Source organism: Telmatherina bonti (assembly GCF_933228915.1).
Source record: "Telmatherina bonti genome assembly, chromosome: 8".
Classification (NCBI taxonomy): domain Eukaryota; kingdom Metazoa; phylum Chordata; class Actinopteri; order Atheriniformes; family Telmatherinidae; genus Telmatherina; species Telmatherina bonti.
The window spans coordinates 13,335,856-13,440,457 of record NC_136626.1 but is presented as its reverse complement, the minus strand read 5'-3'; the positions used below and the strand labels follow the sequence as shown (position 1 = coordinate 13,440,457).

General features: G+C 40.1%; 4 protein-coding genes across 5 annotated transcripts; 3 read left to right on the top strand and 1 right to left on the bottom strand.

The window, feature by feature from the left end:
* Window positions 1-4,805: 4,805 nt before the first annotated feature.
* On the bottom strand, window positions 4,806-61,038 carry adamts10 (ADAM metallopeptidase with thrombospondin type 1 motif, 10). 2 transcript variants are annotated; one of them, XM_079244577.1, is made up of 26 exons: window positions 60,989-61,038; window positions 54,174-54,603; window positions 46,698-46,837; window positions 46,400-46,609; window positions 44,661-44,829; window positions 44,039-44,241; window positions 43,151-43,234; window positions 40,228-40,373; window positions 39,312-39,355; window positions 38,320-38,425; window positions 34,708-34,854; window positions 34,351-34,492; window positions 33,282-33,389; window positions 32,060-32,205; window positions 30,153-30,216; window positions 29,689-29,791; window positions 25,783-25,916; window positions 22,077-22,200; window positions 11,585-11,665; window positions 11,315-11,478; window positions 11,073-11,199; window positions 8,782-8,911; window positions 7,890-8,094; window positions 7,069-7,245; window positions 5,307-5,472; window positions 4,806-5,138 (listed from the first exon to the last, which is right to left on the bottom strand). In XM_079244577.1, exons 2-26 carry the CDS (start codon window positions 54,274-54,276, stop codon window positions 5,029-5,031), a joined length of 3,333 nt encoding a protein of 1,110 aa, XP_079100703.1. In that variant the 5' UTR covers window positions 54,277-54,603; window positions 60,989-61,038; the 3' UTR covers window positions 4,806-5,028. The 2 variants fall into 2 exon arrangements, with proteins under 2 accessions (XP_079100703.1, XP_079100704.1); XM_079244578.1 differs by having other exon boundaries at window positions 29,689-29,788.
* Window positions 61,039-70,896: 9,858 nt separating this feature from the next.
* zap70 (zeta chain of T cell receptor associated protein kinase 70) lies at window positions 70,897-78,071 on the top strand (the record flags this gene model as incomplete). The annotated part of the gene is made up of 12 exons (XM_079245034.1): window positions 70,897-71,301; window positions 73,002-73,162; window positions 73,258-73,396; window positions 73,491-73,572; window positions 73,695-73,717; window positions 73,800-73,839; window positions 74,469-74,643; window positions 74,742-74,948; window positions 76,561-76,753; window positions 77,337-77,477; window positions 77,735-77,847; window positions 77,954-78,071. 12 exons carry the CDS (start codon window positions 70,897-70,899, stop codon window positions 78,069-78,071), a joined length of 1,797 nt encoding a protein of 598 aa, XP_079101160.1.
* Window positions 78,072-80,326: 2,255 nt separating this feature from the next.
* mob3a (MOB kinase activator 3A) lies at window positions 80,327-86,919 on the top strand. The gene is made up of 4 exons (XM_079244673.1): window positions 80,327-80,522; window positions 81,652-82,124; window positions 83,580-83,782; window positions 86,517-86,919. The coding sequence occupies exons 2-4, from the start codon at window positions 81,707-81,709 to the stop codon at window positions 86,544-86,546; spliced, it is 651 nt and encodes a 216-aa protein (XP_079100799.1). The 5' UTR covers window positions 80,327-80,522; window positions 81,652-81,706; the 3' UTR covers window positions 86,547-86,919.
* Window positions 86,920-92,795: 5,876 nt separating this feature from the next.
* mknk2b (MAPK interacting serine/threonine kinase 2b) lies at window positions 92,796-103,317 on the top strand. Its single transcript, XM_079245508.1, has 14 exons — window positions 92,796-92,899; window positions 93,463-93,662; window positions 94,076-94,166; window positions 94,392-94,493; window positions 94,610-94,707; window positions 96,770-96,849; window positions 97,188-97,261; window positions 97,428-97,532; window positions 98,019-98,074; window positions 98,249-98,344; window positions 101,229-101,423; window positions 101,514-101,678; window positions 101,784-101,824; window positions 101,933-103,317. The coding sequence occupies exons 2-14, from the start codon at window positions 93,612-93,614 to the stop codon at window positions 102,204-102,206; spliced, it is 1,428 nt and encodes a 475-aa protein (XP_079101634.1). The 5' UTR covers window positions 92,796-92,899; window positions 93,463-93,611; the 3' UTR covers window positions 102,207-103,317.
* Window positions 103,318-104,602: the final 1,285 nt, after the last annotated feature.

Here is a 104,602-nt window from a genome sequence, read left to right as displayed (position 1 = left end):
CGGTTGTTGATGACACCCCACTTCATCTTTCAGTTGATGGACTCACTGTCGAAGCATCTTCAGCTACAAACTCCTGGGAGCCGACGTCACAGAACGCCTCACCTTGAACAAGAACAATCCCTGTTGGGAGGAACTAGCGCCTCTTCCTTCCTGGAGGGGCTGAACATGTCTGTCCTTATGCAGCTTTTTGTTGGAAAGTGTCCTCACCTCACTCCTGGTGAGAGTACCGAGACTGCTCATAAGATCACCAGCAGCAGCTTATACACATTGTGCAACATCCAGGAGCAGGAAACAAACCTCCTGCATCATCTGTGTGTCCACCTCCATAACAGGCAGGAGGCTGGACAGCATCAGAGCCTGAACCACCAGCTTCAATAGGAGCTGCTACCCTCATGCTGTTATGCTGTTTAACTCAGGTCCCAACTTGGACAACCGCCGGAGTTGTGCACGCTTCATGTGTAACAATGCTTAAATCGTACCATTATGTGCAAGATGTTGGAATACGTGCAACAAACTGAATTATCATTTGTGCAAGTTCTCTCTTTACCACCCGAATGTGCAATAATCTGATTAAATAACAGATTGCTCACAACTATCTATATTAATTTCCCTTCTAATGCTACATTGTATAAATTGTTACCTTGTGTCTGCTTCTTTTCTTTTTTAAACAGCCTGTGCCTCAATACCAAATCTGTGGGCCGTAACTTAACTTAATCTTTTTAAATCTTTTTACGTGAATCACAGAACTGATTTGGATTTTTTTCTAATGTTTGACTAAATGTTGAATTGGAAAGTAAAATTCCCAGCATCCTGGCATGTGTGTGTTTAATGCCATAAAACCCTTTTTAGATTGCATAAGGAAGAAAATACCTATTGGATTGTCAAGGAAATCTCCTCTGAGTCATCTGAATCTTTAGTTTATTTATGACTTTATTTATGACAAGTGATTTAAGTCTCATGCAGAAAAAGGAAGAAGTCTACACTTCACTTTTTCCATGAAAGCAGTCAGATCCAGACAAATAAAGGCCCCAATTGAACCAGGAACCTGTTTGCTATGAGGCAACAGTGCTAAACACAGCCAAGTTATGCAGCCTGCATATCTGTTCTTAACCATTAAAACTGTTTTTTAATGGATAAAAACCTTTTTGTGGACCAATACTTACTGGAGTACTTTAACAACAACGTTGCTAATGTAACAGAACCAGTTTTGTTGCTACTGGATAACAGTATGGCTTCAAAGTGGACTGGAGACTTGTTAGAAACAAGTGTTTACTGAATCTACAGCAATGATTATAGCCTGGAAAGATATACATCATTTAAATCTCAAGAGTCTTAGCTTTCCAATGGTGTTTAACACGTGTAGGTTGGAAGGGACACTGAGTACAATACATATTTATGTTCCATGACCTGACTTTTAAATGATGGATGTAATGGACAAATGATCGATAGTACTGAACAATATACTCAACATTTAATTAGTGTGTGACAAACAGAACATTAAATAATAATACTCATCTTCCTTTTTTCCTAAAGTAAAGTAAATTCACTACTTTGCCCGAAGAGTTGTTATAAGCCCAGATGGAAATAAATAAAAAACAAACAAACAAATAAACAAATTCTATCAAGTAGCTGAAATCTAATTTACAGCTGACAGTAGCGGAACCAAATATATGAAGTGAAAAAAGACAATGGACACAGATTGGGTTGGAATCACAGCATCAGATCTATTTGAAGCTGATTTCGTTATTGGAGATCTTGGTACTTTAAATGTGTGTGTGTGTGTGTGTGTGAGGGGCGGTCAGCAGATAGAAAAAAAAGGCGATAAGCAAAGGAAGTTCTTGAGCCTTGAATTTCCCCCTCAAGGATGAATAAAGTATTCTTGTATCTTGTAGTAAATAGTGCCACATCACAGCTGCAGCATTGGAAGTGGTCCCTCTTTATTTACACTCATATGAACTGTGATGCTTGTAGATACATGTGATTAACAACCAATACATTTCACTTTCCCACATTTTCATTATTCAAATGAACTCATTTATTACTCATCTTGTGTTTTTACATTGCTGGACCACACATATGTACGTTGACACCACATTTAAACAGAATAATCCTCACTGAAAGCTGAAAGGTCACCTAACTCCAGCAAGCTCATGTACAGCTCACCACATCGTAGTACCGTCTATAAAATAGAGGCTTTTAAATTGTCTGAAGCAGTTTGAGTTTTTACTCTTACTCTAGTATTTGTACTGCGTCACTTCACAGACTCGCAGTCATGAGTTGGCTGTGATATAGAACTGAATTTATCTACTTCAGTGTTTCTTCACAAGGATTATTTGATTTCTGAGAATTCATTCACAATGTGGTTACCCCAGATGTAATTAAATGTATCCAGAAGTCATTTGTAAATATCCTAATTATTTTTCCATACCAGATTGTTGACTTAAAAGTGTGAAAATACAGCCCCAACATAAAGTTTGGACATGTCTTCCCATTAGTTTTCCCATTGGAAAGCTTTTTAGTGATACTGTAGGTTATTTTTCTAATGATCTTATCTTCTCAGAAACCATATTTGTGTTGTGTTTCTGTTGAAATAGTTTTATTTTTTAAACAATCCAAAGATGTCCATAGTGAGCAATATTTTGGGATTCAGAGGTACACTATTTGATTAAAATATGAACTTATGAGCTTAGAAATGGCCCCCTGGTGGGTGAAGGGGCCCTTAGCAGCTGCAGTTGTACACCTCAGGTCAACTCTGCAGATTTGTACAATTAAAGGTTCAACATACACTAACAACTGTTGAACTGATTACTCAAACTCAACAATGATCTAATAGCACCATTCATAACCACAGCACCACATTAAAAAAAAGGAATAAATCATTTTCTTCATAACGACATTAAGTGACATTTAGTGTTACAGAGAGTTGTGTTTGCTGGTGATGAAGCCGGAGATGTCTTCAGAGCACAGTGGGCATTGCAGTGATGCCATAAGACTTCATGACACGCTTAGGCAACACTTCTAAAATTATTCCAGGAAGGAAGAACCGCTGAAACAGTGTCTCCTAAAATGCATCCATGAAACTACTCAGATGAATCAGTACGACTCTGATGTCATGCTGAATAAACAAGTTATTTTTGGCCATATATAGACACATCAGTCCTTAAAAAAAAAAGAAGCTGACGTTCACACAGGAAGCAACTTGTGTATCATTCGTGCTGCTGAAATTTTTTTTTATCTTGTCTTGAGGTGTTTTATAAATACTGCATGCATTAAAATAAAAGCTTAAATGTCAAACAATGTTATAAGGATTGTTTGTAGTGAAACTGCTTCTATCAGATTGGGTTTTATAGTTGAGTTTGGGCTCATTTTAATAGTTCAACTGTTCTGCTTCAGTCACTGATTTCTGAGATGTTGGAGACAAAAAGCTGAGTGGACTTTGGAGTGAATACTCCCATCATTTTATCAGCTGCCTGTTCTCAGACAACCGATCAACTTCGGTGATGCTTAGGGGACAAAATAGGAAAATATGCACAATTTATAAGCGATCATTACCTTCTGCTGCAGACGTGAGCAGCATTTGAGTTCAAGACAATCTTCCAGATAGAAATAATAAAGTATTATATTAACCTAAAAGTAAACCAGCGCAGATTTGGATGTTTCACAATAGGATATATTTATCCTCAGGTTGGACTGCTGTTTGCTTGAACACATTCTCATTAGGTCTCTTCCTGCGGCCTGAACGGACTCACTGGCTCACTGTGCTCTGAATTTCCACTCAAACATCATGCACACCTTTAAACATAGTGTAGAAAAAACAAAACAAAAACAACAGCAAGGCTGCACTGAGTGACTTTTGGACATCACCTTGTTCCTCTCTGAAGAAGTTTTGCAGAAGCTGCCACAGTCTGCAGCGATAACACAAAAATATATCCTGTTAACTGAAAATATACTGCTGCTCGCGACACTGTAGTTCTGAGCAGCATGAAGTAGTGTTACACTGCAGAGCAGGGGTGCTCAAATCTGGTCCTTAAGATCTACCATCCTGCAGCTTTTAGGTACATCCTTTCTCCAACACATCTGAATGAAATGCATGGCTTGTTACCAGGCCTCTGCAGAGCTGAATCACATCTATCTGAGGGAAATCAGCCATTCCATTCAGGTGTGTTGGACAAGGATTGTAGATCTTAAAGGACTGGACTTGGGCATCCCTGCTATACAGACACTAACCTGTTAGCAAATGATCCAAAATGGCAAGACTATGGCATATTCACTGCAATGACACATTTATAGCTTCCACAGAGACGTCAACTTGAATCACATGACAACAAACACAACAGACATAAGTCTTGTGACTGCAGACTCTTTGTGCAAATCAAACTCTGCTCATACGACGGCATAACAGCATGGACTTGGTGAATAGACTCACACGCAACCAAGCAACAACATGAAACAATGTGGTCAAGTAACTACTAGCTCATGTTATTTCTTTTCGTGGGCAAATGTATCCAGAAAATAAAAAGTTTTTTCTTTATTAAGTGGGTTTTAAAAATTCAGAACATATAAAATACCACCTGCCAACTTACAGATTTAACAGATCAGGCTAAACTTTTAGGCCACAGAAGTAAAGACAAGTGGAACTTTGTGGCCAAAACGAGAAAGTAGCACCAAAATATGACAACAAAGGGAAAGTTCAGGGACAGAAAGAGGATTAATCTTCCCTCCCTCCCTCTGCCTCTCCAGGTCTCAGCAGCTCCCCCCCCCCCCCCCCCCCCCCTCCAGTGGAATGTTTAAACTCAGCTCAGGCTGTTTTGGCCCAGAAATATCCGATTCTGAAATTGCGGTGAAGAAAACACGTCCCTCTGGCTAATTAAGAGGACCGGGCGTCCGTGTGTCAGCGTCCCAGTCAGATCCCTCCATCCTCTGACAGAGGCATCGTGAAGGCTGCTGTTTTGAGCCTCAGTGGGAAGGTTTCAGGTTTAGGTGTGAGTGTACAGGAGCCGAAAGGTGGCTGCTGAGAGTTTCGTAGTGTCAGTGTCCCTGGCAGGTCTTGCAGCACATTTGTCTAAAATATGGCCGGCTGCAGAACTGGAACCTGAGCACCAGGGGGCAGTAGGCCACAGTGTTCACATCTTTACACTCTGCAGGGGAGATGAACACAAAGAATAACAGCTTCAGCTTTGCAATCATAAACATACTGGGATCTTTTTTATCTAACAGCCATTTCAACTTTTGAAAAATTATATTTTACATAAAACATGAGTTTGTAAAACAGTGAAGATTACCAGGACTGAAATTTGGCCTCTGACCTTCAGGGTTGTCTGTACTGATGGGCAGACTGAAGTCACATTTGCTCTTGCACTGCTGCATGGCTGCAGGCCGGTGATGTTCCAGGCACTCATTGGATGGCTGGCCGGTGTGCGTCAGACACTGCACTGAACGCATCTCCTGACCCAGGCCACACTTGGCAGAACACTGAATCACAAACACACATTTTGCAAACAGATACGATTAAACCTTTACTAACAGTGATGAGACAATATGAAAGAAATCATTTGATTTGAGGACGTTATTCTCAATAAGAGTAAAAAAAAACAAAACATTATAATACCATTGTCTCTCTTCAAACATGTACAAGTTAGCACATCTAGTGAGACATGTTACAGGCGTTTTCTAAACTAATAAAATCTTCATAGTATCTCCTCTAAAAAATAATCTATCAGCACTTCACATTTCCAGTTTGTTTCTTCCAAAACCAAACTTCTGTTGTAATATCATACAACATGTTGATTTATGGCTTTTTATCCTCCACTGGGACAGCAGCTTCTTTAAGTGTCTGCAGAGTTCCTTTGAAACCAGCCTTTTACTGTCAGTAAATACCTTGCAGCTATAAAGAAATCCAACTTCCAACCTTTCAGTTTTACAGCAGGGACATGATTTACACTAGTCCTAAAAAATACTATGCGATTAGAGTAAAATTCACCAATTAATAGATCAGAGCCTCAGATTCTCTACAAGTAAAGCCAGCTGGTCAGTTAAGGAGTTTATTGGTACTCATACAAAGTAATTACAGTACAGTCTTGAGTCAGTCCATGATTTCTTTGTATATTGGCAGGGAAAAAGGAAATAAAAGCAACAATTAATAGAAATGTGCAAACAGATTTAAATTCAGCTTGGAAATCAAAATGACCACCTTTATTCTTCAACACAGCTTGAATCTTCTTAAAGCAACATTGCCAAACAGTCTTGCATCCTGTCAAGCTCTCTCCAGCCTGTAACAGCTGGTCCAATGTTGACTCTGATTTTATCTCTTGCGCCGCCACTTTCTCTTTTTCTTTTGCTCTTTTCCTCCAGTTATGTTTTCTTGTTATATATTTGTTGAATCAGTCCCAATTGCATACTTAGCAGAACACACGATGCTGCGGTTTCTCAGCTACAAGATGCTACAGAGCAATGTCAGCCCAAAGAATGTGCATATTAACATCAATGTGCAATTTAATGAGTCAGACGTACAGAGTTTTCAGGTTGGAAACCTATGCAATGCTCCTTTACTAAAGGTTTCTTGCATTCTCTTTAAAGGTACTATTTGGAGAAAGAAATGATACTGTGTAAAACCCAGCTGAGGTTTACAACAGAAACAAAAACTGAATGTGGACCGGACACTCCTGTAAAACTGCTTTTTACCACGATGTGGGATGTGAGTCAGGGTTGTGTCTTGTCTGATGAAAGCCAACAAGCCAGACTGGTAAACAGACAAACTAAAGACTAAAAGAGCTAACATAGACCAGAAATTAGTGAAAACACAGTTAGTTAGACTTTGAAAGAGCTTCAGAGAAACTGGACATCTACCGCTCAAAACCACTTTAAAAGTTGACCAGAAAGTTTGGCTCCTTTGAAGCAAAATGTAAAGAAATAAAAGGTGGCTTAAGACAGCAAACAAACAAGCGTTTATGCACATATTAATATAAATGTATATGTACAGTATAAAATGTGCATCTGACAGGATTTCATACTTGTTTCTAAAAAAAAAAAAAAAAAACCATGTTAAAAATACAGTGTTAGCTGTCTTACCTCTCCCCAGGGACCCGTCACCCACTGCGGGGGCGGGCAGCGCTTCAGGTTACAGCGCACTCTGGAGGTGGGCCGGCCATATTTGGGACATCTTGATTCGGGCAATGTGTCCCCGCTCTCCCCGCTCTTACACAGTACTACACGGTGCCTGTAGCCAGGACCACAGCTGGGCGTACACTGCGGACCAAAGGAGGAATGAGGAGAAATGGAAAACATCAAGCAAGAAGGTAGGGAGATGGATGAATTAGAAGGGTGCAGGAGGGGTTCGCTGCGGTCAAGAGCGTGCAAAAAGGAAGCGTGTCAATCCACTCAGCAGAGGGCAGCAGTTGTAAAGAGAAGACCACGCTGAGTTCCTGTAGATCAACTGGACTTCATTCTGCAGAAGATGTGATTAAAAATAAAAGCCGTTTTTAACTCCTGGAACAAAGTAGCAAACAAGGAGGACTGCTGCAGTTAAGCAACGACGCTAATTACATTTTTCTCCAGATGGTTCAAATGAGAGGTCAAATTAAAAATGGGGGAGGAATTCCCACATGACAAATGCAACAATATGTATTCCTGAGTGAAACAACATGCTCAGTGTGTTGGTCTGCTCTATAACTGTTGTGTATGTCATGTCACAGTTTAGGTGCTCTTACTTTCTGCTGGCAGATGTTAGGGTTTTTTGGGTTCAACTGGAAAAGAAACTATTGTTTCATCTGGGTGGAATTTTGTTAAAAAAAAAAAAAAAAAAAGTGATGGTTTAAAAATCAGAAATGAATTGACTAAAACATTGTAGAAGTCAATGCAGAACACATGTATGATGGCAAACGTCTGTGTACCTCGGACCAATCCAGAGCCAGCCATTCGGGGGGGCAGCTGTGGTTGCTGCAGGGCTCTGTGATTGAAGGGCGAGGGAGGGTACAGGCTGAGTCATCCAGGACCTTCTCCTCCATTGCAGAAATCCTCCTTTTGCATAACACCTCCCGAGTCCGCAGTCCACCGTTACAGCTGCGGCTGCACTCCGACCACTCTCCAGTCCACCAGCTACAAAAAATAATAAATGTACGTGTGCATGAAAATATGTATGACTTGATAAGTGTATCATGACAAATGTGCAGTACAAAGAGGAAAATCTGATACTACGGGTCATTAAAATGATCCGAAGATCAACTAATAAAACATCTAACATGTTATTTAGGGGTGGGAAAATCAAATCAAATAGAAAAATAAAAAAAATCTGTATTTTTTTGCTTCACAATTTTAAAATGGATTTTTAAAAATGGAAAATAATCCATTATAAAATTTTTGTCTTTTTTTAAAAAAAATTGTTTTATTGATATTTTTACTTGTCTTCTTGGGCATTATAGCAGCAGAATGATGATCTGGCTACTGTGTTGTTTTTTCTGAACTGAAATCAAGAAAAATTACATGCAAAAAGTTTTTTAAGACATTTATTTTGTTTTTAATCTGCAAAAATGAGCAATATCAAAGAATTGTGAGAATTGCAATTTTAATAAAATTGGCTGCCAAAAAATTGGAATCAAATCAAATTGAATCGGGACAAAAGCATATCGTCACAGCCCTAATGTTTTTACTATCAAACTGTTATAGAAATCAACAAAATCATCACTAGAAGTAACTCTTCAAAACAAGTACGACAAATATCAAAGCTTATGACAAGAAAAACAAAAGGAAAAGCCACCTGACGCGAAGATACGACAGTGCACTCACGTTGGGGAGCATGGCTCAGTGTTGCAGGATCTTCTTTTCTCTTTAGGTTTGCTCTTTTTGTCACAGAAATGATTGTAGACCACCGAATGATCTGCCTGCCTCTTACACACCACCTGCTGGATCTGAACACCTGAGCAGATAAAATTACAAGCATTAATGACAAATGATGACTCTCTTCTTTTTTCTGTGCCCCCGTCAAGTGTGGAGTGCAAAACAATGCTAGCAGGAATTAGCATGGTTTCAAAGCGGCACCTAAAGGACAATTTAAAGCATGGAGTCCAAAGTCAGTCCCCGAGGGTTACTGTCCTGCAGGTTTTCCATGTCTCTTTGTTCCAACACACCTTGCTTCCATTAAATGGATCCAACAGCCAATGAAATTCTGCACAATGAGCGATTAGTTTGAGCCAGGTGTGTTGGAGCAGGGATACATGGAAAACCTGCAGGACTGTGGTCAAGTGATCAGACTTAATGATGACATTAAATGTGAGAAAACAGAGACAGGTTGGTGGAAATAAAACTGTGGGAATGCTCAACCAATCAGAAATTTTCTGTGTTGTGAGCCCCAACCTGAAGGTACCATATAAACACAGCAGGAACTCTGTTTGGCTCCTGACTCCTGGGCAGGAAATGGAAAGGGATAAGGAAAGAACCCCATAAAAGATCATACTTCCCAGAAAGTTCCTTATCTAAATGTAGCTTCTATAAGATAAGAATTTACAAGTGTACTTTGGCTTTAACCTCCTCTTGCAGCAATGCCACATGTTGTATGCAGATTGTACAAGCGATAGGGTTGCACTGTGGGAAACTAGAGCTTCTCACTGTATCTAGAGATTGTTGCTACTTTGAGCCATGGTGGAACATTTATTGAAAAATAAGTTGTCAGAAAAAAAGAAAGAAAAGATTTTCTAAAGAAAAATAAAAAACAGATCAGTCAAAACAAGTCTGAAAAAACTGTAACCACACAAACTACCACGGGATGTTCAGTAATTTTTTTCTCATCCTCTCCTTGGCACAGAAAGTGCAGCGAGGATGCAAAAAGCAGGAATCTACCAGAGGGAAAATGAGCTCTTATCAGGTAAAGCTGCACAGATCATTAACTCACAAAGGCCATAGATTGCTCATGTGTGGTATCTCCAAAGCTTCAAAGTCTGTGAACTGCTCAGCTGCCTCTGGCTTCTACAAGGCCTCCCAGAAAAGCCCCAGTTCCAATCTACAGAGATTAAAGCCATGTTTTCAGAAGCCAGAGTGGGTCTGTGTGTGTTTCAGTGTGTATCAATGGGTACAAAGAGCAAAAATAGCAAGGCAGTGAAAAAAGAGAAGAATGAAAATCTGAATCAAATAATCACATTTAACATGATTTAATTCCGTAAAAAATGTCTAAAACACTAAATGGCTCATGACCAAAATATGATTTGTGACTGCTGGATGAGACGATCTTCAACATACACACACACGTCTGAAAAACATTGTACACTGCAGCTGGTTAACTTGTAGGGAAACTGGTTTAGAGCGAAGTACAAAAGAAAATCATATGTGCTGCAAAAATGACAAAGATTGAAGTGACTTTATGAATTTTCGTTGTCAAGAGCAACAGCTATTTATGTAATTAAACCTAAAGTGCCATAAAGTTTTAACAAACTCTATGTACCCGACTTCTGCTTCACCACACAGACATTTTATAGTTTGAGGAAGCTGGAGCCTATCCCACAATCATTGGGTGAGAGGCAGGAAAACACCCTGGACAGATCGCCAGTCCATCGCACACACACACACACACACACACACACACACACACACACACACACACACACACACACACACATATATATGTATATATATATATATATATATATATATATATATATATATATATATATATATATATATATGTGTGTAAAATCTTATTTTTCATCAAGCAGATGTTACCCATGTGTTTGGTTTGTTTTTTTCTTTATTTTACTTCTTCCAGCAATAAATAGATTTCATTTCTCTACTTCTCTTGACATAAAACTCTCACAAGAGCAAATCTGCATTGTCTCTGCTATTTGTACGAATCCAAAAATCAATCTGTTTTTACAGCTTTAAATCTAATTCTTAGGACTTCATGTTTTCTCCACGTTACGGTTTGTGTTTAAACAGTTAGTGGTTGTTTCGTTCCCCGAGGACTTGAATAGAAGGAAACTGGACTTCTTCACTTGTCCAGATGCCTTCAATTCAAGTTTTGAAAATTACCATGACCTTGATGAATGAAAATCTGCACAAAAAGATTGTTTTGCTATAGTTTCAGTCACCTCCAGCACACAGAGCCGAGCAACGTGACCAGGAGGTGTAGTGCCAGGCAAAGCCGTTCTGGAGATCTCTGCTGAGCGGTGGGTTGAAGCGATAGTGGATCCCTGGGTTCTCCTCTCTCACCAGCACCTTCAAACACACACAATCCAACATTTAACACAACCTCAGCTTACCAAAACAAAACTCTATCTGTTATCCCCATTTATCAAAGCTGCTTGTAGAAATCTGCTGTGTTAAGTCTCACCATGACAATGAGGCTGATATTTGTTGGACCCAGAGCTTCAAGGGTTTCCGGTCCATCGCTGGGCCGCCTGTAGTGGAAGGTGGTGCCGGCAATGTTGAACCTCCGAGGAGTGTCGATGGTCAGCTTTCCATTGATAAAATACTGGTCACTTTTACTCTTCAGCACTAGAAAACAGAGGGAAGGGAGGGAAGGGAGATTCAAGGATACATAATTATATCACTATTTACATTTAGAGTTAATTAGTTTAAATGAGCTTTAATGTCATCTTACCAAGATAGTTGAGGGAAATGTTGAGCTCTTGTATGTGGATGAACACGGATCCCTTAGGAATTCTGACCACTTCTTCATATCCTGGGACACACAAACACACAGATTTGGAAAAAAAAAAAAGGAGGTGAAGGAGGTTTAGGCTCTGTGGATCAGGAAAGCGATGCACAAGTAGTGTTTAGCTCTGTGGGACACCGATGGACTAAGCAGAGGCTTCAGATTCCAGCTGCATTCCTGGGCAGCTGTCCTCTGCTCTCTGCTCAAGAGTGAGAACTTTGCCAAAAGCCGGCTTCTTCTCTCCTCTTAGCTCCATTCCCTCCATCTGTCTTGGTCTCCTGCCTTGTTTCTTTTTTATGCGCATCTCACCTCCACCCCGGCTCGCTCTGCTTTTTTCAGCTTTGCTCTGCTGCACAGCCAGCAGACCAGGCGGTGCAGCCCTGAAAATAACTTAAGTTCACTAGAGGAAGACAGAATAATAAAAAAAAACAAAAAACAAAGAGGTAAAATCTAATTTCATCTGCTGAATTTGGACTGTAAACCTCTGGCTTGACACCTCAGTGACCCCCTTACTGCCTACCAGAGCCCCAGGCTGGACAGATGGAACGAGACTTGTAAGGCCATTAATATAGAACTGATCAGACCAAAAATTAAATGATGCTGCTGCTTTAAGAAAGAAAATCTTTCTAATTTTCCGGAATGGGATGCATTCAACTCTCTTTCCTAAAACATATTTTACAGTGCAGACTAAGTGGTTTGGCTTCGTTTTGGGGTCATAAAACACTCACTAGAGGATAATGTTATCACTCAGTGTGCTAACAGACCAGAAGTGCTGAATAACTTACTCTATAAGCTTTCACTCTAATCTGTAAAGATTTTTCATACTAATTTGCTTCAGGTTCACGCTATATGTTCCATAAAGTCTAAGAAGTGTGATCGCTGCATTTCTTAAAAGATTTGTCTCTCGCAAGCTTGATACCTGCCCTTAAACAGACATTTTTACTACGCTGCTACTTTGCCAACACATTGCTGCATACGCTGGCTCTTTGCACTGAAGATCAGCAAATTTGAATGATAATCCAGCAATACGTACCGTGTGTGGGTCATCGTGTGCACATATATAAAGCAAACAAAATGCTGAGCAAACACATATTAAAACTGCTACAAAGCACTGCTGGAGGTCAAATACTCTACGGGGACCCCTTAAATCACCGAAGCAGACAGGAGAGGAGAAGTGTTGGCCAAAGTCTTTTAGGAGTTTAGAGAAATCAAAAGCTGGCTGTAGACATGGCTGAGTAATTCTGGTAGTCATAAATCTGACCAGAATAAGTCTCAGCCCTGTGCCTGGAGTTTGAGTTGGGTCAGAAACGAGAACATGTTGTGCTGTAGCTGCAACCAAGTCAATGGCGTTTAGGCTCAAACAGCGTGGAGAAGAGTGTGAACCGATGTGAACTTGGTTCAGTTAGGTTTTATTGGCAATAAATAAATATGAACATATTATTTTCTGTGTGGCCCAAAGAATGTAGATATTTTTTTATAGCTTAAACCCTTTTAAACACCAATGAAACACGTTGATCTAGCAGAGGCCCTTATCGGCACTCCATCCATCCATTTTCCTAACTGCTTAGGCAAATTCAGGGTCATTGGAAGCTCAAGCCTTGTACCCTGCCTACCCAGGCAGGGTACACCCTGGACTGGTTGCCAGTTCATCACAGAGAGACAAACAACCTTTCACGCTCACACTCACTACTAGGGACAATTTAGAGTAACCAATTCACCCAACATGCATGTCTTTGGAGGGTGGGAGGAAGCTGGAATACCCAGAGAGAACCCAGACATGTGTCTCTCCCAGCCGAAGCTCAAACCAGCGACCTTCTTGCTGTGAGGTCACTGTGCTAACCACTACGCCACCGTGCAGCCTGGCAACAAAGGAATCTCTGATTCCACAGAAATGTAGAAAAACCGTCGTTAAGTTACAGGAAAACATTTAAAGTGCACGTTGTGGTAGCAAAATCAGAAGCACATTGTAAGTTGAGGTCTTTATATTATGTTCAGACAGCGAAGGCGGTTACATAAGATTGATACAACTGTTGATTTTTTTTATTGTGTTGATTAATTACAGCAAAACATGTAAGAACATAGAGAGCAGCTTGATATCAGTTCATCCGTCATAGAGATTACTATTGTGGCCTGTAAGAATAGAGCTGTGACCCTGCGGGTCCTGCAGGGTTCTTATATGAGAAACAAGTGAGATAATGGTTGCTTTGGAGTCAAACACATTTTTTAACTGGTGGGTGTGAAGTGATGGGTGTGAAATGATAAAAGCTTTTTACCAATTAGTGACACTGGTTTCATGATGGAGATTTGTGATTTTTTGTATTTAATTTGAAGCACGACTCAATTTAGTTTTGATGTCAGTTTTTTTTTTTAATGTTACGTGACGATCTGCTTATTTAGAAGCGAGTGCAAAAATATTCACACATCAATTATGGCAGGTGCGCCTAAGTTCGATCCTCAAGATCTACTATTCTGCAACTTTTAGGTTATGTCCACAATATTCCCTATAAAGTGCCCTATATGGTGGTCATGCCATTTTCTAAAGGGTGTGCAAACATCTAGAAAGAAAAAAAGTAGTGTACTCAAAATCCCCCACAATGCATCTTGAAAAGTAGCAAGCACTGGTCGATGGTCACTGGATAGGTCGATAAGGACCACAATGCTTTGTGGGCAGGAGCTCAAAATGACACAAACATCGAAGCAGGTTAAAAAAAAAAAACAAGTAAAGAGCCCTTATTTTATTCTGATTGATTGAATAAAGAAAGAATAAAATAAAATATTTTGACATGAGTTTGGATTGGATTTGGAAGATGCACGGTGGTTGCCGTGGTGACAGTTGGCAAGGAGAAAACAGCCAGCTTCATGTCCAAATTGCAAACAGAACAAGTAAACAATATACTGTGTTATATAGTCTAACCCTGTATAGTAAAGGAGGGAATAGTGTGGACATTCGGACACACTTGTCCAACACACCTGTATTAAATGAACGGTCCGTTACCGGGTCTCTGCAGAGCTGGATGACATGTAGAGGAAACTCAGCCCCTTGATTCAGGTGTGTTACAGAAGGGTTGCATCTATAAGTTGCAGGATGGTAGATCTCATGGACTGAACTTTGGCTTCCCTAAATTATGGTAACATAAAAGTAAGGATGTAAAACTGGTTACACAACAAAACCTACACTCCAATTCTTTTTTTAAGGACAGCCATAATGTCAGATATTTAGAGGGCTGTTGAGACATCAGCTGGAGTTGACAGACTGGCCTGGTCTCTGTGGTTCAGAGCACCGCTGCCTGCTCAGGGTGTGTCCGCTTTGGGGATCATGGGAGGGGGTGAGTGGCGTTGACAGTTGGGTGAAAGACTCTGGAGTTGGTGTTGTGGGTAGAAAGTAATCCAAAATAAATTTGGGCAGCAGAAGGACCTCAAGCCACACTGGTTGGACCTCACCTAAATCTGCCACACATCCGGTTCCTGGGTGGCTGGAGAATAAAAATATCTATGCATGCAGAATACATTATCTGTTCATTTATGTTTAATTCCTTATATGTTAAACAGCTTCTGCTGAGTTATCATTGTTATTTTAGGTTATTTTTAGGCTCATTGTTTTATTCAAAGAACTGAGTTGACTCAAACTGTGAAGTTAAATATATGAGTTGTACTCTGATGATCTTTAGTGGATCTTTACATAAACATCCAGTGTCAAGAAACACCCAAAGTCCAGGCCTCTGCACTGTCTTCTTTTCTATATACATGTGATCACTAGGAAATCTAACCAGAAATATATATATATATATATATATATACATATATATATATATATATATATATATATATATATATATATATATATATATATATATATATATATATATATATATATATACATATATATATATATATATATATATATATACATATATATATATATATATATATATATATATATATATATATATATATATATATATATATATATATATATATATATATATATATATGTATATATATGTATATTTTATTATTTTATTTTTTTTTACAGATACAACTTTTTGTTTTTACTTTTCTAACAACAAATTCATCTCATTTTCGCTTTTCAGATCAAATCAAACATTATTCATGAAGCACTTTTCATACAATAAAATGTAGCACACAGATGTTACAAATTTTAAAAGCACTAAAAAGAATAACCCTCCCCCTTCCAACACACTCAAACTTACACACATGCATGCAAACACACACCTATATCCGACACTCCGTCTTGATCATCACACATCCACCTGGAGTGAGATGCTTCTGAGCACAGAGGAGACCCGTAAGGAAACACTAGTGAACAACTGTCTTCTAATAATAAGTAACTCTGAGTAACTCAGACACTACATGTTGCCATATTCTTCAGAGCTCAGTTCCTCCACTAACGTTACTGATAACTGCAGAAATGTTTGTGTTTCTCAAAATAATTAGCAAATTTTAATCAGCATGTTAAAACATTTATCAGTTCAGAAGAATCTCCACAACACAGTTGTTCTGTCTTCTAAAAACTCAGAAAAGGACTGCGATCCATGCCTTTTTTTTTTTTTTTTTTTTTTTTTTACACCGAGGCTTGACTACTGACCGGCTTCCTCCCCCACCATCTGAGCCAACTCACCACCAGGTGGTGATCAGTTGACAGCTCCGCCCCCCTCTTCACCCAAGTGTCCAAGGCATGTGGCCGCAGGTCCGACGATACGACTACAAAGTCGATCATCGAACTGCGGCCCAGGGAATCCTGATGCCAGGTGTACACATGGACACTCTTATGCTGGAACATGGTGTTCGTTATAGACAATCCATGACGAGCACAGAAGTCCAATAACAAAACACCATTTGGGTTCAGAGGGGGGGGACCATGCCTCCCAATCACTCCCCTCCAGGTCTCACTGTCATTGCCCACGTGAGCATTGAAGTCCCCCAGCAGAACAATGGAGTCCCCAGAAGGAGCACCCTCCAGCACTCCCTCCAAGGGCCCCAGAAAGGGTGGGTACTCTGAACTGCTGTTCGGTCAGAGCTTGCAGGCCCAAACGTGTTGTGAGGGTCTGCTGGGAACGTCTGGCTGAGTCCCCTGTCAGAGTGAGCTTCAACTCCCACCTTCAGCAGAGCTTCGAACATGTCCCGAGTGAGGCGGGGGACATTGAGTCCGAATGGGCTGTGTTCCGTGCCTCTATTGCTGAGGCGGCCAGCCGGAGCTGTGGCTGTAAGGTCGTTGGTGCCTGTCGTGGCGGTAATCCCAGGACTTGTTGGTGGACACCAGCAGTGAGGGATGCCGTCAAGCTGAAGAAGGAGTCCTATCGGGCCTTCTTGGCCTGTGGGAGGCAGCTGATGGGTACCGACGGGCTAAGCGGCATGCGGCTTCGGCTATTGCCGAGGCAAAAACTCGGGCATGCGAGGAGTTCGGCGAGGCCATGGAGAAAGACTTCCGGACGGCTTCGAGGAGATTCTGGTCCACCATCCGGCGGCTCAGGAGGGGGAAGCAGTGCTCCATCAATACTGTGTACAGTGGAGGTGGGGAGCTGCTGACCTCAACTCGGGACGTTGTGGGTCGGTGGAGGGAATACTTCGAAGACCTCCTAAATCCTACCAACACGTCTTCCCATGAGGGAGCAGAGCTGGTGGACTCAGGGGTGGACTCTCCTATCTCTGGGGCTGAAGTCGCTGAGGTGGTCAAAAAGCTCCTTGGCGGCAAGGCCCCGGGGGTGGATGAGATCCGCCCGGAGTTCCTTAAGGCTCTGGATGCTGTGGGGCTGTCCTGGCTGACACGCCTCTGCAGCATCGCGTGGACATCGGGGGCAGTACCGCTGGATTGGCAGACTGGGGTGGTGGTCCCCCTTTTTAAGAAGGGGGACCGGAGGGTGTGTTCCAATTACAGGGGAATCACACTCCTCAGCCTCCCTGGTAAGGTCTATTCAGGGGTCCTGGAGAGGAGGGTCCGCCGGAGAGTCGAATCCCGGATTGAGGAGGAGCAGTGTGGTTTTCGTCCTGGTCGCGGAACAGTGGACCAGCTCTATACCCTCTCTGGGGTCCTGGAGGGGGCATGGGAGTTTGCCCAACCAGTCTACATGTGCTTTGTGGACCTGGAGAAGGCATTCGACCGTGTCCCCCGGGGACTCCTGTGGGGGGTACTCCGGGAGTATGGGGTACCGGACCCCCTTGTACGAGCTGTCCGGTCCCTGTACGACAGGTGTCAGAGCTTGGTCCGCATTGCCGGTAGTAAGTCAGATTCGTTTCCGGTGAGGGTTGGACTCCGCCAAGGCTGCCCTTTATCACCGATTCTGTTCATAACTTATATGGACAGAATTTCTAGGCGCAGCCGAGGTGTTGAGGGGATCCGACTTGGTGGCCTCAGGTCCCTGCTTTTTGCGGATGACGTGGTCCTGTTGGCTTCATCTGGTCGTGGTCTCCAGCTCTCGCTTGAGCGATTCACGGCCGAGTGTGAAGTAGCTGGGATGAGAATCAGCACCTCAAAATCTGAGACCATGGTCCTCAGCTGGAATAGGGTGGATTGCCCTCTCCGGGTCGGGAGTGAGGTCCTGCCTCAAGTGGAGGAGTTTAAATATCTCGGGGTCTTGTTCACGAGTGAGGGAAGGATGGAGCGCGAGATCGACAGACGGATCGGTGCGGCGTCTGCAGTAATGCGGGCTCTGCGCCGATCTGTCGTGGTGAAGAAGGAGCTGAGCCAGAAGGTGAAGCTCTCGATTTATCAGTCGATCTACGTTCCTACCCTCACCTATGGTCATGAGCTGTGGGTCGTGACCGAAAGAACGAGATCTCGTATACAGACGGCTGAAATGAGTTTCCTCCGCAGGGTGGCCGGGCTCTCCCTTAGAGATAGGGTGAGGAGCTCAGTCATCCGGGAGGGGCTCAGAGTAGAGCCGCTGCTCCTCCGCATCGAGAGGAACCAGTTGAGGTGGCTCGGGCATCTGGTCAGGATGCCTCCTGGACGCCTCCCTGGTGAGGTGTTCCAGGCACGTCCCTCTGGGAGGAGACCCTGGGGAAGACCCAGGACACGCTGGAGGGATTATATCTCTCGGCTGGGCTGGGAACGCCTCGGGATCCCCCCCGCAGAGTTGGCAAATGTGGCTGGGGAGAGGGAAGTCTGGGCTTCCCTGCTTAGGCTGCTGCCCCCGCGACCCGACCCCAGATAAGCGGCAGAAGATGGATGGATGGATGGATGGATGGCTTGACTACTGTAAATGACTCTCTTGAGCAAATACAACCTTTCCAGACTTCCATTCTATCAAAAGAGAACACAATATTCCAATTCTGGCCTGAATTCACAAGTTATGTGTATTTTACGAATGGATTTTAGGAATCTAATTATTACTTTTAGGACATGTCTGGTACATGCTCCAGAATGTATCAATGAGTATCTAACCTCAGATGAGCCTGGGATTAGACTGAGATCCTCTGGTGGCTCCCTACTAGAGATTCCAAGATCCGAATCAAAAAGTCAGAGTGTCTGAGCTTTTCTTGTCAGGTCTGGGTCACCGTGGATCGATTTGCCAGAGGAGGTCAGGTCCTCCACGGCTTTATTTAAATCACTTGATAACTCACTTCTTTGATTGCCTTTGTACTCCTGATGCTTTTTGGATTAAATTCTTATATTCTGTGATTTATTTTTACTAGATGTGGCGAGTGAAGAGAGGACGACATGACAACGCCAGCTAGGGGTGACTCCCTAGCAATTGGCCAACATGGCCACAAGTTTGATAAAAGCCCAGACAGGGATTGTGGGTTTCACAATAAAAAACAAAGTTTATTTAATACAACAAATGGTCAAAAGCAAAATAAAAACCATCTATAAAACACTGTGAAGCCACAGCCTGGGGATGAGCACAGGGGTGGGCCTGCAGAAGAGAGCAACCTGCCAACTGAAATAAACATGCAGAACAGCAAACAAAATAAAATCAAAATCAAATATGAAAACTTAAACCATACAAAATGTTGAAGGCAGGTTGCCTCTGTACTGATGAGTCCCAGCCGTGCCCAACAACACCCAGATGTGGGAGGGCAGAAATGGTTCATCTTCAGGAACCACAGCCGCTAGGAGAGGTCTCTCCCCAGGGTGAAGCGGGTCCACACCAATGGTTGTTGTGAGCCAGACAAGACAGCAGTGTCCAAGGGACCTGGAGCAATGGCATGTGGTGCACACCCTCCCAGTACGCCCACAAACAGATTTATGGCCAACTGATGTTGGAGAATTAAATGGTTCAGCTCACTCGGCAGCCACAGCTGGCAAACTCCCACAAATTTGTCAATGGGTAGAACTGACCACGCCTGCTGCTGCAGCAGGGTAGAACCAGGAGAGGGGCTGAAGAGCTGCACGCCTGCCCATCTGTAAGGCCCCTTGATTGGCCTCAATGGCTTACACCTGGTCCGTGCAGATTAGTGTGGGAAGGGGATGCCTTCCTCACCACATAGAGGAGAGATGGACACACACGCACGCACGCATATACACTCACACAAACATCACGGGCTGGAAGTGAGAATTTTGATTTATTGCTTTTTAATCAGACTTTTATTATTTGAGTTTAAAATGGTTTTATTTGTATTTTTTGCAAGTTTTATTCAGGTTTGATTTGGTTTTATTGCATGGTCTTATTTAGTTTTGAACTGGTTTAAACTGGCATACAGGACTGTTCATTTCTAGCCAACAGACTATAAAAGAAAATAGAATGAATAGAATAAGAATAAAGAAAATAGAATAAGTGACACAGTGAGGACCTGTTCGGCCAGGCAGGGTGACTGGCTGGCTGGACCGAACATTGAAAGAGGTGCTGCGACAGGAACAAGATGGATGGACACCACCGAGGCTTAGAGTGCAAACGGTTCAGAGTGGCCTTACAGTCGAGGGAGCAGAACGAGGCGCAGACAGGGCTTGATTTTTGTTTTGATCTCATTGATGTTAATAGAAAACATACGTTTTTAGAGTGTATTGGATTTAGGTTATAATTTTTTATTGCAGAATTAAATCCTCATCTTCACTTGCTGTTTGCCCACATTATTCTCCACCCATAGCACACACACCCACACCCACACACAACTGTACACAGGAGAAATGCTGGTCATACATCATACTGTTAAATACTTTATACTCAACCCAGTTTCTGAATAAGTGTTGGATGCTGGGAACTGAGGAGATCAGCTGCTGGACTTTGGCAGACGAACGTTGTCCCTTTCTGATACAGGATTCAAGCTTCTCAAAAATCCTGATTTTTTTTTCTCATTTTGTGATGCTCAAAATGCTTTCAGATGGTGAAGGTTTTGGACTGCAGACAGGCCAGTCCAGCACCTGCCAGCCATGCTGTAGTAATGGATGCAGGATGTGGTTTACCACTGTCTAGCTGAAGTATGCAGGTCTTCCCTGAAAAGTTGGAGGAAGTTACATGGAAGCATCGTATGTTGGTTTAAAACCTATACTAAAAGCATTGTTTACAAGCTGGACGGTACCTTTGGTCTTTAGTCAGAAGGATGCAGCTTCCATTGTTTTAAGAAACAAAGTAAACATTCAAATTTTGATTATTCTCATCAAAGAGCAGTTTTCCACTTTGTCTCAGTCAATTTTTAATGCTTTGGCTTTGAAAAGACGATAATTTCTGCATCATGTTCACATATGGCTGCTTCTTTTCCATAACAGTTTTAATCTGGGTTTATTGATAGCAACTGTGTTTATAAGAATCATTTCTGGAAGTTTGTGCAGTGATTTCCAAAACAAAAATATTTTTGACCCGATCCCTTGCACGCAGATGTCACAGGATTACGTGTCTTTTGATGGTATTATGTTTTGTAAATCAATATTTCCCGTTTTTATTTTAGAACTCCACTTTGTCCGTGTTGATAATGAGAGACTTGCTGGATCTAGACATGTGACTATTTATGTCTATGAAGCCAAGTTTAAGTTTAGACTGTGAAAGCTTTTACTCATCTATTTCCAAGACATTTCTCTCTGAGCATTCATCAGAAGATTGGGAAGCAAAATATTTGCAAGGATTAAGGATTGTTCTGAAGAGTTGTGCTGGTTTGTTGACTTTATAACGCAAAATGCTTCTGTGAGCAGAAAAATATGATTTTTAAACATCTGGTGCATCCTAATTTGGATACCAAGCTGTAGTTTCTCAAGTGCACTCACAATCCAGAATGTCAAAGTTCACATGTGCATTTTTTTGCGACAACAGGCTACATTGCATAACCTCATGGTGAATGCCTCTTGCTGACTTTGTGTAATTCTCGGATAAGTGGGCACTTTTACAAAGCTGAAAACAAAATGTAAGCCTCTTTCCTCTTCTGTTTATAATTTCAGCATAGATTAAAGTCTTCAGCTACAGAAAACTCTGCAGCAACTGCTCACTTAGGAAAAGAGGTGAAATAATTGGAAAAGTACAAGAGGTTCTCGAGTATTTTAGATCTCTACCTCCTTCAGGCAGCGAATCGTTGAAGACTCCCTCTACAGAGACACAGCTGCTCCCGTCACCCCCACAGATTCGGCAGCGGTCCTCGCGTACGTCCGAGCCGAGCACACGATCACAACCTACGTGCTGGGGGAAGGGAGAAATAAGTGAGCTGCAAGGACACTCAGGGTCATGGGGAAAAGGGCACAGTCAGTGAGTTGAGAGGTGTCAGAGGCCATGCTGACAAATTACCGCCTAATGTCTTCCAGACCACTTTTTCAAAACACAGAAATATCAGATGGCAACTCCAGATGTGTTTTCTGATCCTCTGCAGACATAACGCTCTTTGGTTGCTAAACTCATAGCTGTCGACATAAATAAATTTCATGATGAGCGAAGCAGGTGGTTTTACTCAAATTCTCAAACAGCGACCAAACTTAAACAAAAGCGCAGAAAATAAATGGCAACTGATCTTATTCTCATATATTCATATGGCAGCTGCTTATTGTAGTGAGGGATAATGAGGCCTGAGTTTATTATTACTTTTACACTGACTGGATTGCAGCTCAACGCTGAATCAAGAGATGAAAATGGTGGTTTTATCATGTAAGAATTGTGAGTTGTTGAAGTTTGAAATGATCTACAATAGCAGGAGGCCTTGCGTTCCTAGACGCAAACAGTGTTTCCAAGAGCTCATGAGGTCAATTGGCCAACCAGTACCCTGCTTAAGGTGCATGTTTTGTATTCCCAGTATCAAAAACTGGCTATTGAGATGTGGAATTTAACCTTGCTGAGAGAAAAAGAGCTGGTATGTGAGGCTGAGCAGTGCTGACTAGATATACAGTATAGTAGGGCTCACCTCTACACACAGTATGGGAAGTGGGACCAAACTCCCTGGAGTTTGGTCCCACTCCCCAGGGAGGGGCTGGACTCTGTCATACTCCAGAGTTGCCCAGGGGAGAGCCTCCAGGCAGGTGTGGAGAGACCCACAAGTATGTCTCAATGTACATGTGGGTAATGTTGGAGTAACCTGTTGGGATTGGGAAGAACAGCGACCTGGATCTGAACCTGATTGGTGAGTCTACTGGTGAATTTTTGTTTTTGTCATGAATTGTTCATAACAAGCACCATATTTGAGCAAAAGGAATTCATAAATCCACTTGATACAAGACCACCATAGGGCAAATATCAATGACCGGTTTTGTTTTTGCATCAACAGGTCTGCAGCTTTATGTCTCAGACACTCAGGTGAAGAAAGGGTTGGAGCTACCAACTAATAACTTAAGTTAGATCTGGTAGAGAGTAGTAAACAGGGAGTGTGAATTGGGAATGTCTGGAGGAGAACCCTCTGCAATGTCTTCAACGCATACCTTTGGGTGAGGTTTTTTTTTTTTTTTTTTTTAAATGGGTCATGTTCAAAGCCTCAGTGGTGGGTTTAGCTGTTGCCAAAACACCCTGACTGCCAGTCTTTGCAGAAACTGACAGATCTGGACACCAGTGATGGGGTAAGCAGGCAGGACCAAATGGCCAAACAGGCTGCAGCAGCTGCGGTTGCTGAAGCTAAACCTTGAGTATGAAAGGAATTTCAACTTTTGGTTGGTCTTAAAGAAGTTCTTACAAACCATTTGAGGGATCAGGGGGGGAAAAAAGCAGCATTTATCACAACTGGCTCTTGGCCTTAGTGGAGAACTGCTGATCCAAACTGGTGATTTCATCAAGCATGGAAGAACAACTTTGAGGATCTCCTTAATCCAACTATGTCCTCCACTAGGTGGTCTGAAGACTTGAGCAAACTTGAGAACACATGTCCTTCACCTTGCCAGTGGTTATCCAGGTAATTAAAAAGCTCCCAGGCATCAGAGTACCAAGGGTAGACAAGATTAGTCCCCAGATGCTTGCGACCATAATCCTCTGGGGCAGGGATCCCCAAAGTCAATCTTCCAGGTCCGCTGTCCTGCAGGTATTAGACATATCCCTGTTCCAAGACACCTGGCTTCCATTAAATGGATCCAACAGTTCATGAAGTTCTGCACAAATAGTGATTAGTTTGAGTCAGGTGTGTTGGAGCAGGGATACATGGAAAACCTGCAGGATTGTGGCCCTCGAGACTCGGAGCTGGCCCCCCCTGCTCTGGGGGTTCTGAGGGTTGTTGTTGCAGACTACGAGCTCCCTGTATGTCTAACACATTTGTGATCTGTGTCCACATTCTCAGAAATTCCCAGTCCTTTTTGAGGAATTCATTGAAAGGATCTCAAGGTGGAGAGGAGGGTACCTGGTCTCATGGTAACCTCATGTTTGCATTGCTGGTTTTTGCAGATGATCTGGTTCAGTTGGCTTCCTTGGACCAAGATATTCAGCATGCACTGGGGCGGTTTGACCACCTGGTCACCTGTCCTTGAAAGTTTTCTGAACTTTTTCTACTGTAAAAAGAACTTAGGGCAGATTTAAGACTCGCTGGAGTGATTACATATCTTTTCTGGTTTAGGAATACCTTGTGATCCTCAGGAGGAGTTTGAGAGTATCACCTGGGTAAAGAGGGTCTGAGTCTTCCCCCTCAAGCTGTTGCTTTGCTGACCTGACCTTGTATATGCGTTGGATGGAAGGAAAGATGGATGAATGGATGGATGGATGGTATGTTCCAATTTTACAGACTTGCTATTTGATTCAAACACTTCCCTACATTTCTGTTTTTCTTTTTAGGTGTATTAAAATGGGTCTGCTGTTGGATAAGATTGGGGGAAGCCGCTGCATTACTTCTTTTGTCCCTCCAATAAATGACCATCCACCTCACCGTCTCTACCTTTCAAGACTGTAAGACTTTTACACTGAAACTAGGAAGAGGGTGTGGTGTGCTTGGAGTTGAATGTGTGCACATAATATAGTACAAAGGATTAAATAATTAGGAAGAGAGGAGAAGTTGGACTGAAGGCAGAACAATTGTAAGGGAACAGTAAAGTACTTCAGAGTCAGAAAGGAAAAACAGACAATAGAAAGCAGTGAATGAAAGCCAGCCTGTGGTGCAGACAGACCAACAGCTGAGCTGCAGGGTCACTGAGTTCCTACAGAGCAGAACAGAGAATAACACAGAGAAAAAGAGGGGAGGAGGAGAAATGAAAAAAAGAGGGGTGTTGGTAAACAAATACTTTCCAATGAGTAGAAATAAAGGAGCGCAGTGAGGGGTAATAAGAGGCAATGTTACATTTCAAGCTGGAAGTCCTTATGTTAAATTTATTTTTGCCCTCAGATCTTTTCCTTATTGTTTATAGCAGAACTACCAGAGAAGGATTTATCAAGAACCACATAACTTATGCATAATTATCAATAAGTTGTCTTTTGTCTAAACTGTCGCACAAATTGGCCATGTGAGTGTCAAATGGGTTTCGGTTTCCAGATGGTCTGCAAATTAAAAATGAACAGCAGTTCAATGTTGCATTTTCATTAACTTTTAGAAAGATCATCATGAAAGAGAAACCCAGACTGCTGTCAAAATAACGACAGTTTCTCAACTGCGCAGCTTGCTGTGATGAGCTGCAGTGGTTCGTGTGTAAACGAGACAGTGGCCGCTTCCCAGAGTCTTCAAACAGTGTAAGCAATTTTAAAAGTGATTAAGATTAAGCTCCTATGAGTGGTAAAACTTGTGTTCTTACAGCTAATGGCTTTCATATTAATCGAGAACTAGAGGCATACATGCATAAATAATGGTGCAGGCAGTTCTTTCATTTAACTTACCTTACACTCTCCATTCACACACACATCCAGAGAGTCGTCTCGACATGGAGTGCCGTCCACCACAGCAGGAGCACGTTCTGTGTAAAAGTTGTAACCTTCTGCTAGACAGTTGAGAGAGCAGGACTTCACCCCCCCTGGACACACAAACACAAGGAGCAGAACACACCGCATCAAAATACAAGAACTTATTTTTCATTTTAGAAACTCGATACAGTTATTTTCTGGGGTTTTTTTATTTCACTCTACTAATGGCTAAATAACACTAAAGGAAAACCTGAATCTTAGATCTCAATGGAGGAAACAAGTACATCGATCCATTTTCCATTTTCTGCCGCTTACCCGGGGTGTCATTACAGGAGCAACAGTCTAAACAGGAAAGCCCTGACTTCCATCTCCCCAGACACATTTGCCAGCTCTTCAGAAGGGATCCCAAGGGGTTCCCAGGCTACCCAAGAGATATAATCCCTCCAGCATATACTGGGTCTTCCCCGGGCTCTAATCATACAAGGACTCGCCCGGACCACCTCACCAGGGAGAGGTCCAGGAGGCATCCTAACCAGATGCCCGAGCCACCTCAACTGGCTCCTCTCGATGCGGAGGAGCAGTGGCTCTAGTCTACTTATCTATGCCAGCTAAATAATAGGTCAAAGTTTAGATAGACGTCTACAGTTTCACAAATGTCTGCATGCTTAGGATTTAGCATCTCCCTTAGTATGACGAAGTAACTGAGTGGCCAATAAATGTACCAAAAAATGTGAAAACCTACACACATCCACAAACATTGTATTGCCACAAATCTTTATTCATCTGTGAAACCTGCCAACATCTCCACTATTTGAGTGGGTGTTGACATCAGTCTGGGCTGCATTTGTTTGTGTTGGCAGCTTCTGAGCAGGTACCGTGTGTGCTGGGAAATAGAGAAAAAGTGGATATATATTGGTAGGACTAGCAGTCAAGCCGCCGCTCCATGGAAAACTACAATTCCCTCAGAGCTGGGCTTTGGCAGGGCATGCATAGCTTTCAGGAGAGTGTGCTTGTTCGGCCTTGCAGCATATGTTGTCTGGAGTTTGAAGGCTGAATGTGAAGGCAGCTGGACTGAGAACAGCAATATGTAGCTTCGTTAAAAAAAAAAAAAGAGGTAAGAAAGAGTTTTCTTAATTAACTGTCCTTGGCTGTCTGAACTGAGAAAAACGTTGTCTCTGTTCTTCAATGTCAGGACAGAAACAAGAAGGAGTGATTGCATAATAACTCCTTTTGGTGAACTAAATAAAGTTAGAAATGGAAAGATGTTAAGAGTGGGAGGGGAATAGAAAAGGAGAGGAATAAGAAAAGGGAATTTCCACTGAGTAAGAAGGTAAAATTATAAGAAGAATAGCTGAATTGAAGATTTGAACAGTGAGAGGGCTGGGGAGGACAGATGGTGTGATTTGACCTTAAAACGGGGTGAAGATTACGGCACTGTTCCCATTTTAACAGCTGCAAGGGATTTCCATTGTAAAATCAGCTGACCTGATGAAAGGAACACTTGTTGCCTGAAGTTGGAACTGGATGGGCGACCGATTAAAAGCAGTTACACTGCTGAAACTATTTATCTGTCACGTCCAGTTTCAGCATCTAGTGCTCACAAGAAACAATGAATTCCTGCAAGAAATTCCGGGATTTGTGGCTCTCTGTAGCCAGCATCTGTAGCCCAGACACGAGAGACTCTGCAGCTTTGATTCGCTCATTATATTCTCCACACATACACAGGCAGTCCTTTCTATGACTTCTGTTTGCTTCTAGGAGTCAGTCTATAGTTTCCTGTCATCAGCTCAGCTCATCTTTTCCTGCTGACCTTTAGCTGGACGCTAATTTGACTAATCTACTATTTTGGGATAAACATGTTAGTCTGGATTCTTTTACAAGAAAAGGATTTATTTTTTTGTGTTTTACATTTTTACTTGAAATTTTTCTTGCATTTCATAGAATAACTTGCAGGTTTAGTTTCCGCCTACTTTTCTTTAATTAGTCACAGGTTATTCACTTAACCAGAACTGGGTACGGCACAGGTGTCAAATTCCCAGTCCTCGAGGTTTATCCTGCAGGTTTTTGTTGTCTCCATGCTCCAACACACTTGACTGAAATTCATAAATAGGTTGACAAGAAGCTGCTGGATGCATTTTATTTGAATCAGCTGTGTTGATAAAGGGAAACAACAAAAACCTGCTGGTTTCCACCCTTGAGGACTGAAGTTTGACACCCCTAGAGTAAGGGATCAGCAGCTTCGGCCAAGATCCCTAAACATAAAACCTGTTCCACCAACCGGTAAGGCCAGGCCCATCCTACTTTTTTGTTACCATTCTGTTGGGGTACCAGTCTAACCAATCTGCCCTGAAAGAGTGGAGCTTGATCCACTGCAGTTTGTTGATTAGTTAAAGCAACTTCCTATGCGACCTGGCAAAAAACACAAAGCTGGAGGAAAACAAAAGAACAAAAAACTTTTGAATGATCTTTGTACTGCTTTTTTGTTTCTGGTTGTGTTTTGGTAATACTTCAAAGAAGGTGTTGCGCTCCAATGGCGTTGGACTAACCAGCTGATACTCCAGGTAAGGACTCTCTCTCTCAGGTAAGGTTACGGTTGGCTGTGGGAACACACAGACAGACCATATCTACACCTATCCTATGTTGGAGGTGAGGTTATAGAAACATTCCTAAACCATTTGAGACATATACTGGGAGGTGTTGGGAAGGCATCCTGACCAGATGTATTCACAAGTGGTTATTTTCCCGAAAGTGGCTATGGAAAACAAAGATGACAATTCAACTTCATTCCTTAGATAACTCCACTGTGAGATGCATCTTGTTATTAACTTCAATATTTCATGATTTTTCCAGGTTACATTAAGGGGACAACCAAGTAATTATCCAATATCATTATCAAGGTTGAAATGAAACTGAAAATAAACTACAAGTCATACAGAGGCTCATAATCAACCCCCTGTCCACTCATATTTTTCACTATGAATCCAAAGAGCTTGACTGTGTAGATGTAACTATGTTATTAATAATTTATGAAAAATAAAACATATCAGGAAAGACTTGGTAAATAGACTTGTACTTGTAAAATGCTTTTCCAGTCATGCTGACCTCTCAAAGTGCTTTACACTACATGTTACAGTCACCCATTTACACTAACACACACTCATACCCCGATAGGCACTTTGGGGTCAATGCAGGGTTCAGTGTCTTGCCCAAGGACACTTAGGCATGTCGTCAGGTGAAGCCTGGAATCGATCCTCCAACTTTCTCGTTGAAAGATGCTACAGACTAATTATAGTTATAGTGCAGGGATCACCAATCCGGACCTCTTGGGTCAGTGTCCTGCAGGTTTTATATGTTTTCCTGCTGCATCACACCTGACTCAAATGAAAATGTCTTAAGGTTGGTGCAGAATTTGACAACAAGCTGTTGGAGACTACTTTATCTGAATCTGTGGTTGTGACACCCTGTAGTTACATTGTTTTAATAGCTGCTGCCACATTGAACTATGAAAAGTATTTTTCCTCTCAAAGGAATCTCTGCTACAGCACAAAGATAAACTGATGAAAACTAATTTATTTTCTTTGTATTTGGAGAAATGAACTAGCTCATGACTTCCAATGATCATTTCATAGAGTCAGTATTTATATGTAGTGGACTATTCAAAACAATCACGATATGTAGTACTTATACTCCCAACACTGTTTCCAGATTGCTTCTGTCCTCATTCAGGTAAAGCTTTCAAGTCTTTTAAATACTTTGCACACTTTCCTGCACTTCTCCTCATAAGAAAGCAACTCCATTTTTGTGGAGTGAGTGGCCAGTGAGAAAGCAAAGCTCACACTACACCTCAACACACACTATGAAGCAGACAGAACAGGGTCTCACCTCCTCTGTAAGGTTTCCAGGTATAAAACTTCCCTCGGAACGGACTGTTGTCGAAGTTGGAACACTGAATCTCACGGAAATCCCGAGAGCCTGCGGGGCACTCCTGTCACACACATACACGCACGCGCACACACACACACACACACGCGCAAACTTAATTTTTCACACATCGCTTTTAGTTTTTTTGGCGTGGTTGTTGTAAGACAGCGACAGTTTAATATGTCATGTGTTGCTCATTTCAGGTTGTACTTCGCTCTTTTTAAGATATTGTAAGGACCAGAAGACTTTCTGTTTTAGGTTCTGGTATAAAAATCTTCCCAATTAAAGGATGGCACACTTTCTTTTTCACATGACTGTCTGTGTTTTACCACTGTCTCACACGTCAGGAGCAGAACAGCATTAATATCATTATTCTGGCTGATAAACTGAAAGTGATGCGGATGGTGGAGCACGGTCATACTCACATCTATGTTGCAGGACCTGAAGCGCTTTCTCTCCCCCAGACAATACTTTCCGCCGATGGTTGGCCTGAAGTGAAACCCAAACAACCAGGTGAGTCAGTCACAACTTGACTATCACTTATCCACACAATGTCGTTTCCTCAGTTTTCTTGTTATTTTTTCATGTTTTGTTGCAGGTGTACTGCCTAGCATCAACAAAGAAGGCAACATCACTGATTTTGAAGGCATAAGTGAAAAGAAACTATAGTTTGATTCTGAAAATGAAGGACTCAGCTGAGCGATCAGCAAATTTCAGCAGATTTAGGGTTAAATTAAATGTAGGCAGAGATACTCAGAAATGAAACAGGAGAACACACCTGGCCTCAGATTTGGGTCAATCCATTCCCAGTTTAATCAGTTCAAGACGAGGCATCTGCTAACTGGGATTCACAAGGCCTGTTAATCTGCGGTGATTCAGACTCCACTGCTGCTTGCACTATCATTTTGTGATAGTTTTTGCAGCCTAAAGAATGAGGAAGACTTAAAGGCTCAACATGATCCTACTTATTTAAAATATCCTACATGTGTAAGGACTCTTATTTGACAGTAGTTTGTGTTCTGTTTGCACGATCACTCTGCTGCACTTTATGTTAACTTTTATATGGATGAGATTTACTAGATCAGAGCAGTGACCATTTTCTCTTACTACCCTGAAATTAATAAAATTTTATAGCTAAGCAGGTTCTATTATAATTTTAAATTGTCTGCACTGTATGAAAAAGTCCATTTAAACAAAGTCAGTAGGTAAAATTAGGCTATTTCCAAATATTATTTGATATTAAAAATTACACATGAAGGCAAGTATTTCCAGTCTGAGATGGCCCTATAGGAAGACGCTGAGTAGAGATGTCACCAAACTGTGGTAAAGAGGAGACCCGTCTGAACTGTCAGTACTAAAACCTTTCTAATTTTGTTCTGCCTTACTTTTAACCTTTGCAGAGATAATATTCACATAATGTAGTATGATTTAATAGAGGTTCATGATACAGCTGCATCCTTCTGCAAAGACACTAATATTCATCCTAAAAGTGTTTTTTTCTGAAACCTTTTCCATTTGTGCTGTGTGCCATTTTAAGTTATACTTAATTAGTAGCACATATACTGATATTTACACACCTTAACAAACCTCAAAAGTGTCTCCTTGACAACAACTCCCAACGTTTTTAGATAGATTTGTTCGCAGAGATATAATCATTTCATTATGGGTAAAAATTTTAAGCAGAGACCTGAAAGTACATTACAGGTAGATTTGGGAATAAAAATCTGCTTGCTAATTAACAGATCTTAAACGCAGTCAGCAAAAGCATTTGGTTAGACTCTTTGGACTTTAAGCACATAGATTTAATCCCAAACTGTTGTTTGTAATGACTATGAACACGTGAGAAGGCAGAAATTAATTTCTGCCAAAAAGGTCAACTTTTCTTTTTGCTCTCTCCATACTGAACCATTCTGATCAACTTTCAGACCAGAGACGCCCAAAGTCGGACCTCAAGGGCTGCTGGAACTTTGTTCCAAAACACCTGGCTTACATTAAATGGATCCAGCAGCCTATGAAATTCTGCACGGTGACTGATTCATTTGAGTCAGGTGTGTTGGAACATGGAAAACCTTGCAGGATTTTGGCCCTCAAGGACCAGAGCTAGATTCTTCTGCTTTAGACCAAATTCAACTAAAGCTAAGCAGACAGTAGCAGTAGCAGGTTTCTTACAAGGTGGTGCTCCCATCTCAGCGTCCAACCTGCTGTTATATGCCGTAAATATATCTGGTTTCTCACTGATGTCCAGAAGTAACATCAGATTTATTATGAATGCAAAACTTCAAATAGCTGCACTATGTTCTGTAGTGAGAGGATTGTCATGAGTACGGTGTACCTGGGACTGTCGCAGTGTCTAACAGAAGAGGAGACTCCACCTCCACAGGTCCTGCTGCACTCCCCCCAGGGTGACCACAAACCCCAGCCTCCATCTACACCTTCTGGACGAGTCCCATACGCAACACATAGCCTCTTGTAGCACCACTGCAGTGTATGATATAAACAACAACACAGCTTTAGGAACAATGAAGGAAGTTTGTGTTTATTATTTCTAATTATTTATAATTATTTCTCCTCTTTCATATTACCCCTGGTCTTGCATTATCCAGGAAGCCTGATTAGTCCATTTTGCATTGTGGTATAACTTGTAGGGAACTTCTGTGGAATGAGCAACACAGCTGAATGTGGGGATCGTGCCCCCCTAAAATGGACTTTAAGGTCTGGATTCACAGTAGACCGTTTCATTCTCTCTACCAGGGATCCTCAATCTTCTTCGAGGGCCGGTGTCCTGCAGGTTTTCGCTGCTGCAAAACACCTGATTTAAATTGTGTATTTAGCAGACATGTGTAGAGCTTTTCTGAGTCAGAGTCAGGTGTGTTCTAGCAGGGACATTTGGAAAACCTACAGGACACTGGAACCTCAAAGACCAGGATTGAGGATCCCTGTTCTTCAGCCTTAAATTGTAGAGGTGCTCTGTGATGACCCTGGTTCTGTGGAGGAGTGCGTTGCCATCCTGAAGGATATAGTTAGGTCACAGATGCTGGAGATGTGGGACTCACATGCTCCAGAGTCTCATTCTAAAACACCTGTCTATCAGTAAGGAGCCAGTTATACATCGGCTTCTGGCAACACAAACAGGGGAATATTGTGTGGGATTCTGTCACATCGTTGGGGGTACTATCCACACATTTAGCTGTGTTGCCCTAATTTAAAGTGAAGAAGGTTCCCTATAAATCATACCTTGAGGACTAATCAGGCTTCCCAGCAGTGCATGATACAACACCAGTTAGTATTATTAAAAGGAAAAAATAATCAACCAAACCTTTCGTGATAATCATTTATATTTACACAACAGCTACTATGACAATATTAAGTAAATATACTATAAATAATCATTTTAAGATTAAAAAAAACAAAACAAAAATCAGGTATTCAGGTATAATTCAGGTAACAACAAAGACTCTTATCAGAAATCACGTGATCCAAACAAAACCAAAACTAGTTGCATGAACTCGTCGCCCTTTTCAACCCTGAAAAAGGAAGACACTTTCAGCGCTTACCCCTTTTTCTATCGTGTTGGTCTGACAGATGGTTCCCTCTGCAGCAGGAATGCTGCTGGTGATGCAGCGATTACTTTTACTCATGCACCAAAGTTCACTGCAGACTTCCTGTGTGTGAGTGGGAAGAGAATAAAACATTGATGCAAGGTACAGAGAGACTAAGACATACTTCTTTTTTCTGTAAACGATGGTTGGTGAGACAGAAGATTAAAAACCCTCATTCAGCTCTTTCCCATCTACAGCAATGCCTTCAGCACATGGGATTATGTTTTATTGTGTACATATGCTGTGACTACATAGTATCGATAATAATGAGTCTATAAAGCAGCTTGCTGTTCCAGATGTCCATTCACTCTGAAGCTGGCCTTGTAAAACTTGACCATGCAATAAAAAGAAAGTTATTCTGACAAAGTATTGCAAGATGTGTTGCATCACATATGTAAAGACAAGAGATGAAGGAGCCTGAATCTGCAGTGTGCAGTGAAAAAAACCACTGATGAAGAGATGAAGACAGTCTGAGACCTAACAGTTCAACCAGTTCTGGTGCTGAGTGATCATATCATGGTCAGTAAGAATACTGTTCGGCAAGTTAAATCACTGAGATATCGCTCGGTTACAGGCATCACCATAGCAACGCATTAATAAACCGATTCAGATCAGCTGCTTTTGGCAGGTGAATGTAAGAAATGCACTGTAGCTTGACACAGTTGTTTAACGTAAAAAAGTACATCAAGGCCAACATGAAATAGTTCCTATACTTTAGCATATTTAGCAAGTTATGTGAAAAAGAAACTTTTTTTTTTAATAAAATGTTTACTATGTGGGACCATAGTATAAGCAGATTAAACAACTCAGATCCGTGCATTACACTCTGCTGCGTGTCATTGTGTTGTAGACTCCCCATCGTGCATTAAAACTCTGTAATGCACAGCCTCATTGTTTATTCCTCACTTAAAGTCTCCATTATTGGTAAAATTAACTGTTTTCATTTGATAAAATTTCACCCAAAAGTTGACTACAAGAAGTAAAGAAGGAAAATGTTTCAGGCATATTTTGTACATGTGCTCACCGCATATTTACACTGCCGAGATCTGACGCCGTACTGGAATCGGCACTGTTCATCTGCGTCGTAGGCCTGACCTGGTGCAGTGGTGGGATAGACAAACTCCTGCTTTGGAGGTACGTTGTTCAGACAGGAGCCCATGCCTGAGCTAAAGTAGATTAAACAGGAGAGAAAAACAAGGAAAACTCTTTAAAAAAAAACAACAATTGTTTTGAGAATATAACATGGCTTATTTTAACGCTGAACAGGTTTGTTGTACAGATTAGTTTGTAAACTGGTTTAAAAAATCTTATTATGTTGTTTTTCCCTAAATCTTTGTCATTTTTCTGTCTTGCTGCAGATATATGTGATTGTCTGACTTACTCCAGAAAGCTGGTGATGTAATCTCGGCTGCAGGCGGACCAGATGAATGGGTTTGTCTTCATGGTGATGTGGTCGGCCATCAGCTTGGCGGTCTCCTGGCTGCGGGGCCCACAGGCATTCCCCATACCGTCATGGTTCATCCCAAACCTAAAGCCCATGATGATACAGTGACAACACTTTGAGGCCATGTGGGTGGGTAATAATCCCTGTGGCAGCAATGGGGACAGTGGAAAAAAAGATCACTGTGGACAACCAAGAGGGATCGAAAGAACAGACAAATAAAATTACAATCCACAACTTTCACAAATGTTTACCTGCTGCCTGTCAAAAATATACAACCAGAGGCTTTTTCAACTCCTTTTGCTAAAAACAAACTATTTCCAAAGCAGATGAGATAATATGCAAACAAATACAGATCACAAATATTTATAAGTCTCATAAATCAACGTTTAATCTAAAAAAATAACATAAGAAAATATAAGAAATGTTCAAATGAAACATTTTACTGTTTTATATCAAAATATTTGCGCATCTTAGATTTAATGGCAGCAACAGAGCTCATAAATGTTGCAACAGATCTATGTTTACGGGTTTTTAGTTTCCTCTCTTCTTTTATCAACAGTCTGTTAACATCTGGGAACTGAGGATACCAGTTCTGATCTGTAAGAAATGAATTTGTCATAAAGACAACGTCTGGATATCTGGAGCCTGTGTATACTCTATATTTGTCTAAAACTGTTTGCAACTTTCAGCTTTGAGGTTTCTTTCCAGATAGAAAAGCTGCCAGTTCAATAGAAAATGTTTTCCTTTAAGCTTGTTCCTCTGAAGCGGTCGCCACAGCAAATCATCGCACAGTTGAACTTTTGGCAAATGTTTTACGCTGTATTCACTTCCTGATGCAACTATCTGCATTCATACAGGCCTAGGAACCGGACCCCATAGACCGGACCCTCAGAGAACAACCATGTCCCCCTTGAGGCTGCTGCAGCTTAGGGGAGCAGGGCTTGAACTGCAGAATGTCAGATCACAAGACAAGCAGCACTACCACCAGAACCACTGCCCAATTAATTCCAAATAAAAACCAAAATAAAACAAAACCAAATAAACAAAATCTCACTTTTTGAAATTTCCTTGTTTTTACCACAAAGTTCTGCAAAATGTCTCAGACATTTTGGTGTATCATATGTTACACCTGCTTTTCAGTGGATCAAGCTTTGAAGCATGAGTTTACCCTTCATCTTACACACCAAACTTAAACCAAAGCTTGTAAGAAATAATCTGCATTACTAAATGGGGATCTTTGCTAGTTCCAGTCTCTTGTGCCAGAGTTAAAATTTTGGCTCTTAGGACCACTTTGTTGTATCAGACCCAAACATCCCAACATATTCTTTTTATCAGCAGGCAAAACACAAGAAATGCTCAGCTATTCTCTAGAAACCAAACAAGTCTCATCCTAAAGATTACTTCTGGTCCAACTTTAACATCGCATGGTCCAGAATACACTAATTATGGCTACCATCCATGTCTTTGTTATATCAAATACCAGGGGTGGGAAAATCAAATAAAAAAAATCAAAAATTGGGATTTTTTTGCTTCACAATTTTAAAATCCATTTCTTTTTTTTTTTGGGTTAAAATTAAAAAATTTTTCAAATACATAAAAATAATCCATTTTGAAATTTTTGTCATTTTTATTGATCCTTTTACTTGTCTTCTTGGGCATTATAACAGCTGAATGCTGGTCTGGCTACTGGGTTGTTTTTTCCTGATTGAAATCAAGAAAAATGACGAGCAAAGAAAAGTTTTATACAGTTCTTCTGTTTTTAATCTAAAAAAATTAGCAGTATCAAAGAATTGTGAAAATACCTATATAAATTAAATCGGCACCCAAAAAAATCAGAATAAAATCAAAACGGGACAAAAGCATATCGTCACAGCCCTACTAAATACATGAACTGTTCTGGTCAGTGAGCACACAGCAGACAGGTTGATGTGTTTGTGTTTCTGAAATAAAAATGCTCTGAAAGCTTTTTTTTTTTACATTTATTTATCTTCCAACAGACTAATTTCTGTCTAGTCTTTTCATGTGGGTACCCTTTGCCACAAACAGGCCTGCACTTAATCTAACACTGCTCTGTTATGTCAGAACCATTTCTCTCACAATTAAAAACAAGTGCTGATTGCACTGAAGCCAAGAAAACCGACTGTATTTATCCATGCATTAATTACAGTAACAAACACAGTTCAGTCATGTTGATGAGATGGCCTCCGGGTTCGAGCACTTGAAAACCTGTGTAAACCATTAGAGGAGCTGATGGGTCCAACATCTGCTCAAATCTTTCTCAACACAGTTTTGCAAATGCAAGTGAAGGGAACACTAAAAGACTGAGCAAGTAGGTTAAAACAACAGTAACTTCTCTTCATTTTCTCTATGTGTGAGCAAAGTTGAGGATGTAGGCCATGAGAATAACCATTAACAACAGATATTGATCATAAATGAATAAAAAGAGCAATCTGTGTAATCTGCAGAAGCCAGATATGAAAAAAAAACAGCTGTTTCACAAGCAGCACGTCCAACTGAGCCATGATATACAACTATTCACACAACCTTTACTGATGGAACAGACTGATGATATCCTCCTGACTACCAGGAAAAAAAATGTGTAACTACAAATGTCCACTACGGAGGACATTGCTTAAACTTTTAAATATTGTGGTAAAATATAGTGATATTTATCTAAGAAACGATTTAATGTGTTTATAAGATATTAAAAGAAAATATAACTACAAAATTTCAAGTAAAAATTGGCACAAAGAAAAGTATTATGCACTTTTGCTCTTCCCATAAAACATGCTTGTTGCAATGGAGGCCATTTTTCTTGAAGAGAGAAAGAAAGTTCACAAAGCCCCCCCCAAATGAGGTACCATTTAAAAGCACTAAATGTCCTCTTTAAAGATCAAAAGATGTTAGCATTCAGGGAGATGAAAATATTTAGGTTTACAAAGGTCCTACACAGAGGACAAATTTGAACTACTGGTAGTCAGGAGGATATGCAAGATAAAAAAAATCTCCTGAGACATGGAGGTGAGAATCTACGGATCACCTCTCTGGCGAAGGAGCAAAGACGCGTGGATCAGACTACAACAGAGGTCGCACAACATCTCATGTTTTAGAAATAGCAGAAGAAATCATAGATCTGTTTCATGGATCAACGATTGGCTCTTTTTTTAGCTGAACAGTTATCTACTCATCATCTTTCTGCCTTAATGATCTCTATCAAACAGTTTATTGTTATCCAAAAGTATTTCAATTTATTAATATGTAAGTATCAACAATTAAATTAGTTTATGCCAGACTCAAATTTAACCTTAATTAACCTTTTGGTAAGCTGTTTAATGTCTATAGAGGTGGATTACACTGGGCCAGATCACTTGCGCGAAGCCTGGTGACGTACTGGAGCAAACACACAGTAGCTCACCTGTGAAGATTTAAACTATCCCCTCCCCTCATAATGGTTTGCAGCAGTCTTCATGTTCACGAATTTCTATACAAGAATTCTTCACATTTTACAAATCTTAGAGAAAAATCTTCATGTGCGTGTGTTTTACTCACGTATGTCCAATCTCGTGAGCGATAGTGAAAGCTGTTCCCAAACCAATATCCTCATTGATGCTGCAGCTCCTCTCAGGTTCACACATCCCTCCTACTGGAGCAAGACCTGTTGAACAGACACAGACACACTTACAAATACAGTAAGTACAGTTGGTACATATTAATATAAAAAAACATCTAAATAATACAAATGACTTTGGATGAACCTAACAATCTTAACTCCTGGGAAACTAAGTTGTTAAAGTTTCCCCACTAAAAAGCAGTCACTCATTGATAATGTTACAACTGTTAATACAGTAAAACATCCACACTGTATCCTTCTGTTAAATACATGATGCATATCGCAGTTTTGGGGGTAAAAAATAAAACTGAGGGTCATTAAGACAGGTGTGCTGTTTGATGGTCAATGTTACAGCTGGAGGGGAGGTATTCATCCATTAAAGACACACTACAGAACTTTGCCATTTTCCCGTCATGCTTCCCCAATCTTGGTCAATTCAGCATCTTTTCTATTCTATTCTATTTTACAGTCAGGCAGATGCTTTTATCCAAAGTAACGTACATATTCACCCATATAGGCACATTGGGGGGCAACTTGGGGTTCAGTGTCTTGCCCAAGGACACTTCGGCACATCCTTGCATCCTTCCTGACCTGTTAGCACTCTCCAGCTACCAAAAGACAATCTTACGATGACTCTTGTTTTGTCCCTTTCTCTCCTTTAATCTTCTCGCATCCATTTGCTAAATCAATGAGAGTGTGCGTTCAAAACAGCCTGTGTGTTTTTTAGCGTGAAGCAAAACTCTGCTGGAACGTTCCGGATGTAAAAGTTGTATAGTGTCGGTTTTTTGGCTTCGGTACGCCGCTGTGGAGCAGCTTCAGAAATACACACGATAGCAGTCACTGTGTCATCGAACAAGTCTAAAACACATAATTTTAGATTCAGAAAGTTATGTAATGCGTCTTTAAGTGCAGAATAACAATCATAAGTTACCTAAGGTTTCACAGGGCTTGTTCTTTTGAATGCAGATGTCGTACCTATGGATGAAGGGGGAAAAAGTGTTTAAAAGTTAAATTACTAACACACCTGCTGTGGACACGCAGCATATTCACAGATGGCGGTGACAGACACACACACTCTTAAAGCATGTTATGGATAAACAGTGGAGAGTGGTGAGAACAGGCAGATACAGCTTTTAAAAAAACAATAGGCGGAAATCATGGCTGGTCACTGAGGTGTCATCTGTCTGCACAGCTTCCATCCTTTGCTTGATAAATCCGGTTGCAGGACCAAGCTGTTCCCACAAAGTCACCACCAAAACAACATCTCGAAAGGTTTTGACATCCACTTGTTTCCTCTGTTTCTCAGTTAACCTCATGCAACATGACTTTATAGCACATTCTTTCAGACAGAGCAGCGTTTGTGGCAGCTCTGCCCCAGCTCCATTGCATTCAGATGACTCTCACCAAAACCGTGTTCCTCTGTTGCACATCCCCCAGTCAATGGCATGAGTGTTTTATCTGTTTAATATGCATCAGCCACTGCTGTCTGTTTTCCTCCAAAAGCATCGGTAATAGGGAGAATAGCTGGAGAGATGAAGACAAAGCCAACTGAAGCGTGTGTTTGATCACCTTATGTTGCTTACTTTATGAAAATAAATCTGAACCCATTGCTTAAAACTCCTCTCATATTTTTGTTTTACACCTTCTGTCTGTGCAGAGAGGCCCAGCTCTGCCGGACTTGGCTTCGTGACAACCTGCGAGGAGAAAAGCTGTCTTTGTAGGAGAAGATTTGTTTTGGCTTTAATGGTGTTCAAAAGAAAGTTAATGTGTATTACTTTTATTTCTGTAAAAGAGAAGCTTTGCAACAGTCTTAATTGCTTGTTCCTCTGCCGTCTCTTGTTTCTGACCTGGTGATGAGCACGGCCGTGTCATGGTGAGCAATGCCGTTGTCGGGTATGGCGTTCCCGTAGCTGCTCCGGTGCTGGATGGTTTTCTGCCACTTACAGAAGCTGTCTAAAGACTTCCCCGCGTGATGGTTGATCTCCAGTGTTGGCTGGTAGACAAGAAGGAAAATATATACTCAAAGCTAAGTTCAGGAAAATAATCTATATGTCCTCCCATTTTAGGCAACTCTTTCATTTACAAGGATAATTTAATAACAAAGTCCACAAATAGGTTCGTCCAACAATCAGCTGATAGCTCAACCATGCTTTGATAACACAGTATTGGGTTTCCGGTACTGCTCTGATTGAGGCTTCTTTTCTGACAGCGTTTGTTGGTCTTTCCTATCTGTAAAAACTTTGCACCTTCACAGCACAGCGAGGGCGCACAGAGGAGAAGGAGAGGAGGAAGTGCTCTGCTGGCCACAGCTGGCGAGAACTCGTAACCCAGGAATGCATGTGGTGACATAACTAGTAATTGTCTCATCCCACATTCCCTCATCTCTGGGCCCACTCCTGGCCTCATTTTCCTTTCCAGGCCCAGTTTGCCTTTTTAGACCTGGAAACCAGCAACAGAACCACTTACAGAGACTACTTTCAATACTGTCCCAACCTCAACCTCAGCAGTATACGGCATAAGAATAACAACACTAATCCTGTCCTCTGCTAATGATCCTAACATTTACCGCTTTATTTGTTCAGATAACGAACACATCTGGGCGGAAAATTCCGGTGCTTAATTCGAGGTAGTATGAATCATAAATTTTCCCTAATAAGAAAGCTGCGGAGGAAACCTCAAAGCCACCCGATGGAGCCAGCTGTGCTGTCTCACCACATGCTGTTAATGGCAAGCTAATAAGCGCATTTACTGGGCATTCAGGAGGCTCAGCCATCTCCCGAGCAAAGCTGGTAAGGTCATGCACTTTTTATGAGCTGAACTCTTGCCTCGTGGTCAGGTGTGGATTCTCGCTCTGTGTCGTTTCTGAACTCCAGTCGCTGACTTACATCACAAAACGAGCCTGAGGCTAAGCTGCTTTTAGGCATGGTGGTTTTTTAAGTTAAATGCTGACATAAATACATGACATGAATAATAATATCAATAATAATAATAATACCAATCATAACAATAATAATAATGCCAATAATAATAATAATAAACATTTCAATAACAATAGGGCCCTTCCATACTTCGTATGGCTCGGACCCTAATAATGATAATAATAATAATAATAATAATAATAAGAAGAAGAAGATTAATCAAAGAATGATAAGAAGAAATTATGCTTACATTGCACCTAAAACACTTAAATTTGATCTATTATTTATCCACTCCTCATTCATACTATGTGATGGTACATGTGTAGCTACAGCAGCCAATGCGTGTCAATGGCTTCTCTGACCACCACCGAAACATTCGTACTCATTCATACACCAGTGATGCCGACACTGTATTTATTTTTTACATAACTGTATACATTTAGGGGTAAATCCATATTTTGGACAACTAAAATTTTGATCCAATGATCTGCATATAAAAAAAGTTTTCCCATTTTAATTTGAACATAATTCATCTTGAGGTGAGCATAAATGTGTGCATTAAAAACTAATTAAACATATCAATATAAGAGCATTTACTCATCAGCATAGTGAGAAACCCCGGTGAAAACTCTGCAGGTTTTTAATGCATCCCTGCTCCAACACACTTGACTCAAATGAAATGAATCCAGCAGCCAATGGCGTTCTGCACAATGACTCAGTAATTTGAGTCAGGTGTGTTGAAGCAGGGGTGTATTGAAAACCTGCAGGACCGTGGCTCTCGAGGACTGGAGCTGGACACCAGTGCTTTAGGAGAGGAGGATCAACCTCATTGATCCACAATGAGAAGAGTATGGAATCAGATTTGTTTCAGCATCTCCAAGCAAAACTTTTTAAAACTCAAGCAAAAAAACAACAATTAAAACCAAAACTTTCTAAAATTTCGGTAAAATAAATGATCTCAAAATAAAAAATGATTCACAATTGCTTGGTTTCATTTCTGACACAAACCTTTCATGGGCGGGCTCTTTCAGGGTCGCATTTTGATTGGCTGGTGAGTTTTGGAGTCATGATGATTGATCTTTTTTTTCATTTTGAGATCATTTATTTTACTTAAAGGGGTGCTATGATGGTATTTGGAGTTTTCTGAGCTTTCTACAATGTTACAGTGTTGAATCCTCATCAGACATGTGAACGGCACTGTTTTTTATCACCTAAACGCATGTTTGAGTTTGAGTTTGAGTTCCAGCATCTCTCCGTTCGGTTTCCATGACGACAAAAAACTCATCGTTTTTTCTACTTGGAAATCCTTGTGACGTCCCGGGGGATAAGGTTCGGTGATTGGTTACCTTCTACTGGTTAACAAGGGCATGTACAAATACATCAGGCGGGTGGAAAACGTGGGATAAAGTTATTTCCAACGATGGCTGGTGAGATGGCTGGGTTGCTGTTTTCCTCTTTGTTTTCAGGGTCTGATTCAGGTTCCAACATGTAGGGCTGTATGCTATGTGTAGAAGTCACTGTTCATCCTAGTATAAAGCAACAACAGTCACAGAGGTACAGCGCTCCCCTCACTGCCTGAGCCTTCTGCCTCTCCTGAATCATTTCTCTCTTCTCTGCTTCCTTACATCCTCTCATTCCTGTCATTACAGTCACCATTCACAAGAGCCACTCACACCCAGAGCCAACTGGGGAAACACACTTAAGCCAATAATTTGACACAAATAAGGAGCTCATGCATACTGGTCAGTGTTGTATTTGGATGGAGAGGTAATCAGGGCAAATACAGAGAAACTTAAGAGAAAGAAGAGGAGGTCTGTGCCGCTTATTGCAGCACTTGACAAACTTTACTTACCTGGTCTTCCATGAGCAGGATGAGCCGTGTCACCACAATGTTGACTGCATTCCCCAGACTAGAATCCTGGAACAGTTTGGCAACCTGACCTCCAGAGAAACAAGAAAAGACCAGTCTTAAAAAAGGGCTGATACACAAGTTTGGCATTTTACAGAAGAGATGAGGCAACACTGGAACCAAAACTAGAAATGAAGATTAATCTGTTGTAAATACAATGTTGTAAGAGAAGAACACCCAAATAAACCAAAGTCCTCTATAATTTAAAAAAACACACCAACATTGATTGCAAAATTTGTAAACCAATGTGCAGCACCAATGCACCATCCATGTGTAACTTAAATGTAAGTATTGGACCTTCAGACATGCAGTGAGGGTCTCTTAACACTGACTTTACAGCATGAGCAGCAAATGTCAGGAAGATTCAGCGTAGTTTCACCAAAGCTGCTCTCAGAGACACCATTAGTATATTTGTTTCTGTTTTCCTGCTGACCACCCTTTCATTAAATACATTCCTGACATCTGGTCTGAAAATCTAGCGTGTGCAAACAGAAATAGTGCAGGCAATGACAAAAACCTGAGCATGTTCTCCAGAGAGAAAGCAGGCAAAGTTTCACATTCTGCTTTTTTTTTTTATCTACATAAGCTTAAATTTAACTAATTTCAATCTATTTCATGACATATTTCTAAATGAATAAGTTTATATCCAACTGAAGACAATTACGTCCCTTCCAGCTCTTTAAAGTCCTAAAAACTGTTTTTGCTTCACTCCAAGCTTAAATTTTCATTTTCTGCTTTTACTCATCAGGCATAATTCTGGGTAAGCTCATCAAGACAGCGGCACCTCTTCAATGTAAAGTACATGTGACTCTTTTGTGTTGTGAAACTTACAATATTCATGACAGCCAGGATGTACTGCTCAATGTCCCTGCGTCCATGGTAACCCACCATCATCTTGTCAGCTACCACCAGTGTCTCCACGTAGCGCTCCTGGCTGACTGAGCGCTTCAGAGGCAGCTGACCGCGGCCGACATGATGAGGAGGCGTCTTTAGCGTCCGCTGCCACCATGACGAACCTTTCATTGGCTTCTCATCTGAGGTGGATCACAAACACTCATGTTTTAAAAGCACTAAGCAAAAAGAAGCCTATTTTTTTTCTCCTTTGGCTGCACTTGATTTATGATAATCAGCTGAAAGACTGCCAAGCGGCCAGAGAGATGCCAGACCACGCTTTGCATAACTGGAGAGGAGAACTGAAGCATAGCAGTGCAGAACAGTCTATTTGTTTTACTTTTATTTGTACTTTTCTGTGCATAGTTTTGCTTTTTAAGTGATGCCCTAAAACCCAAACCCAGTCATGCCTAATCACAACTGGGAACTCAAACCCAACCACAGTCTTGAGCTGCTGGCTGGTCTACAGATCAGCCGGAGGCTGTTTACGTCTCCTGTCTAGACCTGACTGCTCAGACCAAAATATCCCCCCAGAATAAGACCAAAATATCTCTCCTCTCACCAATGACCCCACAGGACCGGCCCTTATACTGATGGCGGAGCGATGAGCGCTTGTAAACCACATGGGGGCGCCCCTCTGTTCTCTCCCCTCTCTCCGTCCTCGTTTGGTTATCTGGTGAGACAAGGGGTTCAATCAGGTACTCCTCTCCCCCTGCAACAATCACCCCCTGCTGCAGAAAGACAGATTTGAGGAACAAAGTAGAACAGAATAACAGGAAAAAATTGCCATCATGACACAAATATTGCAAACTATTGGAAACAAAATAATGTACACATTGCAAAGATCTTCATTCAAATAGCAAGGCCAAATTCAGCAATGCAGAACAAGTTCACAAATAAAAAAAAATTAACAATTAACTTAACATGTAGTGAATAAGAAAAGCTTGAAGATGTTCTTTAAAGAGCCAAAACTGAGGTAGGAAGCAGTGGAGCTTGAGTTGATGATGGAGCTAAAGTAATGCTGGGACTATTTTCTAGCATGATTCCAGCTGATCTGTCCTCCTAACAGGGTCCCTTGTTGGGGCACTCTGGACCCATTTGAGCAGCGGATCTGGACCCCACAGAGCCAACACACACACAGATACGGAAAAACACACGAGAAAGCATGAAAGGGTGAGTGAGAGCGAGAGAAATGAGAGAGTGAGACAGAGAACGATACACTAAAACTTCCTTTGATTCTGCTCAGATGTGTCGGCCCCGGTCAGAGCAAGTGCAGCCCCCTCGACTCACAGCGGCAGCTTTCAAAGAGCTTTTAATCCCATAACAAAGTTAGTGATGCTCCTCTGGACACGGAGCGTGCTCACTGGTGAGTGCGCTCATGCTGGTCTGACCAACAGTAATTACGTGTGCAGCTTATTAACGCTTTGTGAACACATCTAAAAAGCTATGATGAGGCCTGCTGTTTGTAGTGAGAGGATACACAGATACACAACGCAATGAATACAGCAAAGTGAGTTCAGCCAACAAAATGATGCATCACAATTGAGAATACCCAATCAAAGGATTCACACAAGGACTCACTTTGAAGTATCGGCATGCAGATGCCAGCCCTCTGTTGCTATTTGCTAAGATGACCTCATGAGAAAAATGTGAATGAAAGGGAACTGATGCTTTTTTACAGTAAGCACTATACAAGTTTGAACAATATCCTATAATTTCCAGAGTGCCTTTGAAGATCACAAAGAGTGCACGCTGCTACTTGATGCTTTCTGGGCTTTGAGTTTTGGGATCTTAAACTATAACCAATACAAACTGTGAACCCAATTATCTCAACATTAAAGGAGGAATTTGTATAAATCTCATGATCTATTCCAAAGTATATACAAGCTCAACCACCCAGGCTGTCTTAAAAATGAAAAAACATCCTTTTAAGATACAATTAGTGTTGTTACTGAAACTATATCGACGCTATCAATACATCCTTAACGTTTTGTTTTGGAAAGCTGCACATCTGCAGCAGCAGGACTGGATCTTTGTTGTCATACAGTATCTTCCTCTATATTTGGCCTTATAGTTGCATAAGTAATATTTAAAGAATTCCTTCTTTGAGGATCATATTTAGAAAGCTCAGGCCAAAAGGACCACAGCAGGCAGTTTGACTTAAGATTAACTCCGGCTGGAGGATTTAAGGTTTGTAAAAACGTCGTGCTTTGATGTTGGTATCGGTTGTTTGCTGAAGCGGCACTGTTTCTAATACTGACCTCACTCTAGCTGTGGATTAGTGTGAAGTTTCAGTCTTACCAAGCCGTTACAGTTGCTCAGGGCCACTTTGCTGGAGTGAGGTTGGTCTTGGAGGTATCCGGTGTAGTGGCACTGGGGAGAGTAAGGGTGACTCCAGGCTAATCGACCTCTTTTCCAGTACTCTACCCTAAACTGCTGGGACAGCAGGCCTCCCTGCAGCGTTAGGTTGAGCAGGAAGTTGTTTCGTGATGTGGAAAGCTGGTAGAAGAGCTAAGAGAAAGGGAAAATGAAATATATGTAAAAGAACTGTCTAATATGATCATCACTGTATTGGGAATTCACTAAGACGGCATCATACAGAGTCAGGCAGCCTATCTTCAGTGCTGCGTCGTCTTCTTCGGTGGTATTGTGTCTTTTCTGTATCTAGCATTTCTCCAGCAGGTCCTACTCGTACAGGGATGGCGATGTCATACTGGTCTAGGCTGGACAGGAAAGCAGCTAGAATGGCAGAAATAAAAAAATAAAAAAAACAAACAAACATGAAATCATCATTACAGTTAAAGCAAATAAAGGCAAAATATATTAAACTCGAATTAAAACCTTTGAGAGCTTCGTTGTTCTTGTTGGTGTCTTTACAGTGAGACTAACCCAGCTGGCAACAAGCAGGAGACTTTTCTGCTTCTACTGTAAGTCCCCTTGCCTCATGGGGCCAAAATGAGGTTGCTGTGGTTACCTTGCAACTATATACTTCCTGTCTTTCTGAGGCCTGTTGAAGTTGTTGTCCAAACACACACAACTACAAACAGCCAAGGCCAGCTGATTAAAAGGGAAAAATAACCAACAAATGAGTCCAGTTTTTATTAAATCTTTGGTTTCGGTCGGAGCAGCAGATCCGTTCCACACAGAGTAAATACGCAGAGATCAGAGTTCCTGGGTACAAACTTAGAAAGCTATGCAACTTTTTAAAAAAAAACTACTGTATTCAGTGTGGCTTCAGTAAACAGCAATCACAATTACAAGATTTGAATGGAAGTTATTTGCCTGTCAGACATTTTCTCTCCTCCTCATCCCAGAAGAGCAGTGTGCAGCCAATGTTTCTCGTCATCTCACCTCCACACCTGCACCACATCTGAAATCCTGCTTCTAACTACCTGATCAGAATACCCCCTTCATCTATCTGTCAGAGCTGTTCCCACTGCAGGGTCCAAACTCAAGCTGTTTGTCTTTTCCATCTTGTTTTATGACCTTATACTGATCTGTTAAAAAGTTTTATTCTCATTCAGTTATCTAGGACACTTCTATCAGCTGACAATTGTCGGGATGTGATCTATTTTGGCACAAGTTAACTCTTCACCCTATTAACAGTGGTGCAAAATAAACCCTGGCGCGGTCATGCTGTGAGAGATGTAAAATAATGTTATGATTATATTTCCCACCTTTTTGCTGGGGCAAAACTTCTGGAGGCAGGTAAGGGGGGAAAAGTTGAAAACAGTGAATACAAAATACAGAGATGAAACAAAAACCATTCTCAGCAGGGATTTAACTTAATGAGAGAAAAAGTGCAGCTGAAATAGCTAACAAAAACTACAGAATGTACAAGTAGACAATGCCAAACAAAAATCAGGAAGTACCAATAAGGCAGAAGGAGAAAACTGGTTTCATGACTCACAAATAGTCAAAAACTCACAGATCATGGTTAAAAAGCCATGATCCTCTTTAAATCAACTACAAGGAACAATAAATTTACCAAAACTTCAAGGGTTCTTGTCCTCAGAGTCTTATTCTCACAAACCACCCAAGTGATCAGGCAGGTGGTACCAACATTACATTTCCAGCACAGGAAAGACTCATAGGGAGAAAATGAAAGGGAGGATAGTGATAAAGTAAATAAAAGTGAGACATTAACAAGACCTCACACAGAATAATGAAAAGCAGCAAAACAATTAGTCCCCAGGTTGATGAAAATATGCCAGAGCCTCTAACAAGTTCATTTTGTTCCCACATCGTATGTCCGCATTACAAGGTGAATTATTCTAAACAATGATTCAGTTGTTCTGTATGCCAAATTAAAATATTACAAAATCAAAACCACTTTTCATCATTTCTACCTTTAGTAAGAAGAAAAAACATATCAAGTGTTCCTGTGCATGTTGCTTGATATAACAGTACATACTTACACATATCTGACCTCTTGCTCAGTAACAAAAACATCATAGTAGCCAATAATGCAACAGAAAAAAAAATAAATTCAGAGAGAGAACATTTTAAGTCGACATTACAACAAAGAGATGTGGAAACATGCTTGCTAAATTTAACAGGAGAAACACTCCGATCACCCGGCTCGCATACAGAAATGTCTGTGCTGATAAACACACCCCTGCTTCTGTTATCGCCAAATGAAAATACTGGAAGGAAATTCTTGGGATGGAAAAGTGCACCTCCCTCCATGCCAGACACACCTCCACGGCCCCTCAGGCCAAACACGGCTGCCCTTCCTCTTTGAAAGCAAATTCTGCGACAGCAGGAAGACTCTAATTATTCAGTATAAAACATCAGAGTCATAAAAGATGGAGGGACCTCTGTAAGACACCATCAGAAAGCTTTTAAAGAACAGTGTATGTCAAGAGCTCCTTCCTGTTTATATGTGCCTCTCTTGCCTTTCTCCTGTGTGCAGTCTGGGTGGCCCACGTAAGGAAGTGATAAATTCAAACACAGCTAAAAGTATGTGGACACTCCATCTAAATAATCTCCCTGTTGTTAGAGCTAGCTCTCATGAGTAGATCCAGTCCATTTTGTTTCACATAACTAAGAAATTCCAGGTGGAATGACTACAACCTTCTTCTAGGCTTCTACTTCCACATTTTCATGAAAGTTTCACTTATATGTCACTAAACGGTTGCAGTGCACAAGATCAGCTCTGGTTGAAATGCAGCTTTCATGAAGAGCATTGCATTTAATTGTGAAAGAATTACCTTCAGAGGAAAAATAACCAGTCTGGTCTGATCCAAAGTACAAATTAGTGGCAGAAAATCTTCAGAGGACCAATCTTAACCGGAGCCCTGACCTCATTTTCACCTTTTGAAAGAATTAAAATATTAGCTTTGAGCCAGTTCTTATCCTGAAACATCAGTGCACGACTCCATTAATACATCCAGATTCCAAAAGTGAGTTTCTTCAAGGCAAGGCAATTTATTTGTATAGCACCTTTCATGTACAACACAATTCAATGTTTCATGCTTAACATGAAACATTAAAAGTATTACAGATGGTGTAAAAAAGCAGAGAAATTTAGACTTTTGGAGGAATTTTTACATAATAAAGATCACTTTTACATTTAATGTTTGCACCTACATTTACTTATGGGTAGAACATACAAGAGCATAAGCATAAGACAAGTAAAAAATAAAAAAAGAGAATGACTACATTTGTATTTTTTTTAAAAAAAAAAAACCTATTACAAATAAATAAACAAACAAATAATAACCATAAAACTGAATAAAAAATAATCCTGGTACTTTCTCATTTGGAAACATCCCATTCAGTCAGCCAATGAAATTTGCAGCAGATTGCTACATAAAACTTTCAGCTTGGCTTAAAAATACCCAGCCAATATATATTTATCTACATCCGACTTGGATTTTAAACCATACTGCATTTGTCGTAGCGCAGAAGTGGAAAGTTAAACTCTTTTTCACTTCCTTTCAGCTTTCCAACTAACATCATAATTTAACTTTCAAAAGAAAGTAAATAATAATACTCTACCAGGTCATTTTTCAATGTTTTATAACCTGACAAAGAAATCTGACTTCTAATGTCTAATATTTCTTTTTTTTTTTGTCAAAGTAGAAAATTCCTATTTGTCATCTGCCTTTAAACACACCACCAGCAACTCCATCAGTAGTTTAATTGTGGAAGGTTGCCAGTCAAAGTAAGAGTTCTTAAAAATAAGACTTAAAAACTTAAACCACACAAATGAATGGGTTGACACGGACGCTCAGGGTCTGTAAAACTGATTTGTGATAAAGAATCAATATGTTAGCTTTAACTGGCGTATAAACCTGCCAGCTGGTTGTTACAGCCTGTGATTCAGTTTTTTAACCATCCAGACTAATTCAACACTAGACTTACAATGAGACTGTGCCTCAAAGAGAAATCAGTACAAACAGGACATGACTAAACAACAGATCAGCAAAATATATTGACAATCAACTCCTTATCTATCAGTTTGGAGCAGGTTTGGTTGACTCAAGTCCTCAAGGGACTCTGCAAATGTTTCCCTGCTGCGACATACCTGACCTGCAGCAGACTTAATTAGCAGAATTATGCAGAACATCAAGATCTGCACAAGTCAGGTGTGTTGCAACGGGAAAAAACTCCCAACACTTGCAGGACTGTGGCCCTCGAGGACCGGAGTTGACGACCCCCGCCTTAGAGAGTGTAGTCTAAGCTTGCAGCATATGATAGTGTAAGATCTCAGGATATTTACTTCATGATCGGCTTGGTCATTTTAATGTGCCTCAAAGGTAATCAAAAACTAACCATCTAAAAACAAGGCAGGTGGAGGAGTCACTGTTTCCTGTCTTTCTGCGGTGCTTTGACCAAAGTCAAATGCATTTCATTAAGACTTACAGAAGATGCAACACCTTGAGGAAGACAAAAGGATATAACAAGAGGCATAATTTTCTGTAACAGACAAAAAAATCTTTACATGGAAGAATGCCATGTGACCCAGAAAACGCTGGAGATGTTGGCAATTAAATAATGCAAGTTTACTCCAGAATGAAAACAAAGAGATTAAATATATTGTAATGACCATAAAGTAATGAAGAACAAACTGAAAATATGTATATATTAAACGTTTCTCAGTTAAAGAAATGCCTTTTTATAAACTGATTGCATGAAATACAAAGTAAACTTGTGTCTACCACAGTGTCTCAGGTTCTTACTCTTTTTTTTTTTTTTACTGTTTATGGTGCAAAACTGACTGATAGTCCTCTGTGGATTTATCACCACAAGAAACTTTTCATAACTATTGAAGTCACTCAGTCCATGTTAATAAGTTAAATACTAGTTTAAGCTTAAAGGCTTTCCTTCCTATACCTGTGGAGTGAATAAGCCGGGCTGAAGAGTGGGTTTTTCAGAGGAAGTAGCGCAGCGGCCTATTTCAGCCAGATGGCTGTGAGGGGTCAGAGGTCAAATTTAGGAAATGCACAATCACAGTCTTGTTCTGGGTGATGAGACACAGACAGTGAAAGAATTTACGTTTTTGCCTTCAGGGTGATTTCTGTCACAGCAGCTTCACCTTGAAAGAGAAAGAGAAACTGTGTGGTGGGAGATGCAGGGTATTGGGGGGGTGGACACACATGGCTCTGCTCGAGAAATATGATTTGTGGAAGAAAGGTTCAAATTCAGATAGCCCAGACCTGCAGGTCTGGAGTATGCATTAACAGATGAGTCCAAAAACATGTTCTCCTCCTCAATTCAGCCAGTTTTTTTTTTTTAAAGTCTCATATTGTATTTAAGATTATTATTATTACACCTGTTATTATAGCTGTTCTTTATTTAGATTCCAAACTTGCATTAACCCATACAAACTCAAAGTGACATGTGTGAAACATCCATCCATCCATCTTTCTTCTGCCGCTATTCCGGGGTCGGGTCGCGGGGGCAGCAGCCTAAGCAGGGAAGCCCAGACTTCCCTCTCCCCAGCCACATTTGCCAACTCTGCGGGGGGGATCCCGAGGCGTTCCCAGGCCAGCCGAGAGATATAATCCCTCCAGCGTGTCCTGGGTCTTCCCCGGGGTCTCCTCCCAGAGGGACGTGCCTGGAACACCTCACCAGGGAGGCGTCCAGGAGGCATCCTGACCAGATGGCCGAGCCACCTCAACTGGTTCCTCTCGATGCGGAGGAGCAGCGGCTCTACTCTGAGCCCCTCCCGGATGACTGAGCTCCTCACCCTATCTCTAAGGGAGAGCCCGGCCACCCTGCGGAGGAAACTCATTTCAGCCGCCTGTATACGAGATCTCGTTCTTTTGGTCACGACCCACAGCCCATGACCATAGGTGAGGGTAGGAACGTAGATCGACTGGTAAATCGAGAGCTTCACCTTCTGGCTCAGCTCCTTCTTCACCACGACAGACCGGCGCAGAGCCCACATTACTGCAGACGCCGCACCGATCCGTCTGTCGATCTCACGCTCCATCCTTCCCTCACTCGTGAACAAGACCCCGAGATATTTAAACTCCTCCACTTGAGGCAGGACCTGACCCCCGACCCGGAGAGGGCAATCCACCCTATTCTGGCTGAGGACCATGGTCTCAGATTTGGAGGTGCTGATTCTCATCCCTGCCGCTTCACACTCGGCAGCGAATCGCTCAAGTGAGAGCTGGAGATCACGACCAGATGAAGCCAACAGGACCACGTCATCCGCAAAAAGCAGGGACCCAATCCTGAGGCCACCAAGTCGGATCCCCTCAACACCTCGGCTGCGCCTAGAAATTCTGTCCATATAAGTTATGAACAGAATCGGTGATAAAGGGCAGCCTTGGCGGAGTCCAACCCTCACCGGAAACGGATCCGACTTACTACCGGCAATGCGTGAAACATTCAGTTTTTAAGACATTTGTCAACACTTTATGGTACAAACTTTGCTCAAACACCAGAAGGCAGAAGGTTACACTATAAAAAAAATAATAGTAAAAATAGTAAAAATCCCTAAAAATTGTTGGCACTTTTTATTTTACATGTCAGTAAAGGGAGAAAGTAAGTTCTCATATTCAAAGAAATATCTTACCATTTTTTTACGGGTTGGACCTTTGTTTACGTGTTGGACCATTTATGGATTAAATTAGTCTTTTTCTTTAAGACCCACTCCGTAACTTTCCGACTTTTAAAATATGTGTTTGTGACGCATTTTGATAGCGCAACAAAATTCATTAAGCGCATTTCCTGAACTTTCCCTGGCGAGCAGCATCCTGCTGCTGAGAAACCGCACTATGCAACTTTCTGGATTGTGACGTTTTGCTTGCCGTATAACAAGGAACTGGCTGTTTTGAACGCGCAACGTCACTGATTCAGCAAAGAAATGCAAGAACATTAAAAGAGAGGAAGAGACAAAATAAGAGTCATCGTAAGATCGCCTTTTGCTGGCTGGAGAGCGCTAACAGTTCAGGTAAGATGCAAGATGGATGCTGAATTAGCCATCTATAGGGGGCACGTGATGGGAAAAATGGCAAATTATCTGTAGTGTGTCTCTAAAGACATAGTAAAATAATTAAAGGAACAGTAATGAATAGTTTCCCTTGTTGAAAATGCTGCTGATCAGCAACCTGGAAAAAATCCCAGTGGAACACCAGTCTGATGCTGCACTGATCGTAGGCAGTAAAGGTGAATATGTGGGCCTTGGCATTTAGTAAACAGGGTGTTTGTGTGAAGGCTTTAATCAGTATTTCTTAGCCTGAGAAACAACATGACTGATTAGACACTGCAGCTAAAAGAGTGTTGTCACAGTAACACTTTAGTTTAAACACGGCAGCTGCAAAATGCTAATAACTGTGTAACTTTAGAGTTATGGTCAGGAATGTTTGACAAGGAATCCCCAGCACATCATTACTTTTTGCTACCAGGTAAAATAAACATCTGTATGAAAAAGTGGATGAAAATTGCAAGTTTATCAGCTCAATCAAATATAAAATACGAAAAAACCAAATATAACATTTTTTTCCTTTTCTTACTAATTTTTTTTAATAACTTTGATATGCATCCATTTATCCTGATTAAAACAAACACATAACAAATATTTCATCCATGATGGGTTTAAGTTTTCTTGTCTTACCTTGTGACTGAATAAACTCATGTCTGTGGCCTCTTGCGACCTCGATGGCAACCATGGCAACAATGACCATGCAGACCAGACCAGTCCTCCATAGCGTTTCCATGGTTACTACAGTATTTGCTATAGTAACAGATTTCAGTGCAGTGGTCCCCGGGCCTCTGTCCCAACATGTCTCCTGCCCTCTCGGATGCCCCGTTGCCTAGCAGTGGGACAGCTCAGCGCTCTGTTGGGCCATGGCTGCGGAAATATCTGGGAGTCGGCTGCACCTGCTTTGTGTCAGTCAACAAGGTCTGATGGATGTTGTGGAAGTCCTCATAGAAGAAGAAGAAAACACCTGGGCGGACTTTTCCAGGGGCTCAGCAGTAGTAGAAGTCAGGCCTCTCTTTTGCCTTGTGGAAGAGAAACCACGCAGTAACTACAGGAGAAAGGCCTGGGAAGCAGAAGACAGGGAGGGGAGAGACATATTTAGGCTTGAGAGGAGGGAGTAACTAAGGAGACTAAACATATACAGAAAGAGCATGAGATCCCATTGACCCGAGCAGCTCCAAGACAAACCAACCTAGTTCGTATTGAATGACTGCCCAGTTCTGCATTTTTCCTTAAAATAATCTATTTTAAAACAAACAGCAAGCACCCCATTGTCCACCTCTGATGGGCAGATATAACAGCGAGTCCCAAACAGGAGCCCCTAAGGACCCACCTGCCCACCAGAAAGAGTTCAAACACTAAACAAGCAAGTGATCCGGTAAAAAACAAAGTTTAAAGCTGAGCTTGATACCCAAACAGGGTTTGAAGTGGGTATTATGTCAGAGGGTCTCAAGAGTAAAATGAGCCAATTTGAGAGGAGCAGCAGGTTGCCATCACCGCCAGGCTGCCTGACTCTGACGTTTGGTTGTATGGCTGAGTGACTTGCTGGCAGACTGCCTGCTTCTGCTAATTGGCCGGCACATTACAAACTGATGATATGTGTTCCTATATGAAGCTGGTTTTTATACCTATGTAAGATAATAAAAGCTGGAACAATTTTATCATAACTGATTCACAGGAGACATCTGACATTGTGGCAATTATGGAAAAAAAAAATATTTCACATATCAAGATAATGTAAGTAACTTTTTAAACTGATTACATAAACAAGCAAACTTGATGTCTGTTTAAATACTGTATTACACTTATTTACATTTTTCCTCAGTCATTCAGTAGACAAACTGTAAGATTACAAAGAAAGCCAAATCCATTTTTTATTTTGTTTATAGAGAAACATTGTCCCAATAAATAAAATATATCTTTTATAAAGTGTCTTGGCCAAGAGGTTTTATTTCTGAGCAACCTGCCCCTTACACAGTAGCAGAGGCTTAAAACAAGAGATGCTCATTTTTGGCAGGTGAGAAAATGCTATTTCATTAGAAAGAGTTTTAATATATAAAAATATAAAATATATATAAATTTTAAGTGTTAAAACAGAATCTTCATATGTAAAACTCATCTTCTACCAAAACTTACTCAGGTAACAAAAACATTTATACCACTTTTTCACATTAATAGTCATTCTGATATATACCTGTGAAAATCAAACAACAAGAAAAAAACACCACAGAATGTCTACACAATATATAGAAACATGTTTGTCTGATTAAAATCACGTTACACTGAATAAATAAGTCATACATAAACACCCAGGTAATGTGGAAAAACAATGCAGTAGCCAGACCATCATTCTGCTGCTAGAATGAAGACAGGTAAAAAGATCAATAAAAACAATTTTATAAAAAAAAAATTTTTTATAGTGGATCATTTTTATTTATTTGAAAAAAATCTTTTTTTTTTTTTTTAAAAATTTAAATTTTTTTTTTTTTTTTTTTAAATTGTGAAGCAAAAAAAATCAATTTTTGATTTTTTTTTTAAATCGATTTCCCACCCCTAGTACATATACTGATGGACTTTTCAGGTAAACTGAACAGAGTAGTCTTACATGCCACTTTTACTGAAACATTGTTTTTCTAGGCTACCTTTCCCCCTGTTTTCTTAAAGAAGGGCAAAAAAAACCTGCATATAGTCACTTTTTGAAGAATCACTACACCACTGTGTACAAGTCACCATTCAGCACCGATTTCCAAACTCCTAAAATTGTTTGCCAGTTCTTTCATCTGTGATTTTACAGGTCAACCAGGAAAAGACAGATAGTAGCAAGTCGAAAGTGGATGTATCACCACCTATCATAGCAGAGATGGACCAATTACCCTTATATACTGATGATACTCCAATCAAATGGCCAAATAAAGTGATATGAGCTCAATTTAAATGTGCATGCATTAATTCCACATGAATTAGCAATACCATAATCATCCACCTATCCATCCATCTTCTACCACTACTTGGGGTCAGGTCACAGGAGCACGTTCAGGGTGCGCCCTGCTAAAATATATTCCCGTCCTATGTTAGTGCATGGGGAGCCCATTTGTACAGGCTTCTGTCAGTGCATAATAAATATTTTTGTGCCATTCCAAGCACATTTTCATTAGCACATTTGCCTGTCTGAGATTTTTTGTAGGTATTTGCTTTAAGTGCTGTGAGTTAATCATGTAAAGTTTCTTTTAGATGTCTTTTAGGCATCTAGCATATAAAAACTGCTAAGTGAGAAAAGATATCAGAATAACGCACAGCTGTGTATCATCTTCACAGTACATTACAATGTAGTTTTTTTTCCCCAATAAATCATTCATGACTCCAATTTAACAATGGCAGAACTTGATTTAAAGTGTTCAGTACAAAGACTGGACAATCAGTTCACAGCTACAGCTCAGCTAGCATGAGATCATATATTTAAGCCCTGGCAAGAGGAATTTTGTTCACTTTCCACACTACTAATTTGGCCGCCCTCTGCTAAAAATAAACCCAGTCTTCCTTTTTAATCATGCACTATTACTCTTTAAGCTTGTTCTTTATTTTGGGACCAACATGGATCAAATCCTTTTTACAATAACAAAGGAAAATGACTTCCTCAGACCCAAAATGCCTCTTCGGAAACCAAAGCAGTGCCAAGATCAGTAGTCTCGTTTTCATGGGTGCCCCTCTCCTTGACTTGAATTTCCTGGCTATAGATTGCACTGTCAGCTAAAACCCTGCCTTTGCTATCCTCTAGTAAAGTCTGCCCACCCAGTTTACTCTTGTCCCAGCCTTCTCTCCCTCCCCCCCGATCCCCTTAAAGTCGTCTGGGGAGACAAGAGTGAGTGGAGACGCCACACTGGCCCAGATGGCTGGCGGGTAACCAACTGCAGCCAAAGGTAATCAGAGGCAGATGGGAAACCTTTTGGTGACGAGAGAAGGGGGAACAAGTTGCCTCCTGAAAGGAGGAGGGGAAAAAAAACACAAGTGCAAAACCCAAGGGGAGCGAAAGAGACACAAGCAGAGTGTATGGTATTTGAACCAGGCAAGAGAGCCGTTTTTGAGTGTTAATATCTTCAAGTGAGTGTGAAGGAATGAGTTTAAAGGAGCCTCAATGTGCCTCTTGCTTCATTTCAGAAGCAATGTTCAGGTATCGTAAAAGGAGAGTTTACTTAAAAAAACACATCGAGGGGTCTCTGTACTGTTGCAGCTTCTCTCATATGTGGAACAACTAAAAGTCCTTCCCTCTTCCCCTCCCTCTGGCTTTCTCCCAGTCATTTCCTGCGCAAGCTAAACTCCTCTCCATTTTCATTACTTGTCCTCCTCCCATTGACGATTTATTGTGGGGATATTAAACTTGCTGCTTGATATCAAGTGCTTTTCATTGCCGCTAACTCTCCTTTTTTGTTTGTTTAAACCCAAGAAAGAAGGGAAAATAGGATACCCCCCCCCGGTGGTGTACCTTGGAGGTTTTTAAGCAACGCACCTTAAAAAGATTTGCAGACAGCCTTCACAAAATCCCTGCAGCAACAACATGCATGCACTGCCTTGCACAGCTCCACCAGTAAGTTATTACTCCGTTACAAACCACACAGAAACACAGCTAAATTAAGAGCGAGCTGTCTTGTGGAGGTGATGGTGCTGTACATCTTCTGTGGTCTGTTGTGCAAAACTTTCCCTCTGGGCTGTATCACTTTTGCAAAATAAAAACATATGTTTGTCAGCTGGCCAAGGGAGCACACACACACACACACACACACACACCGACTCTCTGCTCTGTGCTTTGCTTGGATGAGCCACGAATAAGGAGCACATATAGCTGCAGCCGTGGCCAAGAGGGAAAGGGGGTCCGAGCTGCACACTGGCCACACAACCTTCCAATGCTATCACAATTTGCAGAAGAGAAAAGAAAAAAGGGGAGAAGAAAGGAGTCGTTGTTAACAAGAGAGAAAAGTTGGGACCGCTCTGGATAATTAGGTGGGAATTTAAGGGTGGGCCAAATTTGCAAAGCAATCAAGCCAGTAGACCCTGGAGCATTCTGACACAACACTTTTTTTTTTTTTTTTCATCTTGTCGTCTGCTGGAGTGAGCTGTCTGATGCTTTTCATGTGGCGTAAGAGATGTACCATTAATGTTTTTTTTTTTTTTTTTTTCCCCTTTAAATACTGGCGCTAACTATGCTGTCCTTGTCTTTAACTACTGCCAGAGAGAGTGGAGCTATCCGAAAACCAGCACTCTAATCAAAGCCATATGACCGGCTCAAAGTAAAGTCTGTGTAGTGAACAGATGCTAAGTGTCCCTCAGCTTAGCTTCGGGTCTTGCACTCCCCCATACTGTCTCCACTTTGATCAGGGAGTAGCTCATGAATCAGCTTTAGGTTCAGTTTATTATTTCATTAAACTGGCGGTCTTTTCTAATAAGACTGCGAGGCTGCAGGATCAAATGGCTCATAAGACTAATGTCATAAGTCAGACACAGCGTTTCAGTCAGGCTCAGCAGCAATTGCTCCCTCATTTAGAGCAAAATCAAGTTTAGATTCTCCGCACAAAAGTCTGAACAGGTGATAAAAAGCAATGGAGGTATAGCTCAGACTAGACGCTGTCTGGTTCAAAGACAGAAAGACAAAGAGGGCAAACATTCCTTCCTCAATTTCCCCAAATAAACAGAGTGTAGATGAAAAGTGGGAACATAAACAGGCCACAGAACCTCGGATGTGCTCCCCTCTCTGAAAATGTGCCTCTCGAGTCTGAAACAATATTTAGTGAGAGAGAGAGCTGACTTGACATGAAGCGAGTGAGCCGGCAGCACTGAAAACAGAGCCCAGATGGCAGCGGAGAGTTTTCTTACTCTGTCTTTTATCTGCTATAAGGCCACATGCCAACAGTCAAAAACACTATACTAAGTTCATGGTCACATAGCACAAAAAAAAGAAAACAGTGCTGAATCTTAAATGTTTGGCTTTATCACAGTTAATGTTCTCTCAGCTAACATGTCAGCTTAATGAAGCAATGATGCAGTTAGGCTGGAAGAGTGTGTAAGTGGAGGAAAACAAACCCACATGGATGAGTTCGCTGTCCTAGCAGAGGTAGCTGCCATAGTTAAGTTTAACTACACCTTCACTTGTCTATGTCACTAGTAAATATAGTTGTTGTTGTTTTTTTTATCTCACTACTCATCATTATCATTTATGTAAAGAAATCCCAATCAGTCACACAAATATTTATCAATTTCAAACTGAGGAAAAAGAAAAAAAGAATGATGTGCTATATTGAGGTATCAAAATAGAAATTGTTGGATCATTGCATCTTCAGCATACCAGCAAGTGGACTGACCCCAAAAAAAACCCCAAAGAAAATACACTCATGATATCGCTGCCTCTTTCATGTGCAAACTACAAATCCATGTCTCAAACTGTAGCCTCTGGGATCTTAATCTGCCAAAAACAGAATAAATTCAACTAGAAACACTCAGAGAACGCAGACCTCCGTCAGGCTATCATCATTTTACCTATAATTGTTGGTATTACATGTGAGTTAGAAGCTCTAATTGCAAAATTATCCCCATCTCTCCACATAGTGAAGAATCCTGTAAAAAAAAAAAAAAAAAAGAAAAAAAAAAAATCCTGGATCCTGGCAGTGATACGGATAGCCCCCAAAATATATTATTCCATATCTGAGATTTTCTGAAAAAATCATCATAATCTGCCCAACTAACGGCCAGACTGACAAACTAAGGCCTAGATGAAGGTAATTGTGGTGCATTTAGGCTCAAACCTGCAAATTTCAGCCAAGGCAGCACTGGAAATAGCACATCCGTCAAATCTGTTGTCCACTGAGGGACCAAAGACTGGCAAACAAGCCTTTGTGGGAAACACATAGCCTTCTCACTGCACATTTTTCAGTCTTAAACTATTGAGTTTTTGTGCAAATGCTATAAATGTCAAATATAACGCAGGATCGTGCAAAAATTTGTTGTAATTTTCTTTGCAAAACTGTTGCTTTTGCAGCAAGGATACAGTGTGAGTTGCTCCCCCAGCCGGCGAAAGACACAATGCAAGCCTTTACTTTCACACCTGGTGGCAGCTGACAGCCACATCATCCATTCACCGGCAAACACACACACACACACACACACACACACACACACACTGACTGCCCAGTAATGCTCCTGCAGAAAAGAATGACACTTTATTAACAATACTTTATCATATAACACCTTTAAGTCCACAGAGATACATCTTATGAAACCATAATGTCAGAAAAATGGGAGTAAAGGAGCAACTCTGAGCGACATTCAACACCTCTGCAGGAATATCCCTGAAAGAAAAAAAGCGGGCAGGAGTTGGGAACTGTCTCATTTCAGCATCATGCCGTTTTCCTCCAGAGACGCGCATGAAAGCGCAGAGAGCGTGCCCGAGCAGGAGGACCTACCTTCCCGCGTCCCCTTGCAGAAGTTTCCGCTGTGAGTCGGTCCTCTGTCCTCAGCAGCGGAGCGGAGAGGACGCGGCGCCGGCGGTGGACGTCTGAGGAAGCTCAACTTCTCCACCAGAACCAGGGACCTTCAGGGCTGTCAAGTTTCTCAGCTGTAAAGCCGGAAACAGTCCGAGATTCTTTCAAATTAAAGGTTGCATTTGATGTCGTGCAGAGGTGAACGATATGGTCAGGTGAGTGATCTGAATTACTAATACTTGCCTTAGTCCACTTTAAATGCACATGTGTGGGGGTTTGTACAACTGCAAATTTATCTGTAGTTGTATGATGTGGATATGTACATAAATATATGTGCACATATGCAGATTTCTGAGAGAGTATAAATATACGGAGAGGTATATGACCACTTATAAAGGTAAATATGCCATTGCTTTGTGCCTGAGAGTATGTGCATATGTATATGTGTATGTATGTATGTATGTATATGCAGATGTGTACAAGTATGTATGTGTACATGTCTATATTTATTTATTTATTTATTGCATTTAGTTATTTCTTTTCCATAAAAAAAGAGAAAAAAAAAAGAAAACTGACGATTTAAGGGATTATTAAAACAACTGCAATGAAGAAAAGATTATAATTGTAAAGGGAGGCAGACCATTGCTTCATCCCGCTCCTTTTTGGACGCTATAATAATTGCTTTTTTAACCTGTTGATTAAATTGTGTTATTTTGTCTGAAATAAAGAAATATCTATCTATCTATCTATCTATCTATCTATCTATCTATCTATCTATCTATCTATCTAAATGTTTAAGAACTTTGGGTCTTAATAATGGTGGCATGTTGGCTTCAAGGTCTTATAATAAAAAGGGAATAATTGAATTGTAACATAATTTACAGTAGCCTAAATCAAGATTCAAAATATAGCCTTCTGAATAAAACTTTGTTTGATTCAATCTGATTCTGATACGGTTAATGAATCATAGTTACGTATGAAACATAAAACCCCATCAGTTTTAGTTGCATCATTGCAATAGGTTTTTCAAATCCAGTCGTCTTTCCACCTTACAAATATTTTAGCCTGGAATTAAAGTTTGCTCTACATGAAAGCGATTTTGATGAGTAATTATCTGATAGTATTTTCAGCTAAAATCCTTATGACTAGAGAAATATCACGGAAAGGCTTTTATTTTGTAGCAATGTATTATCCGCTCAAGTTTTGTTGTGTCTGACTTGATTCGGCGAAATCCTGCTGACTGCCAAACCTGAGACTCAAGGAAGCAGCTGCAAGCCGGCGAGAAAAGGGTGGTGTGTGTGTGTGTGTGTGTGTGTGTGTGTGTGTGTGTGTGTGTGTGTGTGTGTGTGTGTGTGTGTGTGTGTGTGTGTGTGTGTGTGTGTGAAATGTGGAGTTGAGGAGATTACCATGTCATTAGGTTAGTGGTGTGGAGGTTGCTCAGGTACAGGAGGAGGTTTAGGCTGGGGGCCCCATAATACACAGAGCACTTACCTCCAATTGTGTCTCTTTACTCTGTTTTCTCCATGTATAAATATATGGCATAATTATTGTCATTAATTTCTGTATTTCTTTTTCTTTCTCTTTTTTTTCAGCAGGTAGAATAATGGTGCTTGTCGACTCCTCTGTACTCGCAGGTCAAGGCGGACAGCTGCTCTTCCTCAATCTGACTTTTACTTGAGTTTCAAGAGTCAAATATGAATACAGTTATTATATACTGGACTAATGCGGATCCCATAATGAATTTGCTTTAACTGGATTATAATTGGACTACAATGTGTCAGTAAAAATGTCTTGAGATAACTTTGATTGGCGTTGTAAGCGATGCACTGATACCAATATCAGTATCGGCTCAATACCATGTGTGTGTACTTGTACTGGTATTAATAAAAGTGTTCCGATACCACACATGATACCTGATACCACACTAGTCAAGCTAGTGCAGATGTGTTTGATGACATGCTTCGGTCGTGTTTTAAAAGAAATAAATGCCTTGAATGTTAAAATGTGACATTTTTTGTTACACTAAAAGTGAGATCTTTGTTTCAAAACCAAAAATGTATATTTGTATTTAGATAAAATGTGCCAAATCCAAAAAAAATTGTTGAAATTATTAGATCTGTAATGTTATTATATTTGTATTGTTGAGGTAACTTCAGAAAGGATGGGTCATTTATTACAACCTAATGAAATCTTACACAGTTATAACAGCAATAATAACCACATAGTCACAATAATGTTCACATAAACAGATTTGGTATCGGCAAATATCGGTGTCTGCAGATATTCAAAATTTAAATATCAATATCAGAAAAAGTGGATTGATGCATTCCTGGTTATTACCATAAAATTGAATGAAATGAAGATGAGTAATAAGTATGAGGTCAGAAGGATTTTCTTAAAAATTTATGACATTTTTAAAGTGTTTAGGTAGCTGGTAGTGTTAAGTAGTAGCTGGGTGAACATCAGTGCCAGACAGTTCAGTTTCCCAATGTAGCCAGGTAAAGTCCCAACCTGGTGGCCTTTGGTGGATGCATTTCCCATCTCTGACCCATTTCATGCCACTAAAGCACCCAAAACATGTTTTTAAGTAGTTATAATTTAGTTTTATTTACATGTTTTTCATGTGTTTCAAAAGTTCTCTTTCACATCCCATATCACATTATTTTAGCACAAGAAAAACGTGGTGATCTTTGCCAGAAAAAAAGGGAAATACTGAATTAAACCTTGAGCCATATGAAGCATGTCTGAATTTGTTTTTAAAGTGAATAATTACCATTTTGGAGTGGCACTTTGTTGAAACTATGAATTTGACTCCAACAGGTGCTGCTGATGGCGTGAATAAGTGTGGAATCAACACTTTTGGAGGATTTCCATTCAAAGACATAAAAAAAAAAGGTTTCATTTAACAGGTTAACATTCAGGTTGTACCAAAATGAGTTAAGATATAAATTAATCAAATTGTTGTAATTAATTGCAACTGCAATACAAATACATGCAACAAATCTTCAGATTTAAATGACCACAGTTTTAAAAAAGTACTTAACATCATTTCATTTCATGTAGTGTGGACAAAACAAGAAGGGTTGTCTGTTTAAACAATGGAAAGACTAGAAAACCCCTTCATAAAGGCAATTAACCAAAGAAGTTGGCTGTTCCTAGTCAGCTGTTTCTAATATTTGGAACAAGGAGAAACAAAATGGGAAGGTTGGGAAATGGAAACCTACAGGTCAATCGATGTTGGAACAGAAATATAAAAAATGAAGTGCAAATGGAAAAATGAGCAGGAGCAGAAGTCAAAGTTTGTGACCTAAATGTAAAGCAAAACCAAAACAGTTTGAGTAAATGGAAGTTACATCCAGAAAAGGCAAAAGTAAACCATCAATAACTCCCATATGGAGGAAAACCGATTCACAGTAAACAAGGCAGTCATGCTGGAACTTATGCAATCATTAATGACAGGGGTTGTAAAAAGGTAAAGAAGCAGGGAAGATGACAGTCCTTACTGCTGCAGTACGTACACAGGTGTGATTTTAGACTTTTTTCATTCAATCCATATTTTGTAATTGTAATTTGTAATTTTGTAATTTTGCTGAATTGAAACTTTTCTTTAGGGCAAACATGTCAACTAAAACTGAAGACAAAAGCTGACGTTCTTAACTAGAAATAAGGTTTATTTAGTCATAATCTGAATGTTTTCTTCTTTTTCCTGCAAAGTGAAACAGCTAAAATAAAGTTCCTTGAAAAGTGGTAACCCCACTGTTTTTGTTTGCTTTGCTTTTTGCAAGATTTTATATTTATTTGTAGCAGAAGCTGACATCTCCACAAAAGCAGCAACTATTCAGAAACACCAGGTTTTCCTGTGTGACAGTGGCTCAGATGCTAACTCAAGTCATCTGATAACTATAATGGTTCAAATCCTGCTTTATCTAAGTCAATCTATTGCTTTGTCCTTGAGCAAGGCACCTCACCCACCTTGCCTCTAAGATAACACAGACATAAATGAATGTTTGTTGGAGGGGCCGTTGCCGTGGTTTGGCTGCCATGTTTCCATTAGTTTTCCCTACAGCAGCTGTGGCTACATATGTAGGTTACCACCACCAGTGTGTGAATGTGGAGTTAGTGACTGATGGATTCAGTGTGAAGTGCTTTGTGTGCCTTGAATAGCACTTATAAATCTAATCCATTGTGATGAATTAATGTTTTTACAAAACAGCCTCATACATATGAATTTTAAATAAAACCTGTTTGAATGTTTATTTTCTAGTGTTGAACAGAGACTCTATTAAACTCAGGAGAAAGTACAGTAACATGTCAGAAAACAGATCTATATAAACACTATTTGCTTTTTTTGTTACTGTTGAATGTTTTGATGTGTGATATACCTGTGTGTGTGTGTGTGTGTGTGTGTGTGTGTGTGTGTGTGTGTGTGTGTATTAGATTTATTAATGTAATGTATTCATGTTCTATCCAAACATCGTGCTAAGCTATCTGCGCTCTGAAAAGACAAAGAAAACAAGAAAAATAACCAAATGTCTGTTTACTATATTCAACAGACTAACAGACATTAAACAGGACGAGATTTAATGAGAACTTCACAGGTCACACCGCACAAAGCTACATTTGTAGTTGTGCATCTGTGTGAGTGTGGTTTGCAGTGTGTGTGTGTGTGTGTGTGTGTGTGTGTGTGTGTGTGTGTGTGTGTGTGTGTGTGTGTGTTTAACTGTCTCTAAACCCCCCACATTCACATTTCTTCACGGCACCTTACATTACTCTCAGATCGACAGATGCACCGTTGCCTCAGAAGCGACAACATCACAGCTGTTAAGCAGTGAAATGTGAGTATGTTTTGTTGTTTGTTTATTTTTATTGTTTTGTTTTGTTTTTCTTTCGCAACAATACCATTTGTATTGTATGGGTGTGCATTTTTTATTGGTGGAAAAACAGAAAAATGTGACCCAAAGGGCTTGATAAATTCACGTTAAGGTGCAGTATTATACTTATCTTTCTAATCTTTTAACAGAATCTACTAGTTGTTTAACAATCTTTATCTTTCTCAAATGTCTAACCACCATATTTCACAAAGTTGTTGTATGTCTGCAAACGACTCTGAGGCATTTAATTATCTGTCTTAATAGTTTTAGTCATTTCTTTTTTTCCCTGTGTAGCTTGAACTGAATATCTTAATATCTTGCATTCTTGGATACGCTTATCTTTTACATTTGAGACAAAAATCCTTAGTTAAATTGTTGCAAAAGTCATACAATTGTGTGAGCCACATAACTCAGTTAAGGCATTGTTACTCTGGTCAAGACAGGCAGCCATTATATGTACAAAATATAAATAGCTGCTTTCATTGTGCCTTGGAAAAGAAAACCAAAAGCAGGGAAGTTTAACACACCCCAGAAGTCCACGTGTGTGTGTGTCTTTTATTGCTTGTAACTTTTCCTAAAATCATTGGCTGCATTTTTGCTCCTCGACTGAGTCATTTTTGCAAGACAAGCCTGCAAAAGTCAAAAGAGATTGGCTTGACTTGTAAAAACCTTTTTTTAATGTAAAAAAATGTGCTCAATAATTTGCATTTGCAAGGCACAAATGACACAAAAACTCTTCAAATTAACAGATGTAGAACTAAAGGGTTTGCTTATTATGCTATCAAAAGTCTGCAAGGTGTTCCAGATACTAAAAAGCTGCTGATAGTAACATTTAATGTCAAATTTTCAATGTAGATATGAATGTCTGAAGCTGAGTTGTAGTCTAGAATAGCACACACTAATTCAACGCTCTATTTTAACGTCAATTTTTTTCTCCTAAATAAGGAAATCGTGGTTCAGAGTAAGCAACTGAGGCCTCTGATATGATAAGATCAACTTCAGGTCAAAATCCACCTGAATTAAGATGTCTATAAACCACTTTTAAGATAAAATAAAGATATTTTTCTGTACTGATGAGAGCTAAATAACATTATCTTCTGTTGGAAGCGTGTCCAAAGTCACAATGTTTTGAGTTACTTAACTACGAGCTAACTTCCTGATAGTGCAACAAAAATAATTATGATCTAAAAGCTCTAAAGCATGCGTAGTTATTACTGCTGTGTTCACGATGGATTTTAATCACGTAATCTTAAGCTTGCTTTAGTTCAAAAGTCTAATTAAATCGGAGACTTCAGGGTGGTATTAATGTACCGACTCGTGTTCAGAGTAGTGAAAGTGCCGTTGGGATGACTGTTCTATGTTTTTAATGTCTGCTCTAAGTCATTTCACCTGCAGTAATTCAGACCAAATCTTGGTTCGCTGACATTGACAAAGTCCTTCTTTCATGATGTCATACACAAATAGGAATATGTCTGGGCTATATATGATCTGAAACAGAGCTACTTTGGTTACAAAAGCATTACACATGTAGGTGCCATTAGGCTACTTCTGCTAAATGTTCTGACTCGAGTTTGGTGGCACAATGCAACACAAAGAATATTCCCATTCCAAATATTAAATACCAAACATTTAGTACAAAATGTAAACACAAACAAAAAACAATGTGTAAACTGTTAGTCTGTTTTCTGTCAGTCAGTCTGTTAGTTTAAAGTTAGCTTAAAGCTAACCAAGCAGTTTTTTTTCTGGCTTAACACCAGCAAAAGAATATAAACGTTAACCAAGAAGTTGTGTAACCCGTTGTGTAATCACAGATTTGCTTGCCTTAAGCTAACCAAATGTCTGTTTTATTGAAAGTTTTCGCCAGTCAGTAATGCTGGGTGATAAGTTATGTTGGCTAAAGCAAACAAAGACTTTTTGTTACCCAAACCTAATCATATTGTTGCCGACATGGAACTGTGGCATTGACGTTCCCACACGAGACTTTGTCTCCCAGCTGCTAGTTTTCTGAGTTTTACACATGTTGGGTGGAACAAGAAAAAGAATGGATTACTAGGAAAATCATCCTGTAACTTTAGTAATCAGTTTAATAAAACCTGGATATTTCCATCAGTCGCATCACATGAGACTTTTTTTTATTATAAGCCAAGAAATTAACCTAAGTTAACTAGTTAGCTAATGTAATAAATTTTCTGTATACCTAATGTGAAATTTTTTGTTGAATGATTTGTAGACACATTACAACAAGATTTTACTTGTTAAACATCTAGGATTTGACACTGTGAGACAACATCTCTCATCAACTCTCTACTGGCAGCAGTTTGTTAAGTTTGACTTGCTAATATGAGTTTTTCATGCATGTCCAATAAATGCTTTACAGCCTTTTTGTCCAAGTGCTCTTTTTTTTTTTTTTATCATGACTGTTTTTGTTGCGAATTTGACCTGATTGAGAGCAGTCAGGAACAATATCTCCTCTGGTTTTACATTGCTCTTTGGGCTTTACAAAGCCTCCCTGTCGCTGTAAACAAGACTGTTACCCAGGAACAGTTGTTCCCTAATGATGGGTACCAAATGTTTCAGCTTTGTTTTTGATAACATTTGGTTAATGAAAGAAAAAAGAGCCAAGTCTGTGGATGACGTGTTGCTTACATACACCTCCGCTTGTTGAAAAGTGACTCACAGAACTTTTTCCACCTTTGCTCTTCAACACCCCATTATGAAAGCATTATGATATGCATTTATACATTAAATGCAAACAAGTTTCCACCTCTAAAGTATAGTCAGTCCCAGACACATTTCGCTAGATAACTTTTTGGGTTCAACGCTGTCTCAGGAACTGTGTCATATGTTACCCAGCTCTCTTCCCTTGCTGTTTTTGTGGTTTATGATATACCCTACAAGCATAAAAAGCTACATTTACAATCATGATAAGCTGAGCTTCTTTTGCTTTGTTTAGCAATTAAAAAATGAAAATTATCTTGATTGTGTCGGCACTATTAAAGGGAGGTTGCTTGTCTGTTATTAAATGCACTTCCTCTTTCCGCTTAAGTCATACCACAGAAGTTAATAACAAATCATAAAACAAAAACATTGTGTCATCCTGCCATTAACATCAGTGGTTCAGAGTTGATGCATTTATTTAGATCTATTTGTTTGTTCTTCAAGAAAGATATCCACAGAATTGGAGTTCATTGCTTTAATTTAAAGATTGCCACACACATTAAACATTGTCAAAAATCATGATAAAAGCAAAATGAGTGCATTATAAGATAATGTTTATCAAGTGTTGCTGAAATTTAAATGGCAATTTAATTTAGAATTGCATGAGTGCAACAAAGATCCCTAAAGACTTATTTTAAAAGTGAATCTTTTTCTGAAGGTATATTGTTGGATATCAGCAGAAATAAAATAGTTCTGCACTCTTCTCTGAACAATTATGAAGCAGAAATGTAAGAAAACTAGACATTAGTATGACGTGTTTACATGTAAAGCAATTTTTCTGTAAACTATGCCAGAAGTACCCAAGCCAAGTCAAACCTTTAATCTTATAAGCTTTTTTGGATGAATTGATCTGAACTGTGCAGATTATAAACAGACATTTGCATACACTGCATTGATGTGATTTTATGATTCAGCCTCACAGACTGAATTTAGACAGGTAGGGGATGTAAGTCCGCAGTGAAGTGTCTGGCTGTCTTTGTTGTGGTGAACTTGGGGGTCAAGCCACATCGGAGTCTTGCTTCTTGTGGCAGATGAGCATTTCAGCATGGTTGTCCATTGTGGATGTGAGTAGAAAGTCATTTAGCCAGGAAACTGAGGTTTGACATTATTCACACTTTTTTCTTTTTCTTTCTTTCTTTCTTTCTTTCTTTCTTTCTTTCTTTCTTTCTTTCTTTCTTTCTTTCTTTCTTTCTAATGTTGTGCTGTTTGCATTCATAGGAAACATGACACACTTTAAAAACAACTGCAGAAAGTTTTTCCATTGATGAAACTGATAAGTTAATGAAAGTTTCCAAAACAAAAAGCCAGAAGGGGGGAAAAATGCCAGCTGAAAAGCTGAAACCTAAAAGGAAAAATCTGGCTTTTTGCCTAAAATATATTTATTTTCAATAGTTTTATGTGAATACTATTTAATGTATATGTTTCATCAACTTGTGAACCTTTATACGATTCCCTTTCTGTGTTTGTTTTCTTTCTGTGTGACGTGTTGCGAACACTGGAAATTTCCCTTTTTAACTGAAATTTTCATGCTGTGTCTGCTATCACATCATCTTCAGTTTCTTTTGTTGTCGCAGCAGACTCTGAAGTCACATCACATTCCCAACATGCACGTTTCACAACACAGTACCTGTTGTATTAGTTATTCTGGAAAAGCTCATTTCTTTATGTTTTTGTTGCATAACTTTTTTCCCATGAAGGAAAAATGTATAAACCTGAGCTTTCGTAGCAGAGGGAATGCTCTAGAACCAAAAAGCACCTGCTCAACGGAAGCGCGACATGCTGGAGAAATGAGGCTGTGAGGGCGGACTGCAACTTCCTGTTGTGGCTTTTGTCACCAGTTTGTTAATCTGCAAGCTTACTGCAATCTTAAAGTGTGGGCGCTTAATGCTGAATATCTCATCCACATACATAAGGTGACAGTCCTGAAACACACGCTTCTGTAGACTGCAGTGCTGTTGAGTGGTGAGGGTCTGATGTGTTGTGTTGTTTGGTATTTTGAAAAGATTTAAAGCATGAATGTGTTTTTCCATTTTTAGGTTATTTGCTCAGAACTGTTTAAAGGTTTGGTAAATGACGGTGAATGATGGTGAATGGTGGTAAATGGTGCGTTTTAATTTGGCAGGTAGTGGATGAAGGTTTTGAATTAGAAGATAAAAAGTCAGAGGTCACTGCAGGAACTTGAACTATTGACCCCGGCATATTCCTGAAAACTTTTTATATTTTCTCTCTCTCTTTAGTTTCCATTCATCACCTCCACCCAGGACTTCGAGACCAGGACCGACTTAACTCTCAGGTCTCAACATGTCCACCGACCCTGCAGCTGAGTTGCCTTTCTACTATGGCTGCATCAGTCGATCAGAGGCTGAACAGCACCTGAAGCTGGCTGGTATGTCTGATGGCCTCTTCTTGCTGCGGCAGTGTCTCCGCAGTCTGGGAGGCTACGTCTTATCCATTGTGTGGAACCTGGATTTTCACCATTATGGCATAGAGAAACAGCTAAATGGAACTTACAGCATCACAGGAGGGAAAACTCACTGTGGCCCCGCAGAGCTTTGTGAGTATTACAGCAAAGATCCTGATGGGCTGGTTTGTGTGCTGAAGAAACCTTGTCTGCGACCTCAGGACACACCGATACGGACTGGTGTGTTTGACAAAATGAGAGACAACATGCTGAGGGAATACGTGAAGCAGACCTGGAACCTGGAGGTGAGGCTCTGGGCACTGTTAAAGATCTAATATTTATTATCGAGACCCTTTTAAAACACACAAAACTCCTTCTTTTCAGCATTGTTACAAGAAAACTTATTCAACTCCAACATAATTATGATCTACTTTAAGATTAGGATATGCATAAAAACAACCTTTATCACTATGTTTATGAGTACCCAATGCAACACAGTTTGTATTTAAATTACTTTCCTCTGAACTATCTGCAACATTAACTTACAAACAACAACTATAAAGAAAACAACAACAATAGGACCCGATCTACTTCGGATAGCTCGGACTTTCATTACCTAAATAATTTGAACAGTCTTAAATAGTTTAAGTCCTTTTTCCATCAGTTTGAATGCAGGAGATTTGCTACTGATTATTTTTCAATGTAGAACTGATTCCTTAAATCAGGAACATATCTGAATTGGTTTGCAGGTTTCGCTATAATCTCATGATATAAAGGAATTAAAGCCGTTATAAAGACATGACACTTGCCTCTCCTGCACACAGAGTCCTAACAGACAGATAACATTTTAGATTTTCATTTAACAAAAATATTTCTTGCTTGAAGAGACACTGATGAAACTTTGCAAAAATAAAATAAAAATAAAATAATAACTTAGATGTGTTCTGATATTGTGGTGAAATCTGGACATAATTAGACATTTGAATGAACTGAATTTCTGACTTGCAAATGATTTTAACTTAAATATACGTCTTCTTTTTGTACATTGTTACTATTTAACCACCACTGAAAATCATATTTTCAAGCCTTTAGCTGAACTCTGAGCATAACGTGCAGTCATCAAGTCTCACCTCAGAAACGTGGCTGCATATTTTAAAGCACTCTTTCGGAAAAGGAATTTAAATTCATGCTTAAAAGGATACTTAGTGTGTGCAAACCTTGTCTGTCACCCACCTGAAGTGGATGGCATTTGGATTCTAACCTGCATCAGAGAAACAAAATGGCATGTTCTTGTGTCATATCATCACCCTGCAGACGTCCATGATTCCTCTTAGGTTACTGCAAGCCACTTTCTCTTCAAACAGACTCCTTTAATACAGAGCTTTTCTACTTTATTGAACTCAGCAGTTGCTGGTCTACTGCCGGCTGGTTAAGTGAGCTTGCTTGTGTTTTTGTGAGACTTTGATGTTTGAACATGTTCATGTAGAATGTGCACAAACCCATTAAGAACTGGTGTTTGACTAGCCCCTCCACTGGTCTACATGTTAATACTGAAATACATCTGGTAGTTTTGGACAAATTCGACGTTTTTTTTATTAGTTTAACATGGCTGTGGGTAGCCCAAAAACAAACTACAGTAGCTTTTTTACTCAGTTTGAGGTCTGGCCCACTGTAGTTTCTTCAAGTTTTAGCATCTGTCTCCTGCTGCGACCAGTCACACGCAGAGACCAGTATCCTTTTGTGGGCTCCAGTTAAACAGCAAAAGTAGCTCCAGGTGTATCTAGACTGAACCTGCCTCCTTTTCTGTCTGTCTTTGCACCAACTTTCCACCACAGTTCACACTATATGTGGGTGAGAGACATCCAAATATGAGCAAAGGTCACAAATTAAAATGTGTTTCACTCTCATCCTGCTTTTAAGTGCATTTGTAGGAATGCAGGTTAATCACCAGAAGCATCAATCCTGTAGAAATGTGTGTATTCTGAATTACTCTGTATCTATGCAGGGAGAAGCCATGGAACAGGCCATCATAAGTCAAGCTCCCCAGCTGGAGAAGCTGATTGCTACTACGGCCCATGAGAGGATGGCGTGGTATCACGGTAAAATCAACCGCCAAGAAGGAGAGAGGCGACTTTACTCTGGAGCACAACCAGACGGCAAGTTTCTGTAAGTCTTCACAGTGTCGCTTCAGAACTTTAGTGCCTGCTTGTTGCGCCGCTTCTGAAGGCATCCAAAGTTTTAGTGCAACTTTTGCTTCTCAGAGTCAGAGACAAAGAGGAGGCTGGTACGTTTGCGCTCTCCCTGGTGTACGGGAAAACCGTTTACCACTATCAGGTCATTCAAGACAAATCAGGGAAGTTGTCTATGCCAGAGGGAACAAAATTTGACACAATCTGGCAGGTAAGCAAGCAATTGTTCTTTACTTTTATGCCTCCTCGGCATAGCAACTTATGGTTAATGTATCAAAAAAGTACAACTTCCTGTCTCTGTTCAGCTTGTGGAGTATCTGAAGATGAAACCTGATGGCCTGGTAACTATTCTTGGAGAGGCGTGCGTCAATGGGAAAGTTACTGAAAGTAAAGCTCCCTTTATTTTTAAAATCACATCAACTTTAAGAGTTTCTGGTTTGTGTCTGTAAATAATCTGCAGTTGTTCTTAAATCCTCCATTTAACACTGATCTGTTCTGTAACATTTCAGAGACACCCAGTCTTCCCTCAAATGTAAGTATTCACTACATCCTGCTTTGTTTAAAGTCAGGATCCTTGTCATTCTCTGAGATTTATTTCAATGTCGGCTTTTCAGAGGCGGGCTGGTGCAAATGGATACACACCACCACCTCGAGGTCAGTTGCTTACATTACAGCATAAAGAAACACCTGGTATACACAAGACAGCTGGTAGCATGAGCTACATGACACATTATTTTCAGCCAGAGTTTGTTTGTGATGCCTGTCCACAGGCAGGTCTTAAAATGCAAAGAAATACAAACAAATCAACCCTAAACACTAACAACAACAGTGTAGTCTGTAACGGAAGAAAGACACTGAAATTAATGGAAAGATGTAAAGCTCATCTTAACAGCATTTTGTGTTCTTGGTAACTTCATTTATAACAATTTGACATGTTTTACACACAGATTGTTTTATCTGTAAAACATAACTTCAAGTCAGGCTTCAGCCATCTTTGCACGACAAAATGCTTGATAAAGATTTCATTTATTAACTCAAATGGCACAGATTAGCATTAGATTTTGATAAAATGGGGAAAAAAAAGCTTCCTGAAAGTCTTGTTGTTGAGATAAACAAAGCAAACATCAGGAAAAAATGAGAAATTATGAAGAAAATATTGGCTCAGGTGTTATAGGTAGGTGATATTTATTGAGTACAAATGCATTTTTGGAAATTGATTGTTATGAGTTTAGAAGTGCTTCCTTATTTTCCAGCTGTTCCAGACGTGTCAAAATCAGCTACAGCTGCGCCTGTAGGCCGTGATCTACTTCCTATGGACTGCGAGGGGTTCAACCCATACCACAACCCCAACGAGATCAAAAAATTTAACATCCACAGAGACCAGCTGCTGATGGATGAAGTGGAGCTCGGCTCTGGGAACTTTGGCAGTGTCAAGAAGGGAGTTCTCAAGACAGAATCGTGAGACTCGAACATCTGACAAAAATCCCACTGAAGCTTTACACGTCTCCTGCATGTGAATCACTTTGCACCTTGGCCTTGTTTCTTTTTTGTCTCAGGGGTCAGATAGATGTGGCCGTTAAAGTACTCAAGAGCGAAAATGAGAAGCTGGTTAAGGATGAGATGATGAGAGAGGCAGAGATCATGCACCAGCTGAGCAACCCCTTCATCGTCCGCATGCTTGGCCTGTGCAACGCCGAACATCTGATGCTGGTCATGGAGATGGCTGCTGCAGGTCCTCTCAACAAATTTCTCTCCACCAATAAGTGAGTACATGTTGGAAAGGTGTGTCATATGTGTGGGGAGTTAAATAGAATAAAATGTACAACTAAAACAAATAACAACCCAAGAAACAAAATGCTTTAACTCTCTGATGTATAAATTTTTATTAAAAAATCAATCCATTTTTTTCCACATAAAATATTTTACTTCCACAGAGACACTTTCATTTGTCTTGAATATTATTTGACTTTTTATTTGGTTTATTTATTTTATCTATCCTATAGAAATACTTATAAAATAACATACTGTCATATTTATATATTAGGCATATTCCATTAAAATGTACAAGTATAATTTTCATGCCTTTTTTGTCACTGAGTTAAATAAATTTTTCAGTGTTTCTGCATTTATGAAATTTATACTACTTTATTTGTTTATTCTTCAGTGAGTGACAATGTATTAGGTGACTCTCCTAATATCCACTGAAGTGGCAAAATTGCAAATATACCATCCTCACTTGTGAATATACTAGAAGACAGCCTTTAAATGGGTGTCCACTATAGTGGACATGATGCATCAAAGGGTTAATTAGTTACATTACTACTAACAAGTGAAACAGTAATGAACAAGGAGAAAAAAAGAAGAAATTTGTTAACATTTACTGGGATTTTTCCAGTTCAGATTATAGATAACAAATGTTACCAGATTTGAGGAGTTTCCATTTCATTGCATTCAAGTATGGAGTAAGCAGTAAAGATGGAGCCCTTTCATGTCATTTAAGAATCCAGTGGTTGTTAGTGGAGACTGGGATGGATAAGACTCCCATATCCACAAGTAAAAGGTAACAAAATGTTTCAGCTGCAGAAAGGAAAACGTTTGGCGTGGGTGTCTGGAATATTTCTGTCTTGCTTGTCAGAGCATGTGATGTTCCTGAAAGTGAAGAGATCCATGCCTGACATGTAATGATGGGAAATGAGTCAAGTCAACTGTTTCCAGCAAAGACGTTCACCATATTTAGGAGCCTTGTCTCTCTTCTAAAAGTAGGTTAATGTGGAACAAGGAAGGAAATCTGTCACCAGATGAATAAGAAGAAAGGCTGCTAAAAGCTGCTCCAAAGGCAGATACTGGATTTCACTGTTGTAAAGAAATAAATTTATGTCTGCAAGAGGTTTAAAGTGTTTTTTATGTTGTTAAGACTTTACATCAACTTTGATTGGATTTGTCTTAGTTTTAGTGACTTTTATCATCAATGGAGGGATTATTGATAAAATAAACGTGTTTCTTATAAGAGAGAAGTTAGTTCAATGACATTTTTTGGTGAAAAATCACAGAAGTTATTGTTATTTGCTGTTTTCATTCATCCTTGTTTATTTATCCTTTTCTTTTCATTTTCTTTTAACGTGGTTGTGTGATGAGTAACTGGCTGTTCCTGTTGTGTGATGCACACTGCAGCCACCATTTACCAATTCTGTAGCATCAAAACCTATTATAACACAATATGTACAACCACCAATACTTCTACTTTCATCTTCATCACCTTCTGAATGTGTGAGGCAATTTCTTTTAAATGATCCAGAGCACAAAAAGATGGAAGTGATTTTTTCTAAGGTGATGAAGACCTAACAATTCATGCTAACATTGACCTTATTCCTGCAGGGATACCATAACCGTGGAGAACATTGTTAACCTGATGCATCAGGTATCAATGGGGATGAAGTATCTGGAGGAGAAGAACTTTGTGCACAGAGATCTGGCAGCTCGCAATGTCCTGCTGGTCAACCAGCAGTTCGCCAAAATCAGTGACTTTGGGCTCTCCAAGGCGTTGGGAGCGGATGGCAACTATTACAAAGTATGTTGTAACATTTTTTTTAAAGCCTGTTTCACTGAAAGTGACAAATCATTAAAGGATTGGATTCCAGGTATTATCAGTAATGCAGGAAGCACAAATACTGCTCTGTTAGTCGACATCCTTTCTGGGAATTTCTGTCCTCAAACTGCAGGAACACACAATGAGCATACACTGTTCCCTGTTCTGTTTACTAATCACTGGGTCAATTTTTACTGGTTTACTGACCTATATGGGGGTTGAATAGTATTCAGAAAATCCCAGAACTCCTGGGTGTAAGAAGACAGAATCTTTGCAGCACATTTTAGATTCATCGTTCACAGTGATGCACTAAGTTCACAGCACCACATCAAGGAGACCTGTCATCATACACCTGCAAATATGGCAAAAAGTGTTCAATAAAACACAGAAAGAGGTAAGTGGGTGGTATGCAGATTGAAGATTAATACCAATAAATGCTGTTATTTATTTTTTCAAATAAGCACCAGACCACAGTTATGCATTTAATGTGTCAGTGGGGTTATGCTTGTTGTCTTTGTGAATGTACTGGACTGCTGTTTTATCAGTGTACGCTTTGTGTTTACAGGCTCGTACTGCAGGTAAATGGCCGCTGAAGTGGTACGCTCCAGAATGTCTAAATTTCCACAAATTCTCCAGTAAAAGTGATGTATGGAGTTTTGGCATCACCATGTGGGAGGCCTTTTCCTTTGGAGGAAAACCTTACAAGGTAAAATGTGCTTCTGTGGAACAGTGCATCTCGCAGAATTCCCTCCTGCAGAATGTGAAGGTTCCCAAACTTCATGTTGAAACTAATTCATTCATTTATTATCTGAACCACTTAGTCTGATAAGGGGTCTCAGGGAAGCTGGAGCCTATTCCAGCAGTCTTTGGGCGAGAGGCGGGGTACACCCTGGACGGGTTGCCAGTCCATCTCAGGGCTCATGTTGCAACTCATCCTTTTTTATTTCTATATTTCCCGTGCAGAAAATGAAAGGTCCCGAGGTCATCCGCTTCATCGAGACCGGGAACCGCATGGAAATGCCAGCAGCATGTCCAGAGAGGATGTATACGCTGATGAAAGAGTGTTGGACATACAAGTGAGAAATTCCATCATGTTTTTGCTGTTTACTTTACATTTATACAAAAGTCAAGGTTAGTTTTAACAAGCTGAGATCTCCTCTTTTACTCCCCCTCTCCTGCCAGGCATGAGGACCGCCCCGACTTCAAGAAGGTTGAGGCGTCCATGAGGTCTTATCATTACTCCATATCCAGCAAGAGCATGCCTGAGGAAGCCGCAGCCGCTGCTGCGCCTACCAAGTAGAAGGGCAAAAAGCACATTCTGTTCTCGCACTGCACAAAGAATCCTTTTAACTAACCATTAAACTACCAAAACAAAGAGTGTTTTATGAGCAGTGCACACTGACCAGCTTTGACTACAGGGTAGATACAGCTGAACAGGCTTCAATGACAATAAATGTGCATTTCTAAATTGGACCTCAGTGTTTTAGCTGTGTGAGGGTCTCTGTCTGATGTCTGGGCTTGAATGTTAAGTGTCTTCACATTAACAAGAAAACAAATTCAATAATCTCATATTTCTGGAGTAGAAATGGACTATATGTGGAGTGAAGGTGCCACCACCTCAGGGAATTCTGTTGTTTTTAAGATAAATTAAATTAAAAGAAAGTGATCATATGATTTGCAATTGTTCCTTATCTGGCCACCCATATTATTAGTGTGGGATATTCCAGATGAGACGCAACAACTTGAATGTATAAATGCTGATTATTCTTATAACAAACACTGAAAGGACCCTCATGTTTCAAAAGTTGCCAAACAAGAGAAAACAAATTTGTCACCATTGAGTATTTAACATAAAAATAAAGGCATTAATATCTTATTGGAGTTCCAGGCTGCAAGTGTTGATCTGAAGAGAATTGCCTAAGCTTGTGTGAAAAGAAACTAAAACAAAAGTTATCTAAAAATTAAAAAAAGAAAGAAAGAAAGAAAAGAGAAGAGAAGAAGGCTCCAAGGAAATAAAAAGTGTTTAAATTATTTAGAAAAGTGAGGCCATTTATGATATTTTAATGTTGTACACAATTTATATTTAATCATGTAACGTAGTCTTGTGTGTCTTGAAATGAATGTTTTGTGACGGCCATGTTCATAGATTTATGAGCCCAGATGTTTCATTTGGTTTTCCTGTTTGTAATTTAAACATGGTGTATTGTGGTGTACTTTGTGTTATGAAATTATTGAGGTTAGTCACTGTGAGACACTGTTTTAGAAGTGCTTCTGCTCTGTCAAGCGACGCTGAACGATACCCGGAAGTTATCAAAAATGTCTTCAAAATAAAGTTTTCACAAACCTGTAATGATGTTGAAGTTATTCAAGCGCCTGTCATCCACCATGACATCTGACTGGTTTGTGATTATCAGTTTATCAGTCTGGATCTGGAAGCCACACAGGGTTTTGAGTCTATCATTCTTCGCCACCTTTTATCTTCCATTTTGACACTAGCTGCTTGCCTATTACTACATGCTCATCTCAGTGACCTCTTTGTACAGCCTCCACTTCTGGTGTGATTATTGCCTATGTTCTCTTCTATTCTACCGTCATTTGGCAGAAACTTTTATCCAAAGCAACTTACAGGTGATAAATGACCAATTAACCATAGCAGTTACCTAACACATCTTGTGGGTGGGAGGAAGCCAGAGTACTCGAAGAGAACCCAGGCATATGAGAACATGCAAACTCCACACAAAAATGCAGCAGTTCAAACCTCCCCCAGACCCAGCAGCAACCATCTTGCTGTGAGGCTGCAATACTAATCACTACACCACCGTAATATGTGCTGCCTTTCAGGCCAGCCTTCTCTAGCAAATACTAGGATTTTTTTTTTTCGGCCAGTTCTTCAATCCAATCCACTTTATTTATAAAGCACACTTTTAAAATCAAAATGTCGCCAAAGTGCTGCTCGAAAATCACAAAATAAAAATAACATGAAATGGTAATGTCATTAAAATAATAAAAACAGGTAAAACAATTCAAAGTAAATAAATTCCCAATAAAATAATTAAAAGGAAAAATAAAACAGATAAAAGACACAGAGGACAACACAACTCACACGGCATTAAAAGCCAAAGAATAAAAATGGGCCTTTAGACAAGACTTAAAGCACTCCACTGTTGGGGCAGCTTGAACATGGAGCGGCAGAGAAGAATCCACTGACTTATTGAAGAAGTCAGAGGTACTTTATAGGTATCATCCATGATTATTTCACTCTCTCTTCATGCCAAGTTTCTCATCACTTTGGAGTTCATCACTGGAGGTCATATACCTGGTGTCCACCTGAATCATTGTTTTATCCTGGATAGTGGCTCAGATGTTCATTAGCCTCCAGCTTCCCTCCTTCCAATGTAAAAATATGTTGTAACTAATATATTTAAAAAAACAAGTGTACATTTGTGCTTAAACACAATAATGGCTAGAGTTTTTCTGTACGACCTGGTGTGCCCATTATTTTGAAAGTCTCGACCGGAAATGATTACCAGCCCAGTTAGCTTGACACTGGTATACTTTTCGTATCGTAGGGAGGAGTCGGGCATTAGTTTCTTTATTAAAGTGACATTTTTAATGAATTATATTAAAATTTTCAACATGCATTGCAGTTTGTATCCATAATGTAGGCAGTGAGTGTTGCTGACGCGAAGCTGTCGATCGATTATCAGATAATTTTCGGAGAAAGATCGAAGGAAACAGGAAGGAAGAACAAGTAAGTTCGGGAAAGTGGCTTTTAAACTGTGCCATTTCGTCTCAGATCACTGATTATGTTTCTGGTTGGTTTAAATGAAGCTGTGATGTAATTTAAGTGTGGATAAGGCGGGTGTGCCGCGTCGTGTTTAGGGTTTTTATCGCCGTTTTAAGCGCAACAAGTCCGGCCGAGTTAGCTGGTCGCGTCACGGACAAACTTCTCATGTGCCCCCCCCCCTCTGTTTAATCTCTGGCTTTCATCCTGGAAAATGAGCTGAAACATATAAATCCGCATTTTTATATAGATCTACTGTAGATATTTAAGAGAAAGGTCTGAATAATCGTTGTTTAGAGGCGACGTGGTTTGGTTCAGTCGCGGTGGAATTAGAGTCAGAAATAGGAAATGACTCAGACACCATGTTTCATTTTTAATCTTCCGAGCATTTCAGCTTCGACATTATACCCCTCATTTGTATTTTTAATCAACTTTCTACAGCAGCTGCATGCTTTAATATCAAGTTGAATGACAGTAATGATCGCCTCTGATCAATCAGAGGTGAATTTATGTTTCTGTGCTTAAAATTTATGCAAAGGAGTCCAGTTTTTATGTCCCTCCCCAAGTTGTGATATACATTTTAGGTCAGTATCAAGCTCAGAAGCAGATAAGAGGGTTACATTCAGCCAAATCCATGCATGATTGGTAAAATACTGGGACACTCGTGATTGTTGAGTATTATTCCAGCTTGTAAGAAGGTTTAGGTTTTGATACCTTTGAGATGAGTGGGAAGCCTTGCAAAAAAGGAATGATCATTCTTTATATAAATGACTATTAAGTCCTTTTTAGTGTGAGATTTGCATTTTTTATTACTCTCTTATAATGGTTGTTTGCCATTACTAGCTTTCATTTGAAATAATTTCACTTGTAGATTTTAATATTTAGCCAAAAAAAAAAAGGCTTATTTCTCCAATATTAGGCACAACAGAGAGAATGCTTTGCAGTGTAAATGTTCATTTGTTAAATAGTTTTTTATTTATTTATTTATTTTTTTAAACTACATGCAGGATTACAGGGTCCCACACTGACTCTAAGCACTTATCAAAAGCCTGCACAGCTTGTTAACACGCTGTTTTAATTGCTTCCATTTTAACAGTAAATAATTCACCAGAGGCATTCCAACAAGTCGCCCACAGCCAGCACATGCGACCATGTCCATGGCCCTGAAACAAGTCTTCAACAAAGACAGGACATTCCGGCCCAAGCGCAAGTTCGAGCCAGGAACGCAGCGTTTCGAGCTGCACAAGAAGGCTCAGGCATCTCTGAACGCTGGTCTGGACCTGAAGCAGGCTGTGCAGCTGCCCCATGGCGAGGACCTCAACGACTGGGTGGCCGTCCATGTGGTCGACTTCTTCAACCGCATCAACCTCATCTATGGCACAATCAGTGACTCATGCACTGATCAGACCTGCCCCGTCATGTCCGGGGGGCCTAAGTATGAATACCGCTGGCAAGATGAGCACAAGTACAAGAGGCCGACTGCTCTGTCAGCCCCCAAATACATGAGCCTGCTCATGGATTGGATCGAGGTACAAATCAACAATGAGAATATCTTCCCCACTAATGTCGGTAAGTGTGGACATTGGAACATATTTTGTCTTTTTGTTGTGTTCTCTCCTTTCTGGTGCAAGTCCAGCTGGAATCCTGCAAGGGATGTCATCGTTTCACTCATATCCATGTCAGGTTTTGCGTGAACCAAGACTCCATTTGTTCTTAACGTTCACAGACTGTAGGGCTAATACGAGCCACATATGAACCTTTTCAGTTCTGATTTGAAGTAGCTTGTTCTGTTTGAACAATATGTAAATTAGGGGTGGGAAAATCAAATAAAAAAATTGAATATCTGGATTTTTTTGCTTCACAATTTCAAAATCGATTTTTTTTTCAAATACATAAAAATAATTCATGATAAAATTTTTGTCATTTTTCTTATTTTTATTGATCTTTTTACTTGTCTTCTTGGGTATTATAGCAGCAGAATGATGGTCTGGCTACTGTGTTGTTTTTTTACCCAATTGAAATCAAGAAAAATGACAAGCAAAAAAAGGTTTTGAGATTTTTTTTTATTTTTTTTTTAATCTAAGAAAATCCGCAATATCAAAGAATTGTGAGAATCGCAATTTAAATTGAATCGGCACCCAAAAAAAATTTCAATCGAATCGGGACAAAAGCACATCGTCACAGCCCTAATTTAATTGCAGGTTTTCAAGTGTATATATATATATGATATAAAACAGAAATAAACGCTTTTTACTATCAATTTTTAACTTATTTGATAAGATCTCTATTATAAACCATGTACAATGAATAAAGAAGAGATGTTGAAGTTGTTTGGTTTTTATAGGATCAGAATCCACAAAGATAAAGAGTTGTAATATCCATTTTAAGCCAAATACAGTCAGAATGAGTGACATAGAAAAACAAAAGAAAATCCACTTAAAACATTGTGGATATATCATTCTGCAGAACGTAGGGATCTAAAATGTCAGGCTTCTATTTTACAGAACTTTTGCAAGGCCACATGTAAGATGGCCGGCGGCGTTGCACATTGCAAACATCACAGACTGGGTTAATCTGTTGCAATGGCATTTTTTGGTTGGATATTATCTGTGTAGATGTGTGTGCGCCCTGCGCTAGGGCTCAGCAGCTGACTTAACAACAGAAACATCCAAGCAATGGATTAAAAAATGGGTCACACGATGCTGCTAGAACAGACTCCTGAAATGTTGTTGTTAGGCCAGGCATAGCAGCACTCTAAATTAGTGGTTTGCTCAAAGCTGCAGTTTATCCCACAGACCAAGTCGTGTTGGTTTTCCATTTATGTGCAAGGTGACTCGGGATGGATCTTTTTAGCCAGCTGGTGTCCAGTCTGAGACGACAGGAAAGATTAGCACAGTGGATTTGAGCTCCCTTTCCATTAAATACACCAGTTTAAACCCGTTTGTTTCTTTCTGTCTGTGATGCAAATGTTTAAAAACATAGTCATGGACTGATTGCAGTTCTCTCCATCTGCTCGACTTCTAGGTACTCCCTTCCCTAAGAGCTTCATGCAGGTGGCTAAGAAGATTTTGTCACGTCTGTTCCGGGTGTTTGTCCACGTCTACATCCACCACTTTGACCGTGTGAGCCAGATGGGGGCCGAGGCTCATGTCAACACCTGCTACAAGCATTTCTATTACTTTGTCACTGAGTTCAACCTCACGGACCACAAAGAGCTGGAACCTCTGGTTAGTCAAACATATGGAGCTCTTACTGGTTTAAAGCAGGGATCCCCAACCCTGGTCCTCAAGGACTGGTGCCCTGCAGGTTTTCCAAGTGTTCCTGCTGGAACACACCTGACTCTGCACATGTCTGCTAAACACACAGTGATTTAAATCAGGTCTGGTGCAGCAGGCACACTTGGAAAACCTGCAGGACACCGGTCCTCCAGGACCTGGATTGGGGATCCCTGGTTTAAACAAACCTGAGAAAGTTCAAAGTCAAATTTCTTCAAATGACACATGTCCCTAGTGCTTTACAGTCACAATAAAACACAACAGTCATACAGTAAACCAATAAAAACAATACAATAAGAAATTATTAAATATACAACTGAAAACAATAAAACAAATAAAAACATAAGAGCCAGTCATTAATTATACTGATTGGTTCACCGGATAGAATCAATAAAAACATATATCTACTGTTTGGAGTTAATATAATGGTCCTAGATTAAGTTATATAAAATAATACCAACCAGTTAAATTAGCATAAACCCAAGTATATCAGCTGACTTCTTTATGTAATGTGCTACTTTCATTATTATTCTTATATGTATATATGTATATGTGCCTCCTAGTAGATGATTACTACATGGATGATTATCTTTCAGCTGACAAGTAATTTAACCCCAGCTGATGCAACAAGTTGCTTCTCATTTCTTAAACAGCCATGTGGGAAAACACATCCTGTGTTTGTGAAAAAATATGTTTTAAGTCTGTTTTATGAAGAGTCAAATCACTGGCACACATCAAGTTGAGAAAACATCTTTGGAAATTGCAGAAACTACTAAAATTGGGTGTAAGAACTGTCCAGCTTCAGTTAGGAAGTGCAAAGATTAGACTGGAGCACTGGAAGAAGATCATGTGGTCTGATGAGTCCAGCTTTACTGTTCCTGAGTGACGGGAGCATCAGGGTAAGAAGAGAGGGAGATTGGCAGCCAATTAGTTAATATACTGAATAAGCAGGTTATTCCATCGATGGATTTGTTTTCCCCCTGATGGCATGTGTGTATTCCAAGTTGACAATACCAGGATTCATTCATTGGCAGGATTCATGGGGCTCATGGGACTGAGAGACTGGTTCAGGCAGCAGGAGAAATTATTTTCATACATGGACACCACAGAGTCCAGACCTGAACCTGAGACTCTCTGACATGTGCTGGAGAAGCCTCTGTGCAGTGGTCGGAGTCTCCCATTGTCAATGCAACATCTCTGTTTAAAAAAAAAAAAAAAAAGAATGAAATGCTGGATGGAAATAAATATTTTGACATTTCAGAAGCCTAATGGAACAATGCCATAAGCTTCTTAATAAAATAAATAAAATTAATAATTTTTTATTATAATTGGAAAATGTACATTATTGGTTAAATTGCTAACACCATTTCTTCTGACACAAAGGAAGTTACCTTTTGTGATTTAATTGATTGACTGATCAGACTCGCTGTTATCGTTGCTTCCCAGCAGACAACGGGGGAAAATAGACCATTTATAATCTAATAAAAGGAAATAAGTAGTTAAAGAAAATAAGTGCTGCTCTCATGTCTGCATGTACGAATTAGAACAAAATCTGCTTTATGCAAAGTGCTTTTGTTGAATTTTTTCTAATTTATTATAATACTTTACTTTGCTGCTCTTTTTAAGTATAATATTTAATGCAAATGAAGATGAGACTCTCCACTCATGCAGGTGGGGGATGAAGAAGAGCTCTGGGGGACTTGGCAAACAGGTTGATTTGGCCATATTTGCTTCCAGAACTAATTTAATTTAATCACAAATGCAGTTCTGTCTGCTGATAAACAGCAAAGTCATTGTTATGTCATTTACTTATAATAAACCAGCGATTAACGGGGAGCTTGCCCATCTTGCATATACTGGCCGTTACATTAGTGGTTTATGGCCCGTCCTCCCTCTCAGCAACATGTTTAATGTGAAATGTTTATGTGCTGTGTACATGTTTGACATTTCTCAGATCTGAAAGGAGCTCTGATGAAATGCGCTCTGACCTTTTCATTGACCTATTTTCCCGCTTTGATGTCGAACTTTGCTGTCATGTGACCAGGGAAGCAATAGTTTTGTAAACTTGCCTTCACAACAGTTGTTTTCATGCGCTCTTATCTGGTCTTTTTTAAACCATCACTGTCCTCACTGTTCGAGTTTAGATGTGCAACAGAGCACTGTGTGTTTGAAATTAGATCATCTAAAGAGGCAAATGATGATGAGAGAAATGTCTTCCGTCGCCCACAATCCCCCACTTTGCTAACCTTAAACTTTTTATTGAAGAAACATTGTCATGAATGGGACTTTTCCTGCAGAACACAGCATTCAGATTAGATTGGTGAGGGTGTTGCATGTTTTCATGCTCCTGCAGCTCCTCGCTAACGTGTGTGTGTGTGTGTGTGTAGCATTCCCAGTCTGGTGGTGACATATGGGGTGTGATGAGGTAGATCCAGCCTGGCAAAGCCATGCAGTCTGATTCCTTGACAAGAAAAACACATTTTCTTCTCTAGCGCAGAAATTAGTTTTACCTTCTTATGCATATCATTTCTTTCCTCATAATGTTTTTTTTTTTTTTGTTAAATATTCCTGCTGCATTAAACTTCTGCTTTAACCTTCACTATCATAAATGCACCACAGTGGTAATATTTAGTACAGTGCTGCGGTCTTCGTGTGTAATTCACCATGCTGTTTGTGTGTTTTGCAGAAAGAGATGACCGCTCGGATGTGCCACTGAGAGACCTGTGGACACAGTGGACAGATGCATCCGTCCATCTGGAAGTCTGAATCGGAGAGTGAATAGAGCAAACAAATTCAGAGTCTATTTTTATATTTAAGTACTGTAATCTATTTTAGCCACATAGTGTAGATTTTAACTAGGAAGCTTGTCATGTGAGGCTTTCTGTTCCTTTTTTAAAAAAAAAAACATTTAAAAGCTTTTATCAGAGCACAGTATTAAGAGACGTATGTGATGTTTTTCTATTTTGTTTGAGCTTCAATCATTCCAGGATGCTATGATCTTTCTCTCTGTTTAAAATCATCTAAAATTAGTATGATTTCTTACTGTATGTCTTTACAAATTCCTTTGTTGCTACATTAAAATGAATCTTCACTCTTATAATTTGAATGTTTTCCTCTTTGAAGCCAGTGGTAATGCAGCGTAACATGATCAAAACCTTTTCTCAGATTGAATTTTTTTTTTTTTTTCCACAACTTGGCATCATTTAAACATTAACGTTGCTTGCAAATAAACGCAGTAATGACCTGCTGGTGACTCAGACATTATCAAGGCGGTGTTAAGTTACACTCTGGGTTTTGAGCCACCAGGCTGGTTCTCAGATGTCAAAGCCGCAGGTGTTGGTTTGGGAGGCTCATGGCAGTTGAAGGGCACACGAGATTTGAGCCTCACATGACAACACTGGGAGGGGAAGCGTGCTCTAAAGACGGCGTTCACAAATGCCCAGCAGGTGGCAACAGACACCCAAACCTCCCTGCTTGAAGGAAGTATTACTACCCTACAGTTACTGCTGTAGGTCTTATGAAATCTGTCCGGTGTACCAGTTAGAGTTGAGAAGTAGAGACCTGATTCAGGCTAAGCTGCTTATGTAAGAAACAGGCCAGACTGTACTGTGATGAATACAGAGGGAGGTTTGTTTTCAATGAACCCGGCTTTGGATGGTCAGGTCAACAACCGTTCTGCATGCATTTGAGGAGAAAACATTGTTGGGCAGCTTTAGTCCCAGTTATCACTTTTAATGGACTGGATTATGTAACTAATGAACTGTAATCTTGGACATAATGGACTTGCCAAAGAAAACACAATTATAAGACAACTTGTAGGGGATTTACTGTGTGTGCTACTGATGATACAAACATGACATATTTAGAGGACAAGAATCAGTGGCTACAATAACTCAGTTTGTTTTCAAGTTTTACATTAGATAAATGTATACATGTTATGGGACTTGTTGATGAGGTCATGATATATTGAATTATACTTAAAACATTTAAGTTCATGTATGAACATCAGATTCAGTCAGAGTTCAGTAAAATGAAGACCACTGTTCCAGATTACATCAGTAGTTAATGTAGTTTAACACATTTTCAACACTGAAAAGTGACATTTGTGGATATGCAGGTTGCAATGCATTCCCAGGTGTGTCACATGTCTGTAACTTCCATTGTGTCTGATGGCGACTTCAGCTGCAAACTCTTAACCTGAAGCCTCAGCAGCAGCTGTATGTCACAACACTTCACACATTCCCCCCCAAAAAACTGAACTCAGATTTGAAACAGGAGACATGTTATCACAGCACCTCTGCTTTAATATTTACAAGATTATTTGTTCCATGTACAACTGGAGCTTCCACAGAAACGTAGATCTATTCTGCATCTGATATAGACTGAGGTGGAAAATAATAAGTAGTCCAAATAAGTTACTTTCCACACCTATTTACCAGCCTGTCATCACATTCAGATGTCGGTTTTATTAGGTTTCATACGATGGTGGGAGATACTTTTACACAAATAGGTGTAAAATATTCAGAAATCCTACATTGTTTGAAAGAGAAAGTACGAAATTCTGCTTGTTTTTCAGACATGTTTTAAATTGTTAAAGACGATTGGCTCCTTGCCTAAAGCTGAGGGCCCCTCAGAAGGTCGGAGGAAAAATCTGAAGAAGTCACACTGATAAGTAGTTTAAAAAAGGTTGTGTGACATTTTTCTTTTAAATACTGGATCTTTTTTTTTTTTTGTCTCTTTGGGACTTTAAAGGTTATCTACAATTAAACCATCAAAGTTTAAAGGGGGGACTTCTTTGATAAAACTGCTTATTGCTTCCAGACATTTTAAATGTGAAAAGGAGCATCTGGACACAGGGTCAAACCACTGATATCTTCTAAGACCTGCATTTTATACACACATATGCTTAAAGTTATTCTGAATACATGTATAATGTGGAGTTTATGTACGTATCAAAGTATTTTTGGAAGGTAATTTTACATGGGTTGGTTGGGAAATGATCAAAATCTCCACCCCCTGTGTGCGATGACTGGTGTGGAAGCAGGGAGAGAGTTCCCATTGGGACATACACTTCAAAAATAACAAATCACTGACTGTTCTGCAGTGTGCATATGGCTCAGGGTTACTTCCAGTCACACCAACTGAACGCCGTGCCTTAAACTGCCTCTCTATCAGCATATTTACAGTTAAAATAAATAATTTCCCCCATTAACCGTCTTCATTTCCAGCTGGTAAAATATGAAGTTTAGCATGTTATTTCATGTGTGAAAGAAACAAAAACAAACATGGTGTAATAATCTGGTCCTGTAACATCATCCACTGAAATGACCTCACTGCAACCTGATCCTTTGACAGGATTGTCCCTCCTCTCCTTCTCCTGTAACACTGGTTTCCACTGAACACTCCACTGTGCTCTGGCAGCACGCATTATGCTTGTTACGTGTGAGATGAGCCCGCCTTTTGCTCTTCCCTCCCCCCTCTCTGTGTTTTTCCTCTGTTGGAATGTACCAGACTGTCTCGAAGGGCTCTGCAGTTGCAAGATGTGAAGGGAAGCACTGGCAAGAACAAGGGAGGAATTTCTGGCTGCAGCCAATCAAACTGAAGCTTGCCCAGCTCAGTTTTTATACAGCAACGTCTAGCTGTTGTTTTGATGGTACAGTGTGACCATTTGCACAGAGATGATGTGACTCAGCAAACGCTGAATTGCGCACACACCCTTAACGGTTCTGTGGCATGTGAATCAGATGCCTCATATCTGTGCAGCTTGTGAAAATGAAAATGTTCACAACTATAGATCCAGTAAGAAGCCAAATGATTTTGATAAGCTGCAGAAGACATTTGCTTTGGAGGTTGACTGATGATCAAAAGCATTAAAATATAAATTGTAAATATTTACTTTCCTTAAACTGTGATGGACTGGCGAGCTGTCCAGGGTGTACCCTGCCTTTTGCCCAAAGACTTCTGGGATAGGCTCCAGCTCCCCCCACGACCCTTCATTTGACTAAGTGGTTTATGATCATTCATGAATGAAATAATGAATACTTTACTTAAACTGAAATAAAAATCTTAACATCATCAGAAACATACATGGTGTAAAGATATGACAGACATAGAGATGGATGGAAAGTAAGAAGAATGTATACATGTTGATAATGGCCACATATAAATAATAGAAATGACTATCCAGCCTGAATAATCAATGGAAATAACCAGCATTTCATGTAGTGACTGAACAGATATTATTCTGTATTTCCTAATGTGAAAGAAGTGTCAGAGTCTTGGAAAACATTACTTATTTAAGGAAATAACATTTTGACATACATGGTTATGTAACAAGAACAAAGTACAAAAAAATAATACAAAGGGCTCCTAAAGAACAAAACTAGAACAAAACACACACTGCTGCAAAATCTTTGGCAGGTCCGTGTTAAAAGGCTTCTCAGACTCATGTCGGTGGTCCAAGAGGCTGTCTGATAAATTCTAAAACAGTTGTTGTTATGTCCCTCCCCATCTGGAAGCTACTTCCTTTTATGTATTTTCTACAGGGAGCGCTCCTCTAAGAAAGTGTAGTCAGCACTCCGGGACAGAGTGACCATCCAACTTGAGGAAAGAATGCAAATGACTGTAACAGTGTAGGACTGCTGGCTGAGTGAATCCCACAAATCTTGTTGGCCTTTCACAGTGTTATTTGTACATGTCTGATGTGAATTTTATGAATGTATTTGCACATGTGACTTCTGTGAACCTTTTCACTTGCACCTGCATGTTGCATTGTTTTATTTTTGTGGGAATATACTAGCAGAAATGCAGGTTCATATTATTATTTTCATAGTTGTGCATGCTATAAGCTTTGACTTTGGCTTAGTTTAGCTTTTTCCAAACCTATATTTTCAGCTCATTATATTTTGAACAATTTAGAAATTGTTTCTTATCTTTTTAAACAAATACAACAGTAAAGATTCACCACAATACCATGTCCGTTGATTGCACCAGGACATTGCAAGAAATGAGCGTCTAAACTGCAGTTACCATCGAAAACACAAGACATACAGCTCTGTTGTGTCATAGTCTGAAATACTCTTTTACTAAAAAAAAGAACACCCCCTTCTAAAGAATTTTGCATTTGAGAGTCTTTTAGATCAGAAATGGACTTGTTGTCATGTGAAGGTATTTATGTGTCAGCCCATTTCTCTCATTTGACCTGCTGTAACTCAGTCCCACCCCTTGCACTTCCCTCCTGGATCTTGTTTACCCACAAAAAGCCTCGACTACACTGTGTGCCCTTGGCTACTGAGCGAGCCAAAGGCTTGCCTAATGTTTGCTACCATCAGGTTTATGTTTTACGGGTGTAAGGTGAAAGGAGGCACAGGAGAGGCAGAGTCTCCGGTCATAAGACTGGAAGAAACTAATAACAAACCTTACATGGTTTTAACTAAGACACCCTTGATAAACAATACATCAATATTACACAAAGTAGGACTATAGACAGGGGTTATTTGCAAGATACGTAACAAAGAGAATTAAAGAGGACATACAGTTTGAAGAAACACATAATAAAGCATTTGGACTATTCTACCACACAGCGTGTGGTAGAATAAACAATTGTGTCTTATTTCATATATAAACAGATAATACAAATGTGAGGACAGCAAGCAAAAGCACTTATTTGATCTCTGGAAATACTGCATGAGCATGACATTTCTGCTGCAATCATGCTGTGGCATCTCACAACTGGCACATGGGTCAGGAACAACAGATCATTTCAGGAGAATCACAGTTCTTGGATCTTTTTCATTATCACAACCATGACACAATGTAACCACCTTTATCTGAACTATCTCCTTCCTCATCAGGCTTCAAAATATGCATTTTGCGTCACAAATGTAACAAAAGGTGGGGGCTGCAGCTGGTTTGTTTACAGACCTCACTAAAACTCAAGGAAATTCATATATTTGCATATGTCACATGCTCACACAGAAAATCAAGTCTTTGAAGAGAGAGAGAGAGAGAGAGAGAGAGAGAGAGAGAGAGAGAGAGAGAGAGAGAGAGAGTGAGCAAAAACTTAAACAGTCCAGTAATCACATGCAGCAGAAATGTACATTTTTATTGCAAAAGACTTTTCTTTCAATAAATTTCACTATGTTTTTTGCACTGGATTGCAAAGGAGAATTTTCATGTATGAATTTGAGTTTTTTTTTTTTTGTACAAGGGGAAATGTTCACTGGCAGAGCTCTCCAAAAGAGAGCATGTAATACTCTCCATTTGGACATAGCCATACATGCTCCGTTGTATCTGAATGAACAACAAGGCTTTATATATGTTATATGTACATTCACGACACACGCAACTGGTGAAATATTGTGCGGATGATTGCTCTCATTGTTTATGTCTAACAAAGCTTTGTCCCCCTTTTCCTTTGTGCATAAGGGTTCTCTGTCTTGTAGCAAGAACTGCAGAAACGTAGCCAGTGGATGCTGCTTATTAATTTTCAGTTTACATTTGTGAATCAAATCCGTCTAGATTTAACTGTTGTGGTCTGCATTAGCTGTAAGACTGTGCCAATTTGCACGTACTCATCATTTCCTTCCTCCCTACATCCCGTAGCGAGGCCTCTGCAACAGAGAACAAGTCACTGGTCGGGTTCCAATTCGCGTATAGCACTGATTTGTCTTTGGGATTTTATAAGTTACAAAATATAATTAAGATCTTTTTAGGTCATATAGATTAAATAAATATCAAAATTATATCTTATTCTGCGTTGTGTCCGCCAAGTTTGATGTTTTTATTATGCTTCTTTCCTTGAGAGGAGGCGATCACCACAAACACAAACGAATCGGAACCTTGCTACATGTCCATTTCTAGAAAGCACGTGATCCACCCAGACCGTGACGCAGCTCAGAGAAGGGGGCGGAGTCAGCGAGAGGTTATAAAAACACCCACGCTGTAGCTTTCCATCCACCTTCCACGCATAAACCATCAGACTAACCCCCCCTTCACCGCCCTCTGCGGCTGCTGAAGCAGCGGACGAAACAACGACGCCAACACTGGAGCGATAAAATCAACAACGGGGTAAGTCCAAGCTGCCAATGACCACTGAGTAAATATTTATGTGGAAATTGTAAGTATATGGCTCTTCTGGTGGCGCTAACCCAGTTAGAGAGTTATCAGCAACAAGTTTTCCTTTTTGTGGTTTAACGGTAAAGTTATGTCTGTTTTATCTGCACGCACTTGTCGGTTAACTTGCTGCTGAAGTGTTAGCTTAGCTTAGCGGATGTTAGCCTCTCTGCGGCCATTGCTGCTGCCTCTTTCACTGAAACGGCGTGTTTTCCAGACATACATTGTGGACTAATGTTTGCTTGGCTGTAGTATTACAGTACTATTTTATTTTGTCGGCTATTTTGCGTAATTGTCAAAATGTATGCAGCTGACCCTTTAAATGCAGTCAAACTAATGGGACACTAAAGCAAATGGCAGCTGCTGTTGTTAACATCCCATTAACATGTTAGAAATCTCAGCTAATTGACTGTTCGACATGCAAACACTTTTACTCATATTGTACACTTAATACATTTTCGTGATTCCCCCCCCCCCCCAACAGTTTAGATTGTAATGTTTGCGTTTGTTTTCCATAGGGCTCCCGTTTAAAACGCCACAGCTCGCCAACCAGCCAGCGCAGTGCCCACACTTGCGTCTCTCTGAAACGATTTGGTTTCAGAGTAGTGCAAATTGATAACCCAGACACCACTGCCGCCGCAGAGCCATCAGGAATAATCACCACAAAATGGTGCAAAATAAGATCACCGAAGTAACCGGATTCCACCGCTCTTTCAAGGTGAGCTTGGCGTTTGTGTGTTCAGGGAAGCTGTGGAGCTGCTGGATTCACGCCCTTTGGGAAGCGTGAAGCCCAGCCACGTTTGTCATCATGCATTAGTGGGAACCTTTACTATATATAAACGCATCTGTTGCCATCCTGCATCCTAATGCTGACATGCATATGGCCTGATGACACGTGCACGTGTAGCTGGTTAATGCCTGACTTGAAAAGAAGTAATATCAGACTGGTTGCTGACAATGATTTTGAGCAGTATCAACATTTGTATAATCGTACGATGGACTTTTATCTTTAAATGAACTTTGAGTTTATGAGTACAGAAAATGGGTTATTGATAGCTTTTATCAGTTTTTGAATGGAGCTAATTACCTGTAAGATTGCTTACCATAACAAGTATTTTTATTACTCCTTAGGGCCAGAATCCCTTTGAATCAGAGGACTTTACTAAGAATGGATCCCATCTTATTGATTCATCATTTGATTTTGGTTCCTCCCCAAGACACGGTAAGTGTTTTTAAACTTAAATGTTGCAAATAATTTGACTCAATGTATTTGGGAAAGCAGTGGGGGTTTTTTTTTCAGTGTGTCAAACTTATCCTGTATTTTTTTTCACCAATTGCATGTGCCATAGTCCATAGATTTGTACCCCAAAATTAGTTTTCTTTAAGCATGTTTGGGTTCTTCCTCACCAGTTCATCATAATTATGTTGCTATTTTTTTTTTTTTTAGACATGCCTTCCAGCCAGCCTATTGACATTCCTGATGCCAAGAAGAGAAACAAGAAGAAGAAGCGTTGCCGGGCAACTGACAGTTTCTCTGGACGATTTGAGGGTAAAAGCTTTTACCTCCAGTAACTTATTTGGTGCTGTTTTATATTTAGGGGAACAAAAGTAATGGTGTGTAACATTAATATAATTTGTTTTCATAACCTGTTCTTTTCAATACAGATGTCTACAGACTGCAAGAAGAGGTGCTAGGAGAGGGCGCTTATGCCAGAGTGCAAACATGCATCAATCTCATCACTAACAAAGAATATGCTGTTAAGGTAAGACACTGCCACATATAATACACAATTAAGTGCATTTATAAGGTTGTTGTTGTTGTTTGCCACGTGCCACTTCAGTCTGGAGTACACTTCCAGTGATGAATAAGATGTTAAAGCAATATGTTTGCATTATAACTTCCTCTTTATGTAGAGGGGGCCTGTGTATTTTAATGCTACTGAGAAGTGAATTGCAAGAATTAAGCCTGCTGGAGTGCAACAGTGTCCCTGTTGTTTTCTCTGAAGGACAGTTTATAGGAATCTCTAAAGTACTGGTCTCACATGTGTGGGACTTCTCTTCATTTTCCCCCCAAGACCAGGCACATGTAGCAATTGTCTTCAGGGTTGTCTTTGCACACATTTTTTTCATGTGCAACACTACCAGTTATTTGATACTTTTCCCCACTGTTTTTAGTTTGTGAGCCTATCAGAGCTGAGAGGGAAATACCCACCCCTCTTCTTTACTTTTATTGCCTATAGAGGACGCTCCTAGGGAGTGAGAACATGATGTACTGCTAACTGTGCCAAAACAAAACCCATAGAGGAAGGAGGGGCGAAGGCAGAGGGTTGTGACCCAGGGTGTTTACACTACTTTGTTCTCACTCAGCACAGTTTTGTTTTTTTTTCTTCAGGGGTGTGGACATGTGAGTACATGTCATAACTTATGTTAACTTCCTCTTTTTTATACTCATTTAATTCTTTCTTTTAAAAAAAACAAAACAAAAGCGGAAATGATAAAATACTTGTTATGACAGCAAAATTCTGTCAGATGAAGTTAAAATGACAGAAAACCTGAATCTTTGTACAAGTTTCTGTAGTTCTCATTAATACTTCAAAGGGACCATGCAGTGTTATTTCAGGTTGGTTTGGTAGATCTCTTGAAAGTTCTTTGAGAAGAAGCATTTAAGTTTGTAGTAGGGGGTCTTGTGAGTTGGGGGAGCTTCAGCTTACTCCCGCCAGATGTCCTGTCTCTCCCCTCCCCCTCCATACATGGTGATGTTGGGGGTGGGATGCATGGGTGGGCTACTCGTATTGCAGTTGCAACAAAAGACTGGGACCGAAGGACAAGCAGAAAGCTGAGCAGATACCACACAGAATTCCCTGTCAACACTATTTCTCAGTTCTGGATTGATGTATCGTCTGAAAATGGCTTTTTTTTTTTTTTTTCTCAAAGTACACCTCGTTTTGGGGAATTTATTAGTTTTACTTTTCTTTGATGAAAGTTTTGTTTTGACCAGGAGAAAGTTTGCTTTAAAAAAAAAAACAAAAACAAACAAAACTGTGGGGAGTGTTTGTCTTGCTGACTCAGGCTGGAACCGTGAACAGGCTTTGGACTGTTTATGGGCCTCTTGTCTGTACATTAATCCTCTACACACATTGCAACTGTGTCCCCACTGAGTTTCAATACCAGCTGTAATCCAGTTACCAGGAAGAGGGGCATCCACCGCCTCTCAATCACACAATAACCAACCGGGGCCGGAAAATTCAGGCCGGTTGCATTGGTGTCAGCAGTCTCTCTCTCGCCTTGGCAAAGTATCATGCAGCTGGTGGTCTCTGTGGCTTAGTTATTTTTAGATCATTTTATGTTGTTATCGTAAACAGATTGACTTTGACTTGTGGGATGTAAAGAAAACCCCTTGTGGCCCCTTAAGAGCCCTTAAGACCTGTATATGGGTCACTCATGAGTGGTGTGTGTATGTATATATAGAATATTTTTCCTTCTCCGTCTGGTCTTTCTGTGTTTTGCAAGCACTGGAAGTAGGTTAAACTATTTATGCAACAAAGTTATAGGACAGGGTAAGAATTATTTGTCAGGAAAAATGCAGGTGTGGTCTTGGAGGCAACTGATTATAGGCCATGGTGTATAGAACATATAGTCTTGGTTTTACTGTCTGCTCCTGTGTAAACATGGCATTGGGAGTGTTTTTGTGCTGCATTGAGAGGACAGACAGCATTCAATTTTTATTTGTACAGATGAATTTTTTACATTATCTGAAAACTGCATGTGGAAAATATAATTTCCTTTACCTTGTGTAGCTAAACCATAATGTTTTCTCTGTTGCAGATAATTGAAAAAAGACCAGGTCACAGCCGCAGCCGTGTCTTCCGCGAGGTCGAGATGCTCTACCAGTGCCAGGGTCACAGGTACTGTCCTGTCCTTATGATAAACATGATACTACTAGATGATACTGTAGGCTGAGTAGTCCAGATTGGGCTATTTATAAGATGCATTTCAGTAACTGCAGACATCTTCCAGGAATTGGGATCTTTTTAGATAGTCCTGGTTGTGAAGTAATACTTTTGAAACAGTGATGTTTGTTCAGGGTGCTGTTTGTTAAATTTCACCTTTATTCTGTAAGGCTCTTAATTTTTTTTAACCTGTTCTCTTAAAAAAAGACTGTTCTTTTCCTTCATCCCTTATTCATACTCTGTTGGGACCAACATGCCTGTAACCATTCCTCACAGTGCTTTTGTGTTTCCAGGAACATCCTGGAACTTGTGGAGTTTTTCGAGGAAGAAGACAAATTCTACCTGGTATTTGAAAAGCTTAGAGGAGGTAAGTGCAGCTGCTATATTCCTTCATTTTCATGCATTTCTCTGAAGCATTTATTTACATGCATTTTAGAAACATTAGCCAAGTTTGCTTTAAAAAAAAAAAAAAAAAGTCTTAACATTTTGCTTTCAGATTGAGATGATGTACTTTTGTCTTTTCTCCCCATTAGGGTCAGTTTTGGCGCAGATTCACAAGAGACAGCACTTCAGTGAGCAGGAAGCCAGTGTTGTTGTTCATGACATTGCCAGCGCTTTAGATTTTCTGCACAACAAGGGTAAGATGACTAACATATTGATAATAAATTTATGATTACCAAGGATGTATTTTGGTTCAATCAGTTATGAAAAGCCAGCCTTACTGAGCTAAAATTGTGCGTATTATTTGTTGCTCAAACTGATCAATGAACAAAAGTCCATATTTACATTTGCAGAAACAAGAAAAAGGCTTATCTGTACTTTAGATATATACTAAGAAATTCAGTCTGTCTCACAAAAATTACTGCTTTCTAAAAAAAAAATATATATATGTGTGTGTGTGTGTGTGTGTGTGTGTGTGTGTGTGTGTGTGTGTGTGTGTGTGTGTGTGTGTGTGTGTGTGTGTGTGTGTGTGTGTGTGTGTGTGTGTGTGTGTGTGTGTGTGTGTGTGTGTGTGTGTGTGTGTGTGTGTGTGTGTGTGTGTGTGTGTGTGTGTGTGTGTGTGTGTGTGTGTGTATATATATATGTATATATATGTATATAAAATATACCCTTTTTTTTTCCAGGAATGGCACATAGAGACCTGAAACCTGAGAACATTCTCTGTGAGACTGCAGACAAGGTGAGTTTACTGCCCTGGTGGTTCACATCATCCTGATGTTATAAGATTCTTTTACTTTAATGGCAATCTCCACTTCACATTTAATATTTCTGTTGAGCATTGTAAAGTTTTAATGACAAGAGATGTTAATCTTGGAAATGCTTTTTTTTTTTTTTTTTTTCTTTTGTAATTTAGATTTCCCCAGTCAAGATCTGTGACTTTGACTTGGGAAGTGGGATTAAGCTCAACAGTGACAGTTCTCCCATCTCCACCCCTGAACTCCTCACTCCTGTAAGTATTCATTTTCTGATTTTGTATAATTCCTTTATCCACTTTTATAAATGAGTCTCATAAAAGGGTAAAAACAGCAACTTTTTTTTTTTTTTTAAGCTGTTGCAGATCAAGGGGAAGAAAGGGGTCACATACAATGTAATTTGAGTCCTTGTGGATAAGAAGGGTGTTTATGCTGTTAAATGTCTGTTATCAAGTCCAGCTGACTGATTGTATGTAAGGCAATAGTCAATGGTGTTGGCTGAGGAATGGCTTCCTGATTGGAGGAGAGAAAGTTGCTTTGAGGTTAAGACAGTTCACTGTTGGGGAATTTGTGCCATTTCATGAAATCTACACATTTTCAAATTCCCATCTGTTGAAGCACATCATCATGTGGGGAAAAATATTTTCAAGTCAATGTCTTGTTGCTTATCAGTAGTAAATATTAAGCCCCATTTCTGACAAGGTTACGATTGTTTAAGCCTCATGCTGCCGTCACAGCCCAGATTTATAGCTCTGAACAGAGTCCAAAAGAGTAGAAAACATGCGTTGCAACATGTGGTCTGTTGGTTTTCTGTGCTGAATAGATGGTGCTGAGCAGGTGAAGGATATCCGATTAGCCTGTGGGAATGTGGCTTTGTGGGTGGGGGCTTCAAGACTTTCCATTTAACTCGTTTCTTTGCAAATATGATGGGAGTGAAAAGGCTCCTGAATTTGTCTGAAGTGGGATTAAATGTAGTTTAGTTTTTTGTAAAGCATTAGTTTTTTCAGAGACATAATCTGTCACAAATGTAGTCTTTAGCAAGACTTTGTATTTTAGAAAAAGTTCTTGTAAACTTGGAATATGATGCAGCAGAGAGGGTAATATGACTCTCTAGGCTGTGTCTTGTGGCATTTAGAAGTTATGGTGAAACCAACATGCAAACTGTCTGCACTGAGAGGGGAAACATTCTACTTTTGGCTCAGTCTGCGCCCAGTGGCCCCAACCACACTTGTGCTGGTGTGCATTTTCTTTTATTTTTTTTTTGTTTTTTTTAAATAATACAATGGCTGTGCAAAAGGCATGTTCTAGAAAATGTAGTCTCTCCCCCTACACCTAGCAACTGAGCTGTCATTGGCCAAACCAGTGGGAGGGGGAGGGAAGCTGGGAGGGACAAATATCTAGTCTGGTCATGCGCTCTGGCTTGTTTTTGTTGCATGGATCACAGGAACAATGTTATCTGATTTTCATCTTTCTCTGTTGGCACTTGCACCCCGTTTCCTTATCATTACATTCCTACAGTTGCTATTGCACAATATAAAGCAATCTTGCTTTTATTAACATATTGCTGCTTCCACTGAAACCTTTTCACTGTAAATGCATATTAAGACAGGAGGAACTTTTCTGGGGGCATAAATCCATTTTCTGTGATTGGAGTTCAGCACTCTTCCATCTGAGATGTTTAAGTGTTGAGGCCTTTCACCTGACTAGAACTGAAACCTGACGCTACACAGAAGCAGCTTAGGAAATTCAAGGAACTGCTTCTCTTATTTGTTAGTACAGGTTAAGGTGTAACCACATGACCGAACAGTTGTTCTTCCTCTAAGCCTCTGCTGATGATCCTGTCGTTTACAAACAGCAGAGGTGTGTCATCAGTGATGTTGGTATGGTCTGACTGATCACGTGGTTCAGGAAAGTCCCAGGTTGCAATTCCAGTGAACTCTTCTGTGAGGGTTGTTGCATCAGATGCAGAAAGAAAAAAATGTGAGTTCAGTTGTTCGCCATAGTGTCATGATTATTTCTCAGCTCCCCGACCAGCAGAAGATGCCAGCTGCCCTGAACTGGCCGTCTGTATCCTGACCAGTCGCCTTTAAACAGGATTGTTTAAAAATCAATTTTAAAGTAAAACTAGTTTTGTCTATAAGCCATCATACACCTGTGTAATAATAATATTCTTGGTGTCTCTTTATGAATTGCATTTATTAAACAGTATTTGCCCTGATTCTTGAGGGGGTGGGGGACCTGGAGCTGGGGGTTTGTCTGTATAAGAATTCACCAGAGACATGTTAATGTGGGGGTTGGGATGTTGACAGAAACGTCTTTGTCCAAAATGAGATTCCTGTGCAGTGAATTTCATTACATAAGGCAGTAGTGGGGTGGAGGTGGAGCTTGGAGACAGCTGGTACATGGCACTGGGACACAATGAATGCCTGCTCAGTCCAGACTTAAGGATGTGAGAAGAGTTGCAGCCCTGAACATAAATGTATATACTCCAGTTCATCATGTAAAAATATACATGCAGTACAAATCCTCTTTCCAAGTTTTGCTGTAACTGAGGAATGATCTGCTGAACTACTGACCTTCCGGTTTATTTCCCCAAGTTTAAAAAAAATAAAATAAAAAAAAATCAAATCCATTTGCATTTACAGGTTATGTAATTATCCAGGACTCAGCCCAGTCTCTGGCTCCACAGGACATCCAATCCTCTTTTCCCTGCTCAGCATTTGGCCTAGTTTTCTCCTTTGCTACATAACAAGACACTGTGGGATGTGGGTCTGTCCTTGCCCTCAGCCTATCCAGCATGACTTGTTTAGATTGGTTAAAGTGACTCACAATTGCTATCTTTTTACACTTAACCCTGCAATATCATGTTTCTACAAAGTATCCTCAATAGACTGTGTGAAAAATTGAGTAGCGAATTTTAAATAAGTCATTTATTGCAGATATAAGCATGTGACTGTCACACAGACTATCCACTCAGCTGGGGTATATATACGCCTGAGGCCTTAACACTGGCAACCACACGGTATCAGCTGAACAGTGCAGCAGCAGCTAAAATGATTGCTTCTTTGAGGTCTTTCCTGCTGCAGTTGCCTTTCTGCTATATATGATCCCTAGAGCTAAGAGATCTTGTCTTTTTTTTAGTGTGGCTCAGCAGAGTACATGGCACCTGAAGTAGTTGAGGCTTTCAGTGAAGAAGCAACAATTTACGACAAGCGCTGCGACCTGTGGAGCCTTGGAGTCATTCTCTACATCATGCTGAGTGGCTACCCACCTTTTGTCGGCCGCTGCGGGGGTGACTGTGGATGGGAGTTGGGAGAACCCTGCCACACCTGCCAGGTAACCCAAGACAAGACACTAAAAGGGGGGGGGAGACTGAGTTTTCTCTATTCAGACTGATAACTGATGGAAAAATTTGTCTTTTTCCAGAACACTTTGTTTGAAAGTATCCAGGAAGGAAAATACGAGTTCCCAGAGAAGGACTGGGCTCACATCTCCTCAAGTGCCAAAGACCTGATATCAAAACTTCTGGTTCGAGATGCCAAAAATCGCCTGAGTGCCAGCCAGGTGCTGCAGCATCCCTGGGTGCAAGGGGTAAGACTGACTCCATCAACACTTCACATGTCGTGCAGAGAAATATGGTAGTGTTGGAGGTTTAGGTTTTCTGTGTTCTAATCCACAAACTTCTTTACTTTTCAGGGTGCATCTGACACTTTATCAACATCTGTCCTGCATCAGAGGTATGAAAATATGTGACCTATAAAATATCTTCTTAATTACATTTAAAACTTTCACGCAATTTTTTTTTTTTTATTAAAAATAATTTTGACTGATTTTCTGTCCAACAGAACCAGCAGTACCAGGGATCTGACATTCTTCGCTGACAAAGCGATGGCTGTTAACCGGCAGCTGGCTGAACAGGATGGCATAGAAGAGCAACAGCAGCAGGAAATCCCGTTTGTTGTTACCGCCTCTGGCTCTTCTATCCGCCTCTCTCCTCCTTCCAACTCCAAGCTGGCCCGGCGCAGGCAGCGAAGCAGCCAGCCAAAAGGAGGGCCCGTTTCTGCCGCAGAGCTACGACAGCTTTTGGCCCCTCTGGTTATTGTTGGTGACTGTGCCTGAACTTTGTCAACCTGGAAATCTGATGCTCTCTTAAAAGTCAAGATCCAGATCAAAGACATGTCCTGAGACTTCCTCTCCCCACCTCCGGTCCCTTTCTCTGACTAGCTGGCCTTGGTTCCCCCTGCAATTCAGGCTTTAATGCCGCTGTAAAGGAAGATGCTGCTTGCAGCCTTCTCTCTAAATGCCTTCTGCCCTTTATGCAGCACTTCTCAAGCACATCAGCACAGGGCCTGCATAAAGAAAACACACAATGTGGACATTCAGGTGGAGGAGACGGGCCGATTAATTATTTGGGAGAATCCCCCCCGCCCCTTCTTCCATACAACCCAGTTCAGAAGTCAGAACATTTTTTTTCTTTGAACCTAAGCTCAGACACCAAAGGACAACCTGTTGTGCTGCTCCCATGTTACAACTGGATCCACTGTGAATTAAGTTATCTGGATTGTTCTCTTTGCCTGTATGTATATGCATGAATGGCCCATCTGCAGATACATACAAGCTTATGCAATATGCCACGATGAAGGCTGTTCTGTCTCTAAAGGATTTAGTATATGGGGTTGGAAGGGCTGTAAGCCAATGCTGTCTGTGCCTGGTGCAGTCCATTGTGTGGCTGGGGACTCCCTTAAAGATTTTGTTTTCCTACATTGAAGATTAATTCCTCACATCTGAGCCTCTTCTGTAAATGTCTGAGATGGCATGTGCACTCATCTAGCTTGGTGGCCATGCACTTAATGCTTAATGCTTCAAGAGCAAAGAATGTTCACCTGTGCCCGAAAAGCTATAACTTACCGTTTCATTATGACCATTAGTCAAATGATTAGTGGTTACAGCCGCCATACTGGAGACTGTAAACCTAATCTAAGGTTATCAAAAAAAAAAAAGATGATGTATAGCCACCCTACAGCAAAATTACGAGCTTGTATTTGTGGTTTTTGTACATAATTTGAAATGGTTAAAAAAATTGAAATAGGGTCAGTGTTACTTTCCTTATAAAGAACGTGGCATGTCCCCATGCAAGCTTTTTTTTTTTTCTACAGCTGAATTTGAATCATATGCCCTTGAATATTTTTCCATTAAAGAACTCCTGTAAAGGGGTTTGAAAAGCACATTTTCACCACTCTGACCAGAATGTTTTGTTGATCAAATACATTTAAGTTATTTACGTTTTTTTTTTTTTTTTTTTTTTTTTTTTTTGATATAATTATCTGGGGTGTTGCTTTTTTCTTTTTTTTTTTTCTCTCCACCTGCGTCCAATACATGTTTTGGAGACATTAAGGCACCCCTTTCAGAAAACATTTAATGAAACAGGTGACATTAAAAAAAAATAATAAAAAAAATTTTTTTTTTTTAAATTAAAAATGGGAAAACATTCCCCCCCAAAAAAAAAAAAAAAAAAACTCCAGACATTTTAGCTGTATTAAGTTTTTCACGTTTGAAAACTCCATATCTGTGTGCCACTTTTTACCCCATCCCTTTTTGTATGGCTGTTAATAAGCTTCCATTTTGTTTTGTTTCATGCAGGTGCTGTTCAGTTCAGGTGAAACACCAGATATTTTTCTTTTTAACTTTTTAAAAAAATTTTTTAAGTTCAGAGTATGTTATGTATGAGCTCAGATGTAAAGTTTGTTTAGTTGATATGGAGCGTTCATGCCCAGGGAAGGCAAGGTTTTAAGTTTTTTTTTTTTTTTTTTTTTTTTTTTTTTTTTTTTTTTTTAATTCATAAGAGTTGGCAATAATCTTTGTTCTTCAGATAAGTTAAAGCTCATTCTGTAACGGACAGGTAATGGACTGGTGATGAGGTCTCAGCACTGTAGCCATTTCACCAAAGAGGGTTCAAGTCATGACATTGAACATGTATTCCATCACCTAGCAGTGAGAAGTGGGGAATTTCTGATTGTCCATGTCCTGTTGCCCACACTGCAGTGACGGTACTCTGTAAATGGTGTCAAAGCGCACATAACGCTTAAAAAAAAAAAAAAGACACTGTAGTAGTTCTAAAAAAAAATACCTTTTCTACAGATGCATCATTATGGGGTTTTATGTCTTATAATAAGACTTACTTGAATTTGTGTATGCAGCTGTTTCTTCTCCAGTTTTGGAAACTACATTGCTATTGGTGATCTTAAAGCTGAGGATCAAGGCAATCTTGGGTGGGGTGGGGGGTGGGGGTTAAATAGCTATCCAGTTCAGTATTCTGCCTTTTTCTCCCTTTGAGCTTCTTACAAGTTAGTCCCTCCTTTCTGATAGGATTGGATTCTCGTAAACGCACAGACTTTGACCATACTCTAATATCCTGACAGGTATAGTAAGAGTTTCCTTGGTCATGACCATTTCTACTTTCTGTCAAATGGCAGTTTTGTCTCTTTTTTTTCTTCTTTTTTTTGGGGGGGTTGCCT

Excerpts from the sequence above, each read along its gene's own strand:
- mob3a (XM_079244673.1), top strand. The coding sequence starts at position 81,707 with ATGTCCATGGCCCTGAAACAAGTCTTCAACAAAGACAGGACATTCCGG. Across the intron at positions 82,125-83,579 it reads TATCTTCCCCACTAATGTCG|GTACTCCCTTCCCTAAGAGC; the intron begins GTAAGTGTGGAC and ends CTCGACTTCTAG. Across the intron at positions 83,783-86,516 it reads ACAAAGAGCTGGAACCTCTG|AAAGAGATGACCGCTCGGAT; the intron begins GTTAGTCAAACA and ends TGTGTTTTGCAG.
- adamts10 (XM_079244577.1), bottom strand. The coding sequence starts at position 54,276 with ATGGAAACGCTATGGAGGACTGGTCTGGTCTGCATGGTCATTGTTGCC. Across the intron at positions 44,242-44,660 it reads CCGGTCCTGTGGGGTCATTG|ATGAGAAGCCAATGAAAGGT; the intron begins GTGAGAGGAGAG and ends GATCCACCTCAG. Across the intron at positions 29,792-30,152 it reads TCAGGTCCTGCAACATAGAT|GAGTGCCCCGCAGGCTCTCG; the intron begins GTGAGTATGACC and ends TGTGTGTGACAG.
- mknk2b (XM_079245508.1), top strand. The coding sequence starts at position 93,612 with ATGGTGCAAAATAAGATCACCGAAGTAACCGGATTCCACCGCTCTTTC. Across the intron at positions 93,663-94,075 it reads GATTCCACCGCTCTTTCAAG|GGCCAGAATCCCTTTGAATC; the intron begins GTGAGCTTGGCG and ends ATTACTCCTTAG. Across the intron at positions 94,494-94,609 it reads TTTCTCTGGACGATTTGAGG|ATGTCTACAGACTGCAAGAA; the intron begins GTAAAAGCTTTT and ends TTTTCAATACAG.